General features: G+C 40.8%; 1 protein-coding gene across 3 annotated transcripts; it reads left to right on the forward strand.

The window, feature by feature from the left end:
- The first annotated feature begins 41,477 nt into the window (after window positions 1-41,477).
- On the forward strand, window positions 41,478-119,810 carry LIN28B (lin-28 homolog B). 3 transcript variants are annotated; one of them, XM_052696818.1, is made up of 4 exons: window positions 41,478-41,986; window positions 42,731-42,918; window positions 80,853-81,037; window positions 116,790-119,810. In XM_052696818.1, the coding sequence occupies exons 1-4, from the start codon at window positions 41,977-41,979 to the stop codon at window positions 117,157-117,159; spliced, it is 753 nt and encodes a 250-aa protein (XP_052552778.1). In that variant the 5' UTR covers window positions 41,478-41,976; the 3' UTR covers window positions 117,160-119,810. The 3 variants fall into 3 exon arrangements, with proteins under 3 accessions (XP_052552778.1, XP_052552789.1, XP_052552769.1); XM_052696829.1 differs by having other exon boundaries at window positions 42,734-42,918; XM_052696809.1 differs by lacking the exon at window positions 41,478-41,986 and adding an exon at window positions 42,327-42,425.
- Window positions 119,811-121,896: the final 2,086 nt, after the last annotated feature.

The following is a 121,896-nucleotide window of genomic DNA, read 5'->3' on the forward strand; positions in this document are numbered from 1 at the left end:
AGCATTCTTTGTCTCCATTGGTCTGCTAGTCTGAATGTCAGCATTCAAGAATCTTGCAAAACCTATCTGCTTCTCAAGACTTTTTTTTATTGGTGATGAAATTGTGTATTTTAGTTTTAATTAGGATTAACAATGTTTAAATGTATTGGTTTTACTAATTTTGAATACTACAGAGTGTATTTCCTTATAATATGAATACTGATATATTTTAGTTGTTTGTTGTTTGAGGTGGCAGTTGCTTATTTGAGTTTTATCTCACAAAAGATGCTTGTGTGCTTTCAGTGTGGTTATTTACACCAAGTGCCAGTTTCTTCCTGAGTTAATACTGCCCATTTTCACAGAACTCTTGTGAGTTGAAACTCTGGAGATGAAAACTGCATCAGTGCTGCAGGTACTGACCTGATGTTGATTCCTTCCCCTGCACAACTTCCTACTTCAGTTTGGCCAAATGTTTTTGCCTTTATCTACATTTACACAATAAGATAGTAATGCTTTCTTATATGAGATACAGTAAAACTCCAATGCTCAAGGCTGTGAAAATGTGAGGGTTCCTTGTGTATGTGATTATGGATACACCTAATTACAGAACTACAACATGTGTGAACAATCATTGCTCTTCTAGGAACTGAAGCAAAGAAACTTGAAAATGTCTAAATATAAGACCCTTTTATGAGACCCTCATTGGCTACAATGATGTTTTAAGGCTGCACCACCACCATATTTATATTAGAACACATTTAGAAGCATAAGTTCATCAAAAATGGCTGTAACAAAACCCGAGCATTAAGGATGTGGAAACAATATAAGTTGTTAGAGGTTTATGCTAGAAATTCCTAGCTTTTAGTGCAGTGCTAAATGCAAAGTCTCCAAAATTAAACTATTGTTACAGCAGTTATGCAAAACCATTAGTGGATTTTGTTTTAAATGGAGAATATTTTACAGGCACACACTAGATGCGCTGTGATCTGGAGGCAGTAGGGCAGAAAGAGTACTAGAAGACAGGTAGACAACAAAGAGCTAGCAACAGAATATTTGAAGATATTTTTCAGTTATTCTTGAGACACAGACTAGTTAGAACTGATGATTTTTATCTTCCATATTGTCACAAAGTGCTCAAGAGAGAGAAGGACACTCACTCCCTGTCTTATTTCCCTAGCAATAAGTTCCACAGTCTCCCAACTTAAATACAACATCTTTCTCAACCTAAATACAAGGTTTTCCACGATCGATCTGATGAGACTTGCTATCAAGCCAGACAACTTGGACCTCATCAGGGTAGGAAAAATATTCCTCTTTCCCTAACCAGCCAAGTCCCCCTGACTTTAATTTTGTTCTTGTATTTTTTGTCCCTCTTTCAGGTTTTCCTGTGGAAACTCTTTCTACTTACCAGCACATTACCAGACCGATAGAGGACATATTGATGTGTACTTGCAGCTTTGAAGCCTTACTCTTTACACCATAGCAGGAGGAAGTCTAAAAGAAAAAGCATCCCCTGACGGTTAACATCTGCTTTGGCTGTGAACTGTATGAAAACTCAAGGAAGGAAAATCCAGAGCAAAGCAGATAGCAGTAACATGATCTCAGTGCTCAGCATCAGTGATCACAAGTGTCAGTATCACCTTCAGAGGCTGTCTTAAATTCTAGATTCATCCAGGTACTTAAATTCAGATACATTCAGGTGCATAAATGGCCTCAGCTGAGGCCTTTCTATTATTATTATTATTATTTTATTTATTTATTTTTATTAATGAACTGCTTTAGTAGAAAAAACCCAGCTTAACCCTGTGAGTTGTTAGTGTATCCTGGGATGTAGATATTTGAACAGTGTGCTTTTCCAGTGGTATTCCTGCTATTCAGCCTATGTTGACTGTCTTGGAAAGGCACAATTAGGCATCTCCAAGTGGCAATTAATTCCATCTGCTTTAGAAATTGGTATTATATACGGAGGAAACATCTTCTGAGGGTGTGTGAGTCTGTATTTTGAGTATGTCTAGGTCCCAAACTGAAAACTTTCAACTGACTAAAATTAGCTAAAAGAAGTAAAAATAGCTAAAATTTGTTACTTTGTGACAAATGTAACTTATAATTCTTCTCAATTTTATTAACTTCCTTGTTAAAGAAAATATGCCTTCCCAAAGAAAGACTAAGATTCCCATCTTGCAGAAAACCTTTGGGTCACTTGCTCCCTGAACACAGTCAGCAGAGTTCCTTCCCATCAATACCCAGATAACCCAGATATCCTTCCCAGATACCCAGATAGGCATGAACCTATCAGCCCACTACACTCACATATCCAAAAATGCCACATTCAAGCATAAAAGCAGTCGGAGAAATTTGTCTTTCACAGTTAATTAAATCAATTCAATTATTCCTCCTGTGAGAGGAGTGTCTCTGGATTTTACAGGAAGCTGATTGCCTTGAGCATTCCCTGGGGAAAGCAGAACTGGACTATTTCTTTTCCAATGTCAACGGTTTACTGAAAGCCAAAAATCACAAAACCGTGACATCCAAAAGATACTAGCATCAAAACAATTAAAACTGTGAAAGTTATGGCATTTATCTTGACAAACATTTCTTCAGAGATTTGGTTCTTTTTTTTTTTCTTTTTTTTTTTTCTTTTTTTTCTGGATTGTTGTCAGAAAGAAAATGCAAAACTAAATAAATTTAAAAACCTTCAGCTCTTCAGAGGTCTGTAATTCCCCTGCCCATTCTTCACACAGCCATACCAAGTTATGAAATCTTTAAGCTGGTTAGCCAACAGCATAGAAGAAAGAGAGAAATCGCTATTGATGCTTCTTGTTTTAAATCCCCAAATCAATCTGTGGCACAGTGACTTTGATGTGAACTCTGCATCTCCTTTTTATTGCCTCTGATTTGTCACTGGGTTCTCAGGTCCTCACACCATGGCTTCTCCACACCATGCTAAGCCCAAGAACTGAGGCCTAAATTAGACCCTTTGGGCATCACTGGATGACAAAGCATTAGAGCAAATTTAATGTGTGGGAAAATGTGTTTCAGTTATATTCTGTTGTCTTCTTTTAAAGAAAAATAAAGGGGGGAGATTCTTCATTTTATGCCTTTCACATTTTGGCGAACTATGAGGCAGGGCTACTTGAGAGAAATCTCAGATCTCGTTAGTGAGAAAAAATATCATTAAATATGTATAAATAGGTAAAAGAGTTGGATTTATTGTTTGTCCACTACTCATTGTGAAGGAGCAGATGGTGTGGTTGCACATTTTTCACCAAGGAATAAACTAAAAGAGTATGGTATTTCTATGGGATACTCCAAATACAGAAGCACAATTGGGTGTGCTCCCCCCTGCAGCTGCACTGACTTTTATTTGCTTCCAGCTCTGCCAACAGGGATTCTCCTCCCTCTACACTGCAGTGATGGCAGTCAGCACATCTTCCATGCATGGTGTGGAGTCGTTTGTCCCAGCAGCCACTCACTGCAGACATGGAAACCACCAGGTCTTCTGTTAAAGACAAGAGTGCATAAGCAGGGAATTCACAGAATGGCAGAAGAAGCTGGCTTCCCTCAAGGACCCATACAAGCTACCTTACCTTCTTCATTCCTATCACAGAATCATAGAATGGCCTGGGTTGAAAAGGACCACAATGATCTGGTTCCAACCCCCTGCTGTGTGCAGGGTCACCAACCACCAGACCAGGCTGCCCAGAGCCACATCCAGCCTGGCCTTGAATGCCTCCAGGGATGGGGCATCCACAACCTTCCTTGGGCAACCTGTTCCAGTGCATCACCAGCCTCTGTGTCAAAAACTTCCTCCTAATATCTAACCTAAATCTCTTGTCTCAGTTTAAAACCATTCCCCCTTGTCCTATCACAATCCACCCTTGTAAACAGCCGTTCCCCCCCCTGTTTATATGCTCCCTTCAAATACTGGAAGGTCGCAATGAGGTCTTCCTGGAGCCTTCTCTTCTCCAAGCTAAACAATCCCAGTTCCCTCAACCTTTCCTCGTAGGACAGGTGCTCCAGCCTTCTGATCACCTTAGTGGCCCAACTCTAGACCCGCTCCAAGAGCTCCACGTCCTTCCTGTGCTGGGGGCCCCAGGCCTGGATGCAGCACTGCAGATGGAGCCTCACAAGAGCTGAGCAAAAGGGGACAATCACCTCCCTGTCCCTGCTGGCCATGTGATGCTGCCATAAGACATGCATGTGAAGTGAGTCCGTAGCCACTTTCCCTGTGCCCCCCAGAACACTTCTCGTTGCTGGAGAGATGCTGTCAGGACTGAGGAAATGAGCTTGATCCACTTCAGACGCAGACCCATGCCTAACTCCGATGAAAATGGTGGCAAATAATCAATATGGACCTCTGCAAATGTCACTGCTAAAGCAGCTCTGTGTCTGTACTGTACACAAGTTCATACTGATGTATTTTAGTATAACTGACCATTTAAAACATGGCTGCAGTTAGACTCTGCAGAATCTAACAGCCATTTATCATGGGATAGAGAGGCTTCATGCATGTATACATGGACCTCTGTTTTTCCAAATGCTCTTCTATCACAAAAAATCTTTATTAACTTTGTTGTCAATAGTATTGAAGATAAGAAAATGCAGCATTGAGCTGTTTCACCCCTGTCTGTTACCCTGACTGGAAATCAATTGTTTCATTTGCATATCCACCTTAAAAACAATCAATGCAACCTTATTTTGTTGTCAGTGGGATTTATAAGAAAGTAATAATAGTAAGTATTTTGTGCACATTTATGGCTGCTGCCAAATGAAACAAGAACTTGGCTGTGTTCAGATGTGAGTTCTGAGCCTCATTGTTTCTGTTATAGGGGGCAAAGCAATATTAACAAAAGCTGTAATAATAATAATAACAATAAGAACAGTATGTTACATATCCTACAAAATAAAATACGTTATTTTGATGTTTTTTTCTTATTTTTCAGGAATATTGTCCTACCAAAAAAAAATGTTTTTGTATTTCACATAATGAGATTGCTTAAACCCCTTCTAATATTCTCTTTCAGTGGATTAACTAAGTTCCCCAAATAATACTGAAATCCACATTCTAAAAAAGCACAGATCTTACATATAATGGAATTTGTTTCATGTTACTGTGAAGGGATTTCATCCAGAAGTGCAAACCTGCTCCAAGAAGGTTAGGAAAGCACTGCAGTTGCTTTGGTTCTGCCAAGTGGCCGTGAGTCAGGGCATCAAACAAAACCCTGTTCACATTTTCGTTTTTATTTTACCTAGCTGCATTGTTGATCTGTTGAATTCTTTCCTTGTGTTGTTTTTTTTTTCTACTGTGCTATACAAACTTTCCTTACTTGTGGTTTCCCTTTCTGAGACTTACAGCAGCTTTTGAAAATACATACAGATCTTTCTTGATTTGTTTTAATTTTAACTTGAACAGTTTGGGTTAAAAAATGCTTTGTATTTTGATGACCCATGTGATTTATGCTGAGCCTGAGCAACATCTCTAAACAAAAGGACCATCAATTGCAAATTGCTCAGCATCCATTTCTGCTCTCTGTGGAGCAGTTACTTCTACTTGACTTCTACCTACATTTCCTTAAGGCTGAGTTGCTGAAATTTCTCAGTAATGAAGAGCCTAGAGTCAGTGATATGTTTTTAATTCTTTCTGTCTAATACATCCATGCTCCTGGTCTGAAACAACTCTGCCAACTCTACCATATTTCCCTTTATTAATTTGGGAATTAATAGGAAGGAAGTTTTACTGCACCTTGGCAAAAATCAGCAGTGCTCAAGGACTGGAATCAGCTAAGAGCCCGTTTAAACATATGCCTGGGCAATAAGAGTGTGTAATTATTCAGCCTTTGTCAGATTTCGGTCATACCGTCCCAGTGATGCAATCTTGCTGTCTGCTGTGCCAAATGACCTGTTTTCCCTGCCCCTTCCTCGGTAGTTCTGTTCCTGTCTTTATTCTGTGCAGCTGCAGCTGTCTACAGATGTGACATTTTCTTCCTCCAGATAATTATAGCAATTTTTTATACTCTCTTTTTTTCAAGAACATGCAGATTTGCAGCTCTTCAACGATAATTAATGATCTCTATACTCAGCAGAGGTCACAATAAAAAAACCTGCAAGGTGAACAATGTTGAAATGCTATATTACATCCTGAACAATACCTTAAATGTTTTAAATGAATGTGAAATGAATTGGTTAGATTTGCTACAAATGTAGAGCTTCCAGTATATGGAGATTTTCATTATCTATCTCTTTTTCAGGCATTCAGCAACTGCAAAAATTACCTTCACGTTTGTACTATTTTCTATCATTCTAGAATTTATTTCATTTTGAAGGATTCATTTTCCTCATCACCTGATTTTCTTCCTGGACATAAATTAAAACTGGGCTGATTTTAGTTACTGCCATTCAGTTCTGTCATTCAGAAGAGTTCAAAGGAAGGCAATCTCCATTCCTTTCACAAGCAAACAAATAAATGAATAGCATATATTATCACCCAAAAATACTGTGTATTCCTTTAAGTTGGACCAATTCCTTTGTTTGGTGTACCAGAGTAAGATTGCTAAAAATTTTAAATATTTCAGCTGTTAAATGTCCACATGTTAAAAGAGACATGTCAACATGGGCTGTGACTCCAGGAGTAGAAAGGCTTTGCTACACTGGCAATTCAAAAACATAAATCTCTGAAGACAAGTGGAAATAAGTTTTGATAGTAGCACTACTTTTCTCAGCTGCCAAATGAGGATACTGAAAAATTCTCAGAATCGTGTAGCTAGTGTGCCATGGGTGATACATACAACAGCTGCTTAAGCCAAGGAAAGAATTCAGTCTTTTGCAAGAAATGTAAGCAGAAGGCAGCATACAAGAAGCAACCACAAGATGTCAGCCTTAATGAGTTACTGCAGGTTGCTCCACTCAGCTTCATCCTGGTAAGTAACTAGGTAGGAAATAACTGTATTTATCATGTTGGAGGCTTTGTGAAGAAAATGATTTAAGAATAATTTTGCTAGTCATACATACATTCAGAAAAAGACTGACCAACTCCAGACAGAGTCCCTCTGCGTGGTTGTTTCTACCAGAACGCCACTGAAGTCGTAGTGCTCCTGCTGGAGGCTCACACGGAGGACAGAACAGGAATTTGTCACCCTGCAGCTACCATCAGCTGTCAGAGCTGCCAGAGGTATCAAACCAGATGGACTTCTGCCTTCATCTTATACAGCTATTTTTACTCTCTTAATATTCTTGGCCACAATCCTGTCCTGCAGTTCTGAATGCTTGTGAGATAATGAGAAAGTTCCAATTTCCAGTGCAGCTCTGGAGACGTTCAGTGACAGCTCCATTGATCGCTGTTCCTGGAATGCTCTGCAATCTGCACCCCTCAGCTCGCCTCTTACGCTGACTGAGTAGTTCTGCTCTCCTTGGCTTTTTAAAACAGTTGCTCTTCTTACTTCTAGCCACTTACACAAGCTGTGCTCTTGTATTTGCCACCAGCAATACACATTAGCCAGATTTACCATTAGCCACTGCCACTGGTCACAGCCTCCTGCTGTTGTTCCTGCTGCAGCTTCTTCCCTCAGCTCTGTCCTGACAGCAGAGCTGCTGGCTGCTTCTGTGCCTCTGCCCAGCTCCTCCTTTCTGCAGCCCACACAGACTTTCAATTGTGCTTAAAAAGTTCAAGCGATACCCAGAATCTGCAGTGGGCAGATTTCCCAGTGGGATCTCACTCATGCTTTGAAAAAAAAAAGAGAGAAAAAATACTCGAAGATACTATGATCCAGGTGTGCTTTAGTTCCTTTGCTGCAAGATACAGAGCCCAGCTGCAGCACTGCCCCTCAGCCACTACAGGTAAATTGCCCAGGACAGCATTAAAATTGTTACACATCAACTTGAGAGCTCAGCTGAAATGCCCTAAGGCACCCCAAAGCTTGCCAGGAAGTTAAGCCCTGTCCCATCCTTAGCTCCATTGCCAACTCTTTTACTAGATTTACTTTGGCCTTAAAATTTAATTCCCCTGCCATTTCTTTGAGTTTCACGAGACTTCGTTTGATGGTTGTCAGTCTCCCTTTATACTCTTATTTTTATATTTACTTAGAAGAGCGAGCATTGTGATTTGCAATTAGACACAGCAGCCTTGGTTCTGGGCTTTCCAGGAGTAAAGATGTGGTGGAGAGCAGATCCAGCATCCTGCAGCTTCCCAATGCTGCCCACACACTTGGGACAGACAAACATGGAAAATGTTCTAGGGTATTTGTGCCTCTTCTTGATCCACCCACTGCTTATTGGAAAATGTTCTGATACATCACTTTCTGTAACAATATCTTATACTAATCCCTTGTAAATAGCAAAGCAAAATCATAAAGGTAAAGAATAAAAGGATGGCGTTTCTCAGTTCTCTCAGCTTCTATCTTGTAATTTGTTTGGAAGCTGTCTCCTTTTCGTTACAAAATCACTTCCTCTCTGCCTGCTTTCTTCCCTGAGAAGCAGCTAGACATATTGACTGCTGCTGCCGTCACCAGGGATATGGAACCATAGACTCAGGAGTTAGCACACATCGATTTAGTACTCATCAATTACTTTGTAATTGGTACCGCTGAAGAAATACGAAATGTCAGCAAGACAGTGAAATAGCAGGACCTATCTAAAAATAGATCTGACATAGATACATTCTGCAGAAAACCCAATGCTTCCAACGTACAGAAATCAAATTTTCAGACCAGTCAGTTCATCGTATTTATATTTCTCTACATTTTTAATTGCATTCTATTAGAATTTGCCCTTTAAGAGGCAAATTCACATCGCAGAATTGATTACTGCAGCCAACCTGGTTCTCAGACCAGAAACTCCTCGAGTCCTTGGTTTCATGGGTACCTTTACATCAGTCAGGACAATCCCAGCTCAAGTTTCACTTAACATAGATAGTAGAGTTACTGTGTTCCACTAAGAAGCATTTTCTTTCTTTGCCGGATGCTTAGTTGACTTCTGTGTTATTCGTCCCCTTGTTCTCAGTATATGATTTTCTGTCTTTAACATTTTAAGACAAATTCATAGGTCAGTGTTGCTCAGAAGATCAGTTTTAACCATTGACAGTGATGATGATGGATGGGATATACCTTCCCCAATGGTTAGGACAGTAATTCCCAGCCCATTTCCTGCCCTGCATTCCTAAGTTCACCCATCACATTCTTTACTTTCCTACTCAACCACTTTATTTTTCCTTTAAAACATGCCTTCCCGCAACCATTGCCCTCATCCTTCTCCTATATATCACTTCCTGTATCACCTCAAGCTTTCAGAACATGCATTTACAGGCAGAAAGCAAACAAATCCAAGTCCAGTAAGACACATGCACTTACAGTTTTCTGTTGCAGACTCGTTTTCCTCCATGCACTAGTGTACTTCCCAGAGGTCAGGATGTGGCTCATTAGCGTGCTCTCAAGAGCTAGCCAGGGACCCAGGAGGATATACATTTGAAGGTATGTGCACTTTTTGAGACCACAGAAGGATAAGATTCCTGGAATGATTCTGGCTTCAGCTTTCCAACAGTTGTGAAACACTTTCTATGCAGAATTCTTTTTTTGTTGTTCTCCTGTACCACACATAGTCCATATTCAGCTTCTGATGTTTTCAGACCCCTCACCATCTTTGTCACCTGCTGTTCTGTTCCTGAATCTGGATGTGTGACGCATTCCTGTGGCTTACTCCCTCCTTGAAGCAGCAGCTTGAAGGGGCTTCACAGAAGTGCTGAGCTGCAGCCAGAGATCTCCCAGCACATCCTGCAGGACCTGATACTCCCCAGGCCAGGGCCTCCTCATCCTCCTGGCCACGTGCATTAGGCTATGGGGCCTTGCATCCAGAGCATGGAGTCCTCAAGCCAGAAGAAGGATGTAAGTCAGGTTGGGAATGTCCTGAAGGCCTGTTGTTGTTTGGTCCTATGGCGTGGGACCATGGGAAAGGGTAGATTGGTTGAACATCATGTATGAAAGATGATTTGACACATCTAGGTTGGAGAGGAAAGTTTACTTATTCTCTGTTACTTTCTGAACGTCTAATAAACCCTGAGCACTACAACACAAACAATAATAATAATAATAATAAATGAAAACCTTATTATTTCTTATTTCTTCTTTCTTTTATTTCTTATAATATCTATTGTTATTCAGAGAGGCTTTTTTGTGGGAAATATGCCACAGAATTTAACTTCATGATCAAAAACAATTTCATAAATCAGGAGTTAATCATCCAGAAAAAAGAAAAAAAAAAAGATATGCTTGGGAAAAACAGCTGTATGGAATACCCACTCTTGTCACTCATGGTTATATCATCATCTCATGAACCTCCTCAGAGCAAGGAGGTGTTGTGGGTCATGGGAAGGGAGGAAGGAGTGTGAGATGAATAATCTATACTTGGGGGAAAAAAAAGCCATACTTATAGGCCAGATCTACTGAAGACAAAAGATTTATAAAAAGATTAACTCACAGTACATGAAGCTATGTAAGCTATGAAGCTAAGTACTAGCAGCTCATCCTAGATGTAGGGCAGGAATGCAGCAGGCAGCAGCAGCTATTGTGGGGAGATGCATGCTGCACAGGAGTGGAATGCATGTAATGTGCTGTCTGGAGGACAGGAACCTGCTGAACTGCCATGGGAAACATGCTGTGGCAGCCCAGCACCCCCAGGACCCACAGGCTGTGCCTGGCTTCAGCTCTCTTCCCATGTTCCCAATAGAAGTTTCACAGCTGTCACAACCAAAATATGGCACATCAAATCACACACTCACAGTTCACTGTATACTGACACAGAAAAATAGGAAATACGACAGATCTGTGACACAGCACTGAGATTTTTTTGGTTCCTGCAATGACCTGATTTCCGACCATTTGTAAAAGTAGACAGAAGTTATTTTAATCTAAAACTTTGATTTTTGTACCACACCTAAATAATTAATAAAGCAATAAAATTATTCCTAAAATATATAAATTTGCAAAGGTACTTGAAGCCAGATAGACATAAAAGAAAGATGTTGTGCTATTGCTTCTGTCTGTTAACAAGTCTTCTCAATATAACTGGAACACAAGTTGAATAATATTTTTTGTCAGTTTTTTATTTATAGCAAGATCCTCATCATGAATTAGCAGAATATTCTTCATTGTAAAGGCACCCAGCCATAATTAATGTCTGTCTATTTACATACAAATTATGCCCTTATGTGAAAAAAGAGTTAGGGAGATATCTGTCCTATACCAGATCAGTTTTCTATATGGATGTGTATGTTAAATATTTCTGGATATGCTAATTCTGCAGGACTCATGTACTGCAATGGTTGAAGGTCCCTAATCCTGATTATTCCTAATCTTAAATCAGAGAAAATCCTTTCCTCCCCTCTGCCATCACCTGATCTTGATTCCTGGATTACCTTATAAATACCTAATTGTTCATGAACATGAATCATCTCCTTTAAATATATACTCTATATAAATAGAGCCTATCTTTCATTACCTCAGTCCTAAGCATTATTCTCATGCTGTTATTTCTCTAGATAAACTCTAGGGGAAAAAAAAAAAGAAAAAAAAAATTTGAAATCATTCAAATTCTGAATGCTTTTCTCCTGTTCCAAACACAGAACACATCCCTTGAAGGAAGCAAAGCAGAGAACCAAAGCATCACAGAATTCCCCAAACTGGAAGGGACCCACAAGAAGCCTAGCCCCTTGCTCCACACAGCACTACCCAAAACCAAACCCTATATCTGAGTGTTCAAACACTCCTTGAGCTATGGCACTTGGGGCTGTGCCCACCTCACTGTGCATCCCATTCCATGCCCACCGCCCTCTGGTGCAGAACCTTTCTCTAACCCCCAGCTGCCCCTCTCCCTCCATGCCATTTCCTCAGGCCCCGTTGCTGCCACCAGAGAGCAGAGCTCGGTGCTGTCCTTCTGCTCTCTATGAGGAGCTGCAACCACCACAAGGACTTCTCTTGTGGCATCCAAATCTGCACACAGCACTTGTTGTGTGGCCACACTAGTGCAAGAGCAGAGCAGGACAGGCCTCAGGGGGCTGTGCCCTCTCAGCATGCTGGCATACCTCTGAGGTTGTCCATGCCAATAAATAAGGCCAGCTGGGGCTGGGTGCTGGAACCACTGGGTCTGCATGGTTGAGTCACCAAAGCAATCCTAGGGAGGCTCTTCTTGTGTAACTCCCAGTGTTAGCTTTGGAATTAGCTGAGGTCTTGAGCTACTCCCAACAAGGAGCTTGCATGCAGCCGTACTGGTTTGGAAGGAAGGACCAATACCAGCTGTTTTGTCAACACAAGGCAGTTACTGGTTTGCTAATAAATAGCTTAGCACAGCAGGAGCTAGTAGGTGCCCATGCACCACCACCTCATGCAGTTGCACTCACTTTAGGTGTCTGCACAGAGTTGGCAAGCAGGGCACAGGAGCTGCAGGACACCTCTGCCTGCTTGGAGGGGTGGTTTAATGGGTTTCACAAGAATCCATAGGCTTGCTTCATAGGACCTAGAGTCCACACTTGCATTCTGCTCATGCTGCAGGATTCATGTTTGTCCCAACCATGCCTCACACCCCAGGGACAGTAGCTGTGCCCATAACACATTAGCTCCTGACCCACTACCAGCAAAACCTGAAGGCAATGTGTTTTATTTTACTGGCTACCATGTGAGGAGTTTCTAAATAGCCAAAGATAAAGCTGGAGGTGAGGAGGAAGACAGAATTCTGCACAGTCAGGAAGATCAGAGGAAAGGTGTACACAAGGTAGTAATGGGCATCAAGTGAAATTTCCAGGCAGCAAGCTGAATAGGAATAAAAGGAAGGATTATTTCATATGGAAGATAGGAAACTGGATCTAATTGTCATAGAACACTGCAGTAGTCCAGGGTATATCTGGGTTCAAAAAGCTGCTAGAGAAGTTCCTGGAAAAAAATTCATCCACAACAGTGAAGCATAAAGTCGTGAAAACAAGTCTTACTCTAAAACATCAGTGGACAAAACCAGGAGAAGATAGTGGGGTCAGCATCACTGTATGCTTTTATATGCTGTCATGAATCACCCTGGCTATTGCTGGAGACCAGGTTATTCAGCTGGATAGACTTTACATTCTATCAACAAGATCATTCTTATTTTCTATTTTCCAACAGAGCTAACATTGTTAATTAGTGCCAGCCCATTATTTGCATTGCTTATTATATAATTACTTTCCACTAGCTGTTTCTTAATCTTCCAGTTCATTTTAATTTGTTTTAATTAATGCAATTACATATGACAATGTAAGCACTATTTACATACTTGTCCCATGACTAAAACGTTTGTTCCTTAGGCATGGTTAATCAAAATCGCATCTTTCCAGTCTATAATATAATCATCTTGGTTAATTAATGTTCATTAACTAGAGCTTAAACATGAAAGAAAATTCAAGTTGGCCATATCCAAAAGAAAACCAGAGCTTTGTTTTTTTTTCAACTACTAGATAACTTTGAGCAAGAATGGCAGCACCCCATCAGATGCTGGTCTGCCACTTATACAAGGCATGCCACATACGCACAACTGCTAGAGACAATTTTAAAAGGGAGTAAAGCTGCCATACCTGTTAAAGGGATGTATCATCATTACGGTAGCTCAGAGCTGGATTTACTTTGGATATACAAAAATAGCTCCAGCAGCTGTGTAAGGTGAGTTTTGACTTTAGAGATTAGCGTTTCACAGGAAGAAAGGATATTCTAAGAAAGTCCCTGCTTGCAATTGTGTTTTAGGAATTAATAGTTCTAAAGTCAAACCAAATAAACTGACAAATCACTTCAGTTATGACACTGAAAAGGCTTGACTTTATGCAGCTCTGGATCCTCTTGCTGCTAAATTAGACTGTGAAGTTAGAGACAGCGAATTACAGAAGAATGAACATCTACACAGAAAGTTCTGGGCAGAGTTGCACAAACTATTTTATTTAATAAGTATCCATATGTACTTCCGTAACAGACCTACAAGGTGAGCACTATGAACAGGTCCTGTTTTATTCCATCTGTTCATCACACATATATTTTTGGTTTTTCTTACTTTTCCTTTCTTCCTTCAAATCCTGGCAGAGTGTATGTTTACTAACTCTGACAAGTGAAGCACTACACTACTAAAACTGAAGAAGTACAGAGTAGACGTTGGGTTTTTTCCTCAGTAACCACCTAACAACTTGGTCAGTGAGCTTGTTCAGATCTGTATTTTCAAGTACTTTCCCTTAAGTAGGATATAATTTTTAGGTTTTTGAAGCTCTAGATAAGAACGTGCAGTTATGTAAAGGTCTATACTAGCTGCCAATCAGCTAGGCTTCATTTCATCAACTTACTTTTGAACAAATCTATGTTGTTACAGAGACCTCACCCCACTGTGGTATAGCCTGGGAGATATGCTAGAGTTATTAAAATGAGTATTGGTGCATTAGTAGAAAATAGTTTGACAGAAGAAGTAATCTCCGTGGCTGAGGGGGAAAATAATAAAATAAATGTAGACCTATGAAGTTGTGCTTTCTAAATATAACAGGTTTCTAGAAAGCTACACTGGAAATGGGTACTGCACTTATTCATTTTTTGAGCTCACTTGTATCTCAATATTTCAAATGAGAATAATAGAAAAATATGTATGTCCCAAATTACCTGGCTACAAGCACTGTGAGCAAGGCAGTTTAAGAAAATTCACCCTAGACTTGATATTTAAGTTACATATTCCTCAACAATTTTGCAAGTAAGTTTATAACTGATAGGTTATAATGCTGACATAATAATATATTATATAATATATTCTTTAATTTTTTTTTTTAATATATTTAAATATAATATATTTTTTAATTTTCTACTTGATTTCTACAGGTTTACTTTTCAGCTGGGTCCATTAATGAAAGTCTTACTGGACAACTTCTCAAGCACAGACCCTGAAATAATACAGAGAAAGATGTCAGTAGAAAACCAAGTTTTGCTGATGTGATCTTGAAAGTGACTTCCCACATCAAATGAAAAAAAATATATATATAGATGTACAATTCACCACATCTCCAACCTCCATGTAAATTCAGGAAATTCCAAGGAGGGTTTTTCTGTTTATTGATGAGAGCTGATGACCAGCTTCTAGAGTATGCAAAAATCTGAGACAAAAGAATCATAGAATCATAAAATCGTTTGAATTGGAAGGGACCTTTAAAAGTCATCTTGGCCAATTAGAAGGGGCAAGAAAGTAATCTGGCATCTCTGAAATATATTTCTGGTCACAGATTTCTCTCCTGTTGAAATTAAGAATTTGGTGGTTAGAAAACTTAATTTCTGTAGTATTTTATTGATAGATAAAAAAGTTATCAGGCAACAGTAGTACAAAAAATTCTTCCATGCTCTCTTTGGAGAAAAAAAAAAAAAAAAAAAAAACATTGATAGCATTGATCACTGTCAAAAATAATGGAAAAATTTCTTTAAAAGAGAAGGGTTGGGAACATTTCCTACTACAGCCTAGCTTCTTCTCTGGAGACTTGTTCTATCTTTGTATCTTTTTGAGGGGTTTTGTCTCTAGTTCTTCCTAATTTGCACCAGAGCTTTGAGTTATCCAAGATGAGCTGTGGTGTTTAAAGGTTAGTACATAATCTGTAATGTAGGCCACATTTGATCAGTGAACCAATTCAGAAGTCAGTGGGACAATGGCACTTCATTCCATGAAAGTTCCCCCTAAGAACTTTGGTACCTTTCATACACAAAGCAAATGGCTGTCCCAAATTTATCTCCTGTTCTGTTGTATTGTTTGTTTAGTTGGTTTTTTTTTAAGGGTCCATGAGTAGGCCTGCTTGCTAAACCTGTCATGGTTAAGAGGAGTTTTGGGATGAAAATGAACTGAGCAGCACTCATTATGCATTTGGCATGTTGTTTGTATGGTGACCTGCCACTATTTCAAAGAAAAGGTTCATTTGGTGACAAGGTGGAAATCAGTAGAAATAGTGTCAAATTTCATTTAAGGAAAAGCATAACTAGAAAAGTGATAAAAGATTGATTTCTTCAAATAAGAAGACAGCCTTTTAACTTGCCTTGCCAAGTCTTGGGGCAGACATACTGGAACACTGAGACAACAGCAGTTCTGTTGGACGAAGCCCCCAGAGGGAAGAGACAATTAGCTTTACATCCAATTTGGAAGATGTCAGGAATGCTGTGCGGTGGTAGAGAAGAAAGGGAGAGCAGCTTCATTTCATCAGAGTCTGATCTGCCCAGTCTGCTTTCTTCTGTATCAACAGAGATTGAGCAGAAGAACCACTCATGCATGACAGCACAGGTGACAGAACTGTTGGCTCTGGAAAGGGCAGTGCTCTCAGGTCTCCAGTGCCATTCTACACAGTGCTCCTCCAGAACCCAATCTGTGGTGATGAATCCAATTGTTATTAAGATGTCAGCTCCTCTCTCAGATCAGTCTCTATAGTGGCCATTTGTTTAATTAAAAAATATTCAGCCCTTTGTGACTCTTCTCATGTTGCTCCTCATATTTAGCTCTCTGCAACTGTCTTGGCTACTGCAAAGCCATTTCATTTGCCTTTTTTCAAATAGGTCCCTTATGCTTCTTGCAGAACGCCTAATAAAAATACAGCACCAGTTAGATTACTGGTGTGCTCTGATCTCTTTTGTCTTATTGTCTCTCCATATCTTCCTGGCAATCTTCATTTTTTTACTAAGATTGTAAATTCTTTAATAAGTCTTTTACTTTTGTATTTGCATGAGCCATTACACAAAAGATTGTGAGTCTTATGTCAGGGAGAAAGCAAGAAAACAAGAAAAATCAGTATGGTTCCACACAATCTAATGCAGCTATTCTTTGCCTGCTCCACTCACATTTTAAGCCCTAGGTCCCCTTAAGTAAACAAAACTTGAAGAAGACTTGCATGTCTACAGTCTGGATTTCACAAAGAGATCTTGAAGGATGAATCCACGCAAGAGGGTGCAGGCACAGTTGAGAATTTCTTCTGTTTTAAAGAGACACTTTTTTTTTCTTTTCCTTTTTTACCCTAGAGATGATGAAGGGATCAACTCTTTATCTCCTCCTTTCCCTGTTTTTGCTATTTCCCCCTTCATAGTTACCGACTGATTAGTTAAACAAAGAAAAGGGGGGAAGGGGGGAGAAAGAGTCCTTTCTTTCCCTTCAGATTTCCAGCTGTGTTGGCATATCTGCTATTTAGATGTTCCCAGGTCTGGCACAGCACAATAGGATGGCTCTGCAGAGCTGTGTGAGACTTGTCTCCCCTTATTAAGTTTTAGTTTATGGTTGAATGGTGGAGGAATTTATAAACTGAGCTGGATAGCTGTATAGACATAGCAAGGGCTATAATGAGTGGTAGGAAGTGTTCTGTATCTATGTCTGTTAAGGAGTTACAGAAAACTCCTCATTGTGGTTCGGTTTCCGTTTTATTTTCCTCTCACGATTCCACCATTAGCTGTTAAGTGGAATACACAGCTGGCCTTCAAATGAGAGTATATGAATCCCAGTGTTTGTCAACTATGTTAAGAAAGCTGCATGCTGTGGGAGACAGTTCTTCGGGCTTTCTTGACTCTTCCTGGGATTGGCAGTTATTTTTTCAGAGGGGCAATGTGAGTTGAGGCTAACAAACTTTGAGAAAAAATCTTTCATTAAAGGAAGTTTTTATTCTTGTTGCTATAAAACTCTGAGTGGAGAGGGAATCAGGTTCTCAATGGAGAGAGAAATTTTAATAGGCAGAAGAGATTCCCAAAACGCCCTGCTCTAAATGCAATATTATCACTGATTTGCTTAGTTAGGCTGAACAATCCATTCTTTATGTCATCACTTCTGTATCTCTAGAGTAAGGCTAATATTACTGTAAGTACCAAAAGTCACTCACTGGAAGGATGCTGAGTAGCAACGGAAGGAAAGTAGCAATGCTACATAGTGGAGCATGCACAATTAGCAGAACATTGATCTTATCTGATTATCAGCCTGAAGCAGTAATCAATAAATCAAAAAGAACTTTTTAAGCCATCAAATGGTTATACAGTCATTCAAGGACTTTTGAACTACTCTCAAGAAGTATTCCAAATTAACATTTTCTTAGTGTACTGAATTTGTTTAATTAAATTTGTATTTTTATTACTTTACAATAATGCATGACTTTGGAATATTTTCCTGTTTTAAAATTGGTATTTTTCTTCAAAAGTTGTCGGCTTTTAACCCTAATTCTTTTGCTGGAGTACACCTATACTGTCTAATTTACAGTGCTCACTCCTGTTCACACAGGAGATCTTGTATTTGATAAATCTGTGTAGATTTTTAGTAGATTGTAGGTTTTACAACTTCTAAACATGTGTCATGTCGTTGGAGGTTTCACCTCAAATCTGTTATAATCTAATATTACAGCGTCCCTATAGGGAACCCAAAGAGGTAAGCATGCGATGACTCAGTAAATCAGTGATGTAAGAGTTACAACAAAAGGAAAATGTATAAAAGTAAATACACAACTTTTTTTTTTTTATATCTAAAAGGAGATGAAAGCTGCATTATTTTATTAGGTCAGATCTGCAGTTCCCCTTCATTTAATGCAAAAGAGAACATTTTCCTAGAAATAAAAATCTATGCATGAAGTGTTCAGATGTTTTCTTACAGCAATATTTTCAGGTGATATTTTATTCAGATTTATTCACATCTCCATGACCTCTGGTAAATCTTTATCTGTTCAGTTGTTTCAGCTCTGCTAGCATCCTTATCCCCAAAATCGTGTAATCAAATTTATTTCCATAACTTTCTCAGGTTTTGCTTTATAAGAAAAAATAGTCTAATGACTAAAAATCAGGTGTTTGATGGTCATTCACTTTCCAGCTCACTCATATAACCATCAGCAACAAGAACAGACAGTGTGATGAGAAGCATATGGATACATGTATAGCAGTAAACTGGATGGTGCCAGAAAATTGGTCTGAAGACAGGATTTTGCTCAACTACATGAACACTGCAGCAATTAGCTCTTTCTCAGCAATTCTACAGTACAGCTCAGGAGTGAGTGCATGAGGATCATTTCCAGTTGTGTTAACAATGTAGACCTGGCTACCCTGTGCCAGCTGGCCTGTGCCCATGAGTAAAGTCCTCAGCCATGAGAAGACAAATAGCCTGCTAGTCCTGAGGTAAGCTGTTTTCTTAGTGACATTTGCACTTACACCATGAATGTGGTATCTGGTGATACAATTAGATCAACATGCAGCAGTATATGATATGTTACTGTTGTATGTGAGCAGATGTACTCAAATTTTATGACATTTTTTAAACTGCTGTCTGCTCTGCGCTGTTTAGAATTTTTTTTTTTTCTTTTCTTTTAATCCTTTAACTGAAAGACAGAGAAGATAGCTGCTCTGGTTGCCTCTTCTCCCAGAAAACATATCCAAGCATCTGGTTTAAAGCCATGAATGAATGAAGCCCTGAATGAAGGCAAAGTCTGAATTTAGCAGACAATTTCTTATCTGCTTGATCTACAATCTGTGTCAAGCCTCTTCTCTCCCAGCTGTGTATTTATGCTCGTTTCTTTTTTTGTGGTGTGAAAGTCCCTGGAGACTCACAGAAGACAAGAACTGTATGGGTTAAGTGTATTCATTGTTATTTTGTTATTATTAAACTATTGGCTTACAGTGAAAATTATATGTTTCTACTTTTGTAGTGAAAATTATATGTTTCTACTTTTGTAACATATATGCTTCTGCTGTCCATCCTCTGCAGGACCTAAATTTACTGTTTGTTACACTCCATGTTTATTACAGAACAGTCTGACTTCTACTACATTGCCTTACTAGGTTTTTCCAAATTGATAATGTTAAATCCATGGATCTTTTCAGAGTCAAAGAAATGTCTTTCAAGATCTTCTCTTTCTTTTAGGTTAACATTTTTTACCATACTTACTATGATCTTTTACATGGCTTGCCTCATTTCACAGAACACAGAATCACAGAATCCTTGAGGTGGGAAGGGACCTCAGGAGATCATCTAGCCCAAGTTCTCTGCTCAAAACAAAGTCACTTACATTAGAGTGTTTAGGGCTGGGTTCAGTCAAATTTTGATAGTCTGCAATGATGGAGGCATCACAACTCCTCTGATCAAGCATTTATATGATCGTCTTCAAAGTATGTTTAAAGGGAATTTCCTGTATTTCGATTCATATCTATTGCCTCTTGGCTTTTCACTGAGCACCACTGAGAAGAGAAGCTGGCTCTGCCTTCTCTACGGCATGAGATCCTCCTGTGCCTTCTCCAGGGTGAACTGCTACAGCTATCTCAGCCTCTCTCCACATGGCAGAGGCTCCAATCCTTTAATCATCTTTGTGGCCCTTAGATGGACTCAGTCTAGCATCTCTCTTGTACTAGAAAGCTCCAAACAGTACTCGCAATGCATCTCACAAGTACTGACCAGAGGGAAAGTATCACGTCCCTCAACTTCCTGGCAATATTCCTTGCATCCTTGCATCCTGCAGAACAGGGTGCTGTTGACTTTCCTTTTCATGGGCCAATTACTGACTTATGTTCAACTTGGTGTCCACCAGGACCTGCAGCTCCTTTTTTTGCTTCTTTCCAGCTAGTCAGTCCCCATCAAGTGCTAGTTCATTGTGTTATTCCTCCCCACGCGCAGGCTGTAGCACTTCACTCAGTGGAGCTTAAGGGATCCCTCTCAGCCCATTTTTTCTCCTGCCTGTCCAGGTCCCTCTGAATGGCAGTACACATCTGCCTATCAATCACTCCTCCCTGTTTTGTTATAAGAGCAAAGAAAATGCTCTCATAACACTCCAATAACTGAAATTCATCTTTGGGATGCCTCTCATTTCTCTAAAATAGTGTTCAGTCTTTCTGCAGGCTCTTTTGGGTGTTTGTCTTACAGAAGGAATACAGAAAAACAGGTCTGGGTTACAAGCTATAAATGTTTCACAGGGTCTTTTGCTGCACAGGGGAGTTAGCCACATTCTATCTCATATAATTGATACCAGGAAATATAATCTTTTTCCTAGTAATTCTTGTTTCAAAAATAAAACAGAGTCTTTGATGAAGTCCTGCAGGTTCAAATGAACTTGGCAGAGACCAAGAAAAAGAGATATTGGCATTAATTTTTAGTCTTTCTAGAAACAGTGAATGTTTGAAAAGAAGATGGAAAAGAGAGTACCCTGGTTAACCCTACATATAACGGGCTAAAAAGCAATGCAAGTCAATAATATATTTGTAAGTGTAAGAAGGATACTGCAAGATGCTAAGCAATGTCAAACATCTGAAGTACGCACTTGTACCAGGTGACTGTCATGTGACTGTGAAGTCATATGTTTGATGTCCTATATATGTATATAATAAGTTGAGCTGGTCCAGCAAAGAGCCGCTAAGATCATTAATGGATTGCAGCATCTGTCATACAGGAAGAGGCTGAGACAGCCAGAGCCATAAAGGCATAAAGAAATGGCCTCACATTGTGTCAGGGAAGGTTTAGATTGGATACGGAAAAAAATTACTCAGGGAAAGGGAGGTCAGGTGATGGAACGGGCTGCCTTAAGAAGTGGTGGAGTCAACATCCCTGGATGTATTTAAAAGATGCATGGATGTGTTGCTCAGGGACATGGTCTAGGGTTCATTGGCAGACCTGGCAGTGTTAGTTCGATGGCTGAACCTAATGATCATAAGGATCCTTCCCAAAATAAATGGTTCCATGATTCTATAACAGGGTTTTATAACAGGAGAAGCAATGAGCACAGATTGAAATGTAAGAAAATTCACTTCCATAAAATATTATGTCACATATTTGTGCCAGAAATAGCTTGATGCAAAATGCTTTTCCAGCGGCTCTTCCAGGTTAATCAATGGCTCAAACCATGGTATGAGATGCTGTCCTTATGAAAAGAGTTCACACCTGAGAAAAGAACTAAGATCTACCTGAGAAACCAGTGTAATGTCAGCTAGAACACAGCCTCTTCCAAATTGTACTCTTTATTTCCAAAAGCAGATCCTCCAGGTCAGGACCAGTTGCCGTGTAGCAACTTCCCATGCTGCAGTGCTGTAAACCTGTTTATCTTCCAAAGGATTGCCAATTTGTAATCTTCTACTGATGTTACACTTGCTTATGTAAAAACAAACAAACAAACAAACAAACAAACAGCATCTTGAAGCAAGTACAAACCCCATGTATTACAGCAAATATCTTCTGCTTTGTCCAATAATTAATTGTCTTAATCCTACTTGCAATTTATCTCTTTACTGTTTCAAGGTGTGCAGATCGCAGTTTTAATCTCTCATTAATGTTTCAACTCTTCATTTCAGGATTGTTGTTCTATGGGTTCTCTGTATTTTCATCTTTTTTCAAAAGAAAGCAAGCCTGATTTTCAATAATGAACAAATGATCTCCTCTACAGAAGCCATAATGCATGTATAATTAACAATGGAAGCAAAAGGTTGAATAAACCAAAGGTCATGGTATTTGAGGCTGATTCCATTAGGCGGTGCTGGTATGTTATTGTTCCCAATGCAGAAATCTAGGTCACAGGAAATTATCGTTCTTCTGTTAATACTGGGTCACCTACAACTATAACTACAGTCACAAGTGGGCATTGCTAATAAATAATGTGAAAATGATAAATGAGTGGAGCTATGACCCATGCTCTCACTAAAATAATTCAGATACAATTATAGTCTTTCACACTTATTGGGAGGCATTTTCCAGTATGAACACTCATTCATGTGTGCAAGGATGGAAAACTCTTCTCTCCACTGATGTGTATCCCTACAATTTTTTATCTCTTGATAATAAAAGAGGAATGGGAAACTCGGGTCCACGTGTTTTGATAGGTTAAAATAGGGCTAGGATTAGGAAAAGATACTTTATCACATGAAAACTGAAGCACAGTACTTGAAAAAGAGCAGCTTTCAACTCCTTAAATATATGATGTATTGCTAAGGTACAAATAAACTGCCTTGGGGAACAGGATCGTGCTTAAAGCTAGCAAGCACACACTTGACTACCTAAACACAGTACAGGGGTCTAGAATAATTTGTTTGATACTTCCATTGCTCGCAGTGAAGTTTTTTCTAGCAATGGATTTAGCTTTGCACTTGAGTAGCCTATACAATGAAGCCTAATAACTTTAGAGTACCAGTCACGTGATGCCTCTGCTCTGCTCCTGAGAGATAAAATGCCAGATGGTTGGATGCTTTTTACATATTCACAGTCCATCACCCAGCTTTCCAGCTGCTGAACATCAGCCCTGTGTTTTTTCTTCCTCTATCTCCACCCGGCCCTGGCATGAAACCTTCTCTTCAGTGGCCTCATCAAGCAGCCAAGCATTGCCATACTCACACTTGGTCCTTCTCTAATTGTCAGATTTTGGATGCTCCAGTTTTCCTGCCCTCCTTTTCATCAGCAACACTTAATCCCTGATTGCACAGACAATCTTCATTGCTCTCGCCATTCTTTAACTACCTGATTTGCTCATTTTTATTTTAAGACTCAGCCATGGTTTTTTTTCATGTATACACATATATATTGTGTTGGAAAAAGTCTTGAAATCTTCCTGTTCCCACAACAAGCTCATCCTCTGCCTTCTAGCTCAGCCATGGCCAGGAAGCACTTCTTTTTCTCTTTTCATTCCATGATTTTTATCTCTGGCTGTACCTTACCTGTAAGGTTTTTGCACATCTAAACAATTAAATAAGGAGGAGTTGGTAAGAGCCCCATGCCATGCCTCCATCCCCCCTCACATTTTTACTTGGATTCTGAATTGCTTTCCAACTTCGTTCTGATAGCAAGTACCAATAGGACTTGGATTACAATGACTTGTGAAGAAAATCAGGAAAAAAAAACTCAAAATCTACTAACATTTTCCTTCTATTTCCTTTATTTGTATGTTTTTTCAATTACAAGGGTATGGAAAATATGAAGGGATCCTGTCCTGCTTGAAGACATTCCCCATTTCAACCAGCTTAGGTTTCAATCACTTCACCTTTTAGCACCCCAGTGTACTTCTGCACTCTGTGAGTAAATTCCAATTTACTTTCATTGAAGTTGCAGTGGCAAACCAGGAGTGAAAAGAATTTTATTTTTGAAACTGTGTTTTGAGCATGCCAGGACTTGCTTATCAATTAAGGTTTCACTCTTAAGCTCATGTTTAACAATAAAAGTGACACAGAAAACGAGTGCTTGAAACTGTTGTTCTAGTTGCATATTATTCTGGTCTAATGTAGATGCAGAGAGTGCTTCTAACTCCTGTTAATTTCTCTACCTATTTTTTTCAATATTCAATAGAATGAAGACATGCTGACCTGAATGACTGTAATTAGCTCTTGGGATTGGAGTAACGGTAGATGAAAAAACAAAGTATATGTATAAATTAACTGTGGCTTACCACCCACAGACTCACGAAGCAGGCACTTTCTCACTCTACGCCTCCAACTCCAAGTAATCATTTCCTTTCTTCACCACACTGTACTTTGAAAAACATTCTAAATTTTTTTTCTTACCAGCTAACAATTCAATTTTTTGAGCCTTCAGTTCCCCAAGGAAACAAGTTTAACTTCCTTAAATCAAGTTGCTACAGGGAGCCAGACAGTTTGAGTTGATGAAAACTGCACACAGTGTAATGCAATAAAGCTCAGAAACCAGTCTCGATCGTAATAAAATAAAACTTATTCCTAACACTGAGTTAACAATTTCTTACGACTGTTATTCTTAAACGCTATACATATTGATTTAAAAAGCACTAAAATGTTAATGATTTGCCAGCTATATGTCAGTGAATTCCTAAAAAAAAACCTATTTCAACATGAAATAAATTTTGAAATAAATCCTTAAGTCTGAAGATCTTACGTGCCAGTAGAGCTTCCCTGTAAAATCCTCATCTTGTGCCAGGAGGGGCTCTTGTCTATTGTTACTGCTTTTGATGAGTTAGGAAAAAAAGCTAAATATTGATCTTCCTGATCACCATTTGATACCTTGGATAGTCAGTTTCCACAACTCCGTTTCTGCACCAAGCTAAGTACCGAGAATGATCTCAGCCCTCATTCCAGTTGAAGGCTGAGAGTCTGGCACAGCTAAGCCACTGAGCAAGGGCAGAAACAATCACACATTCAAAGAAGTCCAAATAGCTACTGGTTTGGAATTAAACATAGTCTTGTAAAGGTGGTAAATACTAGAAGGTTAGAAAAGTCTAAAGAAGTCAACAGTTGAGATCTGGCAGATTGCTCTCAGTGGGCTGGTAACAAAGATTCGACTAAAATGCAATTGACTTGGCTGCATCTAAATAAATGTACAAAAAGGCATTTGTGATAAAATACTTTTCTTTGATTATCATATTGAATGTTTATGTGCTTAGATATTACCTTAGATTTGCAAATGGAATGCTCTTGACGATTTTATATTAAAATTTAAAGCTTTATAAAACGCTATTTGACTTTCATAAGGCTATAAAATAAAGCAGAACTGTGTATTTTGGCACGGCTTTTCCAAACTAATTTTAAAAAGAATAACTTTCTTTTTTTAGCCCCATTGGGAAAAGCAAATAAAGGAGGAGGAAGACAGAAGAAAAACAGAAAACTCCTCAGTTACTAACATTTTCATTGGGTCATTAAAAAATTAGAACAATCCCAAAGGGCAAAGAAGGAGACTGACTAAAACTGGAAGAAAAAAAAAGGAGAGCTCTGTAACTGCATATAGTCATTTCTAGCTGTGGCAGAGAGAGCAGCTTGGATCTTCTTTTCCTCTCCCTTCTGCGTATCCCCATCTCCTACCAATTTCCCACGGTTTTGTAGTCCATCTCCCCCACATGCTTCCCCAGTCCCTCACAGCTCAACAGAAGCAGTGCTGCTGCTTCCCACAGACACAGACAACAGCTCTTTGGGCCAACAACAACTTCTTTAACTCATACTTTGTGTGCTGTGAATTACACTACGCTAGCAAATAAACCACGCAGATATGAGGAGAAATGTTCCTGGCCAGCGAGTCTCTGATTTCCAGATTTGGCTTTTCATCCCTTGTACAGTCCAGATCTCAGGAGACCCTTTCTCTTAATATATTTTTTTTCCTCATCCTGGCCTGGTATTTGTCTTTTTTCCTTTTGACTCTGACAGCTTCTTCCTTCAAGATTCCAGGGTGTTAGCAGTAAGGGTCACTAAAAGGATGAAACAGAGAAATTCCTCATTCGCTGTTTCAGCACAAGAACTTGTCTGGGAAAAGCAGCAGCTAAAAACACTCATGAAAAGCTTTCTCTGAGGTTCTGTAGCCCTGGCTAGAGCAGGAGGAGGGGGAGTGTGAGAACTGTGCACATTCACTTCAGAACCAAGTGTTGAAAGTGATTTGGGTATTCTATGTTACAGCCAAATCCTTGTAGATTGTAGCTGTTCAGAAAGTCCCTCAGCATGCACACACTGGAGTTAGGCAGAGCTCAGCCACCTTTGGATGGAGCAACCATACAGGCAGCAGAAGGCATTTTCCTGTCTCTGTACCAGAGTACCTGCTCACAAGGACTATTAAACTGCTTTGAAGAACACCATTTTTTAGCTGGACAAAACTTATCTTTTTAATCTTCCTCCTATAAATGACTGCAGAAAAGAGCCTACAATGGAAGGCGTGGAAAATCTAAATCCAAACAGCTATCTTGTTGAAGACATAATTGGAAAATTTGGGGCAATTTGAGTATTATCTGACAAAAATACTCTTGCCTATAAGAAATAACATTTCATAAAATATTGCAGGCTAAACTACGAACAGTCTCAGACTGACTAAGCTGGCAAAAAGCACGAACAATGGAGGAGCTGGAAATTTGGAGATGATATTGTCAGAACAGAAAATAGTTTGGCCAAAGCAACACACAAAGATGGATAAATGTAGAAGGATGGGAAACTGGACACAAAGCTGAGAAAGCCAAAGACTCTCTTCAGGATAATGTGAGTACACACACATTCCGCTGTGAGCAGCAACAGGAATGGAACGGGATCAGCCCTTCTCAGTCTAACACCTCTGGGTTTGGACCAGTCTCCAGAAGGTGCCAAGGAAGGCGCTACTTGGAACCTCAGAAACTTCCTCCCCATATCAGTTCCTTCTTTCTAAATGTCCAATAACTCCCAAAGAGGAAGACACCATTAAATAAAGGGAAACTGCACCATTTATTGAGTGTCGGGGTTTTTTTTTGTTTTTTAAACTGAATTGAAAAGGCTTTAGTTAATCTCACTAGGAAAATGATATATTCCATGTACATTTCCATGTACTATTCCAGACAATATTTTGTATAGCAGCCCAACACAAATGCCCTACTTAATTTGGTTTGCTTTGAGTGGAATGTATATTACTAAAAATTAAAAGCACTTTTTCAAGCACTGCTTTTTTTTTTTTTTTTTTTTCCCAAAATATCTTCAACGCTTTTTTTCCCCTCAGTGGCAGCATGTCATTAACAGAAAGCCTTAAAAAAAAGTCTTGTATTTCATGAAAATTGATAGATCTGTTTAATCTGCCTTCGAAGAAACAAATTTTCCACCCAATTTCAGGGGAAAACCTACAAGCAAACAGTAACCCTAAGTTGAGAAACCGACTGTAGCAGGGAAGCATTCATTTTCACAGTCTTTCAAACTACTTGCAGCTCAGTTATTTCTTGAAAGAATTCAAAAATTGTTTTAGTTTACATCCGTAACTTGTTTGATAAAAACTTGCTGTAAGATTCAACCTTGCTGAATGCACAGCTCTGAAGCAGACAGGCAGACTTCTTTAACTTAAAAAAATAAGTCAAAATACAGAGGCCAGGAATGCACTTTTCCTCATCTACAAGGGATAAAGAAAAAAAAAAAAATTAGATTTAAGTTCTGACCACAGAGTTTTTTGGTTGGGCTTTAGTTGTTGTTGTTGCTTGGTGGTGTTTGGGTCTTTATGCTTGGCCCTGTTTAGTTTGGTTTGTTTTTTTTTTTTTTTTCTGAAAAGATCATGCACCCTTAAACTACCAGCAAAATATTGCTAGATATGCATTAGAGTAATATAGTTCTATGTCAAGTTCTATGTCTAAAGATTTATTTATATAATTCTCTACACCTGCAGCCACAAACATGAAGTTTTAGGTAATATAGTCAAGTTTTAGGAGTACTAGCAAGACATGGCTACTTAAATCTCATCTACGAAACATGAATAAAGCAGTTTTGTAGAGGTTATGTTTAAGTTATAGAGTCACAGAATAGTTCATGTTGGAAAAGTCTTCTAAGATCACCTAGACCAACCAACCCACCCCCACCATGCCCAACAACCACATCCCTCAGCGCCACATCCACACGTTTTTTGAACGCCTGCAGGGATGGTGACTCCACCACCTCCCTGTGCAGCCTGTGCCACTGCCTCACTGCTCTTTCTGAGAAGAAATGGTTCCTAATATCCAACAGATGTAAGTCTGTGGCAGACAGTGACTCCTACACTCCTCTGCCCACCACAAGACATTTTTCAGCCAAGTAGGGGAGAATACTGAGAGCACCTTTTACACCAGCTGAGGTTGCCCTCTTTGCTACACTTTCTTCATGAAAAGGAAATTAAACGCTGCGCACGCTGACTGGGCTATGATAGGACTCTTAATTGTGCTGAAGAAGTCCTCCTAGAGCCTCAAAAATGAAACCTACAAAGCAAAACCCAACAATGGGAAATTGCGGCCACAGAAGGCAGCCCGACGCCTAATGACAGTACTCCAGAGAAAGGAGACCTACAGCCCATCCAGCCTCAGCGCCGGGCCGCGGCCTCAACCGGCTCCCAGGGGCGCGGAGGCCGCCGCCCCGCCCCGCCCCGCCCGCGGCTCGCGCTGCCCTCGAGCGCCCCCGCGCGCAGCCGCCGGGCTCCCGCCCGGAGGAGGGCGGCGGGCAGCGGGCAGGTGCGCGGCGGCGGCTGCGGCGTGAGGCAGCGTTGGGGCCGCGTCTGCCCGCCGCCCGCCCGCCCCGCCGGCCGCTCCCTGCCGCCCCCGCGGCGCGCCTCTCCTCGTCCGCCGCGCCCTCCCGGCGGTCGGCAAGGCGAAGCCCGCTCCGGTGCCCGTCGGCGGGTCTGTGCCTGGCGCTCGCCTCCCCTCCGCGGCACAGCAGCCCCGCTCAGCCTGGCCACCATGGCGCGCGGGAGGTAAGCGAGCTCCTTCACCTCTCCTCGGCGGGGTTGCGCAGCAGCCGGCTCTCACCCTCCCGCCTCCGCGGCACCCGCGCGGGAAGAGGGCGGCGGGCGACTCCGCCACGGCCGGAGGAAAAGTTGCGCCGCGGAGCGCGCGGTCCTCTGCGGCCGCCGGCGGGGCGGGTGTACTTCCGGGTTCACACCTTTTTTTCCCTTCGCCTTCGGGCCGCCCGGAGGGGAGCCGCCACCACCCGGCACCTGCGCGGCGGCTCCCTCCCGGGCGGGGCGGGGTGTGGCGGCGCCACCCGCCGGGAATTGGGAACGGCGACCGCTGACGGACGGCGCCTCGGGCGGGGGGCGGCCGGGCCCGGCGGGGCGCTGCGGCTGCACGACGCCAGGGGGCGGCCCTGCCGCGGCATGGGGGGGGGGGAGGCCGAGCGGGGAGCGCGCAGTGGGGGGCCGTGAGTGCGGGCGGCGGAGGGGCCGCCATCTTGAATGGCTCCCACCGCTCTGCGGGCGGCACGGGGTCGGGAGTGCGGGGAGGGGAGGGGGAGGCGCGGGAAGGGCGGACTCGGCAGGTAACGGTGGCGATGTGAACAATTAAAGCGCGGAGTGCCGCCGGGCCGCCTGGTTCTCCGCGTCTGCTCTCAGGGCTGGGGCGGGGGCGAGGCGGCCACTGCTGCTGCTGCTGCTGCTGCTGGGGATGCGCGGCGGTGCTCAGCCCGCCCTGCCTGCTCGCGTTTCGGCATGCAGCCGTGTTCGGGTGCAGCGGTTGGGCTGTGGTAAATGACGCAACGTCAGGTAAACAGTGGGCTAATTGAAAAAATAACAGCAGCACGTGTAGGTGTTTTGTCCAAGGTATTACGAATTATGGCGTGGCTCATGTCAGCCTGTGAATCTGAGAACTCCGGGTTTGTGTTAAACCTCTTTCTGCTCTAACGTGAGGGAATTACCCGTTGTAATCTGTTGAACATATTGCCCTGAGATGTGGTACATTCATGACATCCCTTCCTTAGCTTGTGTGTAGGTGTGAGCACATGGCGTCCAGCCTTCTTTGAGCAGGAGGGAGGGCACGGCATTGCTGCGTGCCCATCTCCGTACAGATGGCACGCTGCTCTCTCACACGCATGTTCTGCTCCCTTTTCTTGTAGGCCATATGTTGGGGTTGGGTTTTCCCACCCCGTAGCCTGCTTTGGCATTTCACCTCTTGCATGCAAGCACCGTGAACACTCATAGGAACAGAAAGGCATCTGTCGTGAGCAATGTTGGTTGATAGGAAAATAATTGTAGTTAAGTTTGGTTGTAGTTAAGTTCAATGTAATCGTGTATAGTTTCAGCAGCATTCACGTATAATACTGTATGAAAATGCAGTATTGCATGTTGGGTTCATTCCTATAGTAAGCATCGCTTTACAGAACTACAGCGGTCACTTATTTTTAAAACATACTTCAAAAGCTCAAAAGCAAACTTGGTAGAGTTTGTAAAGAAGCAGAGCTGCGAAGCCTGTTTGGAAAACATTTTATAAGATGTGCAGGTAAGCCACGGTGCTTCAAAGAGTGACAGTGTGCTGTCCCCTCAGTACAGTGATAATCTATAGTGAATTAAATTGTTGCCTTAATAATTAATACAACAGGAAGCCCTGTTGCCTTTACTGTAGTGAAGAAAATGCTGCGAGTAGCGGCAAGAGCAGTGCCTGGGGCTGGTGTTGATGCTGTAGCAGAGATGCAGCTGCAGTAGTGCCTGTATCGTTATGGCAGACAGCGGTCCTATTGAAAGCACGTTCTGCAAAAGGCATGTGCCTCCATCCCGATGTCGGCAGAGCTATGCTTTTTTTTCTTTTAAATCTGAAAACGTGTTTTCTGGCATGCCTTAAGAAAAGAGGAAATAGTGGTAAGTACGTGAAGAAAGAACGCAGGCTCCCTCCGTCCTAGGCCCGAGCTCTCGCTGTCCTACTACCGCACGGACGCAGCTGGCCACCGGTCGCGCGAGCCGCCGAGCCGCTGTTGGCAAGGAGAGCCGCGTTTGGGCAGCGCCGCGGCGTCTCGCACGGTCCCGGCGCGGCGGGCGGGAGGCACTCGGTGCCCGCGCCGCGAGCTGCCGGCTGTCGCTGGCCGCAGTGCTGAACGCCGCCCGGCCCGGCCCGCGGCGCCGTGGGTGCTGTGCGCGGCGGGAGGGCGGCCGTGCGGGGCGCGCCAGGGCCGCGGCACGGAGCGCACCGCCGGCAGCCGTGTTGGAGCGCGCCGTGTCGCTGCGGCGCGGAATGCTGGCGGTGAGATCGATCGCGGAGCTTTCTTGTTCGGAGAATGAGCCCTTCCGGCAAGAGAGATTTTTGTGTAGACAACTTACAAAGAGTAACGTTACCTACGCAAAATGGAAGTGGAGCTGAAGCTGGCCACCGCGCAGGAGATTGCCGTTCGCTGCCTGTAACCGCACGTTTGGTTTATGAGAGGACGTTCTGAAAGCTGATAGCAAACCAGCATGTAGTGATGGGAGTGAAATAGCTGGTGACAGCGCAGAGAGAGCTCGGGCAGGCAGGTATCGGTCAGCAGCAGCGCACACAAACACGAGGGGCTTCCCTTTCTCTCTGTAAAAAGGGGCATCACATTTAGAAAGATGTGCAACCCTACGTATTATATTTTTTTATTTTTTCTCTTTAATGTGCTTAGGCATCTCCAGGGCAGTTTAAAAAAAACAAAACAACAAGGTTTGCTGTTGTTGTTTTTTTTTTCCTGCACACAGACAAGTGTTCACTCACTGTCATTGCATGCTGGCTGTTTCCAATGCAGCTGTGTGATTAAAAAAAAAAAGCCACTGTGGCTTGATGCATAGGTGTTAAAAAAAGGAAAACAACCCGTGAGGTTGCGTATGAGAGGACAGAAATGTAAAAAGTATGCCGCTTTTTTAGCATTTGGCTTCTAAAAATAGAACCAATTGATATGCAAGGTCTTCAAATTAAAGGTCAAAGGTGACAAACCAGGACAAAGGTCACGCAGCTCATTTTCAAGCAATCAGTTTCTGGTTTTTTCATGGTTGAACAAAAGCTTAATTATACAGAAAAGCCGGGGCTGTGATATTAACTAGTCGATTTTAACAGAGAACTCGAGGTAGTTTTGCACTATTCCCTCCTTTCCGTAATGTGCTTTAATACTGCATACGTGCTGCTGCTGCTGATGCAGATACGAGTTTGCATCAATAAACGGCTTTAAATGTTTAATGTTTAATAGTTTGTTGTTTGTATTTACAACTCGTACATGAAAACTGAGACCAGAAAGTAGCCACTTCCAGTAATCTCAGTGAAAAAAGGTCTATCCCAGTGCTATGTGCTACGATTTCAATGGAGTTAGAGTGCAGTTATTTGCATTTTGGGATTGGTGCCTCTCTCAATGATTTCTAGCAAAGCGCTTCCAAGAAGTCCAGCTTGTGCTCTGCAGCATTTTGCATGGCAGTGGGCAGTAATTACATAGACCTGGAAACTGTTCATTTAATTACTGTGTATATGTGCTTGTCATTTTGCGATGTGCAGCACCGTATTCTTTCTCTAAGACTGAATTCTATTTGAAGGTATCATTTCAGTACTTTTATTAATAAGACCACATATAAATCAAATCACATTTCCTACAATATTCTGAACGTGTTTAATAAACATTATGTGGCTAATACTGGATATATGTTTATACCACGTGCAGTATTGCAACATACGCCCATAAATTTCAGTGTTAAAATTTGCATCCTCCCCAGTGTTTTTGTATCCCATTACACCTGTCCTATTTTCTTCTTGACACTCAGTCTCCTGCACCTACTTTGATGTGTGCACTGACTTTTTTAAAGAGCTCATGACTTTTCAGTTATATGCCACCAACATCCCTATGTAGTTTTTTTTCTGGTTTGAATTTATGAGCTGGCTGTACCAAAATGTATAAACAATGGCCACTGCATTACTGTGTTTGCTTGGTTAAACGGTGAGTCAGAAGGCTGCGTGTGTACAGCTACTGTTCCTTCCAGTTAAAATCAGAAATATGCAGTATGCCCCCCTGTGCAATCCATGCTTCTGGGAAAAAATGATAGTGGTGCTTAAAATAGTGAGCTTCTGTTTTCCTGTTGTAACCTTTGGTTTGCCTGTTTCATTCCTTGCTGAATCTCTGTATTCACAGCAGTATTTGCTCACTGCACTTGAAAATACAAATGACAGGGAAAAAAAAAATCTCTATTAAAAGCTCATTCTCAAGTATTAACTCAGCGATCCGAGAAAAAAATAATGTAATGGCATGTAACAATAAAATAGAAATATGTGCAAGGGAAAGGATACGCCACAGGTTCAGTGTAAGTTCCATAAAAACAATTATTAGCATAATGTAGAGTATTATTATTATACTTCAGCATGGAGAGGAGGTTTGAGCAAACCATGCTGAAATTATTGTACAAAACCAAACCAAAGTCTGTAGAATCTTTTCTTAATACAAGTCATTGTAGCACAGTTGCTTTCGATGGGCTGGTGTTAAACTCCTGGTTGGTGAGAGTGCTTTTGTACTAAATGAAAATTATAAATTATGCAGTTCATTACCTCTAAACTTGGTTAAACAGTGGGTTTACATGGAGAAAAAGCAAACAGAATTCTGGGTTAAAACTGTGATGTTTCTACATCAGACATGAATGATAGACATTCAGTTTGGTGTAAGCTTGGAGAATGGGGAAAAAAGGTTTTCCTTTAACTAAAAACTCAAATATTGAATTTGCCTTCTTACCTTTGTAGGTGTACATATCTTTCTTCCTTTAGCCTTCGAAATATCTCTCTGCAGGGCTTTATTTGTATTGTTTTGTTTGCAGAGAAATTTTATTCTCTGCCTGTGAACTTACAAATCAGTGTAGTTTCTCACACACAAAAATAAGTACAATATCTGAAAAACATGCTGATCTACCAATAGATTTAGGATTATGGCTTTTAAAGTTGGTGGGTTTTGTGGGGTTTTTTGTTTTTTTTTTTCCATAAAAGGAATTAGTTTAAAAGTAATAATGATTAAAAAAAAAAAAAATCAGTCTGAAAGCAAATGAATGCCATCAGAAGGAAGGTTGTTTCTCATGATTTCATTTGCTTAGAAGCATACAGGAGCTACAGTAAATGAATTTGTGGCAATTTCAAAATGCCCATGGTAACCATGAGTGGGATCAAAGCGCTGCCAACAAAAACGAAGCAGGAAAAGCAGCAGTAGGAGAGGTGTTGGTTGCACTTTTCTTCATTATGTATTTTGAAAATGTTGTCTTTGAATCTTATAAAACATGAGCTGCAACATATTTCATTGGTTTTTATGAAGTAATTACTGTTTGGCTGCTTAACCTTTGTACAACTAAATGCAGACTGCATGAAATGAATGATTATATAAATGAAATACTCCTAAGAACTGGGGTTATCCAGTGCCTGTTTTAAAATATATATATATATTGTTCAGGACGTTCCTTTAGTATGTATTATTAAAGCTCTAAGTTAGATGAATCCTAAATACTTTAATGCAAAAATACAGTCCATATGAATATAACAGCAGTATTACATTTTAAAGAGAAATCCTATTTCCTATATCCTATAAAAAAAAAAATTGCATCTTATTCAAACTGTAACTATCCTACATCAGATCAGTTACAAAATAGGACCCAATGAATAAAAACTGGGTTCTTCCCAGCTATTGTTTAATGAATTTTCTTGAACCAGCAGTTTTGAAGTATTTCAGCATTGATGCTTGGAATTCTCACATGTGCTCAACATGTACTCTCTCGCCAGTATTTTAAATAAATTTTTGCCTAGACTAAATTAAATTGTGAGAACATCCACATATTTTTTACCGGTGTAATTCCGTAAGGATACCGACAGCTGAGCATCCATCTTCAGGAGTCTTTTGTTGTGCATTTCATTCTCACTATTTTACATAACGAAACGAAAACAGAAGAAGAGTTAAAACAAGGAGAACTCTCCAGGAACATATCCATTATTTAGAAGTCCACATTAAAGAACACAGGTGAAAATTCTTAAAACAAGTTAATTCAGAGTGTAAGGCAATGCTCACTCATGATTTCTGAAGCCAAAGTACAGTGAGCACAGTGCTTCAGCCAGCAGTCAACAACTGCAAGCAAAAGATAACCATTTTTTGACTGGTTAAAAATACAGACAACAAATTGGTTATAAAGTGTGTTTTCTAACTTAATAGAATTTGACCAAAATAAAAATTTAAAACAGTAAGAACAGATACTGTATGCTCCTCCTATAGTTGGGTTCTGTATATAGAGGTTTTAAATTTTGGATGTATTTTGTAGCATTCATCCATTTAAGCCTTTACTGCTGATGAGCTCTGCTAAAGAGCTCCCTTAAAAGTGCATGTTTTCCCCTGTTCCTCGTTTGTTACAGCGTGAAGTATTGCTAGTTTTCTCCTCCTTCCCTCACTGGAGGTAGTGCTTACAGTAGCCATTCCTGGAAAAAAAAAACACACACAAAAAAAACTTGTGGCTTTAAATCAGTCTGCTTGCTACCACTGCCTGTGAAAGAAGCAGGGTTAGCCTCTGAAATTTCATTTTTGACTTATTTTTCAAGGAAACCACATAACTTATTTAATGGGGTAACTATGTATGTCAATTTTACTTTCATCTGAGGAAATTACATTTCTGAATCTCCCAGGCAGCAAACTTCCCCACACTAATGGATTTATGATGTGAAAATCAAAACACTGCTTAGCAAAGAGACTTTTTAAACAGAATCATGTATAAACTTATTGATCAGTGGAAGATAGCAGTAAGAAGTCATCAAAAAAAATAAACGATACAAGCTGCTAAGCAAGTTGAAAAGCAAGCAATGTGCTACTTGTAAAGAGGTGTGGATTGCTGTTGATGTCTATCAGTACATCTTTAATTGTTTTGCAATAATTCCACATGGTGTTCAGCTGCACCTGTATCCTTCTGCACACTGTGAGTGCAGAGCTGGGGCTGCTTTCAAATAGGGAGCCTTTTTTTCTAAAATATCTTGCTGTTTAGAACTTAACTCCTAAAAGTCATTTATTATACAAAGTTGTAAAGCTCATGTAAATGCCAAAATAATTTCAAAACTAACAAGCATAAGTGTTTTCTTTCTTTTATTTTGTACAGTATAAGGGGGTGTAGGAAAGTTGGTCATCAGTCCTTTCAGAGCCCAGCCTGCTTCCCTTTAAGTCAGCGACTGAATTCTTGTAGATTGCAGTGGGATGCAGCAAAATACATACTGCTGAGTTTTTCATTTAAGCTGTCTGGATTAAATGAGTTCCTAAAATGCTCAGGCTCTTCCATACTAACATCCCTGGTGGCAAGTTCTGTGCATCTTACTGGGAAGTTATTTAAAACAACTACTTTATAAATAAATAGATAAAATTGCATGTCCTTCCTTCTGCTTAATAATGTGGTATGTTTATGTAGTATTTTCAAACATGCAGTGCTTAGAAAGGCTTTGGAACACTGATAATGGAAAGAAGAGTAACGTGTTTGTGCTGTTTTCTACCACAGTTTTTAAGAACTGTGCTTTATTTTTAGTCCTTTCATAAACGGAGGCAGACTTCACGTCAAAGCCAAGAACAGATCCTTTACTCTATGCTTGCATATTTCATTATGTTGCATAAATAATGCAAGTAAATCCGAAAGACACAAAAGCCACATAGCCACAGGTTGGCTGAACAAAGAAGCAAACACAGAGATTGGACTATAGTGCTTGAAGGTGTAAAAGCAGGGTTAGGTTCAATGTAGAGCACAACTCCACACAATTCTTACGAAAAACCCAGTTATTACCAAGGGGGAGGGGCAGAATTTGCTTTCTGCTGTCATTGCACAGAAAGGAAAGACAGCGCCACACCATTTTCCAATTCCCAGCATTGTAAGGGACACAGAATGATTGGGCATGGGGGGAAGAGGAAGCCTGAGAAATTTGATTCTCATTTGTCTTTGATAATTCATCTTCTGGCTTTGCTCACTTCTAGTAGAATATTCTTCCCTCCCGCTCAGGAAAAACAGGGGTCAGGCCACACTCTTCCATAGTGAAAAAGACAAATCTTAGATTTCTCTAAAAGAAAAGAGAATCGGTCTTACATCTAAATAGGAAGATATGTGCTTTGGTTGCATTTTAGTTAAAGTAGATTAACCAAAAGGTAGGAAAGGGTGACAAGTGGACAAGTTTGTAGCAGGTGAGTTTGTGCATGCTCCTGCCTCTTCATCTTTCTTGCTCTGAACAAATTTGGATAGCCTGGCTCACAGGATTACACAAACCCAAGGTCTTTTCCTCCATGCTTCCCACTGTTTGTGATACTTGGTTTCTGCATGGTACTTTATTGTACAAACTTACCCAGGCCTCGCTCAGCTAGGTCAAAAGTGTACTTTCCATGGAGTTTTGGTAAAGCTAAACATCTGTACTTTTGTGAATAATTCTGTTTGGGATGTAGAATGTAGCTTTGTTACAAATTACACTGTAATTCTCTATCTGATTTAACTCTAAAAATTTTTCTCAAAATGGCACTGAGTTACAGTTTAGAAAGGAAAGATACCAAACAATGTCTTTTTTATCACTTTTTAATATCATGTATCATGTATGACTGAGCGCTTAATTTGTACTATTTACACATAGGGAAGACAAGAGTCACTTGTTCTTAAGTTACCTACTAGCTTTAAATATTGATAAAGGGAAAGAACAGCTTCCACTGCCCTGCAAATCTGTGTCTCTTCCTTCTGTTGCCATCAGATGCACAGCTTGCTTGAGCGTGGTAAAAGGGAGGATGCTTTTAAGGATGCTTTAAAAAGAGAGACTCGGCTGGTTTTCATGCTATGTCTTGGTTATCTCCTGGCGTTTCTGATGAGCTAGGTAAGTCTCGCAGCCCGTACGGTTACAGGTCACTTCACAGAGCCAAGTACCGGCATTTTATGGCCTTTTAATGAGCCGTTAAACTGGAGAAGAGGTAATTAAATATGGAACTCGGTACAATGTACACAGCACTGACTCCAGCTCTCTGATTCTAGGTTCCTCAGAAGACGATGAGGTCATTCAAGAAGGTCTCCTCAGGCTCAGGTCAGTCCTTTCTGTAGCATCTTACGTGGCTCGTTTTGTATCTGTGAAACTGCAGTTTTGTAGTACTTCTGTCCCACTGCCTCAGTTCATTTACTTTTCTGAAAGAATCGTTGGTTTCATCCACAAGCTTCAGAGTTCTTGCTTGACGTACTTTGAATACGACAAGTAAACCATTCTATAGAGGAAGTTGATTTGGCGTAGCATACCTTTGGGTACCTGCTGTAAAGTATGAGCCCAGATGCTCAGGAGCTGCCACAAAGGCGCGCTTCCCAAAGGCGCTGCTCAGTCGCTAAGATCCCAACTCGGCGAATACTTCCATGGCGCCTTCGAATCGCTGCGGCGGTGGGACGCTGCCTTCTCCCGCCCCCACGGGCTCTCTCCCGGGCGCCCGCCCGCTTGCCGCGGAGCATGCGCGGAGCGGGAGGCGCGGAGCTCCCGCGGAGGGGAGCTGCGCCGCTGAGGGGCGGTGGCTGCGCGCTCTCGGCCCGGCTGAGTCCCGTAAGCCGGCTGGGATGGGTTCCCACCTGTGTGCGCGCCGAGGCACGCGGGGACTGCGTGGAACGGCGCTCCGGAGCTGAGGGATGCGTGCTCGGCGTCGGCGGACGCCCCCGGTCGCCCCCGTTAGGGACACGGGCTGCCGCGCGGACGGCTCTCGGAGGGCGCTGCTGTCTGCCTGGCGCTGGCGAGCGTTGCCTCCGCGCCTCCCGCCTCGGGACAGCCGGAGCGCAGCGGAGCTCGTTTAATTCGTTTCATGGTTAGAAAAGTTTCTCGGGGGCCGTTCGTTAAACGCCACCTTCCCGCCTCTGAGGGGAGCCGCGTTTTCTGGGGGCGTCGAATGGAGGATGGAAAGCGGCGCTCCGCGTAGGGGTGCGGCGGGGCACAACCGCCACCTCAGACGCCCTCCGGGGGTGTTGGCGACGGAAAGCGGGTCCCGGAGCCGTGGAGCCGCTGCCGACAGCGGAGCGCGGCGGGCGGCGCAGAGCCTGCCCTCGGGCCGAGCGCTGCGCGGCGTCTGTGCGCGGCGGAAAGGAGGGAGCGGCTTCGGGCGCCTAGGTGAGGCGTTTTGGCGGGAAGAGCCGCTGCCTCGGGAGCTCCACCGCCATCACGTCGAGTCCCGCGGGTGGGTCGGGAGCCGGGCCGCGGGGCCACCTGAAACCGGCCCGGCGGGCAGCCTTCCGTCTTTGATCTCTTTAATGGATCTTCCGGGGCTGAGCGAGACCCGGGCCCGGGGTCCCCGCCCTCGGAGGCTCTGCCCTCTGCACGCTGCCGTTCCCCAGCTCTCCGGGGCAGGGGGCGCTGCCCGGCGTAGGGCAGGAGGGCGGCCCCTCCGACCCCCGCGGGGAGGGGCTTCCCCCTCTCTGAGAGGAGGGCGGCTCGGATGCAGCGAGGCTGTAGCCGTGGCTCCGCTTCACGTGCAAGCCCGGGGTTGGTTCGGAGGCACGAGGAGTGCTGCCGGGTTTGTGTCGCTTTTGCCGTCATTGTCGATGTAGTTCTGTGTGGGTTTTCGGGGGCGGAGGGATGGGAGGTGTCTTTTTTTTTTTTTTTTTTTCTTTTTTTAAGGATAGAAGTAATCGGAGTTAGGACTTTAAAAGTTTTAGGAGTGTGGCGATTACACTGTCGCCGCTGGTTATGTAGTTTCAAGTGGGCTCGCAGTGCGTTTATGCAGACAACGATCCGCTTCCTGTAGTTGTCTTTATCCAAATTAGCATCTCTGTAGCGAAACGAGAGGACAGAAACACCTCTGTGCTGCGGGCTGCTGCCATTCAGCTAACTTCGCCCTGACTCGCTCTATGGGCTTCTTCCCGTTTATTCCCTGGGCTGCCCGCCCCCTCCAACGGGAAAAATTAGGGCTGATTCTCAGCGAATGGGTTCTGTGAGGGCATCGCTGGGCGGTGCTCCGCTGTTCTTTCTTCATTCTTTTCTTTTTTTTATTCTCTTTCTGTTTTCTCCCTCCCTCTCTCTCCGCAGCCCCCCGGCTGCCACAGCTCTCCCTCAGCACTTGAAAGGCCGATGTCCCCGCAGGAAATGAGTGAGCCGATAACATCTGACACCGCCGCCCGGTCCGGTGACCCCGACCTTAATTCCACTAATACTGGAGGCCTGAAAATCGCAGGAAAGTCTCCTTGCACGTACGCTCCCCCGTTTCACAAAACCTGCATTTATTTTGCAGCGTAAAAACATCACAACAAATATAAGTGCGGTTACCAATCCCTCGTTTTTATTAATCGAAAAAACATCACATAATTAATTTTATTTTAAATGGGAGCAGGGACATTTTGGAACCATTTGATGGGCTTGAGCAGCTTTTGTTCCTGTTCATCCCACACGCTCCCATCCGAGGGGTCTTCATTGCCATGCGTATGGAGTGTTTTTTGAAAGAGAGGCAGAGGGAGCTCCTAATTTTGGGTCGTTCTGCTGCTCTGGGAGTGGTCTCAGACACTTCCAGCCGGTGTTGTAAGCATTTTTCCCGCAGGTGACCTGAATTTCTCCTCCATGGCTGAGGTTTCACGCGCATTAACATCTCCTATATTTGTTACATATTACAAATCGTCACGGCCATAAGATCCAACCATATAAAATTACAGAGATTTAATATGGTAAAATAATCGCTGTCGCACGGAGGGAGGAGGCTGAGAGCAGAGGGGAGCGGTGCTTGGAGCAGCTCGGCGCAGGAAGCCGACCGCAGAAGTAACCTCTGGGAAACGTCCGGCTGGAGGCTGCGGAGGAATTCAGGGCTGCAGCCCGCTCACCGCTGCCGGCTCGGCGGGGGCACCGAGGGGTGCGGACGGGTGATGGGAGAGGAGCGGAGCCCGAGGGGCGGGCGGCGTGGAAAGGGCGCGTGACGTGGTGACACGCGGGTAGGCGGCGAGAGAAAGCAAAAGTCTCTTTTCGTACCTCCATGTCTACCTTTACTACGGAGAAGATGAGAATGATGGGGAGCGGCGCGGCGCGCTCTTTCTGCGCGTTGAAGCCCGGCCGCGGGCAGCGCACGGTGCGCCCACCTGCGCGGAAGCACGGGGCCGCGCCCGCCCGCCTGCAGCGGGAATTTAGCGCAGCAGCGCCGGTCCGCGCTGTCTGTTCTCTCTTTGTCTTCCTTCTCTCGCTTTTTTTTTTTTTTTTTTTTTTTTTTTTTTTCCGCCTTCCTCTCCAGCAAATCCTTTGCCGTTCCCCCTCCTTCTCTTTCTCCCCCCTCCCCACCGCGCTCCTGGGGAACAATCGCCGCCGCCCGAGGTTCGCTCTCCCACCAGCCCTGAAAACCGGGCTCCTATTTAGGAAGTCATTAATCACATCCCCTCCCCCGGAAAGAGATGGCGGAGAAACCTGTGAAGCCCAATGCCTCCCCCCATCCCCCTCGAGGAGCGCTCCGAAGGGCCGAGCCCGGCGCTCTTCAGGTGCCGCCCGGCCCCGCAGCTGCCGCCCGTGTGCTCCGGCCGTGTGCACGTGTAGCACCGCGGGTTCCCGCACGGCACCGCGCGGCTGAGCTGCCGAGAAAAAAAAAAGAAAAAAAAAAGGAATGAAAAAAAAAAAAGCCGCGTTGGAAATGCCGTGTTCATTCATAAATTATTTCGGTGTGTCAGGCGCGTAGAGAAGGCGATTGGCTGCTGCAGCTTCTCCCAACCCCTTCAGGACCCGATGCGAAATTAGTAGCGAGAAAGCATGTAATTGGCAAAGTCACGTGTGCGCGGGGGGCCAGAGACCGAGCGCCAGAGAAAGGGAAAAGGCAAAAGGGGGAAAGCACGTTGGACCATGCGAGCGAAATTGGGGCTCGTGCAGACGCAGGATGTTGGGTTAAAGCAGAAGAGCACTTCGATCCAAAGGGAAAGTTTTCATCTCACGAGTTTGGAGCAGAGGGCCCGTGGGGCAACATGGCCGAAGGTTAATTTTCTTTTTCTATTGTTTTACTCCGGTTTCGTTCGCTCGCTCCCCCCGCCCTCCCTTACCCCCCCGCTCCGCATTCCCCTGTTAGCGGCCCGCGCACGGGAGCCGCCGCGGTCTCATTGTTCCGGACCGCCGCGGACCGCCCCCTCCCATTCAGCCCCGAGCGGCTCCCGGGGGCCATTGTCCGCCGGCTCCGTCCGCCCGGGCCCCGTCCCGGCGGCGGGATGAGAGCGCGCCCCTACACCTGTCCCGGCCGCCGCCCGGAGCGCGTTCCGTGGAGCGATGGGCACACGCTGGGGAGCGGCGGTGGCCGCGCCGCACGTGCCGTAGCCGGCAGTACAGCCCCCCCCGTCCGCCCGCGCCGCGCCAGGAGGGACTGATTGGGCCGGGAGCCGCGCTCGGGAAATGGGATCGGTCTTAAAGCAGCAACACCCAAGTAACGTTCGAGGGCCGGGATGGGGCCGCCGATGGAACGGTGGTGGCGAGAGGGGTCGGGCCGAGGCTGAGCTGAGCCGAGGCCTCCGGTGGACGCGTTTCGGGAGCTGACTGCCTGCTTCCTTACTCAGCAGCAAACGGGCTTCTGCCGCAGTTTGCTCTCACCGCGTTTCGTTCGCGTTTCTTTCTTTTTTTCCTTCTTTCTTCCTTAGTAACTAATTTACGCGTTGGCCAAAGGATGTTCCCAGAATTTAACTCCTCTTTGCATCTTTCTCCTTCTCTCTTCCCCTGCCCCCTCTCCCTCAGCAGGGGCGAGTAAAGGCGGTGAGGAGCCCGTGCGGCTGCCGGAGCACGAGGAGGAGGAGGAATCCCCGCTTTGGCACGGAGCCGGCCACTGCAAATGGTTCAATGTGAGGATGGGATTCGGGTTCATCTCCATGAGCAGCCGAGAGGGAAGCCCCTTGGAGTCCCCGGTTGATGTCTTTGTGCACCAAGTAAGAGCCTTTTCTGTCTTTTCTCCTCTTTGGTTGGGTGCAGCAGGGCTGTGGGCTCACACGTAGGCAAGTAATGTGGCTCCCTCGGTATTTGAGAGCATCCGTAATTACAGAGTTGCCTTGGGTAAGTTCAATGGACAGCGTGCTGGTGGGATAAGTGGCTTGTTGGCTTGTGCTCTGCAGCTGGAGATGGTTTTCCTTGGAAGTGCTCAAAAGCAGACTCCCGAAAGAAGAAATAAATACACTTTTTGTTTAGGTAACATTTGAATGCGTTTTAAAACACTGATTGTAAACCTCGAATTGCTTTTTAAAAGCGCATTTGAGATCAGTCAGTGAAATTAAGACATCGTTACAGTGTTGTTTTGCAGTAATTCAGGCCTGAGAGTGTCCCAGTGGTGCTACACTGGAATGTGGGGTTGCTTTGGCTGAGTTTTAAATACTCCCTCCCAGAAAAAAAAAAAAAACCCAAAACCAACCACTGCAGTGATAACGAAGTGAACCAAAAGCTTTCTAAGGCTTTGGGGAAGAGGCCTGTGGCTACTGGTTTGTTTCTAAGCACATCAGCGTGAGTGTGGGCACTTATGGCAGGGTGCCTTTGGATGGAGGTTGTCCACAAAGCCGTGACCCCAGAGGAGCTTTTCCCATGTTCAGTGGTTTGTGGAAAAGGTGCATGCAGATTTTCCTGGGTCTCGAGTGCTCAGAGCCCATATGAGATGGGCATGGGACCGTTCAAGGTTAGCCAGGGGCATGCCAAGGAGGCAGAAAGGCCCCTTAACTTTTGGCATGGTTGTCCATTTTCTATGACATTTGTATTGAAGGAGAGAGGGTTGGTTCATGAGGGCACAGCAGTTCCATTTCTCTGTTCTGTTTGGTGTCTGTTTGTGCTGTCTTTCACCAGGCTTTCTCAAGGAATACGTTTAAGGGTGACTCAAATTTGCAGGCAGTGCTGCTGTGGCATGTTGTGTTCTTTGTGACCTCACAGTGTTACGCATACCCTGTGCTTAAGCTCTTGGCAATCAGTATCAGCTGTTTGCACTTGGAATTATGGGCCCAAGCGTGGAATTAAATAGTGAATTTATTACATCATTGCAGTTCTGACTTTGTACTGGCATATAAATGCCCTCTCACTTAGCTACTGCTATTTTGCTTTTTTCTGTTGTTTAAACTGAATTAACAATATACTTAAATAAGAGCATTCTTCTTGCTTCCCCCACCATCTTCCCTTCTTCCCACATTTTTAAATAACAGCATTTGTCTTTGCAATTCCATAAATTTACTTCATAGATAAATGAAGGGGGTTTTTTGTTTTTTAATTTTTTTTTTTTTTTTACTACATGTTATTGAACAGCAGCAATATTAATAAAAAGATACATTTGGAAACAGTGATATTCTTAGGGCTGTGAAAATGCCGAAGAGTTGATCTGGATGATAACATGATGCAGTTGAGTAATGCTGGGCATGGTGTACTGTCTTACAATGTACAGTAGCTGTAGAAAATAATAAAAAATTTAAAAAAAAAAATTAAAAAAAAAAATGAGCATGGTGAATGTGGAGTTCTCTGTTCTGTTGTTTCCTCTCCCTGAAAGGATGCAGTTTTCTAGAGGCAGGATATATTAAAAGTATTTGTTGACACTTCAGCAACTTACAGTTTATCAATATTCTCAGGTTGTAATGCCAAATGCAATGAAAAATGGCTTCTTTCACTGTGCATAGGCTGTGTGCCTCAGTCCTTTTGAGCATTCCTCAGAGATATGCCTCAGGGAATTTATTAATGTTCTGCAAGGGGTTGCTCTCTCAACAAAGATACGTTCCTCACTTTTTTTTTCTTTCTGTCAAAACCTGCAGTGTGCATGAACTTCATATTTACATTATCTTCCTTCCATCAGTTAAAAGTAGATATTTTTTTTTCTGGTTAAAGAGATGCAGAGAAGCAGCATCTACTTTGGTTCAGAATACAATTTAGACAATTTGTGTTGGTGTACGGATTGCCGTGTGTTAGCTGCTGCCTGACCGATGGTGCCAGCAGCAGCCGGCACATAAAAATGTCTCTGAAAAATCAGTGAAGTTATTTTACAGTGCGGCTTTTACAGCAGAGTGGGTTGCTTGATAGGACCCTATTCTTACTAGCTTCATTCATTTGAAAAATTTGCTCATGTGAACTGTTCCTTTCAAGGCAAAGATGTGAGTTTATTAATCTGTTGAAGCAAAATATTGCTGTTAGAAACTGCTTTGAAAACAGTTCGTCATTTAAGCATGCACGCTGTTCTCTGTGCATTCATCCTTCTGCAATGTTTCTAGCTACTACAATAATTTTACAGAATCCGTTTAAGTAGAGGAAAGAAGCCTCTACCTTGCTACAAGTCAGATTAAAGCTAGCTTGAAACCTGCTGCAATGTTTTCATTGCTTCATCTTTACCTTTTCTTGGTAAGATTATGTTCAGCTTATGAGATCTTGCTGTGAGCAAAAACTGCTTGGATGTTGAGTCAAAATTCTTGTAATAGTTTAAGCTCATTATGCCCAGTTTTTTGAGCTTGCAATGAATGATTTTTCTTTCTTCATGGAGTTAAGCCTTGGTTGTGTGCAGATTGCAGTCGTGTTTTTGTAGCGTCAGTGCTTCACTAATTACACAATTATATTGATAACTATTTTTAGCAGACAAGGCTTGTGTTGAAACCCCCTCTTCTTTTTCACTCAGTGAAAATTCTGTTCGTAGAACAGCTGCAGCACTGGATTTTTAACTCTACCTTTTAAGTCCTTCCTACAGCACTAATCATTGTGATTGATTTTCTCCAAACTACCTTTAGGTGGTTGTTACCATTCGGGTAATGAGGTACCTGCAGTTAGATGCGTTATTTCGGGCAGAAACATGTCAGTGATTACATATGGGCGTCTGCGTGTTTGTGCAATGTATATAAGGCATGTCTACAAACATTTACTCTCCTGCTCCCCCTCCTCCCTCTCTTTTTAAAATAGCTTTATTCTGATGGTTTATATTTTGTCATGCGTTAAGGTTATTCAGTATGGTATAAAAGTACTTTTAAGGCAAGCCAGTGACAGTGTGCACCTCACTGAATTTTGTTTGGAGTTTGTCATTTTGGACTTTTAATAGGTTAGCATGGAGTGAATAATATAGCTCACTTCTCTTTTGTGATGGGATTCTGCACAGAGTCGTGTGAACAGCTCTTGCTAAATTTTAGATGATTTCTTTGTCAAGGGGTGAAACAGACTGGAGGGGGGAAGTGAGTGCAAACCTTCTGTTATGCACATGCAAAAAGTCTTCACTGCTGAGAACTAAGAAGAATTTAAGCTTTGATAGAAGAAAGATGTTCAATTGCGTGTTCAAAATTGTACAAGCAACTTCAGGAAGCGTAACTTGCTAAATTCTGGCAGCGCAGTGTAAATACTGTGGATGTTTTCTATGCATGTTTTGTATAGATTGTTAGAGAAATATATTTTTCTTTAAGCATGAAGCACGTATGTTAAAGATGATACTGAAGAGTAGGGTGCTGAATGTAAATAGACAGAATTAAATGTTTGTGAATTTCAAGGGTTGTAATTTCATGTTCTGAGAAATGTGTTTTCTCAAGATGGGGTGGGTTGATGAGTTTAGAACATGTTTTCTTGGACCTGACTATAGTCCAAATTCTTTCCACATTGAGAGTTTGATCTAGGATTTCTCAACTGGGACCTTAAACGTGATCCTTCTTTGGGATCCTCTTTTATGAGATGGGGAGAGGAAGGAAGGGAGGAGCAGCATGCAGGAGTTGGTGTATTTTGTTTTCTCATTAAAAGAAACATGGCTGGTTTGAAATTTCTCACTTTCATCTGAACTTTCTTATGGCTGCTGCAAGTTACTGTTACTGCAAGATCTGATAACAATAGGAGACAACCTTTTTTTTTCTTGCACTGAGTCTTTCTTACAGTGTTCTGAACTGCACTGTAGTTTGTAGGTTATAAGTTTTGTTCTTGTATGTTACTGTTGTAAGTATCTGTAACAAAAGAAAGAGGGGAAATTACTGAGCCTGTTCAACTAAGATGCATAAGCAGTGCCTAAAAACTCTTCCTTTAATTTGACCAAATGTTCTTTTTGATGATGAATCAGATGCCTCATCTTTAAAGTCCTCATATTTTTTAGCCACAGTTTAACTTCTTCTTCTAAGATAAGGTTGAACGTGGCATAATGCATTTAGCACTGACTTTTTCAATTTCTATGACACATGATTTTGTGCTTTCACAAGAATGATTTCATTTATCCAGCGTATATTTTCCATTACTGCATCATCGTGGTAGGAGCCTGCAAAAGCTACTTAGTAGTTCAGAGTAACTGGAAGTTCTGGGCGAGCAAGAGGGATCAATATTACCTTGCTGCTTGTTGTTAAATGTGACATAGCAGTGCCCCCTTTGAAGTACGGAGCTTTCCATGCACAGTCTTTTGTTCCAAACTTGAGTTCTACCAGGGTCCAGGCAAGCCCAGTTCTAATCAAAACAAAAGTGACTAGCAGGATTTAGAGAGGGAAGCTGAGGAAGGAAGTGAATGCGGGGTAAACGTGTCTGCAGTGAGCACATGTACCAGAGATCCGGCAGAGATGAGACCTACTCTGAAGGTGTGTGTGTTCAGCAGACCCACCGCACGTAGAAGCTACGATGGGAGCTGGAGCCTCAGCTTTGGTGCCTCAGCAGGCAAGGCACAACACAGAAGACTGTTGAAGCATACAGAGAAAGTTAAATTACGTGGACTGTGTGTTTGTGGTGCACTGCAGCACAGCATTGTTTGGAATTTCTTTATTTATTTTGCTCTTCGACTGCTAATTAGTGCAAGTCCTATGCTTTGAGTCCTATCTATGGATGCATAGACAGATGGCAAAATACTTCACTAAGAGCTTGAAGATTTAAGACAGTTGACTGAGGAAACTTTTGGTATTGAAGTTATGGAATTGCCATCTGTGAAAATACCTTCCAGATTTCATCTATTTACATCCAAAACCAACGTTACAGTGCATTTTTATCTGCAGATATATATAGTACTTAAGTGAAAAGTTCCATTAAATCTAAATGGTTTAGGGCCAGATCAGATTTTGCTGAACAAGTTTAAACATTGTGTTCACAAGGAAAAATTATAAATGCTCTACAGACAGGGGCTTGCAGTGGAACTATTTTATCTTAAGAGAAATTTCCTTCTTTGACAAACAAACCCTTCCAGACCATGCTATCCTTTTCTTCAGGACTGAGGAAACTGTGCACAGGGGTTGGGGTGCTGGGAGGAAGAGGATATTTTGTCTGAGGCACAAACAGAAGATACCAAAGCAGATATAGGAACTAAGCTAAAAGGAAATGGAATTGTCAAATTGGGAAGAATGTTATCCTTGTCCTAGTTTGCAGTCAGATTACTAAGGCATTAAGTACTTCTAGACCCATTCTGATTTTTGTTTTACACAGTTACAACTTATACTTCTGTCTAAGTGTTGTTTTACTCGTTGTCCTTAGGTAACCCATTCCAGTAAAGGCTGTAATCTTTCCCTGGTTACATCTGTGGAAGCAAAATTAGGCCCATGGAGTTTTCAAGACGTGTATAAAAGTGAATATAAAGACTTAAGTAAGATGTTAGGAACCTAGGAACTGGAGAATAAAGACCATTTACAATGCTTCTCAAAAAAGGGTAGACTGTTTATGTTTTTCATTCCCTGCATTTAAGGGTGCTCTTACTTCTTTTTAAATCAGCTGAAAGCTATCATGGCTAATATAAAGTTATTATAATCAGCTCTTATTAAGGGACAGTTATTTTCCCCGGACAAGAAGCTTTTACTTGCTGGTTATCATTGGTAAAATAATGAATCCTTAAATATCTTTGTATCAGTCATCACCTCTCCATGGTGGCCTGGGAGGTGGTTCTGATTGATTGAATGTATTTAGTGGGGAAAAAAACTGATGTCCAGAATTTTTCTAATTATCCTGGATGTTCCTGACTTAAAATGAGGGTTAACTTCCTGGGAGATGGCTAGAGTGAATTCCAGATCCCCACTCCAGAGATGGCTCAGCTGCTTGCATAGCAGCTGTGGAAACTGCTGCGAGACTTACAGTCTGCTGTATTAAGGGAAACTGGCACTGATTTTGATTTTTCTTAACATGCAAAGCTGTAACATGCAGCAGGTCAGCAGCTGCTCTGCAAGCAGCTGAATTGTCTTTGCAGTAGCAGTGTGGTGAACAGGTGGAGGTTGAAACTCCTACAGCCACCCTTCTTGGCGGGGGTCCTACAGCCACAGTTTTACATTTGGCGGCGCTACTGCTTAAATAAGCTTCAGGAGCTTTTACAGCACTCTCCCTGTTGGGCTAGCATAAGTGTTTGTGAAGCTGTATGGTGAACAGGCTGAGGAAATGTTATTCACATCTGATTCTCATCAGTTTTCATACCCGAGAAACCCCTTGATTCCCACAGTTAAGTGTAGGCAGTGCTGGCACTGTGGAAGGGTGGCCAGGATGCAAACAAAAGCAGTTATGAAGTTAAGGTGAAGGTAAGAGTTTGAAGCTACTGTTGCAGAAAAGTGGATGAAACTGCAGTGTCCTCTGGTGCAAAATAGCAGAATTAGTATTATCTTCAGCAGTGTAGTGACAATGAAAGTCTTAGTGACTTCTCGAGAAAATGGACGCTGTGGGTACTGGAATGGGTACGAGTTTGAGTTCCCCTTGGAAATGGAATATTTCAAGGATCTTCTTTGGGCTCCACTTCAGATCAGTTGCATTTTTTTTTTGTGAACTTTTTGTTTGCTTTTGTTTTTTACTATTTACAGGTAAGCTCTGACATTGAAATGTAATGAATGCAGTTTTAAGGTGATGACAATAATGTGTGTTTCTTTTATGAAACAGAAGTAAAACTGTAGGGGATGTTCATAATAATTTGAGTGTATCTTTTTAGCGGATAAATAAGAGCTGTGATGAAATTAATTATGAATTCCTTCACAGTCTGAAAAATATAGCTTCCTAATTAGTTATCCTGTGTTTATAACTTTGAAAGTTAAAGATACCAGTAATTTAAAAGTTGTATCTCTGAGAGTGTGAAGTATATTTTGGCTCTCATGTCATTACAGTACTCAAGAAAATCACACATACTTCTTACTCCAAAGATTAGTGCTAGAATTACATTTCAGGAAGGAGGGCAGTGGGAGGTGTGCTTTGGGCTGACTAGCATCACAGGCAATTATTTTCACCTGTTATAATTATATCTGAGTGACTACATGTATAGTCAGTATTTGAAGTATAAGATTATGTAGATGAATTCAGAAGTAATATTCCATCAAATACCACATCATACATTCTGCAATAGCAAATATGAATATAGCCAACAGCAGCTTTCCTCTCAGAAATAATCTGTTCTCATCCAATTAGTCATAGTAATTTACAGATATGCAGTGTTGAGGGATGTTTTTGTCCTAGATTGCTTTTACTAGAGTACCACTTGAGGCTACTTTGATATTTGTATTATAGAACCATAAGGAACGAAAGTTATAAAGTCATGGACCAAAATAAACTCTGGATTGAAACTGAGGGTAAAAAAGGATAGTCTTTGTGTTCTGTAGGGAGGCTATAACAAACACGAACATGGTTGTTTTCAAGTACAGGTGCCTTCAAAATCTCTTTATAGTGTACCTGTGCTATAACTTTTAAAGGTATTTCATTTTATAACTGTGTTTTTCAAGTTAGCAACCAAAATCTCAGTTGTTTTTATGAGCGTTTGTAATAATGCTATCTTGGTAGAAATAGGGTATTTTAAAATGCTCCTTCTGACCACGTGCAGTATTTTCTTTATATTAGACTAATTTTATTAGTAATACAAGAAATAGATAACTTTCTTAATCTAGAATGTACCTGAAAGACACAACCTGACTTCCTTAGACTTTATGAATAGACCACTGACTACTGCCAGTACTTAAGGGAGATTGCTGCTTTGTGCTGCTAAATTACCTGGTCTGAGGCACGCAGATTGTGCGTTCTGAGAATTAGCCACTCCTTAAGGGGAGTAAGATCAAAGAATCACTGCCATTCCTGCTCACTGCAGGCTGTCTCAGATATAGTGTGTATATATATGTGTGTGTGTGTGTGTGTATATATATATATATATGTAAATATATATATGTAGCAGTTAATACATCAGGTGAATGCAAATTCAAGAATGTTTTCAACAGAAAAGACAAACTCGTCCTTGATATAATTGAATTATTACATCCCTTCTTTTCTTGAGGAAATTACAGTGCTGAGGAGGCAAATTCTGCTCAGTCTTCTCATGTGAAGTGGTCCCATTGACCTGTCGGACTTGTTCAACAAACTGGGCAGCAATAGGGGTGGATTTTAAGCGAATCATACGAATGTTCTTACTGGAAGTATTTCATTTCAGTGGTTGGTTTTGTTTTGTTGAATGCACAAGCATGCTTTTTATGCTCCAAAACTTGAGGGTGATAGTAGGGCCTGCTTCGGTTCTGCTTAATTAAAAGTTAAATTATGCAGCTTAAGAAATGTATATACATGAGCTTGACAATTCTGTAACTTGTACATAATTTTCACAATAAGCTCTTTTTGGTAATGTGAATGTATAATATTTAATGGCTTGCATAGCTAAATTGACTTGACCAGTGCTCTGTCAAGCTACTTCAATGCAAAGTTCTTGGGCTGATCATCTGTCTAACAATTTATTGAAAAATTGTTCAGTCCTAAGCCTTTCCATCACAGAGGAAAGTGTGGCCAAATAAATATGTGAAATGCTCTGGTTTTAAAAAGAGCCCTTACTATGTGTGCTCACAAGTTCTGTTGAAGGGGAATTAAGTTCACTCATTCAGCTAAAGCACCTTGGAATCTTGAACAACTATTCAGTAATCCAGAGAAATTTGAGGCCACCCAAAAATCAGAGGCTCTGGTCTTATGATTTCTTGCAGGGCTAATAGGATGCAGGAGGTGCTGGAAAAAAGAAATCTGAAAAACTTTGTAACTACAGCACCTGTTCACAAGAAGGATGGGAACCCTCCAGGGGTTTGAAGGCACCCCTTCAAACATGCAGATCTCCTGCCTAGGCATAAGGATGGGCACTGACTTACAGAGAAGTAGCTGAATTCCCTGTTCAGAGAGGTGGGAGTGGGCAGCTGGGGAGTACAATATAGTCCTCAAATATTTGTGAATGCATTTAGTCAAAAAGTTTCCATTTCACCACAGTGTTTAACAGCTCTCCACTGCAGTAATTAAATTCTCATTGGGCTATGCCAAATGTTTTGTTTCTGTGTTAGTTAAAGAAAGCATGTAACATTTTTAATAGATGTTTTACATGAATCAGAATCACTTTTGCTTAATGATTTCACTTAGGGTGTTTTGTTACAAAACTGTTTTATGGTTAGGAAATGTAGGGTGGAAGTTAACCCTACAAGGTGGGGACTTATATGAGCACGGTTTCTTATGTATGAGAAGTTTGTCTGAACTGTGGATGTTAATTTAACTAACAGGACACTGAGCAGTGCATCCTGAGCATTGTATGTGCTTCTGGTCAAGAAATTAATGCAACGCAGAAACAAAGATAAGAGTGAAATAACTTGTTTTTAACTGGCTTGAGGAATTAGAGATTAAAAAAGGACAAACATTAATTGTAAGGCGATCTGGGTTAAAGGCAAATACGTGGAAAAAGAGTTCACTTGTTTTTGAATTCTGCATGTCACTGTTGACTTTATCAGCACTGCACACGCAGAAATAATTGTGGGATTGGGCTCTAGGTGGTAAAGAGCAAAGATTTTAAGAGGTACACTGTGAAGTTGAAACTTGTATTCAGGATTTTCAGACAGAAATATGGTACTTAAGAAGAATAAAATCTGTCATCCAATTTTGAAAATTTTTTATCTTGTGTTAATTTGTGTTTCTGGTAACATTTAACGCAGCAGTAAATACTACAGCTTCCCTTTTATTTGCATGACCAAGTAGTTCTCCTGGGCTATAGACCATTATCTGCATCAAGAAATAAGACTATCAGATTCTCCTGGTAGCAGTGCCACCTTGGCCTCAAGAAGTTGTTTGGGTTTTTTTGTGGTTTTTTTTTTTTTTTTTTTTTTGTTTTTTTTAAAGCAAAATCTAAATATGATGATCTATCCAGTAGGAAAATGCTTTACATTTATTTAAATTCAAAACATTCCGGTTGAAAAGGTTCCGTGAAATTTGATCTATTTTTATATTTTTTCATCAGAATTTAGCAAAGAACTTTATACAAAATAAAAATGTATTTGACATCTTGCATTCAATGATTGTATAGCATTTTTGCAAGACATCAGTATACTTGTTACTTATACCACAATATAACAATATAGCTGATGGATTCTTTTTCCTCAGAATTGTTGCATTAATCTTCATTAAGCAATTCTGTGTTTTTGGGGTTTTGTTCCATTTTTATGTCAGTCATCTTATTCCTTTGCTATAGCAGTTTTTTTTCAACTGAAAATGATTGCAGTCTTACTGGAAACTGATAGCCAACTCCATCCATGCTTACATGGATTTATTGCTAACTTTCTTCACACTGAAAAATGGTCATCCGAGGAAGAACTATTATTTAACTGGAAACAACTGTAAATGGACCAAGGTTAGACTGTTAAAATGGCTACAGTTGAAGCAGTGTCCTTCAAAAATTATTTTGGTGTTCACTGCTTCATAGTGTACTCAGTGTTTAAAGTTCTGTGATCTATGTATTAATAGTTATTTATATGAGTCAGTAATTGTTTCTGTCAGTACTGCTCTCGATAAAACAATTCTTTGCTTACTTATAATTTGTTTTCCATGTATCTGTAATTTAATATAGATTCTTTATTAGTAATATGAACCTCTTAGAAAACAAGGGAATTAAAACAGCTTTGACCACAGTAGATGTCGGGAAATGCACCTATGGTATATTATAGCTTCTTGAGAATTATTGAGGCAGTAGGCATGAAATAATTCAGTTGTGTTATAATATTTCTGGTTTTAGGACGATGAACATAATCTACATGGTAAATTGTTAAGAACTGGTAAACCTTTGCTTAGTTTCTGCTTTGTCCTCCCTCCTTCTACTTGACCTGCATTTTAAAAGTACAGGATACTTTTGAAATACTTCAAGGTCCAGTTGTTACTAATATTAAGAGAGTAAGTGTTGAGCCTGGAGAAATCGGTGGCAAAATGGTCAAGAAGTTACTGTAAGAACAGTTTTTCTCAAGGATTTTTTCTTTCCTGACAGTTTTGTTTGGGATCACATTTATGTGATCAAACTTTCCTAAGTGAGGTTGGCTGTGGTTGATTTTTGTGTATGCCAACTATCATTCAATATAGATGTTTTTACTAATGTTTGCTAATGTTTCACAACCTTTAAAATTATCCCAAAGGTAATTATATAATAGCAAATGAAGTGCAGTGTATTTGAATAATAGTCATTTCTAATAACTACATTTTTATGAATTTACCATGTTACTGAATACTCTTCTAAATTTCATGTAGCACATTAAACTGAAAAGCATGTTAAGAGAAATGTGACTGCTTTTATGTACACCTTACATGACTGAAAATATTCCACTGACTTCCTTTGTTTCTTTTCACCAGGGTCTTGGTTATTTTAAGTATAGCTTTCCAATTCTATGGACATGTTGAAATTCCTGGCATTTCAGGTCTGAAAGAGGATTAACCTGAAGATATTCATTTAACTGAAAATATGTAAGAGAATAAAGAAGTGTACAGGTTTTTTTCCACAGAAGTTAGCATGTAGAAAGTTTGTCATTGTTTCTCCCTCCTCCCCCCCCCCCCCTTTTTTTTTTTTTTTTGATCTTTTAAATGGGTCGGTATTTAATTTGGAATTAATCTGATTTATTTGAATTTTTAATAGTCTTACACATTGTTCCTGTGTGCACACTTGCATGTAATTGTCACGCAGTGTAAGATGAAGTACAGAAAAAGCAAATTATTTGCTTTTATTTATTCTGCATGGAAGTCAGTTTTGAAACAAATATGCATGCTAAATATATATGAAATATAGTAATCTTCCCTTCCTTTAAAAAAAAAAGTTGGAAAATCTGCTTATTGTAAAAGACGTATTCAGTATAGAAAATATTTTGTGGGAAAAGAGCTACTGAGATTTTGAAACGTTCAATTTCTACCATTGGAACAATTTTATAAAGAACTTCATGGTAACAATGTTGTTAAAATATTACTGTCACAGAGCTACATTCAACCTTTAAGAAATCAGAAAAATGAGTGGATGTGCAAAATAAAAATACTCATTATGAATTAGTACATGAACCCTTAAAAACAAGGCTTCTGTGAATACCTTTGTCTTTTACTGCATTAGTGCCTATTTCAAGAAGTATTTTTAACAATGTAGGTCAGTTTGGGTTGTGCCGCATGAAGGAGTGGCAGAGACCAGTGCTTATTGTCACAGTGGTCTTCAGATTTGTCAGTCCCCTTCTGGATCAGTGCATTCCAAATCCGCGTAATGAGGATCCAGAAGGGGCAAGAAATACAGATTCTGAGTTTCAGTTTTTCTACTTGCTGTCAAGATTTGCCAGTCAGACTGCTGTGCTGCTGTTGGTGCAGATGGATGAAAGAAAGCCTTTGGTCCTGCCAGGAATTCTGTATTTTCTCCTGTTCTCATTGTTTTATTTCTCATGGACTGAGTTGGTAATATCCAAGCAGTGCAGGTTGCCTCTGACAGCATGGAAGTGGTTTGTGTGGAGCTGCTCTGTTGCAAAGGGGCTGCAGGATAAAGGCTATTAGCACCTCTGTTTGTTTTAAACACCCATGAATGGAGGAGCTGCAAAAATGTGGGCTTTTTTCCTTTTTTTTCCTTTTTGGTCTGAGATCATCACTGTGACCTGTCAACAACAGCAAACCGCTGCCAAATACAAGGAGCAACACAACTGAAAATGCTGTTGTTGTCAGCTGCACCTCTGTAAAATTAATCCGTCAGTTGATGGGAAGACGGAGGTGATCCCAATCTGCTTTTTCGTGCCAGCAGCCAAACAGGCAGGCAGACTGCTGTGTTTGTGCTTTTAACGAGCAATACGACTCCATTACCAATGTTAACGTCTAGCTGAAGGAATTCAGCTATATTAACCAAACGGGCACTAGAAGCGAGGCGCATTCCAGCTCTGTGGCTGGGCAGCCCTGCGCGTTGGTTCCCCTCAGGGCCGCGGGCCTGAGCCTCCTTAACGGTCGCCCCGTGCGGCGCAGGGGGGGCACAGGGCAAGGAATTCGCGCCCTCCTGGCTCAGGTTGCAGCCCTCCTGCTCCAGCCGGGGTCAGGCTGCTCACCGCCGTGTGCTCCTCGGGCCATTTGTAACTGCTCCTCTGCCTGCAGCTAATGGCGCTGCTGACTGATGGACAGGATTCACAGATTTTCTTTTTATTAGCCTCTTAACGCGGCCTAAATCGTTTCTTAAAAGAAAATTAGCACATAGCACACAACTGGAAGTGTGGTTTAATATTTTTGAGAATCTAAACGGCGGGGCGTCAAGGCACAGCAGCTACAGCCTGATGTTGTCCAAGGGGCCGGGGCCGTGCCGCTGCAATTAATGGATTTAATGCTGCTCGTTCTTTTCTGAGCCCTAACGCTCGAGCCGTCTGCCTGCTGCTGCTGGAGAGGCACACCTTTTCCCTTCTGCTTGGCCAGCTTACGGCCAGCCGATGAGCAAATCAATCTATTGACAGCACCACCTGAAGCCATGGCCAAGAGATAGCAGCGCCTTTGTGACTACCTCCATGTATTTTCTATTGGTTGCTTCTGCTCGTGCTAGCGCTTACCACCACGGCAGCGTCTGTGTATTTTAGGGTCTGTGGAAGACGTGAGCTGGGGCTGCCGGTACCGGTGGCCGTGCCCAGGCCCGCGGGGCTGCCCACCAAGATGGCGGCGGCAGGAGCGCCCTGTGGCTCCGGCTTTGACACGGACGCCCATGGGGCCTAACCCTGGCCTGGGGCGGCTTTTTGGCATGCGGGCCCCGAGCGGCTAGCGCCAAGTTTTGTTCTCCCTGCCCCCTTCCCCGGCAGAAGGGGAAGAAAACGCTTCTTTTTCTTTCGCTGCTGTCGTCACGTGATTTCCCTTCGTCAGTCACGGGGGGTGGGGGGCGAAGGTGAAGCGGAGCGGGGCGGGCAGGGGAGAGGCGGCGCGGCGTTCCTGCGGCTCCGCGCTCGCCGGGTCGCGTGCTCGCGGCGCTCGCCGTAACGGCCGTTGCGTCGGGCGGCTCCGCGGAGCTGAGCCCCGCGCGCCCCTCGGGCGGCTCCGTGGGGCCGTGCCGAGCTTTGAGGGGAGAAAAGATAAAAAGGCAGAAAGAAACGCGGCTTTCCCTACCACCTAGCCGCTACCTAGTGCCGGGGAGGCCAAGCCACCCACCTAGCCCCGCCGGAGAGCGGCGATAAGCGTGTTTACGGGCGGGGGGATGGTACCGTCCTTTTTTTTCCTCTCTTTTTTTCCTCCCCCCTCCCCTCCCCATTCACATTGAAACCTACTTTGAAGACGCCAGCACAAGCGCCTTTTCACGAGCATATGAAACCAGAGAAGGGCTACATTCGTTGGCGGCTGTGTGGACGTTCAGGGAGAATGCTCAGTGCAGAGTTAAATGTAGATAACGAAAAAAGTGAGAAATTTGGTGATTTTTGCAGCAAATAGGTGGATTTTCCCCTCTTCGTGATCAAACCGAACATGGTAGCCAGGAACGTGCCGTGTTGGTATATCTGTACTTAAACAAATAGTCAGAATTGTAAAACGCCCGTTTTTACCAAGAACTGGTCCATTCTGTTACAACTTTTAAGCTGTTTCCCCTCACGGCTTAAAATTTCTCTTCAATTCAGCTCCAGAATGTTGTAACATGACAGCACAAAGGAGGGCTTTGCAAAATATCCAGCAGAATTATCTGCTTTTGTTTGTTTTGAAGGAGAACACAGTCCCTCATGCTACAAAGTCATTCAGAAAGATTAATGATTGTAGGATTCCAATCTTGCAAACCCTTGTTCTTTGAAAGAAGAACTGTTCGTGTAAATAAAGGTTTCAAGATTAGAGCCTTAAATGCAACTTTTATAACTTAACCCCTTAAAAAATGGTCTGCTTCAGCCTGGCCTTGGGCAAAATTTCACATGGACTCAGTGGGATTGTTTTTTGTCTGTAGAAGGACTATAATTTCACTGTTTTTTGTTGTTGTTTTTATTGAGGAATTGTTGGTCTGTTAGTTCTTTATTTTTGAAAGTAAGGAAGCGTACGTATGCATATCTAGATTTCACATATCACATTTAAAAGGCATACATTCACGATCAACAGTTTTGCAAAGGAAGTATAATGAAGCAATCTTCATTAGTGTTGGTCTCAGGATGCTGTTTTTTTCCATCGTGTTCATGAGTTGTGTAAAGTTGTTTTGCAGGTTCTCCAATTGTAGTTTGTGATATGTTAGTATCACAGAAAAATCCTTTTTAGTTCATGTTTGAAAAATTTAAAAAATGTATTTTCTGGTTTTGAGTAGTGTGCAGTGATTCACTGCTTTGGGGTAGAATCTCCTGTGGAATGAGTTTGATGTGATTCCATTGATTACGATAAAACTGTGTCATTTGCTACTTCCTCCCCAGCCAACTCTCTGTAATCTCATCTGTTCCTTCTGATAACATTTTTATTTGAATTTTTTTTCGATTCACATGTTACCAAGGAAGTTTGTGCTGACAGATCTCTAGGCTCCTTTTGGTTGTTTCAAAATACACTCATGCAGGGATTAAAGGTTGCTTTACTTGTATGGTTGGATTCAAATAGGTGACTTGCTTTGTGAAAGTGTTTATCAAGCAGAGGTATTTCATGCTTCAGGTACAGATAATTTTGCCTTGGGTTTTCTGTAGTTTTGATTAATTCATGTATGGTGCAGATTTTCAGTTAAACATAGGCTTGCTTTACAAAATGCAAGGATGTTTTTACTATAACTGGATAACTGGTTAACTGGAATATTTAGGTAACATTACATTTAGAGTTGGCAACTTGTTTTAATCTTTCTTTGTAACTGTTTTGTTTTTTTTTTAATGCTGATTTTGAACATTGCTTTTACAATCCGCAAAGTGATGGAAAAGCTTTTCAAAAATCACAAATCTCTGGAAGTGCATTGTCACTCCATTTGCTGGTGCTTTGATGATATTTTGGTTGATACACACCCAGGGTTTTTTTCATTCCCATTTTTGTGAGCCCCAGAAATATGCTGCAAGTTTGTTTGTAAATAAATTAAGCCTTTCTATTAATTTTGAGGGAAAAAAATAGTGGCTGAAGATATAATGCTGTTTTAGGGTTGTTTTTGTTTGTTTGTTTTGTTTTTTGTTGGTTTGGTTTTTATTTCATTTGAGATTGGTTTGTTGTGGTTTTGGTGAGTTTCTGGTTTTTGATTGTTTAGGTTTTGGCTTGATTTCTGTTTTGATTATTTTTAAATTTATTTCTCCCCTTGGACAAAACCTATATGTGTTTTTAACCATGCAATTTCATTATTCCCTTAAACCATCTCACTGTAGACCTACACTAGAAGCAGCAATCCCACCCTTTCCTCTTCCACATGCTCACACTCTTGTGTCAATTCCAGTGCCCTGTTCAGCTGCAGGAGGAATTACAACCCATTGCTTTTTGACTTGAAAAAGAGTCATTCAGTTTGCATGTTTAAATTTAATTTGTATCAGCAAGCTCCTAGGATTTTCCTTTGTTATACAAAGACTTGAGGACAGCAGTGGATGTGTGCAGCTTGAAAGAACGCCAAATGCTACTGTTCCACTTGTTTTCTGGGCAGTGGCAGAGTACAGCTTTCAAGGCAAAATTATATGGGAGGACTTGTTTACGTGAACTTTGTTTTGTTCTAGTGGTAAAACTCACTAAGCTAGGTAAAAATGGCAATTCTTCTGAATCATGTTTTGTACAAAAGAGTTCCCTTAGTGACCGCTGGAAGAGTTGGAGGAATTAAAGTCTTGGGAGAAGACCAAGGGCTGAGCAAGTCTGCTCGTGGAGGGATCTTGCAGAACCTCTGCCCTTCTGGTGGCTCCTTAAAAAGAGGCACTTGCAGTCCTGCCCTACAAACAGTAGGAATGTCTATTTCTGTAAATTTTTTTAATAGAAGTATTTGTGATTGAGTTTCCTTTTGCCGTGGGCAACATCTAACTTGTGAATGCCTGCTCTCATATAACTAGCAGACACAACTAAACTGTTTCCCTTGACTTTTTATGTTGTTTGCATAATATTAGAGCCAGGCTCAAGTTAAATTCCCTTATTCTACATGCTTTAAACTGTCCTTTTAAACAACCAGCACCATGTCAAACAAGCCATTGTCAGCTTCCTTCCTGATGTCTAAGCTCTGAAGTGACCTATATGAACTGAAATGTTTTTAAAGAACTACTTGTTAGGCACAGGTACATGTTTGCCAGTAATGGTATTTGCGTAGTGCTGCACAGCAGTGCTTGTGCCATACCTACAAAGTTATGTCTCTTTCACTACACTGCACTTGGCCGACTATCAGGATGCTGGACCGAGTTGTGTGCAGGTGTGCCTTGTGCAGCAAGTTGCAGGGTGGACTCTTAAACTGTGAGAGTAGGTAGGACTGGCTTCTACCTATGAGATTCAAGCTACTGAATAAAAAGCATTACATGTATGTTAAAGGAGCTGTTAGCTGTTATTTCTCAGCGTTGTCTGTGCCGTGCCACCAAGTCAGCAGGGGCAGCCACTGCCTGTCTGGCAGCAACCAACCTCCTAAGCCTGGCTGGGAATGCACAGCCACTGGCAGTGGAGGGAATAAGAAATTTGGCAGCTCTTTGCCCCACTGCTGATCACTGGGGAAACTGCTGAGTGTGGCTGGTTGTAATTGATAAAGAGGATGCCCTGCAATGTTGGGGAATGCTTGTCATGCACAGGTGGACCACTGCTGCTGAGTGGATCCTTTAAGTACAACTCTATGTTAATAGCATTTGATCAGAACCTTACTCATGAAATGGTCTTTCATGTATAAAATTATCTATGGGTTCAGTATGTAACTGCTTTTCCTGTAGGTGCAGCTAGGTATTTATTCTAGAAGGAAAAATTGGCATAAGCCATTAAAAAAAAAAATGCGTTCAAGCTACAACTTGTAATTATGAGGAAATTGTTAACCTTTTCAGTAACATTTGGTTATGGCATAGGATATGGGTTGATTAAAGTCACTTGGAACTTTCTGTTGCAAACAGCAACTTGTGTGCATTGTGCACTGATGTTGAGTACCCACTCCAGGTGGATCACAGCTGTGAACAGTTACCTTAATGCAGGACTGACCAAGAGAAGTAGGGCCGTTTCTGCCATACTGATAAGATGGAGGAGTATGTCAATGTTGAGTCTGTTATAGCAAATTGAATTACTTGGCACATTATTCAAGCAAAGACTGAGTTAAGTGAGCAAAATACAATTTATCTTTATTTGTTCTTCAGATTGTTATTGATTTCCAAATTTCAGGTAGTTAGAGTAAGTAACCACAGTGACATCAGCTGTATGCGATTTATCCTGTTTTCATTTACTGGGGGAGGATGCAGTGAAACAGATGAAAAACTTAATGCAAGAAAGCAGCTATTTATAAATGTATTTTTAATGGAAGTGTTAACTGTGAAAGCCATGTTAGATATAATACTGAATATAAAATGTAAATTTAGTTTTGATTTGAGGGTATTTGTATAGCATAGACATTACCTTATTGTTCCAAATGATTCAATATTTACCTTTTCTCAGCAAAAAAATGTATGAATCTCTAATTTTACAAGGAAGAAACTTCATAAATCTTTTTGTCCCCATCAGCTTAGCAATTGTGGGGCAGCATTTTATGATGAATTCCTGATTTATTTATTCTTACCTCATAAGCACTCCTGGAAACATTGTTGGTGAGAGAAGGCTTATTTTCCTCACCACCTATTTTAAAATTCTTGAGAGTGATAAGGAAACCTTACCTCAGTTAGAGCTGTGCAAAGTGCTTGCTGTGCTGTAGGCATTTTTGCAGGCTTTCCTTCATCTTCTGATGGTGCCCCTCCTCCATTTTGTTTTTGTTTTCCACGACTTTTCTGGTTGTGCTCTCTCTTGACCCCTCTGTGTGAGCTTGCAGCCACACAGGACACTGGCAGGATCAGAGAACACCACTGTTGAATTAAAGAGTGAATGCACAGTCAGGAAAGAGGCTGCCAAGGTAGCAGGAAAGTGAGAGTCTCTTATTTATCCTTAAAATGACATCCTTAAAATGAAATCTAAAACGTGCTTTTAAGCTAGGGCGTGAGGTTTTGTACAGATTATCACAGTTTTAGAACTGAATGATAGCAAGGCTATTTGTAAAAGATCACTAAGTAGTTTATCTGTTCAGTGTCTTTATTGTTTTTTTTTTTTTAACATCTTTTGTGGTTTATTACTGCAATCCAGAAAAAAAAAATAATAATAGTTAAAAGCAATCTGTCTGAAAAGGTAACCAGGCTCTAAATTGAATGATTATTTCATTTCCAATTTTGAATTTTCTACAGCTTTCCAGCAATTAAAGTAAACTCTTGAAAAACATGACACCAATTTAGATACTAATCATTCCTTTCAAATAAATGCCTTTTATATTATCTGTTCCTGAGAACAAATGCCTTATTTGTCCCTTTCTGGTCTGTACCTAAACTCGCTTTTTCATCCACAATTTGAAGTCAATTTAGTCTCTTGTAATAATGGCATTTAAAAACTGTCATACTTAACCTATTTCTTGGCATCAGTAATTTGGGCTCTGCGTTCTGTAGAATAGTGCATTCACTTAGAAATATCTTCTTATATCCTTTTTGTGGTAAAGTGTATTTACACCTTGCCATCTGAGAAGATGAGCAAGCTGTTTCAAGTTGTTTTAGAGAGTTTTTTCAGCTGAAAAGGAGAAATGTACATTTTTCTCGTCCTTGAATCTCTGAAGTCACATTCATCTTTTGTCTGACTTTCATCTTCCCTTTGATAGGATTTTAGAACGACCATTTGTTAACCATGTCAGCTACCTGAATGCCAGGGAATGTATTGTGAAGTTAGCATTGAATTTCCATCCTTATCAGTCATGAGTTTCCTGGTACAGCGCAAGGAGGCATTCACAAATTTTGTGAAGCAGGCCTGGTATCTGTTCCTAGAATCAATCTCTGGAATACTGTGTTGCAATGACTTATAAATAAGCTTTCAGTAGGAAATAAATATATTGCATTAGTTTGCTATTTTCTGTATGTGTCAGTCTGCTTTTTACAAGTCTTGACTGCGGATTCAGTTTCTTTGTAGCTGCTTGTGGATTATGTTTAAAAAGCTGTGCAGATATTTCTGAGATCCAGAGGCAAGACGGGATTGTTGCTGAGCTGCACTCACAGACACTGGGGCACAAAAGGGCACAGGTTCTTGCTTAAATTAAGGCATGGAGGATCTGAATGTAGTTGATGCAAGCAGCTGGCTGATTTATAGCAGAAAGTCTTCCTTGTTTACCAAATCAGTGATGTTCTGCAGGCATTAAAACTGCATTTAGCATAAAGAAAGCAGGAACAAGCTGAGACAGCGGCTTTTCAGCCTCCATGCTCTGTGAAGAGTAGCATGGTATTCCTTACCAGTTTTTCCTCTCTACTGTACAAGGCACACCTGGCAGAATAGCAGGTGCTCAGCATCATTCTGGTCAGAAGTCTGAGCACAGCCAAGCTGCCTGGTGGGGAGAGATGGAGAGGGATGGAAGGTCATCAGACAGATGCTAGGTGATGCTGTGCCACTTTGCTTCAGAGCCAGAGAATGACCTCGCTAGGTGCAAATGTGACTGTCAGCAGATGTAGTCAGGAGTTTGGTATAAGGGTATTTTCATTTAATTCATTTATTCTTTACCTTTCTGATTAATAATAGAAGATTGCAGAGATAGCCTGTGGATATTCTTCTTTCCTTTCCAAAAGGATTAGGTAACAGTAAATTATAAACAAATGGAGTCCTAGAGTGGGTGGGTAAACCCATGCAGGTTTAGTTTGTACTTGTTTAAGGATAGCTTTGCAATAGGTTTACTCTGTGCAAGTGGGATAGAGGCATTTGGGAAGGTAGTGCCATGCTGCTTTTTGTCAGCTGTGTGGTTTTCAATTGGTTTGAACCACGGGTGAAACTGTCCTGAGTTGCATATTGCTTGGTATGATTGAGTGAAGTACTTATGCAATGTGGGAGGTAACAGCAGTTCACTGAGTACACATGCAAATGCCATGTGTGGATGCACTGACTCATGTTAATGTAATTACCTCATTGTAATTGAGTTAAGTACAATTGATTTAACAGTAGTGAAGATGAGCCCACAGTTACAGTCTAAAATGTGAGTTCATATTTGATCTTCAAGATTTCTAATATCTGCAGGAGGTTGGAGATTTCGTTTGTAATATAGTAAATGTAAAATATGCTTAACTTGAGCCATACCCGTGGTCCAAGTGGAACTTACTCAGGATGGTGATTTTGCTTTGTGCATGTTTTCGAAATCCTGGGTGAGCTATAGGTAATACACGTTTTGCAGTGGGAGAAATCGGCACGTTGTGTGTACAGCACTGCTCTGTCTGCAGGCTGAGTTTGGATACTGATTAGTATCTGTGTGGGTTTTTTTGGGGGGTGGGGGGAGTGAAATCTGTTGGCAGTAATTTTTAAGACCCGTGGTTCAGTGCTCAGTAATTGTGACGTTTTTCTCAGAAATATTTTTCATTCCTGCTTTATATTTGTTTTTTAGCTACTGTGAAGCTCAGCTCTTTACTGAGACTTATGCTAATGGTAGTTACCATCTCTCATTCAGTATGCTAGCGTTTGCTAATCCATGACGTTAAGTTAAGGCAGTGGGTTTGTCAATGGCAGTATGAAGGTGGTAGGAGGAAGGGACAGAAAAGAATGAGCATTATGATTCATCTGCTGTTGAGTAATGAAGTTAGGACATTGTATCAGATGTGAATTGTATGGAATTGGTATATTAATACAAACATTTATACTCCAGTGAAATGTGTTTTTACTTTGAAAATCTCATCTAGAGAAGTCTGTGCTTCTCTTCATAATTATTGACAGAAGGATTTTGTTAGAAATTCCAGATTTTCTGTGAACTGTTCAGCCCTTTCCTTTTGAATTCTTAACATAGTTTATGACTGTTTTAATGAGACAGCCCACAAAGAAAAGCATTTTAAAATTGTCTTTATTTATTAAACTTTGTCCTTTAAAGTTTCAGGTGACTGGTTCTCTGAAGTTATGATGTGACATTAGAGTTTAGCCTGTTTAGGAGAGCTGCCGCAGAAGGAACAGTCTTTAGTCTTTTTGCATTGGCCCAGACTCTCATGAGACAGGCAAGCTGTACCTGTTTAAAAGTGTTATTTGTAGAACTAATTTTGTGTGGTGTAGCTGCTTAAACTGATGATGACTCAGGTGAATGCTGGAGTTGGGTACACAGGAATTGCATCTGGAGCTGGGAAGAGCAAAATGGAGTGACTCCCTTTTACTGAGAACTTAATTATTTAAATTAAAAATGACTTTAATAAGTTTACATGAATAATTCTAATATTTTACTGTCAGTATAGAAATAGTTTCTGAAATTAGGTTGCCTGTATATATCTGCAGAGATATCCATATCCCTGTCATTGTCCATGTGTAATCCTAGAAATTTCATAAGATTCAAGCTACTGTATAAAAGCCAAGCATTTTTGTTTCATGAGCAGCTAGTTTGTAATTTTTACTTCTATTTTTAAAAACCAGAACATCATATTTAACCAAAAAGCTTCTGTGGGGACCTTCTTGTAATGGAGCAAAAGCCAGTGGCATCCAAGTGTTACAAGCAACTGTGAGTAGAACATTTTACAGTGTAAAAGGTAACTATATAAGGTACTATAAATCAAAACACGTTATTAATCGTATTTCAATTTCTTTATTAGAAATTCTTGTCAAGCACTGATGTTGAAGCATGTTAAAGAAGCTAAAAATATGCCTGATAATTAGAATACGACTGAGTCAGAAGGTTTTCAAGATTTGGGGGCAGGCTGTATCAGGAGCTGCGCAGCGATACCATCTGAGGCAGAAAAAGTACATGGAACAGATGTAGCAAATGTTCATATTCATGCCAGGTTTTTAATGCGGTAGTAGGTAAAGTTTTTCAGATCTCAGAGGAGCATCGCTGATGGCCATCTCTCTAGTAGTAATAGTGTCAACTCTGAGATGTGGTGAATGAATCTCCCTTTGGCTCAGCGGGGGTTTGGAGAGCTACTGGAGTGCATAGTTAGTACCGTGCCCTTTTCACCAGGCAACAAATGACTGCTGCTGGTTTTGACTCTGAATGTGGTAGACCTTCATTCCGTGTGGTATCACTGAAGGAGCGATGGTAGATCAGCTAAATACATGGAAGAAGGAGGCAGCAAATCACAGGCAAAGCTGTGAACTCTGTGAAGCAGCTCTGCCTGCACAGGCAGCGTTCGTGGAGTTGGGTCTTCCAGTTCTGGAAAACAAGATATCTGGAGATTTTTGACTAAGGACAGACCTTAACAAATACTGCGGTGCAGTTCTAACAGCACAAATCAGTCCTCATTTTTACTGTCTAGGCAAGCTTTTCAGTCAGTTTAGATTATGTTAATTAAGGCTGAAAATCACACTACTTGGCAGTGCATCAGTATCTATTTGGTAGTTTATTGTTCAACTCTTCTAAATCCACACTTGAACTGAAAACATGAATGCTTTAGTCATATTCATTCTTGCCTATTCAGCTGTTCTAGTTTCAGTGACTTAGAGGAGAGGGAAGCATGGGGTGTGGAGAGTCATGCATCCTGCAGCCCTGTGGCTGTGGCCACGGTGCCTCTTTGTGCATTTTGGTGTCCTGTCTGCCAGGAGCTCTTCTCAGAAAACTCTTTCAAGTTTGTCATTGTTAGCTTCAGGGACTTGATCCTATGGAAAGAAAATCTGAGTAGTTAATCAAGCTAATTTGTGTTAACTTTAAAAATCCTAACTTTCTTATTTTCTTATTAACTTGTCTTAAAATTTGTTACCTCAAAAATATCTTACCGGTCTACAGAACAGTCATTTGTGCACCTGATTAATCTGAAGGTGTTTCTTGGATTAAATATTCCTGTGTCCACAAAACAAAGCCAGCCATAAGAAGTCCCACAAGGTATATGAGCTGCAAAAATTTCACAAGTGACCAGCCATGAATGTGAGCTTATGTTTTCCTTTTTTTCTTAATGATTATTCACACGACTTAATGGTCATTTCTAAGTGATCTGGGGGATACAGAAGTACTATGTAGCTATAAGGAGAGAAGCTGTTTTGTTCATTTTTTTCTTAAGAGCCACCATGTGGCCACCATCCAGTTGTAGTGCTGCACAACAGCCAGCTGTTTGTGCATGGTGAGCAGCTCCTGTAGTCTCATGTATGCACCTCTGTAGTCATGGTATTCACTGACACTAAAAGTGGAGGTGTGAAAGTGTGGTTGTCTTCTCCAAGCTGCATTACTGTGACAGTCTTCTGGGATTAGTGCAGTTCTTTAGGGGTACAGCCATTAATAGTGTATTTTTTGATTGTTCAGAATGCCAAATAGATTTACTGGGTTACATTTGTGAACAAAAATGCAAAGACTCTACCACAGAGTATTTTCTTAGATGGTGTTTGTATGATTAGAGATGTATTTTGTTATCCAAAATGGGTGGAACTTTTTGTTTTTTTTTTTTCCTGAGGAGATGTTGAGCTAGCTTGGGTATCAATACCTTATTTGTCATTTAGTCAGTGACATTCTCATCTGCTCATCTATGCCTTTAATCCTGCACGTGTATTCTAAGAGAAAGCAAGATTCTCTGTTGTTTATGTTCCCTTCTGGCTAAAGCAGATGTGTCTGCTCCCCAGCTCATCTCTGTGCATCAGTGTGCAAGCAGGGCTCTCAGGCCTCATCTCTTGGCAAGAGGAGAATGTGCAATCCACATCTGTATTTTCTCTGTTTTGTTGTATGCAGCCTAGATGACAACTGATAGATCCCAATCCTCCCTTTTCATATCCATGGCAATCTTCTGAGTCGTGTGGAGACATCTTTCCCAGGCAACAAACAGGACCTGAGGAAATGGCCGCAAGTTGTACCAGAGGAGGGTCAGGTTGGACATAAGGAAGAACTTTTTGTCTCAGAGAGTGGTCAGGCACTGGAATGGCTGCCCAGGGAGGTGGTGGAGTCGCCGTCCCTGGCAGTGTTCAAGAGGCGTCTGGATGAGGAGCTGCGAGATGTGGTTTAGTGCTTGTGGTAGCAATGGTAATGGGAGGATGGTTGGACTAGATGATCTTATAGGTCCTTTCCAACCCTGTGATTCTGTGATTCTATAATCTTTGACTGAGGGAGCAAAATGTAACTTAAAGTGAGTGCAGAGATAAAAAAAAAACTGTGGCTGCTCTGTTCTTATCACAAGCACTTACATTTATCTTCACTAATTTGGCTTTGTAGTGCTTTCAGGGGTTTAATTGAAGGGCAACAATAACAGTTGTTACTGTTTTTTGCCGGTGGGACTGTCACTTGAGTCCGTAACCGTCTACTTGCTACTACTCAAGGCTGTTAAAAATAATTTTGGGAAGTGTTGTGGTATTTTTGGATGTGCTTATGACAGTGATAACAGATCCTCCGTGTGTGTTGACTCTTAAGCATTTAGCATGTTCCTACTGGAGGTCTTCAGGTTATTTCATGTAGCAGTTTCATCTACTGTCTCCCGAAACCTCACTTAGCAAAAGCTGAATCATTCCCATACATAGCTTTTTTTTTTTTTTTTTTTTTCCTGGGTTTTACTTCATTGCATCTCCACAGCTATTTGTTGCTAGAACTGAAAGTCAGAAACTGCATAAATGGATGCTTACTTGTTCAGATGAATGTATTGCTAGAGTTCGTGTAATCACAGTTTAAGTAATTGCTCAACAGCCTTCCTTCTCCTGGTTCTGTTAGCTTCTTCCCTAGGTAGGCTGTCTTTGGAAACTGCTGGTGAGGGGGCCTTTTAAGCCTTTAACTATTTTATTTATTTAATTTATTTATTTATTAAAATCAATTTATTAAAATAATTGCACATGTGTCTGAAGACATTAATATACAGCAGAGAGGCCCCTTGCCCTGAAAATATTGAAGGTGCTGGGCATGTGCACCCAGTGTAGGTAGGTAGTGCCTGGATGAAAAATGCCCTTGTGGTTCAATACTGCAATGTATCTGCTCTCCAATAGCATAACGTGTACAAGAGATCTAGAGCTAGCTTTAAATTGCATGTATATACAAGTGCATATGAATTGTGATAAGGGAAAGCTGAGTCTGTATAGTCAAAAAGAAAAACTGTAGAGGGCTCTGAGATTGAAGTTGCAGTTGAAACTCCAACCTCGTTTTATTTATCACAGTTTAATTCATATTTATCGAATTATGCGATCATCTCCCAGCATCACACGTTGTGCTTTGAACCACACATGATTTTATCTTCATGGTCTGACAGTGATAGTAAAAACGGGAATGGTTTTAAACTAAAAAAGGGAAGATTGAAGTTGGATGTTAAGAAGAAATTCTTTACTCGTGTGCACTGGCGCAGACTGCCCAGAGAAAGCTGTGTACATCCCATCCCTAGAGGTGTTGAAGGCCAGGTTGGATGGGGCCCTGGGCAGCCTGATCTCGTGGTTTGTAGCCCTGCCCATGGCAGGAGATTGTAACTTAATGATCTTTAAGGTCCCTTCCAGTCCCAACCATTCTGTGATTCTGCAGTCTTACATGGCTGTCACTGAAAAGTCCAAATAAAGAAATAATACATTGAATTTATTGTTTTCACCCACAATTCAGCTATGTTTCTTGCATGATAGTTACTATCTGATGTCTCTCTGGTTTTAGCCTTTGAAGCTTTCAAACAGTCCAGTGAAAAAGGGAGCTTGGAATTTGTTTGCTTCTAGTATTAAAACCAGTCAGGGAGCAGGCAACTTTGATTGGACTCATAAAGGAGTAGTACCGATAGAAGCTGTATTATTATTTATTTCTTTGTCCCTTTATCGTAAGTTAGTTTTTTGGGAGGTTCTGAGCTGTTGATGGAGGGGAGGTACTGCAAAGTCAGCGTCCCTGCCTTGTGATATCTTGGTCTGAAAAGGGATGGTTAGGACAGAAGATGTTTTCGTGTTGTTAGTGGAGTAGAATCTGCGCTGATGATTGTAGAAAACTGAGTATATTGCACATGGTGTTGGGGCCCTACAAAACACTAGGCTCTAAATAAAGAAGAATGAGGAGGGTCTGCGGCTCAGGTCATGACATTGAAAAGATATTATCAAATGATGGAAGTAGACCATATGTTTGTGTGTGGAAGAATTTCTGTTGTGGAATATTTGCCTTGTAATTACATCAGAACTAATCACTTGCCTACATTTTATAGCATAGCAAACTCACAAAAGCAAACAGATTCAGAGTTAGAGGCTAATGATTCTGGGTCTCCTCTTCCCTGTAAGAATGTATGAGAGTTGTGCTGACAGATTGCAAGAGAAGTTGGCCTTAAGGAATTCCTTCAGATCATTGTACTGCTGCTGGTCTGACCCACTTTCAGGAGGCTTTGTGAAGCATTTATGTTCGTTGGCTTAGCATGGTACAACTGGGGTGTAAATTGACAGATTCAGTATTGGAGTCTAAAGTAGTATTTAAGCAGTCTTGCATTATGTAATCTGAGCAGAAGCACGCATTACTGGTAGTTGATTAACGCGGCATATGCATGACACTCCTATTCCACAGTTACTTCCTCACAAAATACAGTTTGGTAGTGATATTATTTTAAAAGTCAAAAATTTTAGGTGTTCCTGAGTACCACAGTACCTCTGGTAATAAGGTTTATCCTTGGCAGTTAAAATCTTATCTTCTCCAATAAAGGACTCTTTAATTTCTTACATTTGTTTGGACAGGTTTTACCTTAAATGCTGTTTTCCTGTTTGTATGGCGGCAAATTCAGAGGTGCTTCATTGAAACCTGGGAAGAGTTCTTTGTTAAGAAACAAACAAAAATCAAACTGGTTGTGCTTTGGTAACAAAACGTCTTCCTTTAAGAACCAGCAACTTCCCTTAGCTTTTAAAATGCAACTATTTAGATAACTGTCTCACAGTGAAGTTGTAAATATGCACCAGAGTAATAAGTTCAAGTTAATTTTCCAATCATCAACATTATCTCCTTCCATTGCTATGTATTTCTAAAAGTAATTTAACTTGAAATCACCCCCTCATTTCCTGTTAGGTCCAGACCGTTAGACATTTATTACTGGTTTTCATTTCTCCCTAGTTCTTTAAGTATGATGTGCTTAGATGATCTTCCACTCTCTCTTCTGCAAAGGAAGTGTTGAAGGTTTGGAGTATAAAATAACCAGATGCTTGTTCTTCTTCAAAGACAACTGTTGTTTTATGCAGGTATTGATTAGGTCCTTCAGATACTTCTGACTTTTTTTATTACCTCTCTGCTTTATGAGAAATTACTTTCTTGCCCCACGATTCGTCATTTCTGCGTGCATTAAGTTTTGGTGGTGAGTTTGACTTTTGGTAAATAAATATTCTAAGCAGTATTTTACTTTTGTTTCACTTGTGTATTGACATTTTAATTGAATTAAAAAAAAAATAGCAAAAGTAGATTCTGAGTTCCAAATGATTTAACAATCCATGTATTTGCTGGTGATAAGCCATGCCCGTATGATTTGTGCAGGACCTTGTGCAGTGCAGTGTGAGTCCTCAGCAGGTGTCCAGGATGTCTGTACTATAAAAGGAAGAAAAACATTTGCCCAAAAACTTGAGAACAAGTTGAGAGAGGTTCCTTTTTACAAGATAATGGATTTTTATCTCTCGATTGCTTAGGGCATAGTGACTCTCAGTTGGCTGAAGTATCATATGTGCTTGCTTACTTTCTCGCTCCCTTTTTCACAATATCTTTCAGGCAGCTTTTTTCTTTCTGAAGAATTAGAAGAGGTTGTTCAAGCATGGAAGGGCTTTACGCTAATGCAACTGATGGTGGCTTTCAGAAAGCATCCTCCTTGTTGAGGATATGGATTTTCTGAGGTGAGGATCCACAAGATTGGTGTCATAAGTCTCTCAGGCTGTACTGTTCAGTTTAGGGCCCGATGGTGGTAGTGTGAGGATATGTAAATGACCAATGAATCTTTGGAAATTTGGTCACTCCTTTCCTCCTCCTACGGACAAGATATGACTGGTTGGTTCTTTGGGCTCCAGTCCACAGATAGGTGGGACCAGCCAGGGTAAGGGAAGACAAAGGAAAAAAGGAGGTGGTAGCAGAGATGGACTTCTGCTTCTAGGGCCTTAGCTGCACCTGTGCTTTCACAGCCTAGGAAGAGAGACAAATTTGTTCATTAGCTCTGAGAACCAGTAACCTCTGTAACAGTTGGCTGTTGACGATCGAGGGATGGGTTTGAGCTTGAATCTCCAGCCAGGCTGTTGCCCCAGCTCACTCCCTATAAGCTTCACCTCTTATCTTATGATAGGGCTTAGTCCTTCCGTTGCCTTATGCTCTGCCTCTTGACTACTTCAAGGTCTTGAGATCCAGCAGGATCCAGCCACATGCATCTTGTTCAGCTCCATCCTTTCCCACTTCTCCAATCCTACCCAACTTACTGTTCCCAAATAAGATCCATTCTGTCCATGGTATGTTTGGCTTGTAACCAGTTTAACCTGCCAGCATCGCCCCTGTACTGTCTACCCACAAGCTGCTTTTCCTTGGTAGTTGGTAGTTAGCTGTTACACCATGCTTCAGAAAGAAGGAGACAAATGATAAAGTTTTGGTATGTTGTGTGAGAACTATGGTGAGCTGAACTGTCCCTGTACTAACACGTTAAGTCATTTGTAACAAACGCCTGCTTTCATGTGTCAGTCTGTGGCTACTGTAATTGCCAATTGTGAAACACAGTCTTCTCACATAAAGTTAGGACACAGAAAGGCATTTAAACCTCTTTGCTTTTTCCTGGTATTATTTTTCAACCTTGGTTGAAATGCAATTTAAAGGTTAAGGACAGCTTCACAGAGATTGAAGTTAGGGGTTTGCAGTGTGAAAATATGGCTCTTTTCCAAGACACTTCTGTGCAGGAAAAGGGAAAGGTGCATGTAAGGAGATCCTGTTACACTTGAATTAGCACAGCACAGTCTGGGCCTGATTTTTTATTTATTTATTTATTTTTAAATTATACTTAGTCTCTTGAGATGATAGGAGGTGGCAAGGAAGTGCTTTATATGGCTTTATATATGGCATAGGGATTGTCATTGCCATGCTAGGAAATGAGTAGACAAGCACAGGAACGAAGGCTATAGACAGAGTAGGGCAGGCAGGGAAAATGAGTGTGCTGCAGCTGCTTCTGAAAATATGGTTAATGACACCAAAGAGTGTAGTAAATCTGAAGGAAGTTGTGGTTTAGTTTTTAGGTGAAATGACTGTACCATTGACTTAGTGCTTTCTACAGGAGCAAATTCTCAGCGCGTGGAAAATGCAGCAAAGTACGTGGGTTGTAAATTGCACCTTCCTGTGCTCTTGCAGCTCTATCTGTGCTTATGGGACTCTGTGTTGAAATTGGCTGATTTCTAGATCTTTTAGGGGACGGCTGTGTTCACACTGTATTTGGTGTATTTTTAACAAGAGTGAATCATAGCCATATTGTGTGCTGTCTCTCACCATTAAACTCATGGGAGAAGTGACAAAAGGGAGAAAGCTCTGTTAGATTCGTGAGGCAGATTTTGGTCCATTTGTATCCCCCGTAGAAGAAATGAGAGAACCGGACTTAGTGGTACTCATGGATTTTCTGGTGTTCCACATGGTTTTTGTTTGTTTTTGGGGTTTTTTTGGTGTTTCAAAGAGTCTTGATGCAGTCCCCTACTCCGAAAGAAAAGGCCCAGGACTTATTGTGGCACGGCCATTCTTCTGGTAATGTGAAAAAAGCTGCAATAACTGCTTGTCTTGACCTCTGCTTGAGTGGTTTGGGTTTCTAACAGAAAATAGGCTTAAAAAATACACTGCCCAGAGCCTCCTTCTAATGAAAATTAAGAGGATAATCTGTCTGAGCAATAATATTCATTAGTTCCTAATTGTTGTAGAAAGACCCTTTGAGTCTCTGCTAAACTGCCCTGCAGCAGATGAGGGTACCTGTAACTGAAAAAGGCAGCTTCTGCTCTGTGCGGTGACAGCAGCCAGGTCAGTGTGGCAGTTAGTGGCAAAGAACCACAGGGAACAACCCTGTCCTGAGAGGACTCATGCAGTTCCATAAGATGGTATGGCCAGGCAGCAGTGAGGGCAGTGAGATCCGTTCAACCATTGAGAGACAATGAGGAAAAATGATACTCCTCAGTGGTAGACTTTGGAGGGTATTAAAGCCTCCTAGAATTATTGGTGTGGTTTCAGGGTATCACAGAGGTAATATAAGTGACATAGTGGTGAGATGCAATCAAAAGAAATAGTGTGCAGCGTGGGGCAGTCTCTCCTTACCTGCCATGGCTACACTCTCACACAGCAGCTTCTGCTGAGGTGTGCTGGTGGCTTTTTGGTTCTATGGAGACTTGATTCATCTGAAGCACAGCAAAAAGCCTTACTCAACCAAGAATAGATGAACGGTTTTCTTTCTGGGTCGGTAGTGTGAGGCTGAGGTTGGGGAAGAGGAACTGTCTCTCTGAACCATCTGAACTGTGTCCTAAAACTGTTACCTTGTTGCTGGCATGACTGGTGAAAAAACAAGTAAACTAAGAAGTGAGAAAAGAGACCAGCATTATTTTCGTGGTGACAGAGAAGGAAAATTGGGTAAAAGAGGATGGTATGCGTTGTAACATGAATGCTCTGAGTAAAGGAAAGGCAATAACTAGTATTAGAAGACTAGTTACATGGGTGCTATGCTGTGACAGAAAATTGTACTTACAATTGTTAGAAAGCAGGGTGAGATTAGGGAGAAGCAAATGAGATGTTTATTATCTAGATTCTTTTCGTGACTATACAAAACTAGAACAGCTGGTGCTGAATGTGTAACCAGATATAGAGGCAGCAGAAACACAGTCCAGTAGCATTTGTGGCCTGAATGCAAATACTGAAAATTATGCAGAAAATTAGCGAAGTTTTGTGAGTGAAGTGGTGCTGTGTAAAGAAATAAACAATGCAGTGGAGTATGTTTGATCAGATCACGTTGGGAAATAATCATGACCGACCTGCTGTAGACATCTATCTAAGGATTTATATACAGAGAGCGTAGTAATAATATTACAAGAAATACTAGTTGGAATATTATCGTTAAAATTTGACTGTATTAGGCCAGGCTGTTATTTAAGCACAAATTATAATTATATTGTTACAATGATGAGATATTTCTGGACATTATATTCTCTAATTTTCTTCCCAGAACTGTAATTCAGAATAGAAGTCATGTTATTTGCAAAGAATTTATGACATTATAGAAAATTGATTGTTTTAAAAAACGTAGACAAGGCATGGACTTGGTTACTTTGGTTTAAATCAGGAGATAAAAAGTCAATAGCTTATTTTTTTTTAAGGCTTAATTTTGTTGAATGAGGAGAACCAGTCTGTGGACTTGGGTAAACTGACCCACTGGAGGCTTAAATGGAGAAGAGGTTCAACTTGAATACCAAGTAATGAAAAACAAAGAGAATGTTGAGAAATTACATGTCTCTTTCTAACAGAGGATTGAGTGTCTCCTAGCAGGGCTGTTGGTAGTGAAAAGGTAAAGTGAAAGGAAGGAAGAGCAGAGAAGCCAAGAAAGAAATGCAAGACAGAAACAAATTCCAAGTAAATAGGGATGTGAAACTGTGTTGTGCCAGCTGCACTGCTGTACCTGCCTCGGTACCAGTTCGTTCTCTATTCTAAAGTTGCATGAAGTTGCTTCCCCTGCCTAGTAACTGTCATCTGTGTGTTGCATAGGTGGCTTTTCACTGACTGACACCTGAGTGCAAGTCTTTGAGAAATGCCAGAAAATCTTAATAGCTTTATTTTTCAAGTAAAGTTAGCAATATTTTTTGTAATCAAACTGAGGTACTGTAGCTAGTAATGTGGGTTGTTTGTTTGTTTGTTTTGTGGTGGTTGTTTTTGGGTTTTCAGTTGTTTGATGTTTTTGGTTTTCTTTTAACATTAAATACTAATCTGCACATCCTAATTTCAGTAGCTGCAGTGTCCACTGTGTGCACCCTGGAGCTCATTGAACCATTCTGTGAACAGATTTAGCTCACTGGAAAAACAGAAATCTATCCCCATTTCCTTTTCCTCTTACTCCTCCCCCTCACCTTTTTCTTTTTTTTTCCTTTTTTTTTCTTTAACTGAGTTTGTTTCCTGTCAGATTAGTGGGTTAAATTGGCTTATGGGGAGGACTGAGAAGTGCCAGATTTGGTGCAAGATAAGCCTCTAGGAGCAGGAAAAGACCTTTAAGGTCAGCAGGAGCAGGGAGCGGGGAGGGAAGAGTGGCAAGAGGTTAGATTGTTGCATGGATGGACGGCCTTCGGGTTCAGAATAAATGCAGAGCAACTTGCTGCTCTTTGAGAGGCTATTGTTTAACACAGTGGATTTTTTTTGTTTGTTTTAGCATTTGGTCTGCAAAAAAATATCGTCTTTACGAACATCCTAAAATGAAGTTTGGTGGACACTTGCAGCTGTCCTTTAGCCTGGCTGGGCTTCAGGATGCTATCCCTCGTATCTGGATTTAATTGTAGGTAATTTCAGAGGGAAAACCATTTTCTTACTTTGTGAAACCCAGCATACTGGTGGCATCTGGTCATTGTACAGAGCAATCAATCAATCACTAGATAAAAAGAGGCAGAAATGAGAGATACAGAAAATAAATGATCTAAGCAGAATTGCCACCAAATAACTCCCTCCCCCCAAGAATTTAATGCCTGCCCCAGCAGTTGTTTACAGCCCCAGCTAGAAACGGCAGAGAAGTGCTGAGGAGGCACATGCTGGGAACCTGTTCTCTTGACTCCCTGGACATATTAATAAAAAGCAATGCATACTGAATATGAGAGATCAGACCCCTGGAACCAGCCTGAATTCCAAACTTCCTCTCTTCTGTGGAGCTGAGGGAGTGTTGCAAGCACTCCCTGACACTGTCAAAGAAATGCTGTTTTTCTCTGGGATGGTCTTGCTAATACAGTTTATATTTGTTTTATTTTGGGATTTGTTTCACACCAAGCAATACTTTTCAGGAACCTGTGATCGTGGGTTTTTCACTCCGATTTTTTTTTTTTTTTGTAGTTATTACTGTCCCAAAGTTCACAGCTTTTTGGGCGAAGCTGCTGCTTGTAAGGAGATGCGTAAGATGTTACACTGTGAGCTAAGATATTAAGAAATAATTGGAAGTCTTTTTTTAAAAAAAAAAGAAGAGAAAAGAAAAAAAAATCTTAAATGGCACTGTCAAAAAAAAAAAAAAAAAAAAAAGACAAACACCAAACTGTCTGAAGCCACTGTATTGACTTCTGGTAAAAATAACAGCAAAGTCTGCGACAGTTGAAAGAGGGAAAGGGGTAAAAGCATGGTGCTTTTAAGTTTTCTTTCTTCATTGGCAGTGTGCCCATACAACCCCATTCAGGGTTCTAGGAATGGTTCACTGACTTGAAATTCTGGCTGCTTTTAATTGTGGGAGTTTTATTTGTTTAAGTAATGTGAGGAAAATACTGAGTTAGGACTCCTCATGTTAAATTATCAACTTTAGAGGCATTTTTTGTCCAGCTCTTCATCAGAGTTGAGGGAGACTCTTAAGGGTTTTAAAATTTCTTATTTCCTTATTCTTTTCTGGTTTCCAAATGCCAATTTTTTCAGTTGTTACTGCACCCACAGAGAATCTGTGAGCAGACTGACAGTGTTGTAGACATTCACATAGTAAATCAAAGTACACCGAATCTATCTGTAGCATTGATAAGCTGTTAAGGTGCATTAAAGGAGGGTGCTGTGCAAGTCATTTGGGCTGTGTTTTTTGTTTGTTTTTTTTTAACTTCTGCTGCTGTAAGAAGTGCTTGGGGAAAAAAGCATTCAGAAAATGCTTAATGGTTTATGAAAGCATGATAATTGTACCATAACTTCAGCTTGTAAAGATACCTTAAAAAAACCTCTTCTAGGTATGCTTTATTTGGAAGTAAAAATTTTGTTGTTAGAAGCGAAATGACAAAAAATGGAGACATTTTAGGCTACTAATAATGTCCTGTCTTAGGTTGTACTTCAAGTGAGTACTTCTTTCTTTTGAAGTAAAGCAGAAGATACAACATTACGTGCATATCAGATATCAGCCTCTTGGTGTTTATTTTATAAACTGAGACTTGGAAAGGACAAAGTCTTGCTGTGAACTTACCTGTATGTTCGTTAAGTTGTAATTAAACAAAAAAGCAGTAACATCTGTGCCATATTCTGTATTAGAGAAAAGTTGAGGCTTGTGTTTATCTGCTTGAGGTTCTCTTTGTGATAAGCAGACGCCTGTTTTGTAATAATGGCCTGATTTTGAAACAGTTAACTGTGTTAACTGTTAAATGCTTTATTTGGGGACAAAATACTGACCTTTTACCAAGGTTTCCCTCATGGCTGTTGTGGAGGTATGGGTGGGCCTACAGATGGATTAATGGCACATGCAAAATCTGTTGTTTCAAGCGGTAATGTCATCTTCTGGGCATGTTCTGAATTTTGGTGTGTCTTCACTGTGGCAGGTTCCTTTACTGCTGTGCAGAATGGAGGGCTTACCCAAAATAGTGCTGGGTGGTTTATTGGTGTAGAACTTCTGTCTTGTCTTCCCTGTCAAGTGTTTGTCTTAACACTCAACCATGCTTAAAACATTTTTGGAAGAGCCACATGTGCTAGAGCTGTGCAACTGGATAAACAAAAATAGCCAAAAAATTAACCTTTCTCTAACCAGTGGAACTGTATTGATACGTACTTTTCACTGCTGGAAAAAAACAAGTAACTGAATCTCTCTGTCAGACTAATGCTAGAAATTTCTTGGCGCATTATGAACGGTTGTTGCTGGCTAGACTTGGCTGGTCAGGTACTTGAGCTCTTTCAAGCACAGATGCATGTGTTCTTTGACGTGGTTTTGTTACAAAATAATTGGGAATATTTCTTTTAATTTTTAATTTAGTTTAGCAGTGCTGCAGAAATGCTGTTCTACATTATACTGTGTACGAGTGAGCCCCAGCATATCTGAGTCATAGAGAGTGTGATTGGAAAGGACCTCTTAAGGTAGTCTAGTCCAACATTTTGTAGAAGGCAGGACCTTGGGTTAAGTTATTCACTGCCCTGTAAAGCCAAGTCTTAGCTGTTTCCAGCATGGGAAACTTGACCACTTCTCAGGCTTCCCTGTTTAATTCTTCTTGTACTGAGTGACTTATCCTTATATCAAATTAAATTTCCCTTAACACAGTTCAAGCCTGTTGCTTCTTGTCCTGTCTTCAGTTATCCTTGGGAGAAGAACACCTCTTTTTTCTTTTCTGTATGGAGTCAGCTTTTGTTCTTGTGCTCTGTTAAAAGTCTGTGAAGATAACGTTGTCAGCCTACAGGGGAAAACATCTAAGCAGCTGCCAGACATAGGATTTAGATGCCAAAACAGAAGTGTATAGTGCTGTTTTGTGTGTAAGAGTGTTCCAGTCACTGCACGGGCCAGGCAGTGGTGGCACAGCCATTAAGGTGACCCATTACAACTGCTGTGTGAAACAGCAGTTAAAAGTTTGTGGGGAATATCCCACAGTACCTAAGGTGGCTCAAATGCCAGTGTTTGCACAACTGATTCTCCCTTTGGATGTCTACTTGAGATCCACTGAATATATTGGTCTGTTGTCTGTTGATGTCACTGATGAAGATGCTAAAGAGTATCGGTCCTAGCACTGACCCCCCCGTGGGACACCATTTATTGCTGGTCTCCATACAGACACTCTCTGTACTCGATCCTACAGCCAGTAAATTTTGGTGGTAGATAGTTGGACTAGATGATCTTAGAAATCTTTTCCAATCTTAATGATTCTGTGTATCTATTACGTCAACACATTCTCTAGTTGGACATGAGGGCAGTGGATATGACTTAGTCAAATGTCACTTGGCTCTCTTTAACATGTAATTGAGTGGGACTGTCCCTGTGGTGAAGATTCCCTCTTCAATTGCATGACAGAGCCAAGTGAGTGTTAGAGAGCTGATAAGTATCAACCAAGAAATAGCTTTCTTTGCTGTAAAGAGTTCACGAGCAGAAGAATAAAACATGTTTTGTAACACTTATATAAAAAATACAAGAATGCGTTTGGAAATGGACAGAGATTTTGTGAAATATTCTGTAAGCCCAATTGATCTCATTTAATGTATATCTTGTAAAATAAATGGTTAGTACAAGCAGTGTCTATTTCCCAAAAAATAAATCGTCTAACTTAACTTGATGGTCGTTTTTATTTAAGAGTTAAATTCATCACTTTGGTCCTGGGTTACAAATTAACTATTGTATGTAATTTATAGGAATCAATATTAAAATTTTCATTACATTAAAATCAGTGGTGAGCTTCTGTTGATTTCAGTTGATTGAAGATCGTGTTGCTATTATGTAATATCAGACAACATACTAGTATTTATTTCACTTGTTCTTGTGTTAATGATTTCCTTTTCTGTGAATGAGAGTACAGATCAGTACTTCTCATTTCATTTTAAAAGATTTTTTCACTTACAGCTGTCCTAAAATTTTTAAGGTTGCAGCACTTTTCTGCCTTCTTAGATCAATAGCATTCAACATAGATGAGGAAAATATTTCAATTTTGTTCATGCTGAAAAGAAAAACAGATTGCTTGTTCAGTGTTGAACAGCGTTTTCAGTGTATCCAGGACTAAAATTTGTAGTACTGTCTGCTAGCTCATGCAGAGGAAGCTGTTACTCAACCTGTATATATTTTAGAATAATAGACAGAATAATTTGTTCCATTGATTATGAATGTAAATATTGTTTTTAAGACAGTGTTAACCAAGAATGTTTTCCTATTTGCAGAGCAAGCTTTACATGGAAGGATTTAGAAGCCTAAAAGAAGGAGAACCAGTGGAATTTACTTATAAGAAATCTTCCAAAGGCCTTGAATCAATACGGGTAACAGGCCCTGGTGGGAGCCCCTGTTTAGGAAGTGAAAGACGACCCAAAGGGAAGACAGTACAAAAAAGAAAACCAAAGGGAGATAGGTAAATACCTTACTTTGTTATTTTATCCTTCTTTTTTTCTCTTTTTTTGCAAGTTTTTCTTGAAGTTTGATATTTTCAGCGTTTACCGATTTGTGAAAGGAAGCTCTTCTGTGTAAATGTGCTTTTATATGTAGCATAGTAACTTGATTAAGGCTATTAAGCTGTACCTGTACAACTACATAAATCACTCTCGTGATTGGTTTTTGTTGAGAGGGTTTTATTGAATTAGAAGAAGTCTGCAAAGGAATGTAGTACTGCTTTGAAAATACTGCAGATGGAGTGTGAAGACAGGTTGATCCGAATACAGGTGAAGTAATGTCATGTTTAGTTGAGAACTGTGCCTGCTAAAGAGACTGTGTGCAGTGATATTTTAAATTGTGCATCAGCAGTTCTATAGAGAAGGGTTGAAACTAATATTGGTGAGCTGTGTATTACTTGGTTAATAATATTTTTACTCAGTGAAGAGGGTACCTAACATTTCTGAAAGTCAGAACGGTTGGTGTCTGAAGTAGTATTTGTAATAATATTTTACAGGTTAATGTTTAATCTGTGTATGTTTAATCCAGAGATGCAGTTATGCAAGTGCAGCAGTCTGACTTCTACTGTTTTACTTTACTCTCTGCATCTGATGGCATGACAAAGTTCTGTAATTCTCTTCACTATGAGGCTACCTGCACTTTATTTCCTAAGGACAGCCTTTCCTCCCAAAAGCACTTGTATTTTACATGACTCTCAGTTTTACCTGAATCTCCTTTTTCCTCGTGACGTTGCCAAACCCAATACGTCATTGCTGAGATTAAGGGAAAAGCATAGCTTGTGAATATACAGCCCATTCAGAGCATCAACAGCCAAGTTTTCCCTGCAGTAAATGATTTACAGCATGACAGAGAAATGGCTCTCCTCCATCGCAAATTCTGGAACTAAGAATACCTTTTGAAAACTATGGTCACCCAGAAAGGAGGCATTGTCCGGCCTCTAGAAAATAGGGATGAAACTATTTGCTGGATACAGATGAACACTGCTTGTCCTCACCCTCTGTTCAGAAGGCTTCCTCTTTCTTCTTCTTTTCCTTTTTTCTTTTTTCTTTTTTTCTTCTCATTCTCTTCTTTTTGTTCTCATTTTTTCTTGTTCTCATTTTCTTTTTTTTCTCATTTTCTTTTTTTTTTTTTTTTTTTTTTCAATTAAGGACTGGAGTCAATATGATAGTTGTCCCTCTATCACTTTCTTTGTAAAATCTGAGGACCATGAACAAAATTTATTGTTGCTGTAACAGATCAGAGTCCATAACCACAATAAGGGTGGACTTTGTAAGCAGGATAAAGCTTCCTATTTGGTTGGTCACCGTTTCTGACCTCTCAGTGTTGTGTTGCATGCAGTGGCTGTGACAAATCTTTTTTTCTTTTTCTTTTTCTTTTTCTTTTTTTTTTTAAGGTATGCTTCCAGTATTCATAGCATTATTATCATTGTTAATGTACTGTAATGTGGCAACAAACAAAGGCTACCGTTATTATGCTTTTCTTCTGTTTATTGAATATCTCTGTATGAAGAAAGACAATCCTTGCTTCAAAAACCTTAAAGTCTAAATTGACAGGTCATAAATAGATCAGGAAAATTAATATATATTTAAGGAGAGAGGGATTTGAACAAATGTAAATCTCTGTAGTGCACAGGGTAGTCAATGCAGAGGAAGTGATACTTTTAGAATGTAACTCATCCTAGGAAAGCATCTAAAATATATGGGATGATCCTTGCCTTGTGGTTGTCATGGACTTCAGAACAAGCCTAGCTCCAATGCTGTTGATATTTCTTTTGCAAGTCTCTAAAGATAAGTAAGATGAATCCTACTTTTTTCATTTTTTCAAATCTAAAGCATAGTCAAAATTGGGCAGATATATCTTGGAAAACATTGTTGATGTTTACCATACTATAAAGAAGGAAAAATTCAGATTTACACTGAGTTAATTTGAATATGTGAACATAGGCAAAAGCCCACCTCTACCTTCAAATTCTTACTTTCAAGTGAGTAAGACTCCAAAAAAGCCTGAAATTTGAACTTCCTGAAGTAGTACTGATGTTATCTTTTGATGATGAACAGTGTCTTTCTTGAAGGAACATGATTTTGTTTAAACAGCTAGCCAATGGAAAAGTGCATCTCCAGTGTGCATAGTGCAAGATTTCTTGAAAGATTTCCATTCTGCTGTGAAAACTGCCTCTGTTTATGATAAAGTTATTTCCATGTTCTGGTGTTTGTCTCTTTTCCATACTACCAGTATAACAGCATGAGGGGCCAGCCTCACTGCAGATTTTGAAACTTCTGTTTAAATCGATCCCATGGCTGTTAGTGACAGGATTCAGGGCAGAAGGAAAGAATGGCAAAGGGAAGAGCAAGCAAAACATGAAGGGAGAGGTGAAAAAAGCCGTGGTGCTGAGGTGACCAGATGTTGCTGGTTTGTAGATTTTTGTGGTATTTCCCCAATAGACTCGGTCTCTCAGTAATTTGCTGAATATTGTTGCTGTGGGGACATTGCTTTGATAATAATTCCCCCTCAACATTACTGTTGGCCACGTTAAGTTTATAACAAGGTGAAGGAAAGGTATGTATATAAAGCTCATAGTTGTACAGGCTACTTTGGCACATTTCTCAGCCAGCATGCTAATATGCAGTAGTTTGGGGAAGAGAAAGTCTTTTGTAGTCTGCATGAAATGAAACTGTGGCCATAGGCAGCTGGCAGGCTTTAGGTTCCCAGACCTTACTTTAAGCTTTTGTAATATCTATGTGTGTTACGTGCTAGGTTTTTGTTTGTTTGTTTGTTTTGTTTTGTTTGTTTGTTTGTTTGTTTGTTTCAAAATATTAAGAGTAATTTGGAATAGAGCGGAGGCATCTGAATGATGCTGTGCTGGGATTTAAGTCTTACAGGTGCATAAATGTGAAGGGGCAGCTCTTGGCGTTTGATTACCTAAGACACCCAGGGATTGAACAGGCTGCACAACAGGATGCAGTTCCTTTCCTAAGAGCCCTTATCATTTGCTGACCACATGTTTTGCTTGGCAATAGTAGTGATCTGAGTCAGAAGTACTTTGTGCTGCTCTCTAAGAATGACCACCAGGAGCTGTTGCGAAAAAGATAAATCACTCTGAATTCTTGTCTTAATCGTCTGCTCCATAACTTGTAGACAAGTCCATGAAATCTTGATTCAAAGCAGAATAAATAAAATTGGAACTTAGCCAGCCATCGTAAGAGAAGGTTTGGAATAGGGGAAAAAGAATTTTGTTTTGTTTTGTTTCTTTTTCCCCAAAACACTTCAGTGTTTGTAATTAACCTAGAACAAAACTGTGTGAAGGACCATTTTATCACTCTGAATTTTATTTGTCTTTCCTTCTTTCTTTTTTTTTCCCCACATGTATACCTGGAAAAATATTCTTTAGTATGTAAGTATTTAAATAAATGTTACTTCTAGGTCTTTGTCACAGTATTAACAGCGAACATGAGTGATGCTCTCAGGACTAGAAGCTAGGGCTATCTTTGAGACCTGAAAGTATTATCCAGTATCTATAAATATTTCTGATTCAAACTCTAAGTTTGATATTTTTTCAGCAGAGTGTTTGAGTTCTACCTGATTGGATTGGCACTTAATTCAAGTGGAACATTTTGGAGGGGGAGAGGGACAAATATTTTTTTTTCTCTTGTTTGGTTTTGAAGTATTTACACCAAAATAGAAACAGTGACTCAAGAGGGAAAGGACAAGAAAGAAGTAAGGGTATAACTCCATCTCCTAATTCCAGTTTATGAAATTTCAGTCCTGTGCTGTCCTCCACTAACACAACACTTGTAGCTGAGTTGCATCCTTCCAGCCCTAATGAACTGCATCAGTAAGTGGTTTGGATTTAAACCTGTAGCAAATGGAGTGTTCTGAGATTTTGATTTTGATGTGAAACATTCCACTGACTTGCTTTTACAGAACAAACCTGCAAATGGAGCATGAAGAAGGGAGCTGAAGTCTGCTAGAAAATTAAATATTGCCACTGAAAGGACTGTACATGCTGAATTTTGTTCTAGGCATGTGGCTGGTGAGATAGCTGTGTATTTGTAACTCAATTGGTTAAATTGTAAGGAACGCTGCAGCACGGATGTAGTGCTTCCAAAACCTTTTCCAATGTAGACAACTGCTAATGAGAGACAACTAAAAAAGAAGTGTTCTTTGTGCTAAGATGTATGAAGTGATATTTCTTAGTAATTCTCAGATATGACAGAAAGCATAATTTCCAAATATTTCTAAATTGCCAGCTGAAATACAGCCATTTGAGGCAGAGGGCTGTATCAAATAATAAATACTTCCCTGATGAACTGTCACTGAAATTGGTTTGTGTCTGAGTCAGAAAATGAAGTCTGAAGGCATTCTGCAGATGATCCAAAGCTAGGTTATAAGAAAATTGCAAGTCTTTTTCACATACTGCATCTTTAAGAGCTTATATTCTTCACAAGCAGCTCTTAGAGGTGATGGCACTGTGGTGTACTGTTGAGAGCGTCTGGGCTGAAGTTAGAACTAGGAAGCTTGTGTAGGAAACAAAAGTTATGAGATACAGTCATTTCAAATTTCAGATTATATCAAATTCCATCTTCACTGGCTAAATCATCCTCAAGTGTCTAATTCTTCTGGAAAAGTTTTCGATGGCTCAAGCTGAGCTGGTTTTTGTGATGGATATTAAATAATCTGGGTGGTACAAGCTGTGAAGGAGAACATGGACCTAGTAGGAAATGGAAGAAGACCATAAAAGCCATACTTACAAAATGGTGGGGACAAGGAGGCTGGGGAGAGCCCTTCAGAAAGGGGTGATTCCACTCCTGCTTGTCTTACCCCTCTGCCAGCCCCAGAATGCAGCTGTCCCCTGGGGACCCACTTCAGGCCTGCCATAGCATCAAAGGGCATCAGGAAGTGAGAGAGAGCAGCTGCACGGAGGATGGATGAAAACCTCAGAGCTTTTCCCTTCGACACAAAATGGTGTCAGAATCTAACTGTCAAAAGGGCTGAACTTTACTGCTCCTCTCCTAGGTAGACAGTGTGTATATTTCTTCCCTTTTCTAAAGGGGAAACTGGCAGAGAAGTCATGCAGTTTTGTGCACATTTCTTAAAAATGCAGCCTTAGCAAAAGGACGTTACCTGAGGATGGCATGTCAGAGTTTAAAATGTGAATATCTCCTTTTCCCTGGCTGTCTTTCAATTAGTTTTAGATAGTAAGAATTTGTTTCTTTCCAGTTTTCATTCTTCTTTTTGCTGTTGTTCAAGTGTAGTGTGTTTTGTTCGCTGTTTGCTTTTTCTGAGCATCCCAGGGATTACACCGCATGTGGGGATTGTGCAGACCACCACGGCTTTTGTTCTTTTTCATAAAAACTCTCATGAGATGAGGTCCCTGTGGCTTAGCACACAGTTTCCAACAGAAGCTAGTACCTAAAAAGACACTGTAGGAAATAAGAAGGTTTTGCTTTCCATCTCTTGCATTTAGGCATCTCTTCAATGCCATCACCTAATCTGCACAGGAAGGATGGATGGTGCTTCAAGTGCCTGAGAAGAGCTGGACACAATTTATTTCCTTAAGCAAAATTTGAAATTATTTGTACAGAAACTTATGTAGTTAAGAATTCACACTTCCTTAGATAATAGGTGATAAACCAAACTCAGATATCCTTTCTTAAACAATCTTGTTTTCATTCTTTCTAGCTATCCCATAATAAGCTGCCAAAGTAATACAAATTACAGGAGTAATTCAGCAGCACAATGCTGCTTTAAATCAAACAAACAAAAAACATTAAAAATAAAAATAAAAAAAAATTGAGAACTTTGCACTACTGCACATACTTCCAAACACTTCAATCTTTGCTGACAGTAATCACTAGGGAAAAACATACTTGGGTATTCTGTACTTTCTTCTGTGTGTAGGCTAACCACTTTTTGGAAGGTGTAACAACAGTCCTGGTTTTTCTTAGAGGAGTGGGGTAAAACCAGAGGGCTTAATTAAGAGAGTTAAAAATAGGAAACTTAAAAATAGCTGTCACTTGGTGTTTTGGAATGGAGGCTTGAAAGCTGGCTTGGAGATGTATCTCCAGGGCAGGGGGTTAATCTTCCCTCGTCTTTGTGCAGAGCCATCCAAGTCTAAGTTACAAGCCTCTGAGAAGTGTTACTGCATATATTCATTAGACAGCCCTTGTTAAAATCTCTAAATCATCCATCTGTGTTTAAGTGAGCTGAGCAGCCACAGACTGGCTGCATACCAAATACACAGGCATGCTTCCAGGACTCAGCATGTCCAATGTGATGAGAATGGAATCATATATCCAAAACTGGGTATTTTCTTCAGCAGAAGATGAAAGGAAGGTGGCTTAAGATCATGAATACAAAACAACTGCCACTAACCAGAGTGTATAGCAGCCAGCATCTGTGGACAGTACGTTGTTTGGCATGATTTTATCTTCAGACTGGGGTGTTATATGTGAACTTCAGTCTTCTGGAAGTGCCAGCTGCAGGATCTATGGAAGAACAAGTACCCAGAGCGAGAGCACAAGCTGGAAACCCTTACCTTCCAGAAGAAAACAAGCTTTGGCTCGCCTGGCTTCTACCCCTAGGTCTAGCATGCAACAGTGGGAGTTGCTTCCTCAAAAGATGATGACTTTCTCTTCCTGCCTACTTCCGTTTCTCAAGCAGTTGCAAGCCAGGATGCAGAGCCAAAAGATCAATTATTGAAATGCTGGGCCAGGCAGAGGAATGTTACAGTTGTGCAGAATAATATATGCGTTATTAGAATAAACGTTTGTGTTTTTCAGAAGACTCTCAGGAAATCACATTCCAAATTTCAGTTTTAGAGAACATTATTTAATTTACAAAGCCAAGTGCCCACGAGATACAGGCTACAAAGCTTGATTTGGTCCCTAACAAGCTGCAGTGCCTCCAGACGAAGATCAGTTAGTTATTTTGGGGTACCCAGGCACAGTGCTGTAGTGGCAATGCAGGCATTTCCTCATTCATTGAAAAAGCTGCTTTTTGTTTCACATGTTTTTAACTATCAAATTCACCAGAAGGCAGCTTGAAAGTAAGGGCTGTGTTTTTTAGATCCCGTGCTACTCGTAAACTCCCATGGCCATGCTGTGCTTCAGCCTAATTGCTCAGGTGAAGGCAGGAATTGGGCTTTGCAGTTAGGCGCAGGAATCAACAAAACACAGTAAAATACATGCTTCCTTTCAATCATACGTACCTTCTGGTGGGGCTACTCATGTGTTTCAAGTGAATGCACATTTCTGTGCTGAGGGAAGAGCTGGAAACCTGGTGGCAGGTTTGACTGATTTTCACCAAGTGGTGTCTAAGGCTGATTTTCTTCATTAGGAGCTTGCAGTGCGAACGGAGTAGAGACTGAATAAAGTTGTCTGTGGTATCTGCTTGTATGTGTTCGCAGTTGAGAAGAAATAGGCCTCAAATTTTCTATAATGTTTGTAATAAATACAAATCTGTTGTTAAAGTAAGTAGATAAAATTCTGAGGAAGTACAAGGAACAGATGAAGTGAGTAGGCTGGTGTCAATTTTATACAGCCTCATGTAGCGTAAAGCTATCCCTGCACAGCAGATGGGTTGCTTAAGTATATACGCTGTTTTCAGAATGCAGAATATTTTTCTTTAATTGGATGTCTTCTTGAGCCTTGTGTTTTCAGAGTATCTTGCCACCTTTCATCAAGTGATGAGCTGTCTCCCATTTACAGTAAAACAACAGCATATATTTAAGCCTGTGCTATGGTGTTCTCTTACATCTGATGATCAAACTGGAATCTTCCCTTCGGGTCTGGAGGAGCAAATTGCTACAGAGTATCATGGACATCTAAACTTTTTCAATATGCTGTGCTGCAAAAAGCTGCTTAGAGAATGAAGTTCTGGAGCTACAACCTATAGAAGAAAGAGAGTAACCTTTTCAGCTGCCCCAGTTTAATTTGCTGCTGTTACAATCAGCTGCTGAGATCCTATTGCAGTTAGAGGAGCTTATGATCATATTCCATAGCCTGTTCACCTTTTAGGGGCTTAATTCTTCCCGTAGCACTTGCTTGTTTTTGTTAGTTGGACAGGCATGTGCTTTACTTTTGAGGAGATTTTGAGACAGAATAAGTTAATTTATATAACTAATGGCAGAAACAAATGTTTTTGTTTTACGTTCTGTGTCTGTTTTGAACAACTTCAAAACTTTGAATAACTTAAAAAAGAAAATCAAAGCAGTACTGTTTCTTTCAGTAAGACAGGATCTCTCCATTGGAAAACACTTCTTATGATCATCTCATGAGAGCTCATTTTGCACAGATGCATAATATTGTTAATTCAGAAGAAAAGAAATGAAAACTTCACAAAACATGCCAACTGCTTTTCTAGTCCTGTAGTAATGATTCACTCAAGGAATTTGGAAGCAAGAAAGAATTGAAGAGTTGCACATTTGGGAATTTTGCATAACTTGAGAGATTATTATATGGAATAGATGTTAGCTTCAGTAAATACAAAGCATCATTTCAATTTCTAAAAATCTTGCTAATATAACTGGTGTTTTCTTCATTAATTCAAATTTCTTGCTGTTTATTTCCTTACTACTAAATTAATATACTTCTTTCAAGTAGAAAGAAATAATAAAAAATGTGTATGCATTTTCAGGGGCCAGTTCAGTAAGTTCTTCAACCTGTGCTCTGAAAGGAGTAAGGAAGAGGATAATATTTTAAAAGGTTTCCCTGGCTGTAGAAATTTCTTTCCAATTTGATGTTGACCTGACCTACAGATTGTGCTGCTTTTTTTCTCATGTGTTGCTCTATATAACTATCAGCCAACTGAGAACAGAACTGCTTGCAGCAGGGCAAACAGTCCTTCAGAAAAGATGCATACAATCTGCTGTATTGCACTGGTAAAATGAAGCCCCAAATCCATTTTATTTCAGAAAAAGTTGCATTTCCTTGCTTCTTTTGGTGTGTTGGACTCCAGCATCATGTAGGAAAGGTACTGAAGGCACATAATCAATATATAAACCAAAAGGATGATTTTAGTAGTGATTTCAGACGATGGAGAAACAAGTGCCATCTTAAGTAAACTGCCAGGGAATTGAAAGCTGGACAAACCTAACTATAGCCTAGCTGCTAAGTGAGGTATTCCCAAAACACTGCCTTTGATTTACTTCTATTGGCAAATCTGAAGCTCTTCCAAAGAAATAAAAGTTCTGGAGCCCTTTAATACAGTAATACAGTAATATAATTCCAAATTGCAGCAGCTGTTTCTTTTATTAGCTGTGGCTTCATGTTTCTGTCCTTGACACTTAAAGATCAAACCTGCTTAAATATGAATCATTTATAAATGTGCATTTACTTCAATATCAAGAATGTCAAGAAGCTCAGCAGTTCATTATGTAAGAGGAATGTGTCACAGAGGTAGTCATCTCTGTAGTGGTGCAGTCACACTGCAGTTATTGCTCTGTGAGTCCCTCACCTCTGTGAGTGTGCCTACAGTGTGCTGGAGTTCTTCTCAAACAGGCAATAAGACATATGCTACGTCCTGAAAAAAGCACATGGTTTTAAGGGCATGTTTACATGAGGAAAGGTAGTTTTATTTAGGCATAAAGAATGAGGTCCTCCATCCAGAAGCAGCAGAACAGAATGGGAATTTGCAGTTACTTCTTCTGATTATATGGAGCTTGTCAGAGAAGAGCCAGTGGAACTCAGGAGGGTCCTTCAAGCTGGCTGACTTGGACAAGATGATACTGCAAAGTCAATGAATAGGGAAGAGATTAGGAAAGAATAGGGACATGCAAACAAAGAGGGACGTGAGGTAGATCAAGGATGAGAGGGAAGAGAAGAGTTTGAAGAGGAGAAAACTGACTCGTATTCTTGGCTGAGGGGGCATACCATTGAAGACTGTGTCAGATGAGAAGCATAGATTTTCCAAGTTGTCGTCCAAAAAGTTGATAGGGAGATCTTCAGGGAGTGCAAAGAGATCAGAACTGAATCAGTTTCCTCCCTTTTGAAATACTGCCATACTAAGTGAACAGCTGATGTGTAAGGAGCTGATGCTGAGGTGGGAACAAAGCACTTGTTCCCAAAGCACTGCGGAGACTCAGGTGATTCCAGCATATCTCTTCTTGCTGATCTGAAATGAAACTGGCCAGCCCACTTTTGATGCAGCCCTGGATATAGTTTGCCTTCAGGGCTGCTGGTGCTCGCTGTTGGCTTTGTGTCAACTTTTCATCCACCAAAAACCCCATGTCCTTCTTCACAGAGCTGCTTTCACTGAGTTTTCCCAGTCTGAATTCAAATCAGAACTGTGACCTAGGTGCAGCACCTTATACCTGGCCTTGTTAAACCTCATTAGGGTCACATGGGGTCACTTTTCAAGCCTACCCAGGTCCTTCTGGATGGTGTCCCTTCCTTCTGTAGTATCATCTGCATCACTCGGCTTGATGTCATCTGCAAACTTGTTAAAAGTGCACTCCCACTCTCTAGGTTGTTACAGACCAGTATATATAGAACACCGGTTCCAAGACAGACCCCTGAAGGAGATTTCTTCCATTGCTGTTAATAATTCTTGTTTTCTAGTCCTTTCACTGGCCTTGTTGCTGTTCTCTGCACATGCTTGAGCAACTAAATATCCTTGTCACAGTGGAGAACCTGAAACTGTACCATGCATTTGAGGTGCAGTATATGCTTTCCAGGGGCAGTCGCTAGTCCTGCTGACGACGTGATTTCAGCATGCTGCTGGCCTTCTTGGCCATCTGGGCACACTGCTTGCGTTCAGCCCACTGTTGGCCAGCACCTCCAGATCCTTCTCTGCTGAGCAGCTTTCCAGCGGACTTTTCGCTCTTCCCTGAGCTTGTGTTGCTGAATCAGGATGTTATGACCCAAATTCAGGACCTGGCACTCAGTGTTGTTGAATGTCATGTCATTAGACTGAAAAAAATATCAATGCTTTTGTATTGTGGTCAAGATCTAGGTGAATTTTCATGTGAATCTAGGCACTGTATAAACTAATAGACTGAAGAAGTAGTATTAAACTATGATGTTTACTTACAGGCAGTGAGAAAAGACCATGAAGGACACCTAGCACTCTGTCCTATAGTTCAGCCAGTTAATGCAGTGTAAATTATTTCTTGCTCTTCAAATGCTGAATCTGTAGGTAGAAATTAGCCTATCTACTAGGTTACTGCTTGCTTCTGTTTGATACCTTTCTGAAACACTGTAGAAAAAGGGTGCAGGGACTGATTTCACATACGTGTATAAGAACAAAGGTGGCTATAGCAAAGCTGGAGAAATAGCAAGCCAAGGCTGGCAATATTGATGAAGTAGATGGAGCTGGATTTGCTCAGTAACAGACCAGGGGAATGGTTAAGGAGGAAGGAGTTGTGAAGGGTCTCTGTGAAATATGGGAATGAGCTAAACAATTTCTTGTCTTTGATCTCCATTCATTTATAATCTTATAGGTTCTGAGACTCCTGGCACTATATCTTTTACAATGAATAGTTGAAAGTAAAATAAAAATCATTTAAATGGCAGCAGTCTGGTCCTGAATGGCTTTCTTTAGCCTACAAGTTTCTTGGAGTTTTACTCTTCTAGCCATTGGACAGCTTAAATGCTAGACATTTAATTTACTTCAGACGGCTCTGAAAACAATAGCAAACCACAGACTGCTCTTATTTCTTTGTCTGCAATTAATGTTGCAACAGCCTTTACATCAAAGTTTAACCAGAACGCTTTGATTTCTCAATGATAAATGGATATCTTCTGACCAATATAGAAAATTGAAATAGCTGAACGGTTCAAATTCAGCTTCAGATTTGCTAGTGTTGAAAATTGATGCCTCTACCTTTTTGTTGTGCTAAACTAATAACACAAAACAAAGAGAATAGCGTGCGTGTCAGTGTGTCTGTGCAATGAGATTAGTTGTTCCAGAAAATTAGGCGGTTTTGTTTCTTCTGTTAATAGAAGGCAATCATCGGTAGTTGGCAATAGGATTAGAAATTGTGACTACCTCATATACAAAGAACAGTCTTATTTATTTACCCTTTGGAAGGTTTATTCACGTTATTTTTCCCTGAGTTATGCATAACAAAAAAACTTCTTTCTAAGGAGTATTTCAACAATCTTTGATTTCTTATTGATTGGGTTAATCTTTCCAAGTTTTGGACTTTGATATATGTTGGGGGAATCATGGTTATCAGCTCACATAATTGCTACTGGCAATATGTGCCTGCCTCTTCTCTTAATAATTACTTAAAATGTGCCAAGCACTTGAATTTTTGTAAGTAAAAGAGGAATCCACAAAATGTTTTAATTTACTTTTAATTAAAGAGAGCTGTGGAATTTTATTAAATATGAGAATATTAATCACTTCAGTTCTAGAATTTTTGTCATGTGCACATTGTGTAAACTACAATTTTACTTTGAGCTCAGAAATGAATTATTCTTGCTTTCATATTTCTAACTCACTGGAACCTCACAAAGTTTTTGTTTTCCCTTACCATCTCTGCATTTCGTTTATGCTTAGAAAAGAAATGTCTTGCATGTTTGTTTCTTTGGTTTTGTTTTGTTTTGTTTTGTTTTGTTTTGTTTTTAACGAGAGCTGTACTCCCATTGTCCAAACAAGCAGCAAGGAATCTGTTGTATAGCTGATTATAGCAAGAAAATGAGGGAGCAGTCTCACTGATAATCAGTAAATTTGTAGTAAGTGGTGCTGTTTAATTTTCTCAGTTAATTATGCTTTACCTTCATTCCTAAAAGAAAACAAATCATGTTTAAAAATGCGTGTTGTAGAAAAATATTACTTTAGAATATAAAGATTATAGATATTTAAAACATACCTTGTACATTTCCATAGATTAAAGATGCAGGCTCCCAATTCTCTCCTGTCTAGAGCTTTTCATTTTTATCTTTGAAGTTTGGTCGTTATCCTGTGTTGTTTTTATTTTAGTATCCATTGTTTTTATTTTAGTATCCTACAGAAATGAATTTATAGTGTATAGTCTTTTATTTTTTCTTTTTTAAGAATAGTTGTGAATGTAACGTATCAACAAGTTTATTTTTATATGGTTTGTGGAGCTGGATTTTGGAATTTGCTTTTTTAGTGGTTCTTTTGTGGAAGAGAAATCTTTCAGGCATGAATTGATAGTCCAGATCTTTTGAGGTCTGTCTGTGCTAACCTATGACCTCCGTTCTTACAAGGTCAACATCTGAGGGCAGGAGATTAAGGCAGTTAAAAGATTGGAATGGGAACTGGAATGGAAAAATTAGCCAGCACATTTTGGGTGGAAAACATCAAAGTCATCAAACAATTTGCTTATTTTAAACTCAGTTTAAGGGTAACAAGCTAATTGTACCATGTTTGTTGATGCAAGCAATTTATATTATTTGGGGAGATTAACTGAAGAATTTTTTTATTGGAGAAATGTAACGTCTGCTCAGTATAAATGTGCTAAGTATTTTGTATAGTAAATGCCTTTGACTAACATTTTTTGGTTTAATCATTCAAGATCTGATCCTACAGTCCTTGTACTTAATTAGCTGTATTTCTTACAAGCTGCAGTATAAGTGTTAGAAATCTGAATCTTATTTACAATCTGCTGAAGGCCCCTCATGGCTATTGCAGAATACAGGTGCTGTCTGTACATGAGAAAAAGTTATGACTCTGGTGCTTAAAAACATTTGCTATCGTCTCTTTTTGTTCTAGCTTTTCAAATGTGAATTCCTTTCCAATGCAAACTTGTCACCAAGGAATGTTCTTTCATAGATTATAAATGGATTTAAAGAAAATGGTCTGTTTGTTCTTGCCTGTCATAGTTCAAAATTCATTAGTTTGTTTTAAAAGAATGAGGACTTAATCTTTCATTTGTACAATCAGTTTCAAAGATGATACTATCTAGAGAAAGACAACTTTCCATGTCTAAAAATTAGGTGAGTTCAGGCATATATGTATATATATACATACACACAATCATTTTTTCTCTTGCTTGTTTGAAGTGCATATAAAAGGGGTTTCAGTGTCACATGCATAGAAGGACTACATGTTTTGTTCTGCAGTCCCACCTAACAGAGAAAAAAAGTTACGGATCTCAGAGCTCATGTTCTGACCGATAGATTCGTTGTGGATTCTGGTGCTACCCCTATAGCTATATCTGCTTATTAAATGAATGACAGCTCTATAAAATACAGCTAAACTAAGGAGATAGCTGCAATCTGCAACTCAGACTTTAATCTTCACATATTATCATTGTCCTTTTAATAGTAAATAGTAGGGTATACATGAGATTTAAGCACCTTCTCAAGCTTATAACTTTCCAAACAGTTCATGTGAAGGCCGAAACCGTCCTTTTGCATTTTTTAGCTCTGACTTGCAACTGAGGGAAATGGAGAAAAAATGGTCACCCTAATTTTTTCTGTCTTTTACGGAGGAAAATAAGGGAAAGCAAGAGAAACTGCGGTGGGCTGCAGCAGGCCTCAGACTGTCCCCACAGACGCAGTACCCTTTGGCTTCCTTCCTGCCATCTCACTGGGCTGCTGGAGAAGCTGCACCAGATGCGAAGGCAACCACAGCCACTGTGCCCCCGGCCCTGGGGGAGCTGCAGGCGTGGGGGAACAGGGAGTGTTTGGCGGAGCAGGAGCAATCCTAAGGGCTGCTTAATCTCACAGTCTGCTCCCTGTTTGAATTCTAAGGGTAAAATGAGGTTGCTTCTTATCAGCCATTTTGTGACGCTTGCCAGCCCTCCCTGTGGTTAAATAAGTAGGCAGGATGGGCAGGTGCTGAACTAATGCTGTTGTAGAGAATGGCTTCGGTTACTTGCTTATGAGAAGCTGTAATAAGTGCAGTGAAATACACGTTTTTTTTAAATCTGGAAGACCTACTTTTCAGGTTTTTTGTTGGAAGCGTGTATCCCCTAGTAGCAATTCAAACATCCTAGCTATAAGCCTGCTTTTCTTAGTTTTCTTTTGGACACCCTTAAGAAATAATTTATAGATTCCTGTAAATGGAGAGTGGGGTGCAGGAGGTTTTGCATCCCTTAATTTCTAACTCGGAGTACTAAGAGCTGCCTCCAAGTTTGTTAGGCAATAGCTTGCAGGACAGAGTAGATTGCTGAGTTAGAGGGAGGGGGAATTCAAAACAATTTTTGCATGACTCAGAAGCTGTATTTGACTTTTTATGATGAAACCCTGCTTCATTTTTGCTTTTTCTGTGTGAAAAATAGGTAGACAATATTTCTCAGTTTCCTTGCACATTCCTTTCACAACAAAAATTTGCTGCTTAGCTAGAGAAAACTCGTCAGAATTGCTGCAGATAGCATTTTGAGGCTTATGTGTTTGTGAGGGTTGAAATTTCTGCCAGTGCAGCTGCTCTGATAGATTTCTGCCTGCAGACTCACTGTGCTCTTGGAATCAGCGTCTCCAAATGGACTCTAATTTGCCTCAGCTGAGTCATTTCCTTGCCACGAACTGCCATGAAGAGACAATTTCTTCTGCTTTGCTTTCTAGGGTTTAGCCTGCACTGCCCCCATTCTTTTCAGAATAAGAACCGATCAGAAAATACCTTCTGTAATAATGCATTCAAGTTCAGAGGGTTTCAGAAATACGATTTATTGGTGGTCTTCTTAGTTGAAGTGGCTGTTGGTTTTTGTGTTTTGTGTTTTTGTGTTTTGTGTTTCTCCTCTCTTGGTAGCTGCTAATTTGAATGAAAAGCCAACAAAGAATCACGTTGCTTTTCTTTGTAAGAGTTAGTTGCAATTGTCCTCCAACTGCCAGGTGAACTTGAATGTCTGAGGTAGTTCAGTATGGTGATGGCCATCCATAAAATCTTCACAAGTACATCTTAGTATATACAACCTGTCACTCTTTTTTAGTTAGTGACCCCCACTTCTTGCTTAATTCTTGTGTAAAATATTTACACAATATGAATTAATATGAATTAATCAAGTTTGAAAGCTTTTGAATTTGTCAGAATAATAATAGCCCTTGGTGGAAAGTGTAGATGCATTTTATAGAAGGCTGACTTCAATTACGAAAAAGTTGTAAAAAGCTTTTGTACGTTTATATTGTATATGTATATTGCACGCTCTTGTTATTGTATGCGCATATATTAGATTTATAAAAGGTTGCTCATGCTGAAAGATGACTTAATCAGATCAATTCAGAATGAGATACACACATTGATGATGTCATCAGTTCAAAAAAGTAGTTTTTATAGATGCAAGGTAAAGCTGACACAAACAGATCAATGCTTTTTTTTTTTTTTTTTTTTTTTGTCATATTCCTTTCTACTCCAAGCTTTCACCAAGTGAACCAGTAGTTGTGTAATAAAGTGACACTGTGGAATTCATGGCGAATCCCAGCTTTGTAACCTGGCTGCTTTACTGCAGTCACTGGTAGCCAGGATCGTTCATGACTAGCTGCAAAAGGTGCTGTGTGTGTTGCACTATCAGGACTTGTTCTAACCAGCCAGCAGTCCTTAATCTGTGTCACACTGTGTGCTCTGTTCTCCCAGTTCTCTTTGTTGGTGCATGTCAGAGTGCTTAATTGTACATAACTTGTGTACTGCAGGGTATGGTGTGAGGCAGAATGCTGCTGTACCAGCACATTGGTTTTACCTTACCCTCTTAGACCAGGCAACAGCAAAAGCAGCAATTGTAATGACATTGCATTTTGCCTGTGTAAGGTCAGTTGAGAGTTTCCACAAACCTGCAAACGTTTTGTGAACTACAGATTATAGTTTATACTGTATGTGAAAAAGTCTATGAAATACAAAGTGCTATTAGTCTGGGAATTACGCATGATGCTGTATACACAGTAATCACTGTAGTGGAAACATCCATCTGCTATAATGAGATGTGTTGGGAAGGGGATACTGCCATGTTTCCTTTCAGTGGTAGCAGGTGGTAAATTTGCTTAAGCTTGCATATTTTGTTACCCTGTAGAGGACTGCAGTTTGTGGCATATAAATCCATTTTCAATTAACTTGGAATTGTTTTTTTTTCTTTTTTAAAACAGATTCTCACTTAGTTAAAAAAAAGATTCCACAAGGACTGGTTTATGTATAAAGACTTAAATCTGTTTCCAAAAAAAAAAACAAACAACCACAACACTTTTACTAAAGAATAGCTCAGATTTGTTTACAAAATGCTTGTTTCCTTGAAGAATCTAGCTGTGACCTCTGCAGTGGGTCGTGCACATCAGTAATGTAAAAACTAAATGTGGTGTTGAGGAGCAGAATCAGGATGGAAGTGATGGTGTTAAGAACTGAAAATGAGGTAAATGAGGTCACAGGATAAGACGTGTGGGGTTGGGGCTGACAGGATTGAAGAACAGGGGTGAGCAGTGCTCAGCTCTTCATGGCAGGTAGTGAAGGCAAGGCTGGCATGCAGGGAGCGAGGGGCTGGTTCTCCTGGATGCATATGGAATGTTGGAATACAGAGGCTGCATGGTGTGTGTGCTGCTGCTGTGTGGGATGTGGGTGTCTCCAAGGACAGCTCTACGACTTTCCTTTCATGGCCTTACAGACAGGTTGTTCTGGTGCTGCTGCCAAATACACATGAGGGCTGAGACTGCTGGCATGACCCGGCAGCATGGCTGGGAGGACTCTCCTGAGGATGCTGTAATACATAACAGCCCTGGAGACCTGTTGGCAGAGTCTGCCAGTAATTTAATTTTGCCTGTGCTGCAGGCTCTGTCTGCGGTGGAAGAGAGCCTCTGTGGAAGAGCTGCAGGCCTGCAGCCTGGCCAGACTGACATTCCCCTGCAGCTAGATGGCTGTGTGCCCCTCAGAAGACGGGCAAGCTGTGGAGGTAGCCCTGGCCCTAACTTCAGGCCATGCCCTTTCTCAGGTATGAGTCAGACTTCTTCAGAATTGGGCAGTAACTTTTTTGTCAGTAATTTCATACATGATGGAGCTCTTAAGTGTGCATTAAAAGTGTACATTTGGGTTATTGTTAATGGAACCATTGAGCATCCTAAGATTACTTTTTCCTTTGTGTGTGCTTGTAAATTATTTATGCTTAATTATCAAAATTATAACCACTGCAGCAGCCTTTGTCAATTATTACACAGCCGTATCTTGGGTTTTGTTCTCTTCATGTGCTTTCATGCTCTAGGAATACAAAGTTTATTTTAAATAAAGTTGATCCCAGGCTTGCCAAAGCTATCTCCAGTGATTTCCCCCAAACTCATCAGTTGTTGCTGCTTATTTGTCCCCATTGTGCAGCATATGCTGAAGAAACACTGGTCTCCCAAATCACGGGGTAGAGAAGAGATGACACCTTGCAATAGCAGCTCAGCACCTGATTCATCTGTCTGCAGGCCTGTGAACAGCTCGGCATGAAACATGTAGTACTCCCTGCTTTAAGTCTTCCCTGCAGCACAGAAGTGGCGTTCTCAGGTATCCTGGTGATGGATTGCATTGGGAGCACAAAACCCAAAGGGAGCTAGGTTTGGCCCAGCAAAAATGCTGGAGGTGCTAACAGGCACTGGGTGCTATTCTGGACAAGGCTTGTGCTATTCAAGCTGTCCATGTACGACCATCAGCAAAAAGTGTGTATAAGATCCCATTGTACATCAATTCACTGCAGGAACAATGTGCTGTGTTGTTAGAAGAGCTGCACCTTTTGTTTTTCCTGATCAGAGAAAGAAAACAGAGTGGGAAACACAAATCCTACCTATTTTAGATGCTTTAATGCCACCTCACCGTTAACTCATCCATTAAACTGTAGTGTGAGGTGGGGAGGTTAGGAGAAGTGAAGCTTTCCTAAGCACATTGTTTATTTAAGATTGAAAGGGAAGTTTGCAGCTGACCAGGAGTGCTTCAGACATCCCATCTGCCTAGAGGAGTGCCTTTCAGTACTGCAGTGACCAGGTTTAATTCATTGCTAACTTATAGTTTGGAGGTTGCGTATGAACAAGCAGTACATGTGTGATGGTTCTCAGCTCCCTTCTTTCCTTTAGCAGTCGCTCCTCAAAACTTGCAAAATCTGAGCAGCAGGCTTTTAGGAGTGCACTGTATCATGCTATCACAGCTCTTCCTTCCCTACCGGCTTCCTCTAAGCAATCTGTTTATTTTTTTCTGCCTCTGTTGCATTAATTTGAAGTGCTGTGAATGATTTGAAAACAATAGGAGATGCATATTAAAAAGTTTCCAGTTGCAGTGTTCTGGTATTTCACATCAATGCTAATAGTTTAAGTGTGGTATGGTTTCAGGCTTCAATGTATTAAAATGGTAAACAGTCTTAAATAGGATAGAACTGATTAAAAATAAATTCACACACCGTAGCAGAAATTATATTCCTATCCTCTACTTTTTTTCTATGCATCAGTGATAGAGTATTTCTTTGTAATGTAGAGAGGAGTTCATGTTTCAGGTTTCTTGGTGACCGTTCTTCAAAGGAAATTTTTTCACCGAGTGTAACAGTAGGATTATATAAATGGGGTCTTAAAGCTAGTAGTACTGCAATGCTGAAAAGTGTTCTGAAGTATCAGTAATGTATACTCTGTGAAGCCCAGTATGTAACCCACTAAATGTGTTTCTAGGCTTCCGAAAAGGGATAGTGAATATTCCCCAATGTTTCCAAACATGCTTATTTTCCTACTGTTTACTAGGAATGAGTGAATTTTCAACATGTACTCGTAACTACTGAACAGCTCTGAAAGTATTTTATTAAATGTTTATTTGCTAAGTTGAAAATGCAAACCAGTTTTAATGCAAATCTCTCAATTATGCCATTACCACAAGAAGTGAAGCGAGTATTCAAATCCTGAAATTTTAATGGCCCCCTTATTCAAGACGTCTTTAGGTTTTCTTGCTGTCATCATTATTAGAAGAGAGATATCGGCTGAACTAATTCATGCTACAAAACTTCACAGGAAAAGTCTGCATCTATTTTTTCTAACTTATATGCGTGTGATACTAACTGAGAGTAAGAGGCAGGGCCAAGGTATGGAAATGCAAACTGCTGCCTCTGAAGGAAACAAAGCAGCAAGGAAGCTTAATGTGCTGAAATCAAGGGAGGTGTATCCATGTCCCTTCTATACTGAGGTGACAAATATCACAGGCTTTGTAACAGCTATCACCTGGGGATATTAACTTAAGAGAGCTCATGAAAGAAAGGCTTGAAAACTGCAGGCAGCAGCAGTGCAGCCAGTCCGATCTCAAAATGTGTCCTACAGCCTTGCATCCTATTAATAGAAAGACGGGGAAAAATGGCTGAAACGCAGTGTGTTCACTGGTTGTAAATTGTACCTTAGCTTTATTATTTTACCTTACCTGGCAGTTGTATTTTGTCAACTGGATGATTTTCTTTTTTTCAACCAATGGAAGTGTGCTAAAAGTAATCTGTTTGGCTTTCAAAAATAATTTGTTGTAGTGTATAACAGAAAATTACCAAGTAAAATAAGCTTTATTACCATGTGAACTCCAAAATGGGCAAAAACGAGTTTCCCGTGTCCAAAGCTTTATTTCTGCTGACACCTTTCTCATTCCTCTGTGAGTTACAATTTGGAATTAGAAATATTTTTAATTTCATCATTATTAAACTGCTGTATCTTATGCATTGAACCCCACTGAGCCACTTGGTAACATTCAAGAAAATGTTAGTGCCTTTAAGGACAATCTTAGCAAAGAAATCTTCAAAATTATTTTTCTTAGTTGCACCTTTTAAAAGATAAGAGACAGGATTTAAGTTTGGCCTTCTTCTTGTGGGGAGAAGGTAGGGGTTACTGTATTTTGCCTTTCCCCCTGACTTGTCTGTCCTGGAGTTCCTCAATTCGTTGTTCTCCCTCACTGGCTGCAAGCTGTGGTTGCCCCAAAGCTTTTGTGTTGCATTACAGGCTCCCCCAGAAGGCGTTTGGCTGGCATTTCTCCTGCTTTTGGGGAAGTGTCTGTAGGAAAGGAGAAGCTGATCTTCCTGACTGTGTCCGGAGCAGCCGGGGGAAAGAAATCATCAGGTCACAGGTTACCTTCCCTAGTTCATGCTACAGCAGGCTTTGTTTGTGCTGTTGGGCTTCAGGTCCCTCCTGGCTGCTGTTGCCAAAGGCGCACAGGCCAGCTGGGAACAGCAACAGTATAACAGATACCCATGAGCTGTGTGCCTTCTTCACCCTATGAGGCACTGACCTGTGGATTTGATGACGAGATTTCCTTCCTCAAACTGCCAGAGTAGTGCGAAAGCAAATAAGTTCAAAGAGGTTAGAGAATTTTCTCCATAGTATTGACCATGGCTTCTCAGCCCCTTTAATAATCCGATCAACCCTGATGCTGTAAAGGCTTCTGTGTAGTCTCTGTGACAACAGATAAGTGTTTGCAGCAGCCCTCTAATATCAGTTATGACTTCATATACTAGACTTTGATATAGCAGTCTTCTTGAGCTGCTATATCAAAGTCCACCTCCAGAAGAAAACAGACTACTTTAGCACTGCTATTCAGTGCTGCAGCTCAGACATTCCTGGCTACAGTCTGCTGTTCATATGGTGTGGCTTGCTTTTCTCCAAAGGTAGGCCCATTGGAGAGGAAGGGCTTTGCACTTCTCTCATCCTGTTCCCATCAGCACGCACCACACCTGCAGTAAACAGGGAGAAAGTCATCTCCCCTCCCATTCACTGATCATGTTCCAGCAGTGCCATTGAAACCTGCTAGAAGGCCAGGTGTAGTCTTTTGTGGGCTATCTTTACTCGGAACTCTTCTTATTTTAATTCTTCTCTCAAAGAGATCAAGACAGGGAAATTTGACCACGTTTTCAGAAGGTGATGAGTAACAAAAATTACGCAAGCACAGTTTGCCTGGATTGGGTAGGAAAGAAATTACATTGTGAGTGTTGAAGAAGTCAGTGATGATTACTGGGGTGATTATGATCTGCTGGAGCAGGATCTAAGGCTGCATGGAAGGAAGAAGCTGAGAATTTTCAAAGAGTATACAGGGAAGTGAGCCCAAGGTAATGTATGATATGCTTCATTAGGACACAGGACTTGGTTCTACTCAAGGTCTGATAGATCAGGATTTTAAGGAGGGTAGGGAGAGAGTGGGGGAGTAGAAGGAACCTGCTGCTGCTGCTAACAGCCATTAAAAAATACAAAGCCAGCTGCTCTCAGAGCAGATCTTGATCCTTTCAGTGCCTTTAGCAGCGCAGTATATATTCAGAGGAGGGGAATTCATGAGGCCCTATGGACCTACACCATGGCATTACACAAAAATGCAAGCCTGAACAATGGGTGGCCTCAGAGGTTCCATCTGGCCTGCCATTAACAAGGTTAAAGTAAAGTGGGCTGCTGTGTCTGTGCTGCACACAATTTACACTTCAGATGTTTTAACTTCGGAGCCGGACTGGAGGGAGTGCAGTTCTGACTGCACATGGCAAGGGGCTTGTCACATGTCTGGCAGATGTATTTGGCATTGATGCTCTTTCAAGGATACAGCAATGTTATTTGGATAATTTGTAAGTACTCTTTTCAAATTGAAGGCCAGCTCTTTTGACTAAGTCATTAAAGATCTGTATATTCAGTCAACAAATGGGAATTGCAGTCAAGTCTTATTTTCTCAGGATATTTTAAGAACATAACATTAGCTAGCAGCATAGAGGAAATGTTGCAACTGGCATTTCTAGCACAACAACGTGGAAACTGCAATTCACTTTTCAGCTAAAAGGGATACTGATACATACAGAGAAATGTATTCTATTGTAAAGCGTTGAATTTTTGGAACTACCAAAATACTTATCTGGTAGTGTTAAATATGGTAAATAATTTGTTTTCAAATTGGGATATTTGCACTTTAATAGGTTTTAATAATGCTGATCATAACTGTAAGCACTAGTAAATTTAATAAATAATCAGTTGAAAAAAAAACAAATACACTACTCCATTATAGTACTACAATTCTGAAAATATATTTTAGTCACAGTCTTGTACTTTTCAAGACAGCACCAGGGTAGACATCTTTCCAATGCTGTAGAAAAGGCAGAGATTATGGCTGCTGTGGGTAAGAGATTATGGCTGCTGTGGGTAAGAGATTATGGCTGCTGTGGGTAGGTATCCTTTACATTTTATTCGATTCATTTTTTTCGTCCAAATTGCATTGAGTTGCCTTAAAACAATATAGAACCCCTAGACTGCCTTCATACGTGTGTGTTTGATTTTTTAAAAATCCTATAATTGACCAATGAAAAAACAGTTTATAAGTTATTACACCTGAAATATTTTAATATATTGCAGTGGTTATTGTTCTGTTGATATCAGATAATAGTGACATTTTTACTTCTATTTTGTGTTAGCTTTATTCATGAAGTAAATGATACTTTTGTAGAGAGGTAGTGCTATATCAAGAAGTATGGACATGGCTGAGAGAATATAGTTATAGCTGATTTTTGGATAATTTCTGTGCTGACCACTAGGAAATCCCAGGTGCCAGATGCTGTTTCATGCTGCAGTTTCTCTGGCAGCAGTACGTGAGGGGATGATGGGAATCTCAATGCTGGTCTGTTCCTTTCCATCTCCTGCCTGGGTTTATCACAACCGTGGTCATGCCAGTGCAATGGCTTTTTGCCTCAGAGCTGGAGACGTGAGGTGAACCAAACTGAATGAATACTGCAAAAATGAAAAGCAAGTAGGTGAATTATCTGAAAACTTTTGCTGTGAATGAAATGCAGAGCAGCTGAGCTGGACTCCTGGTAACTGCTTACAGTGCTAGATGGCTTGCAGTGCTCAACCATGACCTTTGGCAGATCCCTGCACCCTGCTGGTGTGGCATGCTGCTGCTGGTTTGTTTCACTGCACGGAGTAGGAAACCAGAAGGGCACCACAGGAGCAGTCGCTGATGCTGCCAAGACAGCAGTGGTGGCACCTGGGCTGTGTAAAGCAGTGCATGAATTGCGAGGAAAGCTACACAAATTAGTTTGTAGAAGGCATTCCGATTCAGGCTTTTATGCCATGATGGAAGCATGTGCCTTCCTTATCTGATTCTTCTTTAGTGCTTCCTGCCAGACTGAAAAAGATGTGTGAAGAGTTTTTTCTGCACCCTCCTTTTCCATTTAATTTTTGAGTTGCGGACATAAGAGGAATGGCTTTTCACAACTTGCTTGTGACTTCTCATCCTGGTGGTTGGACAGCAGTAGGAGGGCTGTAACATGGAAGACAGCTTCCAAATCAGATACATGTAGGATGTGCTTGAGTTTTGTTCTACCTCAGTGAATTCCAATTGATTTGTGACCTGTTCACCATAAGGCACTGTACTGTTGTACAATGATTATTTTCTTAGTTTACCATATGTAATCCAGAGGGGCACACTCATATCCTCGAAGCTATGAGGAACCTGATTGCCCGAGAGGTCCATGAGTTTCAGACATTTGAATACCTGTAAAAATTTGATTTTACCTGACACCTAATCCTTTGGAAATCTATTATCAGCATCTCTTTTTCAGATCTAGTTCCCAAAAGGTTCCTTCTGTATTTTCTCTCGCTGATGTCATTTACTTAAATCTCCATCACCAGTTTCAAAGCCTGGGAAAGATAAGATTTCCCCTGCAGGAAGTATGGGGACTGTGCTTGAGGTTGAGAGCCATGGGTGAGAGCTGCAGTTTACCTCCAGTCTGGAGTTAGTTGGAATCAAGTATTTATTTGCAGGTTTGTTGGATATTTAGAAGTTCTGTAAGGAGCAAAGTCAAAGGGATCTGTCTTGACTTAGGAGCGTGGCTTTCTGGCCTTTCAGTTTTTAAAGAGGGAGGCTGGTTTAGTAAACAGGTTGTTCCTGGAAGTATCCAGGAATACTGTGAGAAACATCAGGTTATTAAAGATCTGGGCCCTTAGTCTTAGAAGGCTAAAGCTGCATAGGTATTATAATTTTTGATCACACAGGGAGGCATTGGGTTCCTAGGTGCAACGTTTGAGTGCTGCCTGGAGCCTCAAAACAACTGATTAATATGCTGTCTAGATATACTGTGCCTTGTATCAGGTGGGCTTTCTACAGGACAACTGGAAACTCAGTGCACTAACTGATAGCAGAACCCACAATATTGTCAGGTTGCTTCCTGAGTCTTGGTTTGTATGGCCAAAACATTTTAACCTATACAAAAGACACCACATACCTAGAAGAGTTCACGCTGTGTGTGTCTGAATGCAAGGTCCTTTCTGTCTGGAGGCTGTTGTTCTCTACAGATGGTGGCCTTTTGAAGAAGGATTAGTAGTAGATCCTTCTTGTGAGATAAGAAACAAGGGTTGCTCTTCTCCACTGTCTGAGGGGAGCAGATATTGCTTACCAGATCCAGCAGGAGGCCACCATGTGGAGGAAGCACCAGCACAAGATGCAAGGATACTGAAACTGAGGAAAGGCAGGCAGGGATGAAGGATCTGGATCTGGGCTATGCAGGCTAATGAGTGCAGTTGTAAAGCATACAGCAACTCGTAAGACTGCTGTTGGGATTTTTTTAATGATACAAAAATAGATATCCAGTATTGGCATCTGATTTAATTAGTTGTTGCAGGGAGCTGGTTTGTGGCCACCCCTGTGCTGAGGAGTGACTGAGGAAGGGCTGGCAAAATCTAGAGAGGCTGACATGGGGCTGCAGCCCTGCTCCAGTCTGGACTGTCTGTGATTTGCCTTCTCCTCCAGCTAGCAACGAATATTTATCCAGAGTGGCAAAAAATAGGTCTAGTTCTTTGTTCAGCTGCAGTATATTTGTATCTTATGGAAGGATACTTGCAGTTTTTCCTGTGGAAGGTACTTAACCACAGGAAGAAACTAGCTATTAGCTACTGTTTCCAGTAAGAGTTAGTATGGATTCCTATGAATTTTGCCATTACACATTCCAATCATAGCCGCTGCAGTATGTTCTTGTCAACTTTCTGTGTCTTCTAACTTGCCCTCAGAACCCCAGATTGAAGGAGGGCAGACAGGCTGACAGCATAACTGAGTAATCCTCTGTTTTGCTAGAAGTCAGGATTTACACTCCAAAATGGAAGAAATGTGAACTGTTGTCTTCCCCCCCCCCCCCCCCCCCTTCACTCCCCCCCAAAAAATTCAGTATCTTGCTGACCTGTGCATACTTTGTGTAAATGAAAGCAGAAAAATATTTATATGCCTTCTTTGGTCCCCCACCAAAAGTCAGATTGATCATGAGCAACTTCTGGGCTTGCATTAAAAATATGTTGGCCTTTCTGCCTCTGCGTGCTTCCAGTCTTAACGTTTCAATTTTCCTGCCCTGCACAGTGAATGCTGCTGGATAACTAAAAAGCCGTTTGGTTTAAAGTACAGATGAAATGTTAAGGCACAGACTCAGTAGTGGTGTTAATCACTCTTCTGCTTTGTGACTGCTTTCTACATTGTAAGTTCAGGGCTTCTGTAATTGAAGTTGTGACTCGGGTATGAATTGCTGATCAGAACTACAGATAGCTGGTTATGCTGTGCTTGGCAAGCATATCCGTCTCGTCTTTCTTACAGTTTTTCTTTGGCTAGTGCATGTGGTGTCCAAGTAGTAATATGCCATCTGCACTGATCATAACTAGGTGTTCATATCTGAATTGTTCTTTATTTTCAAACATTCTCTTTAAGTCTAGGGTTCCAATTTTGTATAAATCTCTTGAATCAGATTTCATTGGTCATGGCAGGAAAACTGATGCTCGGCCTGTAAATGTCCTTCTTTTGAAACAGTTAACTCATTCTTTCTTAGCTTGGATGGCTGAGTATGAATGGCCAGAAGAATTGAATGTGTCACTCCTCTACCTTGTCCATAGTTCTTTGGCTTTGCTATTCTAAATATTTTGTTGCGCTATACTTTCAGGTGTGACATCAGCTAGCACAGACAGATTCACAGGTGAAACTGAGGTGCTTCCTGCTCATGCAGTACGTGAGGGAAGAGCCTGCACTGCTGCAGTGTGACTTTTAAGTACTCATACATAGTGAGAAATTCTCTTCTCAGTTACACTATTAAATTTAGCCAAGAACAAGCTCCCTGAAGTTAGCAAAACTGCTCTGCGTTTACATTTGTGTGACTGACAGCAGAATTAAAACCATTAAGATCATCTGTTTCTGGATGATGCAGTCTTTTATTTATTAATTAATTTATTTGTTTTTAAGTTTTCTTCATCTCATTGTTAGCATTTCACTGAAGTGAACCACATAACACTAATCATGACCAAGAGGGATAAAGTGATGTAGTTTACCAGGTATTGCAAAATGCTTTCATTAATGATTGATTATTTGTAACAGTACACAGAATTAACAGACTTCAGAGAAAGAAATACTGAGCTCAAACTCATGCCATCCCGAGACTAAATCAAGAAAAATGAAACACCAAATTTTGAATTAGCAGTGTTGTTTTTATTGTGCACAAATGTGTGTTTTGTTGGTGATTGTTTTTTAAAACAAATAATTATACAGAGAATTAACAACCAAGATTGTTGTAAAATAGATTGGAATAGAAAAACACTGAATTAATTTACTTGTAATGCTCAATACCTGCCTCAGGTAGGAATTAAAAGCTTTAACATTTGAGTCTTAATCCTTTTGCTGCCAAAATCCTCTTTTCATGCTTTGCTGTTGCCTCTGCATTTTAAAAAGCTTCAAGTTAAAATCTTAAGATGGTGTAAATCTCTTTAAAATGTTACACAAAATGCTGAGTTCAACTTCTCTTTAGTAATGTCAATATATGGAGCTTGTCCATGTTAGGTGTGTTGGGTGCAAGTTTGGAAAAGTAAACTAGGAACTGACTACTGAAGTACTGAACTGACAGTAGACTGTGATGCAGATTTCTCTTGGCACTAGAATGTGGCAATAGAGCTACTGAATAATCTAATTCTCCCTGCAGGTATTGAACACAGGAACTTGCAGCACAGTTTCATGGAAAACCATCCACCATGTTTGTTGGCCTTGTGCTGGAAAGGGAAGCCCTGCATGTATTTCATGTGACATGAGTTATTCTATCAATTCCATGAGCTCTGGGATGAACCCCAAAGGGATAACTGACTTGGCCTCATAACAACAAATGTGGCGGTAACTGTCCTTTATTTCTGAAGAATGAAGGTGTGACGTGCTGGTCACATTCTGCAGTCCTTAACACTTGTGAAGCCTATGCTCATGCAAGTCATTTGATCCATGATAGGACAGCTTTTTTGAGAATCTACTTCAAGATTGGGATTTCAGTCAGTGCCTGCTTTTGTTGTCTGATACTCCTGAAACTTTGTGTGTGATACTGATTTATAAGAGATATTTGAAGTTACGTGACCCTCAGACTGGTTATGAAACTTGTATTTGCTGTTAATATTAATGACAGAATAAGGAACGAGGGGGAAATGGCAGTTTTTTACTACCAGTTCCCAGTAATGTAATGGGCTTTCATCAGGACTGTGCACTTAGCTGATGTGTGGATGTGGAGGCGCTGCCGCTGGATCTGTGCTGTGTGGATCTGAGGCAGATCAGGGCAGGCATGCTGCGTAGCTCAGGAGCAGCACATCTCTGACCCAGGCAGAGCAGAGCCTGTGCACCATTACCTGTGTTACTGAGCCACGGTTCAGTACTGCAGGCACTGAGAAGCAACTTCACACCAGTCCAGGTCTACCCAGTGCTGCGAATGGGTAATGCTGGCAAATACATGTCTCAAGTCTGGGCACACACTGCAGGGTACCTGTGGTAAATCTTTATGGCAGCCTTTCCACCAACATGAACTACGAAAAATAATTATTATTTTTTAAAAGTACTGCGTAGATTACTGCTTTGATGCAAAATCCTTTGTTTCTTATTCCCACAGAAGTGAAGGCTTACAAATATTCAAAATATCTGTGTGTGTGGTTTCGTGATGCAAAAAGATTAACAGTAGGCTTATTTGAAATCACAGCATAGCAGCTCATGTTGGAAATGCGTGATATATGAGTGTTTAAACCATTAAACCATCACTGATCTTAAATCTGCTCTATCTGGATGGGTTGGAGCTGTTGAAATACGCACAGCCTTTCCACGCGGTATTGATACTTTTGGAGCAAAACCATCTCTGGTGTTATGCAGAAAAAAGAGACCTCATTTTGTAAGTTGTTATTTCAGGAATTCCTAACTGTCAGTGTAAAGAAAACCCTTTTATTGTAAGGAATAAAAAGAACATCCAAAGCATTCCTCCTTGAGGATGCATTTCATAAGGATTTTTTATGTGATTTATGCAAAAAATAATTTTCCTTCATGTCTCTGAAGAGGGCTGAGTGGATAGCACAGATAAGGTTTCATGGAAAGCAAGAAAGAAAGGAAACGATTTTGTGGAGGTTGTTTTTTAAGAGCTGGTGTCTGTGTAGTTCTTTGTGCTTTGTGAGCCACCTTCCATTTCATTGTTCTTCTTGGTTTTTTGAGGAAAATAAATGCTTAAAAACCATCTTTCAGTAAAATTGTATTAGCAGATTATAAACAAATTTCTTTGCTCTCAGTGAAGCTGACCAGTGCCCCAAAAGGCCTGGTTTATCTGACAAATCCACTGCGTTTTTGTCAGCGTCTTTGTTGGGGGGGTGAGGGGGATGGGAAGCCCACACAACAAAAGACCACAACCTATTGATATGGCTTCTAGATGCAGGGGGGAAAATAGATTGATTTAGAGCTAAGCACGGAAAACTATTCGATATGATGAGTTTACGATTGAGCATTTTTGTTTATTTATTTGTAATGATAGTATGCACTGTCAATATTCTACCCTATGTTATTGGAAGCTTCGCGGAAGGTGAGTTTGTGTCAGCATGCTAGGGCTAGCTGCAAAATGAAAGAAAGCAACCTTAAAAAAAAAAAAATGGAGGGATCTTGTTTTCCTCATTGAAATTGAATGGCTTCAGTAATGTGCTGTAGGATTAGCCAGAGGAATAGATAAACACTTTTATTTTATTTCTTCTTTATTTCTTTCGAAGAATCACGTTGGTATTAAAAGGCTGTGGCTTTTAATCTCAAATACATAGAAAGGCATGGTACATTTTCACACTGAGTTTTACTGAAGAGTAGCAGCCTGCAGTTAACTTCCCAGCATGTCACCCCTGCGCTGCCTTTTCTGGGGCAGCATTGTGGGCACAGGGTTAGGACAGATCTAGATGTGGCCCCTGCGTACCACTTTCTGGATTGATACCATACAATTTTGCAGTATGTCTGACAGAAAATAATTACAGTGTTGAGATTCAAATAATTGTTGATCTTTTCTCATGGATTAAAAAATGAGATTGTTGGTTTTCTATCTTAGCATCACTCTGCTTTCTGGGTACACCATAAACGCTCTGATGGAGAAGCTAGATGCTCCTTTCTCTACTGTATTTAACAAGATAATTTTCTGTGGCCTTGAAAGATTAAAAATACAGTTTTTGAATACTAATGCCTCATTAGACCATTCTCAGAGTTACTTGTATTTCCGCTGCATTCAAAAATAGGTTAAGAATTGCGACTTAAAGAACAAAATAGCATAAGAACTGAAAAACCCTTGTTTTTGTTTTGTGAGGAGAAAAAATTACCCTCTGGGCGTGAGCAGGCAGCACACAGATGCCCAGGGCATTTTGTGTACATCACACTGACTGCATTTATCTTGAATTAAAGTCACGATCAGTAGCTCCCAGGCTGTTTGAGAACCCCTCTCAGCCCCACAGAGGTTTTTGTGACCCAGTAGTGTCCTTTTGCACTGCCTGTCCCTAGGTCTGTGGGGCCCTTGGAGAGTAAAACACCTCCATTTTGTCCGAGATGTTTGTTTCTGTTACATCAGTCATAGCTGAAACTCCCTTCCCAGCTAAAGAAGGAGGCTGAAGCCATCTGCAGTGGATGCTGTTGGCAAGAATGTCCTTTCTTCAGGTAGTTGCGAAAACAATGAAAAAAAAAGACAGCATATCTAGCCAGATATGGCTTTAAGCATTCCCTTGTAATTATTTGATCTGCTTTAACTGCTTTGCTGGCATTCAGCACGTTGTGAAAACATCATACTTGCATATGCCATTATGAAACCTAGCTGTTTTTCAAAGCATTTGAACTGCTGGATGAAGCATTGTTTACCACGGTGCAGCTTTTGTTATCTGATAGCATTCCAAAAAATAGAAAGGGGAGCTGGTGTTGGGAATATCACAGTGAATTATTTCAGACATTCTGCACTCTTCCTCCTTACTTCCCTTTGCAAGCTCCATCAGATATGAAAACCACTACCCCCAAAAATAGTCACTAGGGCAACCCTAATGCTTTTCCCCCAACAGAGTGGAGCCACACAGATGATCCTCCTCTTGTCGTATGTATTGGATTATCATCCAAATCATATTACGTGGAGCAGAATGAAGAAGCAAGCGGTTGTGCTTACCCTCCTTACTGCTTAGCTCAGCTGAGCTGTTGTTGTGAGAAGCCCGTTGGTTTGATGGCTGTGTTGTCATGCTAAAGGTGAGAGGGTTGGAGAGTGCTTGCTTCCTGACTAGGAGGGGACTACTGGGACAAGGCAAAACAGCTGAAAACTGTATTTTATTTTGTTTTTGCATTTGGTTGTGGTTTGGAGTACTTGTCGTGAATTTCTGGTCATCAGCTTTTTGGAATTAACACAATAGATTATGTTGGAATCCATAGGCTTTCTGCTTGTTCGTTTGTTTCTTCTGTGTGTAGTTCTGTGTAAACACAAATCCATAGCAAAGAAGAATTTAGAAGTGTCTTGTGATTTAGAACGTATCTTGTGATATGTTCTTTCTTTATTAGTAGAAATTAATGCTACTGGTTTTTGGAGAGTACTGAAATACAGTGCTAGATAAGTTCCTCAAGACATTCCTTCATTAAAATCTCCATCCTTTTTATATCATTGACGAGTCCTGATCCCCCCTTCCTGCCCCTGCTGTAGTGAAGGAAGGTTTCCCCTTCAGGATAATTGCCATCTCTATTTACATTGTTGCATTATTTTGAGCCTAAAGCTAGCAGTAAATCGTGAGAGGAGATTCCTTTTTTAGGAATCTTTCTTGCTGTTGCATTTTTGTAAGGGTTGTTCCTACTGGAGAGGCACTTCTGAGGGCTTCTTGTGGTTTATTCATCTCATGATGTAATGAGCACAGGCAGCTTTACTTTGTGTCTAACTTACATTATTTCCATGGTGTTTCTGAAGAAGAATTTACTGCAGTTGCACTTAGGTAGAGTTTTTGAAAACACAATTGAGTGAGAGCGTGCTGATTTTCTTAGCAGGAGCCAGCTTGCGTGTTGTCCTATGTATTTGTAGAGATAGCACTGTGGATACATAAATCTGTGTGCAAGTATCTACATTATCAGTTTTCATTATGTTGTAATGTAGGTTTATACGGCAGAGACAAGCCAAGAGCTGAAGCGTTTTGGACAAAGGGTTAATACCATACCTTAATGTGCGTGGATGCTGCCACGTGGTGTCATTTGTGAGCTCCCGAGATGGCTGCCCATTTCCTTTGGGTGTAAATCCCTTGAGAGGGAAGGCTTCTGAGTGTGGGGTGTGATCTCTTCTCTTGGTAGGAGTGATTGACAAGGAATGAATACATAGTTAAAAGAAGGGAGTGAATACCACCCCCCTGTTTAAGTCCAGGCACAGCCAGGCTGGCACATACGTATTCTAATGCGACACTATAGCCAGATGCTTGGGTTGGTTAGTCACAAAAAGCATTCCTGAAAAGGCAAATCATAGTTTAATTACAGCGGCTGCAGACAGTATTTTATTTTACAGTGACATTTTACAAGGGATTTGAATAAAAGCAGAGAATATTTTGCAAGTAAGATGTATTGATAAAAATATATGCAAAAGGTGACTGAGGCCTCTTGAGTGGAAACGGGGGCCCTGACAGCAGGTTCTTGGTCAATTGGTGAGGTGAAATGGTTCACTGAATTGGATAACACAGCGCATACCATAGTGACTGATTAAATTGATTTGTCCACGGCTACCACCTCCTCTGCTACTGAAGCCCTTTAACCTATTTTCAAACTTTTTTTGATGATCCTAAATAAATGTGATGTTACAGAAGGAAGCCAACACAAATGCATTTGCAGCTATAAAATTCTGTGTTTCATAATCAAGGTAAAATGCACTTTTTCCTGAAGGCACTCTCATGAGTAATGTTGTATTATGCTGTACTTAGATTGAAAAAAAACTAGGAATTAGTTCACTGCTAGAAGCAAACTCACAGGACATTAATAAATACCATTCTTTAATATAACCTTCATTATAATAAATACCACATTTGTGAAGTCCTAGCTGTATTTACTGGGGGGAGAGAAAGTAAAACATTTAAGAGGTTTTGTTGTTGCTGTTCTTGTAGGGGTCTTGTTGCCGTTCCTATGTTTTTCCAATTGCAAGTTTTACTGTCTTATCATTTTAACCAGAGGATGTTTAGTAAACCTGTCAGGGAAATATAGTTGAATGCCTGTTAAGACTGAATGCTGCTGTTAAGCAAGGCCATTAATTTAAAAATACCTACAATGATTTGCAAAAAAAGCACTCAGTTTATATTGTTTATTAACTTAAAACTTTTTATACTACAAGGAAAAAGGCTTAATGTTTCTACATATTCTCTCCTTGGCTGAAGGGAAGCTTTACACTTGATTTACTCATGAGTTATTCCATACTATGTACAGGCAGACTAATGCTGGCATAGCCTTCAAATTTCTCTGAAAATCACCTAATTCTGTATGCTGATGGTGAAGAAGTAGAACCATTTCACCTAAAATTTTCTGTTAGTCTCTTGAAATAAAGATAGAGATGGCATCTTGCTAGTAAGGAAAAAGAAATATAAATAGAGAGGCTCTTGGGACTGTTTCTTTAGAGCGGTTCTGTGAACTTCAACAGCCATTTTGTAGCCTTTTTATCAATTACACAGGTTTTATCAGTAACATTTTTATGTAGACAACATATATTCTGTGAGACACCAGCTATACATACAGCTTTGCATGGGCAAAACTTCTTGGGTTTATGTAGACTAACAGTGATTACTGAATGCAGGCTCAGAACAGTGCCGTGGTACTGCCCAGGAATCTGAAGATTTTGATGTGGGCTTGAGCAAAAGCACGTTGCATGATTATATATATACCTGCATTTGCTTGTACATAGAGTCTTCTCGAATTCTTCATGCTTGTACCAAGCATGAGTATTTGTGCTATTTTCTTTTTAATTGATTCTTGCAATTAAGGGAAAGAAAAAAAAAATCATTATTGGGTTAGTTCTCTTCAGCAGAATGCTAAGATGATAGTTGATTTAATCCATATGCATTCGGTGCAAGTATTTGTAGTACAAAAAAAGGAGAACCGTAGAAAAATAGTCAAAGTAAGAAGTCCAGTGGTGGACATGACCAGCATAATTTCATCAGGTAATTATTTCCCTGTATCAGGTGTCAGATTAATATAACTCAAGGGTTCACATTCCTGGTGCATGTTATAAAGAGGGAGTAAAGAGCAAAGAACTGTTGGAGATTTCTTGATAATAAGATTAATAGAAGTGTTTACATTTGGGCCATTTTAAAGACTTGCTGTTGCCCCTGCAGCTTGGAAGAGGTGCTCTGCCGTGTGTCTGCCTCTGGCAGCTGTTCTTTTGAAGATGACACCCCAGGTCACCACCACTTGCAATGCGGTTTGGGAATTCCAAGAGAAAACAAACAAACCCTGTTTTATGACTCTTGCTAGGGATCTATTTATTTTGTTTTGAATTTAAACCATAAAAGCCATTACCAACCCTCTGAAACATAAGCATCGTAAAAGCTGGGCTGCAACCCTCCCCTTGGTGTGCCTTAGCTGAAGCAGGGTTTCGGACGTGATCTCTTATGAGACTGAAGAGTTTTTGGGCACAGAGTATCAGAGAAAAGGCAGCACATTCTAGGAGACATGGCATAGTCTGAGGCAGCTCCTTAGGAAAGGCCAAACATCTTTTCCCTGTTTGTTTCTCTTTATGGCCATGACCCAGCAACTCGTGAACTGAAACATCACCCTGAGTGAAGAGCTGGGTCCTGGTGGCTGCCCCCTCTCCTCACCCTGCTCCGAAATGTCTGTCTTCTTGGACATATGAAGTAGTGGCTCACAGGAGTTGAATGTGTAAATACTTGGGTAAGCAGAGCTGTTTGCTGCAGAGATGCATGAATATTTGGTGCCCTCTAGTGGGGTCGGAGCTATGTCTGAACCGCAGCATCTCTCCTCTGGGGAGAACCAGGAAGAAGGGCCGACGCAGGGTTTTTGCTTGTTTATTTGATTTTTGCATTCAGGATTTTAGCGTTGTGTTCATGAAATTCTCAGTGTGCAGCAGGGTTTCCTAATGTAGCTGTACATTGCCAGTGGCTTTTTTGACAGTAGGATCCTTGCAGTGTTGTTCTCATGGTGCAGGGGCTCATCTTAACCACCGAGGGCACTGAGGCATCTAAAGGCTTTCATCAAAGTATAATTAGGCCCCTGCTTGTGCTTGCCAACAGATTCAGCCCCTGTCAGCCAGTAGAAAGGTCCCACAAGTTAGGAGCTACTTAAGGCTGGTCTTTGTTCAAGGAGTACCAAGGTTTTTCATAGCAAGATACTGACTGATAAGGTATGGTAACAGAATCCATTTCCCAGTAAGTGTTTGGTTTGTTGGTTTGTTGGTTGTTTTTTTTTGTTTGTTTTTTACCAGCATGACAAAGGGGCGCATTCCAAGTGTGTTACTTAAAAAGCAAAACTGCTTGCGGCAGTGGGATGTCAGTGCAGATGCTCCTGCTGCTTCACCAGCAGACAGGTTGCCCTCTGAGTTTATGATGCATAAAAAAATCTTGACAATTTCATGCTGCATTTTATAACCAGCTGTCTCTTTTCATTTCTAGATGCTACAACTGTGGTGGCCTCGATCACCATGCTAAAGAATGTAGTCTACCTCCACAGCCAAAGAAGTGCCATTACTGTCAGAGCATCATGCACATGGTGGCTAACTGCCCCCATAAAACTGTTTCACAACAGCCCACTAGTTCTCAGGGAAGACATGAAGCTGAACCCCAGCCTTCCACTTCTGCTTTCCTGAGAGAAGGGGGAGGAACGTATGGCTATTCATCTCCATCGTATTCTCAGGAGGGAAGGTCAGAGATCTCAGAGCGTTCAGGCAGGTCGCCACAAGAAGCTTCTTCAAGTAAGTTATCTGCATCACCCGAAGAACCAAGCAGAAAGGGGCCTTCTGTTCAGAAAAGGAAAAAAACTTAAAGCATTTTCCGTAACTTTCCATTTTCTTTATCCTCTTGGGATGTCTACCTCATGCAAGTACAGGGGAAATAATTTCATTATCAGTAGCTGATGTGGAATTTTAACTACTGTTGAGGAACTGTGATTTTTTTTTTTCTTTAATAGACAAATCACTCCAAGCAAAATCCATTTGAGCAGGGTGCATTGCATTTTACCTTCTGTATGTGTGTGTGAGTGTGCACGTGCGTGTATGTATACGTATCTATGAGTATATATTTTTTTCATCAGGACACTCTCCAGCTCCCACAATGTTACTGTGAAGCAATAGACACAGTACCCATAAATGTTCCTGAACTCGTTCCCAGAATCTGTTTTTAAACATGTTCAAAAAACAAATAAGAAAACCCAAGAAACCTCGCAAAATGAAACAAACCAAATGTGAAAAACCACACTCAGAACTAAGATAAAGACTGTTACTTTCTTGTGAACCAAAGGATATGTTCATATTTTAAAGCTGCCATATGGTACTAAAGATACTAAGACATCCCCAGCCATCAATTTGAGTTACTTTCTTTGTCATCTGCACAAAACATCACTTTCCCCATTCCCACCCCTCCACCCCCACGCCTCAGAAGGGCAGTGTCACAACTAAACATAGCTCTCATTGCCACCGTCCTTTGGTGGTAAGGAGTGTAAAGCTCCAGAAAAGACAATGAATGTGTAGTTTCTGTGCTGGTTTCTCAAAATGTTTTGTTAAAGTAATATGAGTGTAACTGTAATTTAGATGCTTGTTGTGTAGGGGAGACTGTGTAAGTTGTTAAAGAGCAAACCTCTTTGAGTGGTATCGGGATACCATTCTGTTGAACCTTTTGTATTCTGTGAACGTTTAGGGGACTTTGGTGGCAGTAGTAGCAGCAGCAGCAGCAGCAGCAGCAACTTCTCTTGGTCCCAGGTAGTGCCCTGCAATTTGAAGGGGACTTGTCCCTTACTTACTGTTGGGAGAATTGTGTAGGGATTTTTGTTGTTGTTGTCTGTTTTGTTTCTAAAGAAAACGAAATGCAAAACTAATAAAATCCTGAGATAAATAGTTCCTTAAGATAAAAGGTAATTGGGTACTCACAGTTGCTTAGCCAGCCTCTCTTTCTGATGATGCAGCATATGTACATTAAAGAAGGACAGGTGCCTGCTGTGTACAAGCCTGAGTGAAAAGGCACCTGCAAACTTGCCAGAAGCCATGGACATCACCTGCTTCTTGTGAACGGGAGACTGCTGCTGACCAGCCATGGTCTGGTGTGTGCTGGGACCACACACTTCTGCATTACAGAGGAGGAAGATTGGTGGTCTCAGAGTGAGACTCCCTGGGCTGCAGCCCTTGCTGGGGGTTAATAGAGTTGGAGCCTGTCAAAACTTCAAGTCACTTTCCATTTGTAACTTCTACATCACCAAGTCATACGTACGATAACATACTTTGACAAATCCCATTGCAGATGTAAGTTAATTAGAGAAACGTATGTAATCCTTAGCATTGGCAATAAGCACAGGCTGTTAAAGCTTGAAAGAGTCAGGTAGGTTTAAGCTAAGATAATCAAACAGAAGAAACAGCCCGCATGGGAGGCTGCAGTGAGCCCAAGTCCCAGATGTTGGAACTCCTGCAGCCGATGGCTCACTGTGTGGCCGCTCCCTTCCCAACCGTCCTGCTGGTTGAGACTTGTACTGCTGCTGCTGCTGCTGCTTCAGTAAACAGGCAGTAAGAAAAAGCCTCAGCAAAGGGCACAATTTCCAGACAATTATTTTGTGTGAATTCCTAGCCAGTGTTTGCGAGAATCTCAATGGTTTGTACTGAAGTTCTCAGTGTGCTAAATGCAAAGCTTACCTTTGACGATATTGAATGTGATATATCTATAGAGAACTTCCTTGCCTTACGTGAGGATAGTAAACCTATTTAAATTATGTAGACAAATCAAAGTGGCATTGCTTAACCTTCTAGCCGGTGTAAAAACCCAGGTTAAACAGCAAAGATGCAAAACTTAGGTCACTTTGAATGTTTAAACCAAAGTTCCTTATAGAAATAGGCAATTGTGGATTTGAGAACTGGTCATTCCCTGTTTATATGTAAGAAGTTCAGAGCTGAGATGAGGAAATATTTTCAATGGGCAGATTTTTATTGGTGCTGTTTGAAATCACTGTGTGCACCGAAGTCAGACTGAACTGCAAAGAGCACATACCAAACCCTATCTTATTGTTGATAGCTTAAGGTTTTATTTTTATATATTAGAATGTTATCACTATTACATAACATACTCAGGACAAAGAACTTTGCTCAGGGAATATACCATGTAATGTTGTTTTTACTTTACAGAATAGTCTACCGACTTACTCAGAACAAACCAGATAGACTTAGCCCTTTTTATCTCTCTATAAGTGTTATGTACTGATGTTAGTAACTACCTCTGAGTTGACATAGACCTACATTTCTGATAATCAGATTTCAGCGTTTTGTATTATAAGTTCCTGTGAAGTGAAAAAGTGGCATTCTGTACTGGTTGCTTATGTGAGCATATGTGTCTACATTCACAGGGTCTGAGCTTTCAGAGAAGCTGCACAACCACAGCTCCCACTGGCTTCGAGTTGGAGTTATGGTGCTTAGCTTTTCTAGCAGGGGAGGGGGTGGGGGGAGGGGGAAAAAAAACCCACAAAGACATCAAGCCCACTTTGTTTACATAGGCGACAATAAAATTATTATTCTGTTTACAGCAAAAGGCTACCTCATATTTACTGCATAAACACACCTTTGTGCTGCTCTGGCCTTAAAGGTGGCTGTTGATCTATGGTACATACTTTTTATCTGTACTGAATATGTAACTGATGTTTCACCACTGCATACTTCACGGCAAATACTTGTTTAAGATGAAGCAACCATTTGAAATGATGAGAAGTTTCCAGACATTTCTTTAGAAGTTTTTATTTTTCTGTCTAAAGGATGATGGGCACTGTTCACAAAAAATATCTCCCAAGCAGACAAAAGCATACATGCCTGAGTTAAACATAGCAGAGCAAGCTATGGCAGGTAACTACTTACTTAGCACTGGGCTGCTGTAGGAAAAAAATAAAAAATAAAAAAAATGTAATTACGCTCCTTCAATAGGCTGCTCCAAATAAGCAAATAACACTTGACGGGAAGAGGCACAGACTTGAATTTGGGATTCTTCCTTCAAACCTAAGGATGTAATTAATATTCTACAGCATTGGCTCAGCCTTGGTTTCCCCTATTCACCAGCCCGTCCTTGCCAGAGTGCCTCACAATAAAACTCATTTCAGTAGAAAGAGCTCAGGTACCAGCTCGGAGAGATGTGTATTTCTTCAGACAATACTGGAGATAAGGTTAAACCCGAAACGAAATCTCTCCCTTCCATCTCCTTCACTCCAAAACACTCAATTTCGATCTAACCATAAGGGACATCGTGAGATACTTTATATTCTCCCCTGGGGAGAGTTAATGGAATCTATTTACAAACTAAAGAAATTAAGCCGTGAAGAACATTTGGAGGAAGAGCCAAATAACTTTTTGCTGTAGCTGCTGGTAAGTCTGGCACTGTAGTACCATCTGCAGTATTTTGCTTTTAGCTAGCTCTCAGGGAGTGCCAAAGAACACATCTGACTCCTACTTATTCCCTTTGTAGGCCATCTTTTTCAGCCCAGTTCTATTCTGCACCAGTGTTATCCTGGAGTTCCTGCTTAGTCATGCATAGTTTTGTGAATAGAGCCCCATAAAAAGTGTTTATAGATCTTGTAACATTCTTTGTAAGAAGAATTATAAAAGAACATGGGAAATCTCATTGAGTCTTAAATTTAATTTAATTAATTTATCTGTAAGAAATGTTTATCATAAAAATATATATGTATTCCCCTGTGCTAGATATAAAAGTAATTGGGAAGATGCGTACATGTGCAGGTGCACTGATTTTTAATTTTCTAGAAGTCTTAATGAGATTTGAGTATTGTTTTAGAAACAAGCAGAGCCTCATTAAATGCATCAATCTGATTTTGCTTAGTTTATCAACAGCCTCTTCTTTAGGATACGTTGGTTGTGTGTGACCCCGTTACAGCCGCCGACTGATAGCAAGAGGTTGCTTTATGAACACACCCTTCTTTCCAATGCTAAAACAGAGCTGTAAATTAACAGCTTTGGTAGTGTTTTTGTAAGAATGTTGAGAAGTACCAAGGTATTTGCTACCATTCTATTTGAACCAAATGGAAGAGCAACCAGCTTTACAAAGGATAATGGTTTTGACTACCTCTTGGATTACTAAGTTAAGCAACAACTGGCTGACAACCATCACCAGACTGGCTTAAACTAGTATGCGTTGCTTGTGGTAATAATAACAATAACCATACTAGAGACCAAAGTGAACACTGATTTCTATATGTCTTTAATACTGTGTCTTATCTAGTGTTTTTAAATTATCTTCTGTAGTATAGATTACCTCATTGTCCATTTTGACTTGTATGTTGTTTACAAGGTGAAATAAAGGAAAAAAAATCACTTGAATTCTATGTTTTAAGAAAAAGACAGCGAGTTGACATTTTGAAGATCATTTCACCTGTTTACTGTCTTGAGGGACTAAAGCACTGATTGCCTTTCTACATATCATGTATTTTATATTCTCATTTCATGCCTAATGTCTTTTTTTTTTTTTCCTGTCAGTCATGGATATTGTGAGGTTTAAAAGAATTACTTGATTGAAAATAAAACATATA

The sequence above is a fragment of the Tympanuchus pallidicinctus genome, unplaced genomic scaffold (genome assembly GCF_026119805.1).
Source record: "Tympanuchus pallidicinctus isolate F22 unplaced genomic scaffold, pur_lepc_1.0 scaffold1, whole genome shotgun sequence".
In the NCBI taxonomy this organism is placed as follows: Eukaryota; Metazoa; Chordata; class Aves; order Galliformes; family Phasianidae; genus Tympanuchus; species Tympanuchus pallidicinctus.

Excerpts from the sequence above, each read along its gene's own strand:
- LIN28B (XM_052696809.1), top strand. The coding sequence starts at position 42,395 with ATGGGATCGGTCTTAAAGCAGCAACACCCAA. Across the intron at positions 42,426-42,730 it reads CTTAAAGCAGCAACACCCAA|CAGGGGCGAGTAAAGGCGGT; the intron begins GTAACGTTCGAG and ends CCTCTCCCTCAG. Across the intron at positions 81,038-116,789 it reads AGAAAACCAAAGGGAGATAG|ATGCTACAACTGTGGTGGCC; the intron begins GTAAATACCTTA and ends TTTCATTTCTAG.